The sequence below is a fragment of the Carassius gibelio genome, chromosome B14 (genome assembly GCF_023724105.1).
Source record: "Carassius gibelio isolate Cgi1373 ecotype wild population from Czech Republic chromosome B14, carGib1.2-hapl.c, whole genome shotgun sequence".
Lineage (NCBI taxonomy): Eukaryota > Metazoa > Chordata > Actinopteri > Cypriniformes > Cyprinidae > Carassius > Carassius gibelio.
Genome location: NC_068409.1, coordinates 10725928 through 10870106, shown reverse-complemented (window position 1 = coordinate 10870106; position 144179 = coordinate 10725928). Strand labels below are relative to the sequence as shown.

At 36.1% G+C, this 144179-nt stretch overlaps 4 protein-coding genes, 1 long non-coding RNA gene and 1 other non-coding gene across 7 annotated transcripts; 1 reads left to right on the top strand and 5 right to left on the bottom strand.

Moving 5' to 3' along the window:
• The first annotated feature begins 21035 nt into the window (after positions 1–21035).
• Positions 21036–45000, top strand: LOC127971311 (uncharacterized). Its single transcript, XR_008156782.1, has 6 exons — positions 21036–21213; positions 37467–37536; positions 38235–38489; positions 39123–39212; positions 39414–39651; positions 44783–45000. It is a non-coding gene; the product is annotated as an uncharacterized LOC127971311 (long non-coding RNA).
• A 9815-nt stretch (positions 45001–54815) lies between these two features.
• On the bottom strand, positions 54816–57847 carry LOC127971202 (transmembrane protein 271-like). The gene has a single exon (XM_052574042.1). The coding sequence runs from the start codon at positions 57484–57486 to the stop codon at positions 56698–56700; it is 789 nt and encodes a 262-aa protein (XP_052430002.1). The 5' UTR covers positions 57487–57847; the 3' UTR covers positions 54816–56697.
• An 11999-nt stretch (positions 57848–69846) lies between these two features.
• Positions 69847–78991, bottom strand: LOC127971943 (protein farnesyltransferase/geranylgeranyltransferase type-1 subunit alpha-like). Its single transcript, XM_052575280.1, has 9 exons — positions 78775–78991; positions 77697–77782; positions 77266–77380; positions 76747–76851; positions 76221–76347; positions 75988–76136; positions 74979–75041; positions 74417–74594; positions 69847–70442 (listed from the first exon to the last, which is right to left on the bottom strand). The coding sequence occupies exons 1-9, from the start codon at positions 78906–78908 to the stop codon at positions 70275–70277; spliced, it is 1125 nt and encodes a 374-aa protein (XP_052431240.1). The 5' UTR covers positions 78909–78991; the 3' UTR covers positions 69847–70274.
• Positions 78992–79665: 674 nt separating this feature from the next.
• LOC127971698 (glutathione S-transferase P-like) lies at positions 79666–83174 on the bottom strand. Its single transcript, XM_052574906.1, has 7 exons — positions 83047–83174; positions 82547–82582; positions 81050–81156; positions 80800–80887; positions 80384–80487; positions 80135–80236; positions 79666–80040 (listed from the first exon to the last, which is right to left on the bottom strand). Coding segments are annotated over exons 1-7 (627 nt in total). The 5' UTR covers positions 83048–83174; the 3' UTR covers positions 79666–79851.
• Positions 83175–91033: 7859 nt separating this feature from the next.
• On the bottom strand, positions 91034–91116 carry trnal-cag (transfer RNA leucine (anticodon CAG)). Its single transcript has one exon. It is a non-coding gene; the product is annotated as a tRNA-Leu (tRNA).
• A 1127-nt stretch (positions 91117–92243) lies between these two features.
• trpc3 (transient receptor potential cation channel, subfamily C, member 3) lies at positions 92244–124201 on the bottom strand. 2 transcript variants are annotated; one of them, XM_052575236.1, is made up of 13 exons: positions 123915–124201; positions 116762–117527; positions 115856–115906; positions 111401–111586; positions 107404–107568; positions 106042–106258; positions 101306–101539; positions 100808–101072; positions 99137–99332; positions 97495–97704; positions 94952–95035; positions 94755–94830; positions 92244–94420 (listed from the first exon to the last, which is right to left on the bottom strand). In XM_052575236.1, exons 1-13 carry the CDS (start codon positions 124079–124081, stop codon positions 94278–94280), a joined length of 2760 nt encoding a protein of 919 aa, XP_052431196.1. In that variant the 5' UTR covers positions 124082–124201; the 3' UTR covers positions 92244–94277. The 2 variants fall into 2 exon arrangements, with proteins under 2 accessions (XP_052431196.1, XP_052431197.1); XM_052575237.1 differs by lacking the exon at positions 115856–115906.
• Between the last annotated feature and the right edge of the window lie 19978 nt (positions 124202–144179).

The window sequence follows — 144179 nt, the reverse complement described above, 5'->3', positions numbered from 1 at the left end:
ATTTATAACACAAACTCAGAAATGCAAAAAAAAAATTATAAGATATAAACTCTTAAATATAAAAATATAAAATAATTTTGAGAGGAAAAAGATAATAAGATATAAATAATAACAAAGAAAAAAGTCAGAATTTGTAGGATATAAACAGAATTGTGAGGAATAAACTCATAATTGCAAGGAAAGGTGAGAATTGTGTGATAAAAAAAAAAAAAAATTTATTATTATGTGGCAGAAACAGTGTTTTAGCATTTTATTTTACATTGATCCTTTAGACATGCAGTTAGTAACCACATTGCAAAATTATTTTTTGGACTAATGAGAATGTTTTGTAAGATTTTGTAAGATTAAAAAAGAACAGCATTTATTTGAAACAATAAAATGTCTTTACCCTCACTTGTGGTTGATTTAATGCATTTTTGCTGAATAAAAGTAATAATTCCTTTAAAGATGAAAAAAACCTTTAGTACAGTATATTTTACATAGTCCTTCTTTTAGAAATGATCAAGAATTTTTAATTTTTTTTAATGACACTTTAGATCCTGAGTCAGCAAAATCCTTACAGTTGCAGGTTTTTCATTGGCACCAGTAGAGAGATTTATTGTAATGAATCTCTTGTATGAATCTGTTTAGTCCAGTGCGTGGGAGAGTCTGTCTTTGAAGCATATGAAATCCTCCGGAGGAGAACCTGTCTGCAGCTCTGAAGGTCCTCCACATGATAAACAGAATCAACCAAGGCAAAGAAATATGTGTGCATATACTGGAGAGATAACTGATAAATCTACAGACAACATCTGAAGGGCAGGACATGCAAATTAGTGATAATTTCAAGAAGACGGAAGGATGACTAATACATAATCTCAGCACAGGCGCTCTTTGTTTAGTTCAACAGCCACAGACATTAGCATCTCTGCTGGAGGAGGGCCTGGACATCAGCATTTTTGCCAAAATTCAACTACAATAATCACCTTTGGTACATCTTGGTAAGATCATTCCTCCTAAGCAAACTAAAGCCGCAGTGTGTGAGGATGAGTCTGTTGTCACGATGAGTGTAGTCTCCCAAATGCTGGAGCAGCAGAGAGAGTTTTAGAAAGACATGCTAACTCAGTAACAAGAAAACTTGAAGTGATTATGGAGGGAACAAACAAGAGACTGGATGGTGTTATACGGGATATACAGGAGTTGAAGACTGTAATTCACATAACATGTGATGGAGGAGATGAAATCAAGACATAAAGAAACTGAAGCCAAAATAAATTTTTTTGAAAATGATATAATGAATTCAAAACATGACATTGATGAAATGTTCACTAAGATTGACTACACTGAAAATCAACATAAAGGGAAAAATGTAGTCATTGACGGTATAATGGATGAGATGGAAGAAAGTTGGAGTGGTTTGGAGCAGAAGGTACAACATGTTCTCCACTAATCTTGGACTGGATGGGAAGATTGAAACAGAGCGTGTCCAGAGGATGGGTCTATTCTAAACTCTGAATTACCAGTTAAAGGTTTTAATGTTTTTAGAAAGGAGAGAAATAAATTTGGTGGTGGTGTGGCCATCTTTGAGCAAAGCAACATTCCTTGTAAGTTAAAACAAAATTTAATACGCAATCACATTGAAGCTATATGGGTAGAAGTCCGTGTGCCTTATATGAAACCAGTGCTTGTTGGATGCTGTTATAGACCTCCTGATGCACACGTGGACTATCTGACATGCTGAGGTGAAATGCTTGATAATGTCTCTGATGTTAATTGTGAACTTTATTTGTTTGGAGATATGAACATTGATTGGAATGGCTCCTAAACTCAAACCAAGCCTCTTAATGTTTCATGTCTCCACTTAATGTTCACTTATCCGTAAGATATCCATCATTCACTACCTCATACTGACAGTGTCTACCTGTTTGCACATTTGCCTCTTGTACATTCCTGTGTATCTTAATATTAAAGACTACAGTATAATGCACATGCACATTGCCTCTTGTACATCCCTGGGTATTTTAATATTTAAGACTACAGTGTACTTTCATGCACATTATTTTCCATTCTATATTTAAATACAGTATACATCTTTTTTACATTTTATTCTTATATTTGTTTTTTGTTTTTTTCATTCTTTCATAGCTATATTTATGTATATTTTCATCTGTGTTGTATTCTTTAATAATCACACTGTCCATGGAGCGGACCTGACTCTCACTGCTGGTTATATATGCTCTATATAATTGTGTATGTGACGAATAAAAGTCTTGAATCTTGAATAGTAATTGGCGGCCCACCTGCAATACCACGGCCATGTAATGTATATATGTGTATATTTATCAACTGTGATGATTGAAATGTTGTTGTTGTTGTTATAATGTAACAGTTTAGAATGGACCCCAGGAAGACTAGCTGATTGCACAGACTTTCAGCTAATTGGATCCATATAGAAAACAACAACAACAACAAAAATCTTCTCATTTAAAGGTGCCATGTTTTGCACTTTTGTAGCATTTGATTTCCCCCTCTAAATGCTAATCAATAGTGTTAGTTAATGCTGTTTATGTTGTTATCATAATTATCATTACAGTCTTAATGACCTTTTTATTGTCTGAATGTTTTGGTCTAATAAAGCAATATAGTTGTGAGATGGCTAAATATCTTGTTTCAGGGGTTTAGAGTTCAAATTGCAAGCATAATTAAGTGTTTAGAATCAGAATAGAGATATGGATTCAAAATCAGAATGAGAATGAAGTAATGGAATGGTAATTGTAATCAAAATGGCATTAGAGTAAGAAGGTGGTGTTATTTTTGAGCTATTTAATAATCGACTGCATTAATGGTTCAGTACATTTTTAATGACTGTTAAATGAATGAGTGTTTTTATTTTCTCTTCACCTGAGCATATGTTCATGTCTTTGATACTGTCACACACCTGTAGTGTTTTACATATGAAATGCTCGATACATCACAAGCATCTCTCTCTCTTTCTTTCTCTCTCTCTCAGAATAGAGTAATGTTTCTTGAGTCCAGAGAGAGTGACTGTCTAAATACTGCATACAGCAGACTGTGAGATGGAGTGTCTCCTGTATGTTTTCATGCTGTCTTCCATTGCTTTCCTCTCCCTTCACACAGTGTTCACTCTCCTGTGGCGCATTTAACACACACACGCACCTGCAGACGTCTTGTTCTCTTACTCTTACTCAAAAAAAAACAAAAAAAAAAAAAAACAGCAAAGAGCTGATTCCCACCACACCTGTGTCAAAACAACAGCACACTGAATCCAGTCAGCTGATCCGAGGGAGCAGGAGAAAATACAAAAATAACATCTAATTCAAAACAAAAAAACTACAATAGTATAAGTGAAATAACACTGTTTATTAGTGCTAAGCATCACTAATGCTCATATGTTATGTGTGATTTGAACACAGTACTGACAAAGAAAGAGTTTTTAGTGTTGTTGTTCTTGTTGTTTGTGTTCGCTTACATAATGATACCAGATGGTAATACCATGGTGTGACAGGAAGAAGAAATGATACTTCTGGAATACTGTTCTTCTTAAAGATTAGATGTTTAGAATGACTTTTAGAAAAAATACAGTGGCGGTGGCATACTTCAGTAACCATATGAGATGATAATACTATGGTACTTTAAAATACAGTATGCCATGGTACTAATTGGTACTTATTGTAGTATTTACATTTATAATTATACATTTGGCAGATGCTATTAACTGGAAAGACTGAAGAACAATGCATTTTTGATGTTCATGCCCTCGACATCAATCACATGCAAAACAATATGGGGGAAAAATGGCATTATCAAAATACATGTCCAAAAGTCTTTTAAACATTGTATATGCACTTGAAAAAAATTGTGTTTAATTATTTTACAAATAACTACACAGAAATTTCAAGTAATGCATTAAATTATATATATATATATATATATATATATATATATATATATATATATATATATATATAAATCATGTATAAGTTTATTAATCATCTTTATCTTTATAGAATTTTCAAATGTTGCACAATGTTCAAAAGAATACAATATTACCATTAGACCATATCCAAAACTGTAGGAAACCACATATATACATCCATGATAATACTGTGTAATACAATAACACATGGCAGATTTGTTTAGTATTACAACACACATTTGATACTCTTAAGACTGGTTTTGTTTAGTTTTGATAATTCCTCATAATGTTGCAGAAATTATGTTGTTTACATGTATTATTTGCTTCATTTTGGCCGTGTATGTTCAGAACTGTGATGTTCTCTTGTGTTGAGTGTGATGTTTGACTCTGTTAGAAAGGGCACAACAATCTCTGTCTGAAGCTCACACACACACACACACACACACACACACACACAGAGAGAGAGAGAGAGAGAGATGCCTCTGCACCCTGACATCCGAAACGCTCACTTGAAGTCGTGTTAATCTTCAAACGGAGGGAAACTCAATCAATAGGCAGGGGAAACAAAAACCTGCCTGTGAACTGATAAGCAGATGTGTGTGGCCTGCAGAAGATGAGAGCATCTGAACTGCTTCTTAGGTTATTGTAAAACAGTAAACGTGATTATGAACTTGCAGTTTGACATTACAAATATCTCCTGCTGTCACTTTTGCCTCAGCTGACACAGCATGGACCGTTCAGATGCATATTGCACAAAACATACCATACACTACCAGTTAAATGTTCGGGATTGGTCAGATTTTCATATTTTTGAAAGAAGTCTCTCATGCTCACCAAAAACTACAGCAGAAGTAGTCAAACTGTAAATTAAAATTGTAACAAACAGCATTTGTAAAGTCTTTTGTAACATTATAAAAAGGCTTTTGATCACTTTAATGCATTCTCAGAAGTGTTCATATCTGTCTAAAAAAATCTTACTGACCCAAACTTTTGAACAGTAGTGTATCAAGAGAGTGAGGGTGATGAGGTTTATATGAGAATACGAGTTATAGTTTATTTCCTTGCAATCAGAAAACTGACACTCTCTCTCCTCCAGACTCGGGTTGCATGCCGTTTTTTACATTCTAAGTGCAATTTTTCGCCATGGACAAGTGTCTATTGCTATAATTTGCATGAAATTACATATAGTGTAGGATATGCTACAAAATGATGGGTTTCCTGACTTTTTGATCCAGCATAATGTATTTACTCAGAAATCACCATCGCAGGATACAATGCAGTATTATAGTATTTTATACAATTTCTTTCTATAGAAATGATTTTCATTTTTCTTTCAAATTCTTTTTTTAAACTATATATGATCTAAAGAACCTGTTATTGATAAGAAAAATGTTCACTTATTCACTCTGTCTTTATACACATTATAAATGTCTTCACTGTCACTTTTGATTAATTGAATGCATCCTTGCTGAATAAATGTATAACCAACATATTATTAATACAAAAAGTATTAATTTCAGTTCGAACAACTGAAACTGCTTCTCCGCGGAACCAAAAATCCTTTACTTTTAAGGCTGAGAGAGACTATATTCACTCTTTAATTCACCCTTTGTTCCCCGACCTGAGATGAAATTCACTGTGTCGTGTTTCACCATCTTGGATTCTTCTCCTGTAATACAGACAGACATTCATTCAGGGGTTCATCCACGAGTCACCGCCTGCTTCTGTCTATTAAAGACCCTCCGTCCTCTCGCAGTGGCCATAGACTCACAAATAAGACATACCATGAATACCCGGAGAAAAAAAGAACTGCACACCACTATCTGAAATGAAAAGAGTGTAAGAGTGAAAGAGAGATGAGATGAGATGCTCTTAAAACCTGGCTCTTTATTGGCTACCACTTGTCTTGTTTTGCAGGCAATCCTTTCAGAAGTTCTGACAATAAACTCCATCTCTAAATGGCAAAGACACATTCGCTCTCCCTCCACACCAAATCCTGTTTATGTTCAATATTAGCACTTCTCAACTAGTGGGTCATAACCCATAAAACAGGTCACAGTTATGTTTTGATGAAAACAATGATAAATGCAGACATTATATGGCAAATTACTGTTCAAAAGATCTTTTAAGGATTTTTGGGGTTTTGAAAGAAGTCTCTTATGCCCATAAAGATTGCATTTAGTTGATATAAAATACAGTAAAAACAGTAATATTGTGAAACATTATTTCAGTTTATAAACTGCTGTTTTCTATTGCTGTATATTATAAAATGTAATTCATTTCTGTGATGTAAAGCGGAATTTTAAGCATCATGTCACATGATCAGAAATCATGCTGATCTGATGATCAAGAAACATGTCATGTCTAACCCTAACCCTGTATAAAAAAGTTTGCGGTGTAGCAAGAGAAAGGTTCTCTTAAAATCAGTGTGTTCTCTGATGTGTCTTGACTGTCTTGTGTGTGTGTGTGTGTGTGTCAGAGGTCAGCTCTAAATGAAGTCTGCCGTCTCTCTCGTCCAATCAGAACTCACCTGCTGGGGCTGACCTCAGAGCTCACAACCGGCTGGATTTTCCTTGAATCTTGAATTCTTGCTAGGATCTGCCCGTTCCCTGTGTTTGCTCTTTAGTCTTTGATAGTAGTCTTGCTTAACTATACTTTTGACTGAGTAAGCTGACTATAAGCAAGTTCAAACCTCTCAGAAAACGTGTTTTCTTTTGTAACTTCTTTTGTGTCTTGCAGAAGAAAGTCAGTAATGAGGACGGATATGAGGGTATGGAAGCCTATTTGTGCCACATTAAAAAAAAAAATCTAAATTATAATCTAAAACATTTAAATTTTGACTTTTACTGTAGGTCATAAAATTTACCAAACCATGATTTTTTTTCTTATGTTGTGGAAAACTCATAATTATGACATTAAATGTTAAAATGATGTGATAAAACGTCCTAATTATACTTATGATTTACCAAAGCATTTTTTTTTACTTTTTTTTTGTTTTTGTTTTTTTGCCAAACAAAACACACACACTCACATAGTGCAGATCGAATTTTTAGAGCAACCTACAATTTCCTAAATGTTGAGGTCACTGCTAAGTCCTATTTATAAGCGCAGTTCAGAAGTTAAATACATTCTTAAGCACAGTAAAAACTTAAATGAGATGAGATCATTGAACAAAATTTGAGAACATTTTCAGTTACCTTCCAGTAATTGGTGTTAATCTGGCACCTCATACTAATTTCCTTAATTAGTTGACAAACACTATTTAACTGGGAGCCTAGCTTTCCAGTTTTCACTGACTTTGCAAAACAGTGAGCCGTTCGAAAGTGACTGAAACCCTCCGACAGCAGGTTGTCCAGGTGAAGGCCAATAGCAGTCATAGCAAGAGAAGTAAATCTATTCAAGTCTGTGATTTCTTGAATATTGCATCTTTACAATGTCACTATTTTCAAGTCACTCCAAAAAGGTTGGTCATCTACGAAAGACAAACTCATGAGAGGACGGTATAATGTGAAGACTCTCAATGGGGAATCGGTTCAACACTGCAGCCGGAATTGCTCCCCAGTTCAGTGCTGAACAGGGTAAGGATCTGTCTCAGCATACAGTGTCTCGATGTTTAAGAGAATTAGGACTAAAAACCCACTCTGCACTGACCAAACCTCTCATCAGCAGATATAATCAGAAGGCTAGACAAACCTTTGCTGAGAAGTATGGTGTGTAGACAGAGGAGCACTTTTCCAAAGTTCATTTCAGTGATGATAGCAAGTTTCATTGATTTGGGTCTGATGGGAAACATTTTATTCAGCATCAAACTGGGAAAAGACTGAGCCCAAAGTGCATAAAGAAGTGTGGAGGAGGACGTGTCATGGATTTTGATGGATGTTTTCTTCTGCAGGAATATACAGCTTCATGGTAGGATGGATGCAAATGTTTATCAGAACCTCATTCAGCAACATGCAGTACTTTCTCTGGAATCATCTCCCAGTCAGCACGAAATTTTCATGCAGGTCAATACCCCCGTCACACTGCAAAACAGGTAAAGCAGTTCAACTAAGAACACTGAAATAATGAAATTTCCCCTGAATATTTATAATTTTCTTCTGTACACTACTATTTATTGTGGCATGCAAGTATCTGCTCGGTGCTATTTTTCTCGGCTAATGGCACAGCTCAGTAGGTTATATCATATTCAGAATGCAATTTCTGAATAGGCACAGGCTCGATATTCCTGCAAAACCCAGTATCTTGGATATTTCCGGCCTGATTGGAACAGGTCATTTTAGTCAGCTCTTGGCATTTTTGAGAGCAGCACATGTCAGGAGGTCTATGAATGGTCCATGGACATGCCATCTGAGGCTGAGATTAGTCTGACACCATCTCTAGTGCTGCTTCTCCTTCCATTTCACCTCATGTTTCCTTTTCCTAATTCACATGCCTTTGTTCGCCCTTCCACATCTCTCTCTCTCTCCATCGGCAGTGGGCTAATCCTCGGCTCGCCGCTCGCTCGCACTCAACAGGAAGTGGCCACAGTTGTTATATCCTGGCTGCAATAATGCAGTGCATGAAATTACAGTTGATTACCTGTCAAAGCACCTCGCCGCTGGAGCGAGATGTGAGGGAATCGCTCAGCTGCCGGGGCCGAGACCGCAGGGGTGAGAATGTGTCGACCTGGTTTAGATTCGTTGTCCAGACGGGTTAATAACAATGAAAGTTATTGGCGAGTGTGAACTGATACAATGAGATTTTCAGCAGATGCTGATGTAATTTTCAGCTTACCGTGGAAAACCGCTCTGGTAGTTAGAAGCAGTCACTTATGAGAGCAAGTCAATGGTGAAGTGTTGATTCGTTATGAGAATCCAGCTCTTCTGTTCGCTGTCGATAGGAGGCTGGACAGAGCTCCCGTTATAGGGATTAAAACCTTGATAACTTTCCAAATGGGACAAATGGAAATGTGAAAAAAATTACTCATTTCATTCAGAGCCCCAGAAATAAAGGGTTTGATTGAAAATCCTCCTCTAAAGGGACGTCCACACTGGCTTCATCATTGACTGTGATTGAATTGCTAGAAGCTGACAGGTATTGTTAGTTGCTAGCAGGTGTTTTGGTCCATTTTTTTTCCCACTGAAAGATGGAAAACATGGTTAATGTTGAGAAATTGTAGACATAACACTGTTTGAAGTACCCCTGAGTTGATGTTTTCAGTTTTTTTTAAACCTGGTAAGATCAGTTTCAGATCAATCTGATGGTACACTGATTTATAATGAGAAGAATGGGTTCTGTTTCTATATGTGAGCAGGTAAATTCCACGAAAAGGGCGAATCACTTTATGTCACACCAGCAAAGAACTACAGAACCTTATATAGACAGAGGAAACTATAAAGAAACCGTATCGGTGAAGTTTGAGCGATCACTCTTTGCTAAGAGTTACTTAAAATTAAATGCTGCAAGACAGAGGCTATAAGCTGCTGCTGTTGGACCATGTTTGATATTAGCTAAATAATTGTGCTTTTGAAGTTGACAGTTGGTTGTGTTGTAAAAGTTGTATACACTGGTTTTCAATCATAAATGAGTCCAAATCCAAGTTACATTTTTATTTAGTTTGTGGAAGTGATTGGCTCAGGTTACATTAGCTTAGCATGCTACTATCCTATGATGTGTATGGCTGTAGCTAAATATTGAAGAATGGTTCTCCTGCAGGTAAAATACATAAAATATAATAAAGGTAAATTTTTCCCCCTCACAATTCTGTGTTAGAGAAAAGTCAGGGTACAATGGGTATAAAGGCAAACCTTAAAAAAAGTTCAAAAAGTGTATGATTGCATAAAACATATATATGTTTGTACTGAACATTTATGGAGCAACAGACTTTGTGTGAAAATAAATCATACAAGTTGTTTAGTTTGTTTAAAAATCTTAGAAATGTATGAGGCGGTAAGTGGGCCCTGAGCACTGAAGGAGATCCATAATAGCTTAATATAGATTTACAGTATATTACATTATGTTTTGTTATATGATTTATATCATGTTTTTAAATATAACGGTTTTATTCTAAACATGGTGATTATCTATAAGATGGACACTGAATCTGACCATGTCATGTCAACAAATGGAAAAGTTATTAATTATCATGTTCATTTTTGTGCATTTAGCCCCAATTTATTTTTTTTACCCCAAAATACCATATTTTTATATGTTCTTTTATTTATTTTATTTAAAAACTGTTGTTTTAATTATCTTAAACAAAACTGAAAATCATTAAGATCTTTGTCTATATAAAAAATATATATTCAATATTGTTTTTGTGATTCTCATTTGTTACTTTAATCTACATAAAAATAAAAAATAATAATTAGATCAAGTAAGCAAAAGTAAGTGCTGCTTCACACAATACTAATACATTTGCATGATCACAGTTCTCTTATCTTGTGGTCACATGACATGGAGGTAAACAAATTATTAACTTCCAGAGTGTTTTATGGAGTACTTCCTCTAAAAATTTGCTGAAAATTTACATCCAAGATGTTTCCTCATTTGAACTGATTTATTTAGATAAATTTAGCATTTAATCATTTGCTCAACAATGCATCCTCTGCAGTGAATGGGTGCCGTCAGAATGAGAGCCAAACCGCTGATAAAAACATCACAATAACGGGTTGAACCCACACCACTCCACTCCATCAGTTAAGTCAAAAGCTGCATGTAAGAAACAAATCCATCATCAACATATTTTTTAAGCTCAAACTGCTGCTTCAGGCTAAATTATGAATCTTCTGTCCATAACATCACCTTCTGCAGTGATGATAAAGCAAAAATGTTTAAGCTTTACATTCACAATGCATGTTACAAACAAAAATCGCTCTGTACTGTATCACAAGATGGCTTATTTGATCCATAATAACTACTGAATCCGTGATAATAGCTCTGAGATCCCTCGAACAAACCTTCTAAGGGCCTCGTTCATGAAGCTCAAGCAGCAGTCCAATTGCACATAAATTACTTTATGCAAATCATTGCTTTACAAATGATTTACACACTAATTCTGTTGGTGTTTAATGAATGAGGTCCCGTGTGTGAAAACACCCTACAAGACTGAACTTTCTCTGCATTCATTTATTGTCTGTTTATTAAAAGTGCTGCATCTGCGCAAACGCTATCAATTCACCAGGACGCAGGAAGACATGCGGTTTGCCTTTTAAATTAATGCAACAAAGACACAGATGTCTCTCTCTCCCTTCTGTTCCTCCGTCTTCATCTCTCTCTCTCTGATTAGCAGGGGCTGAAGGCTACGTCTGACTTTTCCTTTCCACTGATGGTATTTGAGTTTGACGCTTTGCATGTTAAACGCTGTTTCTTTTAAAAGCAGTCTCTATTAAGACATTTGAAACTTCATATTCTAGCTGTGTCACCGGATATTCACTCTCAAAGCAAACTTTGGGATGGACACCATGCGAATGAACTTTCAGAATACATCCGCAGACCTTCAGTGCCAAACAAATTAGCTTCGCCACCACCACCATTGCGCACATCAAATGCATGGCGTGTCTCGAGCCTGACAACATTCAGATTTATGAGCATTAGAGCCTTCAGTTGGCATGCATAAGTCATGGGCGCAGGCATATTTAGAGGAGTTAGCGGTAATTCACTGATATATCAGAGGTTCTGAGAGACAATAGCTTTACAGAGAGCTACGGTGAATACCGGTAGATAGCAGTCTGTTGTACGACAAGAGTCATGTCGGGTCCGGGTGTGTGTTCGGATATTGGAACGGAAAAGTGCAGCGGTTCTCGGCTCATTCTGTCAGACGGCTGTCTCAGGATTTTTGACAAGCACGGGCAGTGCTAACCTTTTTGCCAATTGCAACCTGACAGTTGATCATTCACATGCAAAACCGAGGCATTCATAGTGCGAGTCCTTCATTACACGGAGGTGCGGACCGTTTCCCAGAAGCCCCGACGTCAAAGATGTCCCCTTCTTTTTGAGAGGGGCCACTTTTCACAGGACTGATAAACACTGCTGTCATCTTTGAGATTTTCTTGAGAACAAATGCTTTTTTGATCGTACTGAAGCTGGGAACTTGGTGACTGGGAGTTTTTCTATAGAAATCATTTTATTTTGACTGTGATTATTGCTCTTATTTTTTGAAAAGGAAGGTCATGTCAACATGTCATATCTTTCTGTAATATCTTAATTTTATCCTGCATAACTCACTGATTAAAGGCGTCAGTGAAGGACATCACATTTTGAAGTAATTTTAGGCTATTTCTGCTCTCTGTACCTGTAGGCTGCATTTAAAAGGATCACAGGAGTACTTGTAACAATTAAGCAGCCTTTTTAAGATGTCATCTTTTGGCTAAATTGTATGTGTGTGTGTGTGTGTGTACACACACACACACACACACACACACTTGTTGGTTTTATGGTTTATGGGGACTCTCCATAGGCGTAATTGTTTTTAACCCAAACAAACCATATTTATAAACCCATCACAGGAAACTTTTTAGAGTGCATTTTTAGATTTTCCAAATATATATATATATATATATATATATATATATATATATATATTTCTGATTTATTTATAGTAGGCATCTGCCTGTCTCGGGAGACAATGGTAGCACCCTGTCCGGTTTATTCAGTCTTGTCCGCGGTCAATGGCTACCAGTTCCCAGCTGTTGTTTGGGTCAATGTCAGTCAGCTTCATGTCACGTTTGCAGACATCCTTGAAGCGCAGCATTGGGTGTCCCGTTGGACGGTATCCCATGGTCAACTCACCGTACAGGAGGTCTTTAGAGATGCGTCCATCATCCATATGGTGCATGTGCCCAAGCCATCGCAGTCAACGCTGACAGTGTCACAGTGTCTGGGTTGTGTTCCCTGGGTTTCCACTAGGTGTCCTCCTTTCCCACGGTGTCTGTCACTTTATTAACTGTCTGTTCCCTTATTTGGTCACCTTCCTCCTTGTTTGAGTTAATTGATTATTCCCCACCTGTCTCCAGTTCCCTCATTACCTTCTGTGTATTTATACCCGGTCTGTCTGAGTATGTGTCACGGAGTCCTTGTCTTATGTTAATGCTAATGCTAATCTGTAGTCTTGCTCTTGTAATGTGTTCTTGTCTGTTTTCATGTTGTTTGGATACTCTGGTTTTGACCCTGCCTGGACTGTTTACCCCTTTGGATTTGCCCTTTAATAAATATCATACCTGCACTTGGATCTCTCTGTGCTTCCTTGTATCACCGGTCGTGACAGAAGGACTCCGTCATGCAAGGAACCAGCGGTATGTCTTTTTCCCGTTCCCCAGCCAGGATGGCGGAGCGGAGGGCGAAGTATCTGAAGTTGACCGCCCTCCGCCAAGAGGGCAATGAGGTGGGTGCCCAGGCACAGGTGTTCTGGTCCCTGGCCGAGGGCATGGGATACAATGACACAGCCCTTAAAGCTTTTTTCAATGGCGGGCTGGATGATCCAGTGTCTCAGGAGGAGATGGCACATTTAGAGACACTGGAATTCTGGGAGTTTGTATACTACTTGCAGCATCGGCTTCTGTGGGATACCCCAGCCACTCTTGTCTCTTCTGGCGGGGTGGTCGTCAGCCCAGCACCACTGCCCAGGATGGCTACCAGCCCAGCCCCATTGCATAAGATGGCCGCCAGCCCAGCGTCACGAGACAAGATGGCCGCCAGCCCAGTACTCCAGCACAAGATGGCCGCTAACCCAGCGCCAATGCCCAAGATGGCCACTGTTCCAGAGCCACGGTCCAAGATGAGCGACCGTCCAGAGTCATGGTCCAGAATGGCCGCCAGTCCAGTGCCACAGCACAAGATGGCCGCCAGTCCAGTGCCACAGCACAAGATGGCTGCTGACCCAGCGCCAATGCCCAAATTGGCCACAGGTCCAGCGCCACAGCCCAAGATGGCCGCCAGCCTAGTGCCACAGCACAAGATGGCATGGCGCCTGTCCAGAGTCATGGCACAAGATGGCTGCTTGCCCAGCGCCGCTGCAAGGGATGGCAGTCACAGCTGACCCTCCGGAGTCGAGTCAGGCTCCAGTGAAATCTCCAGAGTTGAGTCAGGTGCCAGTTGATCCTCCAGAGTCGAGTCAGGTTCCAGTGAACTCTCCAGAGTCGAGTCAGGTTCCAGTGGACTCTCCAGAGTCGAGTCAGGTGTTCGTGGACCCTCCAGAGTCAGGGCTAGTCACCGCTGACCTTTCAGAGTCAGGGCTAGTCACCGCTGACCTTTCAGAGTCAGGGCAGGTCACCGCTGACCTTTCAGAGTCACGGCTAGTCACCGCTGACCCTCCAGAGTCATGGCTAGTCACCGCTGACCCTTTCCCACGGTGTCTGTCACTTTATTAACTGTCTGTTCCCTTATTTGGTCACCTTCCTCCTTGTTTGAGTTAATTGATTATTCCCCACCTGTCTCCAGTTCCCTCATTACCTTCTGTGTATTTATACCTGGTCTGTCTGAGTATGTGTCATGGAGTCCTTATCTTATGTTAATGCTAATCCATAGTCTTGCTCTTGTAGTGTGTTCTTGTCCATTTTCATGTTGTTTGGATACTCTGGTTTTGACCCTCCCTGGACTGTTTACCCCTTTGGATTTGCCCTTTAATAAATATCATACCTGCACTTGGATCTTTCCATGCTTCCTTGTATCACCGGTCGTGACAGACAGAGCATAAGATGCATATTGAGGGAGCCTGCTCTTTCCAGCACTTCAGTGTTGGTGACCTTGTCCCGCCATGTGATGCTGAGGATCCGACGAAGACAGTGAAGGGGGAAGCTCTCCAGGTGGTTCTCCTGTCTGGTGTATGTGGACCAGGACTCACTGTCGTACAGTAAGGTACAGAGGACACATGCCTGGTACACCTTGAGCTAAGTGTTCACCATCAGCTGGTTGTTGCCCCACACTCTATTGTACAGTTTTGCCATGACAGTGGCGGCTTTAGCAATCCATTTGGAGATCTCAGCATTGAGTGAAAGGTCGATGGAAACTGTTGAGCCCAGGTAGGTGAACTGGTCAGTAATATCAAGCTTCTTGTTGTCTTTGCAGATGGTGGTGCGGGACATCCTGGCCCATGACGTTGGTCTTTTTGATGCTAATCGACTGAACTCCCTGCAGGCATGAGCGAACCGGTCCATCAACCTTTGAAGATCCTTTACGGTGTGCGAGGTCAGAGCGGCATCATCTGTGAACAGCATCTCCCTGATGAGCACTGTGCGGACCTTGGTTTTGGCCTTCAGGCGGGACAGGTTAAACAGCTTCCCATCGTTTCTGGTGAACACCTTCTTTTGAGTCCCTGAAGGCGAAGTTCAGCAGCAGCGAGAAGAAGATGCCGGGGCAGCCAACCTTCTTCAGCAGCTGGAACAGGCCTCCTCTACTTACAAGGTCAAATGAATGGGTAAGGTCTTGTGATCTCAAGCTCAAGTGCACTTGGGTTCTGCAGCAGGACAATGATCCCAAACACACCAGCAAGTCCACCTCTGAATGGTTTAAGAAAAATAAAATTAAGATTTTGAAGTGGCCAAGTCAAAGTCGGGACTTAAATCATCTTGAGATACTCTGGCATGACCATAAACAGTCCATTCATTCTCGAAAACCCTCCAGTGTGATTGAATTAAAACTTCTGCAAAGAAGAGCAGAAGAGGCCAAAATTCCTCCACAGTGACGTGAAAGACTCATTGATAGTTATCGCAAATGCTTGTTTGCTGTTGTTGCTGCAAAGTGTGGCACAAGCAATTATTAGATTTTGTGGACAATTACTTTTTTACATAGCCAGGCAGGTTTGGACAGCTTTTTTCCCTTAATAAATAAAATCATAATTTCAAAACTGCATATTGTATTTATTCGGGTTATCTTTGTGTAATATTAAAATTAGTTTGATCTGAATCTTTCAAGTGTGACAAAAAGCAAAAAAATAAATAAAATAATAATAATACAGAGTGTGTGTGTGTATGGTATATGTGTGTAAGCACATCAGATTCCTTGATTAAAACTAACAAAACATATTTACATTTTTGAATATTTTCTATATATATTTCTATAATATTTTATCCTATCTATATTTTAGATTTATACTCTTTTATATATGTTTAGAGTATCACATTATTATGTGCTAAGATCAGAAAAAACTAATGTGTGTTTAGTCACAGGCTTCCTAAATGTTTCTATGGTATCTGCCTTTATGTGTACAGCAAGGTAGCTATGTTTTGGATTAGACATTTGTACAAGCTTATTATAGATTTGACAGTATTTGGCCTTTGACTGTTCACGTACCCTTACTATAGTAAAGTCAAATTCACAATAAGCTATGAAATCTCAAACATAGTCACCAGATGAATAAAGATTCTGGAGTAACTGTACACTGTTTGTAGGCTTTTTGAATATATTGAGTAACCAAGATGCTCAAAGAAATAGGCTAACCAATACTGATGTGCCAATAAAAGTGACTGACAGCTATAGTATCTTAGACTACCAATCATTTAAATCAGGGGGCCGGAACAAAACACTGAGGTGAAGATGTATGAGATGCTTTAGTTACAGACAGATGATAAAATGCAGTTTAAATGACGGGTTACCCACAGCACATAAATCATCTGATATACTGAGCTGATCCGTTGAGAGAGATTCCACCAAAGAGCCTAGAGGTGTGAAAATATGGCATGCCACTCTTTAATTTAACCCTTTTTACTTTAATAAAAAAAATACAAATTCCTAGTCTTATTGTGCATGTTATTCCAAGCCAGACAGCAACTCTATTTGTTTGCTATTAGTAACTTTCATTACCTATTAGACATTATGAATCATGTGTTGTGTGTTCGTCTGTTGCCTGCAGATTGATCGCTCATGCTAAGTGTGTTCATCCTCTATTCAGGTGTGTTTGTTCTGGAGTGACAGAGTTCTATATCTGGAGAGAATATTCTATTTCGCCGTGGAGCCGCGGGTCAGTCTCCATGACTACAGCTGTGTGGGCTGATCCTGATTTATATCAGAGGTAAATTTAGGATTAGCTTTCAGCAAACGGCAACACAGTGATAGCAGCAGTCGCTTTCTTCTGCTGTTTGTGCCTTTCTGTCTATCAACCCGTTCTGCCTTCCTTTACAGCAAGGTGGAATAAATGAATTTGTTTATTCAGTAAAGATGCATTAAATTAATAAAAATAGGCAGTGAAATGTTAGCCCAAAAATTCTGTTATGAATAAAAGCTATTCTTTTGACCTTTCTTTTAATCAAAGAATCTTGAAAAAAATTGGATATTTCACATTTTCCAAAAAATCTGAAGCAGCACAACACTGATAATCATAAAACATATTTATTGAGCTGCAAATGAGCATATTAGTGTGATTTCTGAAAGATCATTTGACACTGAAGACTGGAGTAATGATGCTGAAAATTCTGCTTTGAATCACATGAATAATTTATATTTTAAAATATGTTACAATAGAAAACATGTAGTTTCAATGTAAGAACTATTTAGCATTTTTATTGTTTTACTGTATTTCAGATCAAATGAATGCTGCATTTGTGTGAGCATTACAAAACTAAAAAAAAAAAAAAAAACTTTTAATTATACCAATCCCAGACTTGTGAACAGTAGCGTATGAAATGTTTAAGATGAATAATTAATAATAAAATATTTTTTTAAATAATAATTATAATAATTGTAGTATTTTTGCATTTTTCTAATGTGTGGTTCTTGACTATGCAGAAGTTGCTGCCATAATGCTAAATTCATTTAGTTAATTTATTTTGGAATTTATTTTACACTGAAAAAAAATAAAAATAAATAAATAAATAAATGTAACCTAGAAATTATAACATCTAAATTAACTTGTTTGATTCAAATATAAATAATATTCAGCATCACTGAATCAACCTAAATATATTGATTATACAAATACTGAATACATTATTTATACAAACAAAAATCTTTTTTTTATGGATTAAATCAGGTAAAAATGGCTCACATGCACGTTACTGCTTTTTACATTGAGCCTCTCCACAACAGTCCATGCAATATCAGGTTAACACTAAAATTTAATACTTAGTGTTTGTTCAAATCCATTACCAAACTATGAGCAATAAAAATTGTGATAATTGACTTAGTGAGCATGTTTCACTTAGCTAGACGTGTTTCTCTTTTAGTGTAAAAACTGTGGATGGACATGGACATGATCAAATGAGCTTAGCTGTTAATGAAAGGCTCGCTGGTGGCTCTGTTCTGTAAAGGACGAGATATTGCAGTTACAGTGTGTGTGTGTGTGTGTGTGTGTGTGTGTGTGTGTGTGTGTGTGTGTGTGTGTGTGTGTGTGTGAATTGTGCAGCAGTAATTGAATGAGTCCTCTTTCTCACAGAGGATCATGATAACCTCTCTCTGTCCCTGCAGACCCTGATTTAGTTGAGTAGTCCTACTGAAGCGACGTCTCTATCATCACCCCTAAATTACATGCAACCAACAGAAAGAGCGTTCTGTCATTATGACTCCGGCTGACTTCATTGCCAAGGATTAAGGGTCACTCGTGTTGGCCAAAGATTGTCTGATAAGACAATAGTCCAGACTTTTGACTATCAGCATAAAGTCTTTCCAGCCTTGCAACCAATTTATCTAGAGAGAAACCTGAGCATCATGTAAAGTAACCAGTCAAAGTTGTTTTTTTTTTTATGTGCCATTTTGTTGTTGTTTTGGACCCCACTGGCTTTCATTCTTTTTTTAAAAAATGGTTTAACATTTAACATATCTTTTTTTTGTTTTATAAAACGATTAGATTTGGAATAAAAAGAGTTTAATTAATTGCTGTTGTGAACTATAACTGTTAAAAATAGTTTCTGTTTATTGAAATGCAAAAATATATAAAAAAAAAATATTAACTGAAATGCATAAAATATATTGAAAATAGTTTTTATTAATTGAAACGCAAATAAATATATTAATAAGAGTATTGTGGTGGTTAACTTAAATGATTAATAAAAAAAAATTTGCAACTGAAATGCAAAATGTAATGAAAATGCCAAAATAAATGGATTTAAAATGTGATTCAGCTGTGTTTCTGTAAACTAAAACTATTAAAAAAAATTTTGTTAATTAGAATGCAAAACATAATAAAAAATATTTTAATTAGAAATACACGCACACACACAAAAAAAAAATAAAAAAAAAATAAAAATAAAAACACTGAAAATGTTTTTGGAGTCACATTTTGTCCTGGGATTCACTGGTGTTGTCAACTAAAATATTTTCATTAAATTAAACCAACCCTGAAATAAAAAAAATAATAATTCTTTAAACAAATTTAGAAATTTTACTAACTGAAATAAGCTGAATAAGCTACTAAATTACTAGGACAAAAAAAATAATAATAAATGACAACTATACAGAAATACAACACCAAATAAATAAATAAATAATCATCAGCTAAACAGCTGAATGGCCATATGAGATAAAAGTTAAAGATAAAAAATATTAAAGGGACACTAAGTAGGAATTACTCCCATCTAGTGGTGAAATTGTATTTTGCATTCAAACTAATTTTGCTCTCCAGCGCCTCGCTTTTTCAAATGCGAGTTGCATCTACGGTAGGCGATATGTACCAAAAAGCTTTGACGGGATGTCTTCTAATAGCACTTCGTCGAGTTTTCCTTCAGGTGAACAGGTGTGTTATTTCAAACAAACTGCAACATGACCATAAACAAACGAATGTTACAGTATGAATTACTGACTGTGGAAAACATGAAATATTGTAATTAGTAGTTATGTCTAATTTATTCGTTATATTTTCTGAATTATGTGCATTGTTCGATATAAAAAAAATATTATAATATAGATTGTAACACTGACTTACCTGTCGAGAAGAAAACTGGCCACTTCAGCGTCTCTTTTGAAATCTTTATCCAGCATTAGCTCTTTCCACCTAGAAAAAGCTTCCCCGACATTAACTCTTGTTTTCTGTAATCTACGGTCACGTTTCCTTTTACGTTCTATTTTTGACTGTTTTGGCGACGATGTTTTCTTCTCCTGTGGCGCGGCATATGTATGGTCCATAATAAGAATGCAATCCAGACTTTTAAACTTGCCGGTGCAGTTTCAAGCGCCTCTCACTGCTCTGCACCTGCGTTTCTGGCTCTGACCGAAAACGCGCTGTGGAAACGCGTTGCCTTAGTACTTTTTGTCCCTCTCTGCTATTATAGTTTTGCAAGATGGCGGAACTACATGGAAGCCTCCGTCGACCTACCCGTCTCATGTATATAAAGATAATAAATTCTTCATTTACAAGGATTAGTTTAAACATTGGCATAGGTATTTGTACACCATTGAGGGCATATTTATGAATAAAAATATTGATTTTAGATAATAAAATACCTAAAAAGTTACTTATTGTCCCTTTAAAATAAAAAAATAAATAAATTGAAAACATACTATAATAACATGTAAATAATAGAAAATATAAAACTGCTGGATTCATTCAAACAGGTTGCATATGAAATGTATGTGTTTATTTCTGTAAGTCATGTATTTTCTGCTACAGGACTGCTGTGTGGCTGATGGTTTAACTCTAATGCGTCATTCTGACGACTGTGTGTTTGTTGTTCTGATCCTGGTCCTCTCTAGAAGGGTGAAGCCCCTCAAAGTAAGACCTTCAAACTGCCAGCGGGCCGCTCGAATGAACTCTCCTGCAGAGATACAGTACCTGGGAGCGCTTCACTCATGCTGTTTGTTCTCTCATGCACTTTCAGTTGGTTTTTCTGTGAGGTGAGAGGAAACAGAGACGTATACAGAGATCCATTTACATTTTTCTCATGGAGAGATTATTTTAAAGATAACTACTCTTTAAAGAAAGCATGAACTAAAATCAGACTCTTAGTTTGTCACACCGGTCTTTTTAGTAGCGAGGGATTTCACACAGAACTGACTTTAATAATCCACAGGAGGACACACATACAGTAGCACAACCACATTTAGAAACCACAAACACAGACTGCACAGACTAGGGCTAAATACACAGGATAATTGGGGAGACACAGGTGAATGGGATGACTAATTAAACTAAATGAGGACAGGAACAAGACCAAACAGAAAACAAGGAACAACAATAAAAACAGGTCCATGCTCCTGACAGTTTTTCAGTAAATGGACTTGCAGTGCAAGATTCTTGTTATTCTTTGCCTTTAAAATATTTTCAGCAAAATGTAGTAAGAAACCTTCTCCGTCTTTGAAACTTTTATTATTTTGTTTAAGTGTAGAATTATTTTAATAAATAAGGGTGAAAAAAATATTTCCCAGAGGTCTCACGGGTTTGGAACGACATGAGGGTGAGTCATTCATGACATAATTTTCATTTTTGTGTGAACGAGCCCTTTGAGAGTAATATCACGGTCTAAGATGATAACATTTTAAACATTTTTTTAAACCAAGTTTATTTATTATTTCATGTTATATTATTATATTTATTATTTCTTAAATCCACAATTATTTATCAATTAATGGTAAAATTAAATTAAATAATTAAGAGTGAAATGAATATGTCCCACTGTTTTACTTGGAAATACACAATTTCTTGTTTTATTTAAAGTATTTAAAATAATAAAAATTTTCATTTGTACATAACTGTGTTCATTTAATAAAGTAAACCATGCCATATTATCAATAACTCTCCGTATTTTCCTGCATATATATATATATATATATATATATATATGCATGTCCAGATTTTTCCCCTCACATGTTTTTTGATGGCAGTGGTTTTCCAGAGTGTTTCTTCAGCTCTCTGTTGTTCTCCTTGTCTGTCTAAGTGTGAAAACAACAAACTGAACGTGGCAGATGTGAATGATGGTGTTCTTCTAGCGTCTCTGAGTTTGCAAGTGTACAGAAGAGCTCTTTTTTCGCTCGTCATGTGTCTTTATACTGTAAGATAATCGGCTGTGTTGCAATCTCTCTGTCTATGATGACAGTGAGGCATTTGCTAAGGTTTTAAAGACTTAATGATCAAAGTGAATCATTTTGTGATTTATGATTCAGGGTTTTTAACATGTTAACATACCCTATGACTCCGGTATCTTGCCAATGTCCATCCATGAGTTAATTTTTGCCCATTTTATTGTCCAGCGGTTGAAAATCACAAGTCTAAATTGCTTAGAAATGTAATATCACACCTCTACAGTAGAAAGCACATGATTTGAGCAACCATTCCTGTGTGTACCACAAACCAGGACCAAGTTTTATGCCAAAGAAGTTTGGAACACCAAAACCACCCACTTCAGGTTCATGTCATCATGAGTCACAGTTTGTTTTATTATCTTTGTGTGTTTTCGAAGGCACTCTTCTGGTCAAGCTGGAACCTTTGTTGATATTTAGTATTCACCAGCTATCCAGCTACTCGAGGGCTGCTGAATGCACAATCAGGTGTGTGTGTGTGTGTGTGTGTGTGTGTGTGTGTGTGTGTGTGTGTGTGTGTGTGTGTGTGTGTGTGTGTGGTGTTTACCAGACTGTGTGAGCCGGCCTGTAAAGTTGTCAGCAGGAACAGCCATTTACCTCAAGCTTGTTTGTGATGATTCAGCCATCACAGATAGCAGCATAAATCGTCCTTCTACTCAATAAAACAGTGTTACACTCTCTTTTTAGCCACATACACACTATAAAGTTTCAGAATTGACTATGACATTTAAAGGTATTATATATATAGAGAGAGAGAGAGAGAGAGAGAGAGAGAGAGAGAGAGAGAGAGAGAGAGAGAGATATCTATATCTATATAGAGATAGATATATCTATATCGAGATAGATATATCTATATCGAGATAGATATATCTATATCGAGATAGATATATCTATATCGAGATAGATATATCTATATAGAGATAGATATATCTATATCTATATAGAGATAGATATATCTATATATATCTCTCTCTCTATATATATATCTCTCTATATCTCTCTCTCTCTATATATATATCTCTCTATATATCTCTCTCTCTCTATATATATATATCTCTCTCTCTCTCTATATATATATAGAGATATATATATATAGAGATATATAGAGATATATAGAGAGATATATATATATATAGAGATATATATATATATAGAGATATATATATAGAGATATATATATATATATAGAGATATATATATATATATAGAGATATAGATGGATATATATAGAGATATAGATGGATATATATATATAGAGAGAGAGAGAGAGAGAGATAGATATAGATATAGATATATAGATATAGATATATAGATATAGATATAGATATTTTTTGTATTAAAGCATAAAAATACCATAATATGTTTACAGATATTTAGGAAACATGCTAAGTTAACATACATATTTATCCGAAAACAGTGCTACACCAAGTTATATTGCTTTTCAATGTGTGTTACATGTCAGAATATCTGTTTTTGTTTTGGTTTGTGTGATTTCGCCCATTTACCCAATATGATTTACCCAATAGCACTATCTACTGCAGTCCTGGAAGCCTGGGTCAGTGATCGCAGGTTCTTCCTGACCTAAAAAGCCCCGGCATCCATTGGTTTTTAAAATGCTGATAAATTAACTCATCAATATACATGGATTGGCTTATTTTTTTCCATCGTCAATTCGCATGGAGCTTGACTGACAGGCTGACCAATCAAAAGTCTGAATCCGCCATTGTTCTGGCAAACAAACCAGACAAGAGAGTAGATTAACGCTGTGGGCTTGAACTTGGAAAACTGTGTCTTTCTGTGGTTAAAATAAAATACCTTCTGATGTTCATTCGTGTTTATTTCATGCTTTAATGAGGTAATATGAAAAGATGATTGGTTTATGTGCCTCTTGAACGGAGGCACTGCAGCAGTCTGTCACGACACTTTGGTATTTATTGTTTGAATTTCTTACAAAATGACAAAATTTGAAAGTGGAGACTTTTTTCTCGTTGAGCAAACAGGTTACTTCTGATATGAAAACAAAATCTGTAGCGCATCAGTTCAAGTGGCACGTGAACCAATCGTCTTTTCAAATTGAAAAACGTATTTTATTTAAACCATGTAAAGACATCAACACAAACAATGTTCAAGCCTATTGATGTTAATCTACTCCCCTGTCTGAATTTTTTATTATCATTATTTTAATTTTTTTTGGACAAAATGGCAGATTCAGCATTAAGACTGGTCAGATCACCTGCCAATCAAGGTGTTTGCGAAGGGTCAATTGCGTTCATTCCTGCTACTTGCCCTTAATCTGGCAACCTGTGTGAGTGCATAGAGGAGTGGTCAGGAGAAATTAGGATTGCAGTACTCCTTTAACTGCTAGCTGTCGATTTGACATACTCAACCTTTAAATACAGGAGTGAATTCCCTGAATTATCATTTTGTGTATGTTCATGACTGAACTCGATCTTGAATTTGCAATCATTGACACCATTGGAACCATAACAATGTTTTGAAGGGGTTGCCATGTCTACTTGCTGTAAGTGATACTTGTGCATCTTTGGGTGTTGATGACATATGAAGCGATCCATTCTACTTTGGTTTGTGGCTTACAGTATTTAAAAAAAAGTGTTTGGATTTAGGCAACACCAAGTCAAGATACTTCCGAGGTACTTCCTTCTCTGTGATTTCCTTCACCACAAAGCTGATATGCAATCCAATTACATCATTAACAACTAGTTGAACAGTTCAGTCTCTGTGAAGGATTTCCGTAAATGCGTTTCTCACCGCCTGAATTTTTCTGGAGTCAGTTCAGGTTGTAGAATGCTGTTGTCGTCATTCTTGTGAAATTACTGAACTGTGTGTGTACAAAAGAGATGGAGCACTAATGTTAACTGACAACCGAATTTTGCTGCTGTGTGTATGTGGCCTCTCTCTCTCCCTCTCTCTATCTATCTTCATATCCCAGAATTATTCCTCACTCGACTCTCCCATAACCTTGAGCGGAAATGATGGATTTTCCATATACAAAATGAACTTCGGTCGATGAGGAAACAAGACAACAAAGAGACTGTGTGTCTTTTCATAAATCAACAAAATACCCTCATCCATTTTATGTGCTCACGGGCGGCTCAGCTTATCAAAATCATGATGGTCTTCATACTGTTATAATAAAACCGACGTGGCTAATATATAACTCTGCCTCGTCCGGCGTCTCGCTTGATATGAATTTCCGAAACAACAGCAGGAAAAAAGCAATCAGTACTTGATGAAACGGAGCTACTTCAGCTGTGAGAGTGAAGCAAGCTTGTGTACGTCGATGAAACACTCAAGAGACAGACTGTGTAAAGAAGAAAACATGTTGATGTTGTTCCAAAGCATATGTTGGCCGATAGGTAATAGTCTCTCAGTTGCAGGTTTTATGGATCGCATGTTTAATGAAGTTGTTGTTTGCAGATGGTGTGGCTGGAAGGTTGTTTTCTTCAGTCCCCATAAGGAGCGAGGCTCTTATAGGGATAGTTCAACTAAAAATCATTTTATTTTATTATTATATATTTCCCCCTTAAGTTAAATTCCAATTCTGTACGAGTTTCTTTTCTTTTTTTGTGATGCTGAAGTTTAGACATTGTATAATTCGAAAAGAAAGAACAAAGACGGAAAAAAAAAACTTCACAGAAGTTTAAAAGTATAGTGAATATAAATTCTGCTGTATATTTCAAGTAATCCATCACTAGCCTCAGATGACTAACTAGTTAAAATTTACACTTTTAATATTTTCAAATATCTGTAAAAAACTAAATAAATAAATGTCTGAAATGTATAGATTTTATTGATGATTAATACATGTACATTTTTTTAATTGAAATAAGAGTTTCATCTGAGCCTGTTCTTATCAGTTATCTGCATGAAGGTTTTATGTAAGATCTTATTTTGTTTAATTATTACATGTCTGTGTATGTATATGTGTGTTTGTTTATATACATTTTACAAATAACAAAATTGAAATATTTAACAAAATTTTAAACTAAAGTTATTTCAATTAAAAATATGAGCTGTCATATATACATGTCAACTTTTTTTAGTGTAAAATATAAGATGACAGAAACTAGACATTTACCTGTATTTTACTGTAAAATGAAATTAAATATTTTGTTGCAATTTTTCACCATATATATAAAGGGGATTTACAGTTAACTAATTAACAGGTTTTTACCATTGTATTTTTACAGTCTTTTACTATTAAATTACAGCATTTTTATAGAGTGCAGTTTAGTGAATATTAACTTTAACTAATATCTAATCCAGTCTAATAGACTATTTATTTATACATTTTAAGTGTTGTTTTGATTGTTTAGTTTCCACCACATTCACCTTTTCATTTCATAAAAAAGCATTTGGGATGTTTTGCTGGACGTCTGTTTTTGAGAGTCATACAAGTTTGAAATGTCCTGAGGATGAGTGAGATGACAGACTTGAAATATTTGGGTGAATTAACCCTTTAACCCAAGGTTCCTTGGTGACTCACTTCAAATAAAAGCATCTAATAAATGAAGGTTTCACAGCGAATGAAATCATACATGCTCAAACTATTCAGGTTACCTGCACTTTTAGAAATACCTCAGATCTCCAGCCCTCTGTTAAACTCTTCCGTAACTCAAAACCTCTCATGAAAAGACAAATTACAAAAGGTGCACATTAGCATATACACTCCGACTGGCATTAACACCAGAAGACCGTGGAGGTTCCTCCTACGCACTGCCGGATCTTCTTGTGTCTCGCTGCCAGATCGCTGCGTGAATCCGGCTATTCCAGAAACATGTCCCTCTAGGCTACAAATTCAGCTTTAAATATCTCGGATTGTCTCATTTCCCGGCAGAAGCTTGAGTTTCTCTGTTGTGTTTGTTCTGATCCCAGCAGGCAGCGATTTTGCTTAAAAGAGTTTAGCTATATCACTCCCAGTCTCCCAGTAACAAAGCAGACATACACGGGTATCCCGCATTCCTGTATCCCAGTGATATTCGTTTGTTGGCCAGATTATTTGACCCCTTTGAACAACGGCATGCTCAGAGACCCTTTTTATAATGTTATGAACTATGATTTTACTTTAAATCCTACAGTTTTCAGAACTTGCCAGAGTGAATGAGGTGCATTTGTAGGTTATTTCGGTTGTCTTGTATGTCAGCCTGACATTTGAATAGAGAGATTTTGGCATAGTATGTATCAGGACCAGTTGGGATGTAATTGGCCACTTAAGTATGTCAGTCACTTTTTTGGCAGGGGGGTGGGGGGGGGCAGTCTTCTGCAGGTGTTCCCATTAACACATCTGTGTGTTTTTACATACAGGTAATGTTTAATTTGCTGAGCTTCTGTGATAATTAAATTACACCAAACCGTGGATATGACTTGATTTCCCTACACATCTCAGCTGGTTTTGATTTATAGATAAATTAGCTACAAAGATTTATTTACTGATGAACAGGTGCCCCGTTTGGTATTTTCGTGTTAGTGCTGCTGTTTGCATCAGTATTGATCAGCACAGAAGATTTCCTAAGGGTTTTTAATAACTGACACAGAATACAATTAATATAAATAAATGATCAAATAAATTGTATTATGATTGATCTATTCTTTATATATAATTGTTAATGATCATTATTTATAAATCATTTACACTATTTCAATTACTGTATATTTTAGAATTAGTTTAGAATCTATCTATCTATCTATCACATATGTGTCTGTGTGTGTGTATGTGTATATATATCAATATATATAAAAAAAATATATATATATATATTAAAAAGTCTTTGCTATAAAAATATTTCTTCAGTACTTCACATTTTATTTTATATATTTTATTTCAATATTTGTTTAATTTAAAATTGACTGTTTTATTCATTCTTTATGTATACATATATATGATGATTAGACATTCAGTCGTATCCAGCTCTTGGGGATCCAATGGGACAACTCTTGCCATGATTTTCAACCTTCTACTTTCTTTTTCAGCTGTTCAATGCCTAAGTCTGTGTCACTTCTAATGATATCAAGCCAATGTGTTTTTGGTGGCTTCTTTTCTATTTTTCGCTAGCTACAGTATGCCAAGTGTCATTGCATGTTCTAGTGAATCTGTTAACGTAACATGGCCGAAAAAGGTTAACTCGCAGTTTTGCAATTTTGCTTTCAAGTGACATCTTTGGTTTTATACACACACACATATATATATATATATATATATATATATAATGTATGTCAGAAAACAAACCAGAGAGACAGAGGTAAGTAATCAGACAGCAGGATTTATTCACAGGTTGGGCAGCACGAAGTAAGGCAAAAGTCCAATGGTGAGTTATATGGGGATAGAAAGGGTTCATTTGCCTCTTGCAGGTGATCTAGACGAGCGAATGATTGGAGGAGAGCAGGACCGGTGGAGCGCAGGAGCATGTAAGGTACAGTAAGTTAACACAGGTAGTCAAGTTTAGGTTTAGGAGCCAACTTGATGGCAAGCAGTTCTCTGTTTCATAGTGTTTCAGTAGTTTTGATCCGCTGGAGTAAGCTTCTGGGAGAAGAAAGCGCAAGGAATGAGGTGCGGAGACTCTCCACACTGTTGGGACAGCATGGCCCCTACTCCGGGGTATGGATGCATCCATTACCACAACAAACGGAAATTGAGGGTTTGGGTGATGGAGGACAGGGACTGTGCTGAAGGCTTCTTTGAGTTGTGTAAATGATGTGTGGGCTGCGGAGTTCCAGGACAGAGACTTGGGCTTGCCGCAGGGCAAAGAGATGTGGGCTGCTGTGAGGAGGCTGAAGTTATTAATGAAACGTCTTTAAAAATTGGAGAACCCAAGGAATCTTTGCAGCTCTTTCACAGACTGGGACTATGGTCACTCCCAGGTGGCGTGCACCTTTCCCTGTTCTATCTGGATACCTTTAGAGCTAATGATGAGTCGAGGAATTGAACAGTGGTCTGGTGGAACTCACATTTTTCGAGCTTCCGATACAGATGGAGGACCTGAGGACCTGTGTCACGTGGCAGCGATGTTTGGCCAAGTATGTTTGTGAACTTGTATGCGAGCTAGGTTGTATGTGCTCCGCAGGTCCAGCTTAGTAAAAATGCAAGCTCCACGGAGTTCCTCCAGAGCAGCCAAGACCAGGGGAAGTGGGTATGTCAATTTCACCGCCAGCGAGTTCAGGGTCCGGTAGTCGATGCAGGGACTCAAGCCTCTGTCCTTTTTACCAATGAAGAAGATTTTTTTGTGGATGACCGGCAGATCCACAATACAGGTAGAGTCGGGTCACGAGACGGTGGGCACGCTCTGTGCTTGAGAGGCGGGTTGAAACCACTTGCATGGGTTCTGGTAGTGGAGGACCAGCACAGTCAAAGTAAACACAGGAAAGTATGCAGGTATGTAGTCAGGTTAAGTTAGACAAAGCAAACTGTAGACCAGAAAATGAGGCAGCGTGGAGAGTGCAGTGATATAGTATGAGTATGCTTGATGAGCTGTGACAGGTGCTGGTAATCAGTAGTCTGGTGATTGGGATCTGCTGTGCGTTGGTACTGGTGATGGAGACTCTCTGACAATATATATATATTGTTTTTAGCATCTCCAGTCTTATATTTGAAGAGATCAGGCTCTTCTGTTCATGGTTTGATTGTAAATATGGTGTTTGTGATATACTGACATGTTTAAGTGAATGAAACCTTTCACATCGCCGGACCGTTACCTGTAAAACACACCTGTCAGCAGCTCCGGGGAAGCCGTCTGAGACACAAAGATGATGAATCGTCACACACTTCTGTCCCTCATCCACCACTAGCAACAACTGCAGTGTCTAAACGCTCAATCTTTCTGTTTCTCTTCTCCGTCTCCAGGGTAATGCCACTTTCTCTGTTCGTTCTGGCCACCATGACATACCTGTCTGTTCGACATGCTGTTGCCTAGCAACCCATTGTCTCCTCACAGCTGTCCATCATTACAGGAATTGCTTCTCATCTCAAAGGCCTGAATCCATCAACCTCATATACACAGGGGTCCTTCTGCTTTTTTGACTGAGGCCAACCTACATTTCAGCTTATTTGTGTTTCTAGAATTGGCAGATTTACACTATTTGATGCTGTGTTGGTATGCATGAGCTGCAGATAGATTTAAAATAGTGCGTAGAGACATGTCTGACATCTTGAATCGCAGAGGCCGTGGTTGATAAAGTGTGAAACTCCAGAAGATGAAGGAATCGATTGATTTTGGTTTGTTAGAGAACACAACCGATCGATACGATTCAGATGTTTCTCTCACAGATCATGAAGCTTGATGTTTCTGACTTCACACTGAAGATGCCTTACTTTCTTTTGCCATATAGGGCATGTACAAAAAATAAAATCATCTAAGTGTAACAATATATTTTTTTTTGACAGTTAAACACATTGCAGTAAATTTCCAATATCTTCATGCGATATGTCAAGTTTTTTTTTTTAAGCTTATTAATTAGAAAGACCATTCTGATCAATATATAACTATATTTCTTCTAAATTTATTAACAAAATGTAATATTTTTATTTTATTTTATCCTTTACACTAGCTCCATGTTAAAATGTAAATATGATATTAAGAAAATAATCATTCTGATGAAATTGTACAATCCTGGCTGTCCAGCCAAAACTTGCAGAATTTAATTATGTTTTTTTTTATGTATATATCAATTTTATTTAGTTTTCTTTTACACTGGCACAATGTCAAGATGTAAATATGATTAAGAAAATAAAGCAACCACCGCTGATGAAATTGTAAAAACAACTTCTATAAGTTAATTAGAAAAGTTTGAGTGAATCATTAGCTGAAAGAGGTATTTTATTTTATTATTTTTAGTTATTTATTTTATGATTTGTTTATTTATGAATTATTATTTTATTTTTTTTGTTATTTTATTTCTCTTTAACACTGGCACCATTTCAGGTTATGAATATGATTTTAAGAAAATGAAGCCGCCGCTGCTGATGAAATTGTAAAAACTTGGCTGAATATCCCTTTTGTCTAAAGCCTTTGGTGTTTGAATGGGTCTAAACTGGCTTCATCCCAAAGACTCCCTTCAGGATGCGGTAATGCCTCAAATGAGTTTTCTCTCTTTATTATCATTAAAGTTGCTCTCCTGTTTTTGGCAGTTATACATTTGTCTGCCATATACAGAATGATGAATGTCATTTGCCCAAATGTCCAATCAGTCAACCTCAAGATGTCTTTTTATATTTATATATGATTCTTCAAGTTGATTGATTTGAAAGAACAATATCCATCATTCTGGTTTTAAAGGATAGATTATAATAGCTTTACATTTTTATTGTGACTCTTTTTTTTTTTTTAAGAGTGTTATTTATTATTTGCTTATTGTTATTTATTTCAGGCTTTTCCCTTTTTAAAATACTCCTCCATATTTCATTATATATATATATATATATATATATATATATATATATATATATATATATATATATAGTAATTGTATATATAATACTATTACTGTTGGTGTCAAGAAATGAATCTCCATTAATATTTTTATCTTTTTTTTTTAATATTCTATTTAATTCAATGTTATAATATTATTTTAAAATATAGTCATATTTTGTGTAATTTAATGTTATAACCTGCTCTGCTGGTAGACCTTGATTTAAAAAAATACTAAGAGAATCAATTGCTGAAATTTTATTTTTATCTATACAATGAGTTTAAACATTGTATTGATTATGTAACATTAACCTTGGTCCAAAAATCTAGGATTTCTTTTTTTCTATTTAATTACTTTATTTTGTGTATACACTATCTTCAAATAAAGTACAATTACTTTACAGCCCCTGATTATGGTTATTTAAAATTTCTAATTAATCTATTGACCTTGTTATGCAAACTATGATACGGATGTAAACTACATAAAATAATGGTTATTGCAGCTCAATTTTAATGGCGTCATTGGAGTTAGTATATTAATTTTTTATTAACCTTAAAGTATTATTTATGTAATAAACTCCATTAAAACCATTAAATTGAGCTTTAATAAACTGCTCAATATGAAGAATTTATTTGCAAAAACAGATTTGTATTATGCTACCCAACTGCAGTTTAAGAATAATTGGAATAAACAATGAAAAAACAGGACTTTTGAAAATTGTTAAAAACAGTTATCTGTTTTTGCAAATTAACTATTCATATGTAGAATGAGAGAATGAATCACCTGCTTCATTTGAAAAGTAGCAAAAATCATGACTGCATTATAAAAAAAAAAGAAAGAAAAAAAAAAGTTTTTTTCCAGGAGTAGTTTTTAATACTAAAAAGTCCAAATCTGTTAGTGTTGATAAAAATCTGTCCCGGGACACAACCGTACCTGTAGCGGAGGAAAAGCCGCTGAGGTTGTTGCGGTGATGAACGGCAGCTTTGTGCTCGCCGCCAGCGATACGTCAGGCGTTGAGTGATGATTATGTCACAAGTCTGACGTCCATCAACAGCAAGAAGCCAAAGCCGACAGTGAGAAGACGGATCATATCGACCCATAACTGAGTTACCATGTTAATGAAACGCTTTGAGCGCTCTGACAAAATTAGACTCTTGACCTTGATGTGTATCTTTCAAAAAAGAACAAATCCATAAGTAACTAAATCAAAACCAACTTTGCTGTCAAATCACGTGGCTGGAATGATCAAATGGGCCTCTAATGGCCCACCCAAGTACACCGTCATACTTTAATGTCACGGTAAAATCAGTCGGTGAAGCAAAGTGTAGTTGATGTACATCGCCTGGATTCACTCCTATAAGCATTTTAAATGTTTCGCATTAGCCATGGCATAGATCCCTACTGCAGTAGAAGTGATGCATTATGGGAACTCGGCCATTCCCCTCACCTGCCCCCTCATTCTGCCTGCAAATTCAATTTCCTTTGGATCATTTCCAATTTATCCAGTGCTGAGATATACACCAATCTTGGCCTGCCAATGCATCTTTTCAAGGACACACACACACACACACATACGCCAACAAACAAACAAACCTTTAGCCTCCATAAATGTGGGGTTTGGCTTCCTAAATTTAATTTAGTCAACTTTTAGGAGAGCATTAACATATAGATGGCCTCAAAGCTAAAAGACGTGGACTAAAAGCAAAAAGAGAGTTAACTGGGGCCATCAACTGTAAGCACACACTCTCAGAAGGCTCTTGTGTTTTAGTTTGTTGTTCTGTGACTCTTATTTTAAGGCGTCTGAGAGCCCTTCAGTGTCTTTGACAACATTGGATGATGGTAATCCTCGGGGCAGGTGCCACGGCAGAGGCGAAATTGCCATCCACGCTGCCGTACAGCTCACACTCATCTCAAAGAATCAATCATGAGCAAATCCCCTGTAACAGTAAATGCTTCTCCGGCTGGTTTCACCGCTGAACGTCACGGCGTTTTTTTCTAGATGAGCATCTTTGTCAGAGTCGAACGTGCAGTATGTCTGACTGGCAGATCTTTGGCTAAACTTACAGTAAAACTGTTCCTCAGGTATTTGCGAACAGATGAAGGGCTTTGATGGCCACATAACATGAAAATTTCAAGCAGAGATGCTCAAATGGGGAGCCACGGGACAAAGATAAACAGGGTACTGATGATTAAAATCAAGCAAACTAAATTATGTTTTAAAAACGATTTGCCAACATTCCTATTAAGTTATACATTTTTTCAATGTGCAAACATTATGGGAATATTACTTTTGAATGTTCTCTGAACCATCTGAAGCCAGAAGAAACATGAATGAACAAATGAATGTTAGACAAACACCTAAAGCATAAAAAAAACAGGAATGATTCATAAATAGTTTTTGTACTTTGAACAAACTTTGGACAGACATTCTGGAACAGTGGAAACCTGGAATAATGCTTCATCATAACTCACATGAGGGAACCTTGCCAGGATGTAAGCCAAAGATCTGAGCAAAAATGTGTTACCTCTCCCTATAGGATATGAAAATGTTACTTCTGAATGTTCTTCTCTTCATTTTCTCTTGGTTATGTGAATGTAAAAGGAATATTCCGTTTCATCATTTTGCAAGCATTATGGGATCATTTCTTTCCTGGATGTTCTAAAACAAGAAGAACATTCAACTAACCATTTACAAAATGTTTAAATCGTTTTCCAACAGAACCTTGCCAGAATGTTCTGAGAGTGTTCTCTGTTAGCTGGAAAGCTCAGAATAAATGTAAAATCACCATAAAAGCATAAATAAAGTAGTACGTATGACAAATGCACTATATTTTGAGACTTTTGATGTCATACAGTAGTTTTGTTATAAGAAATAGACTAAAATTAAAGTCATTATTCACGGAAAATGGATTGTTCTTTTCTTTGCACTAGATTCACTCGCAAAACTAGTTTTATTTCAATCATATGAGCTAGGATACTTTTATGCATTATGCAGAGCGTTTCTGTCCCTGTAGGGGCTAGATGCATGAAAAATGCTTGCATGGAAATCTCTCATTCTCTGTTTTCCAAAGAAGAAAAAGAAAAATACAGTTTTGGAATGTCGTGAGGGTGAGGAGGTGACAGAATTTAAATTTTTTGGTGCAGAATTCCATTAGAGCCTAAATGTTTGCAATCATTTGTCAACATTATCCAGCAGCATTGTTTGTAATCTCCGACACCTATTTGAGTTCTGGCTGTGTTGGCGTTAATACGTGCCACGAGCTCGCACATATGCCACTCAAGCTGCCAAGTTCAGATTTGACATGGCTCCATCAAACAGTGTTACCAAACAATTTCCTGGAAAGTTGAGCACAGCGCGACTGTGTCGGCATCGGCGTGCTTTCGGCAGACACACACGGGGCTGTCTGACTGCGTTAGCTCACCCTGATCAATGCGATTGAGTCTGTGCTAAACATTTTCTAAAAATGACACAAACATGTCACAAATGATCAACACAAAGACTGACATGAGAGAGTGGAGGGTTATTATGGAAATAACGATTACGCATAAGTATCAGTTATTTTCTTATTTAAATCTTCAGGTTTATTTCTGTTCATCTGTTATCTGTTCACTGCAATAAAAAAGGAATACATCATTTAGTATTTCTGAGGAACTCAGTGAACTATACATACCAGTTACATATAAAATTTTGATATTTTGTTATTGCTACTATATTTTTTGTTTTAGATTTGTGCTTGTGGAAAGCACTTTCTCTATATCCTGTGAAGTGAATTTTACTTCTGTTGTTGCAGTTGCTGTGATTGTTTTTGTTCCCCTTTGATATGTTGTAAGAAGTCAGGAGGAAATGACATCACAGATGTGATTTTCTTTTGAGCTGACTGTGATCACACCTTCCTCACTGAGCTCACTAGAAACTGAAGAACCTCTGCCAAACCAATCAGCAGATTTGGTCCCCTGCCTAGCGGATTCGCCAAAAAGATCTAGACTGTTGATTAGTGATGGGAAAATTTACAGACATCGACCGAATTAATAAAAACTCATTAGGTATTACATCACCATGAGATATCAATTTTGTGGAGGTCACAAAAGCATGCCACGATTGGCTTGTGGAACGGGAATGCAATGTAAAAATCTTCTTCAAGAGTTACACATATATAGTTGCACGGCAGATGTTCTCCAAAAAGCATTTGTGAACACCCAAGCAACACGTTTTATCCCTTAGTATTGAATGCATTCTCCTTCTGGAGTCTGTTAAGTTACGTATTTTATTCATAATATGGTTTGACATAAATTTCATCATCCCTGCCTGTGTTTATGCCGCTCTGAGACCATCCAAACAAGGGCAAGAATTCGAGCCTTCTCCCATTTATCAGATTCTTCCAGAAGATCAGATCGATTGACATTCACAGCCAAAAGAACATTAGATCAATGCTGGAGAGCGCTTACCGGTTTCCTCCATTGTGGTTCCATGACGACAGCATTTTCTTCTGCTAGGGTTTGTTTTAAATGTTTCAAGTGAACTTTGGTTTCTTGAATAAAGCTTTGCTCTGATGCTGTGAAACAGGTTATAAATTAATAAAGCATCACAGAAAATGCCCAAGGTGTAGAGAATAATTCAGGCTGTTCAACTGAAGTGAGGACTCACTCAAGAAAAAAGACTCAACAGATCGAGGCAGATTGTTGTCCATCAAATCTTTGTTGCGTTTATATGTATTAAAAATTTTAAAGATTGAGGTTGTTGCTGGTAGTTGGCAGTACATTCCCATCTAACAGGGAACGTTCTCAGAACCTTGGCTAACGTTCCGGCAATGTTCTCTCAAAGTTAGAAACTAACGTTATTCAAAAGTAACATTCCCATAATGTTTGCAAAATGATCAAATGGAACGTACCCTTAACGTTTCATGACTAAGAAAAGCGTTTCTAAAACATTAGAGTCAAGAGAACATTCAGGAATAATGTTTAATAACTTTGATGAAAAAGTCAGTAAAACATTTTGCTATAAAGTTGCTAGGGTGTTCTGTGTGGTTGCTAGGTGATTGTTTGCTCTCAAAAGAGTCTGTGGGATATTTTCCTGTTTTACTGTCAGTCAGTCAAAAACGACATTAAATCTCTATTACTTTTTTTAGTTGACGAGTTAAGCAAACCCTTACTATATTCAATGAAAAACCGCAATAAAAGCAAAAACAAGATACAGTATTTTAAATGTGCAGTTTTTATACTGTATGTGATAAAGAACAGGTCATGCTATAAATTACAGTCAAATAATGTTAATTGACATTCCTAGAATCACCTGCATGACAGCTAACTTTTTATGTAACTTTATTCTTAATTTTTTATATTTTATTTTTCTCATCACCTGTACATTTGGGTTTTATGGTACAAATGATAATAAAAACTATTAAGAAATATTATCTTTTTTTTCCCAACAAAACTTGATGTGGAGTGTAACATCAGTTTACAGTTTTTGACTAAATTATTTGATTTGTTCTTTTTTTATTCTAAAACTGTATAATTAACACGATTTTACTGTAAAATTATGTGAAATTCCCTGTCGTGTTTTCATATATTTTCATTCAAAATTACACTTATTTTTAACAGTGCACAGTAAATGACAGTTCAAACCCACAAATCCCCAATTTTTCTTTTTTTCTTTTTTTTTTTTTACTGACAGCCACAGTGTTTTTTTATTTTTTTATTATGTTAGTTTTTTACTGTAAATTTCACATAGATAAATTTATCATTACATCTCTGTTATGCAAAAAAGGCAATATGGGGAAGGAAATTGGGAAAACGTTGTAGAAACAATCTGTAAAAATAAATAAATAAAAAGAACACATTCTAATGTACAGAAAAAAATAATTAAGCTGTAATAAAACTGTATTTTGTTGCTTAAAATCCACTTTTCGTCTTTGAAACTGTTATAAAAAGAAAAGTGCTGTTTAAATTTCCGAGTTTCTGCACAGCATTCTCAAAACTTTTAATGAAAATGTCTTTCTGTAAGCAACCAAAGTTGATATGTGAAACCAGGAAGTGCCCCAAAAACACTTTTATTTTGAGAACAAAATACGCTTAGATGTTCGCTTGCAAGACGTTCAATTAACAAGATCCCTCGATCCTCATAAAATATCCATCATTAAAGCCTGTATGGATTTACAGCAGCAGTTATCAGAGATTTAACGCTGAACACTTGGACTCTCTGTCTGAACAGATCCGAGCGAAGCACAGCAGGACGGCACTGCCGCAGTTTTCCGGGCATCTCGCCCAAGACATAAATGAAGGTAAAAAATCACCCTGCCAAAAAATGTGATGGTGATATATACAAGATATTGGGTTGTTATTTCCAAAACGTCTCTTTTATGATTAGATGTATCTCTAATCCACTTTACATTCATGATACAGAGTAATTACCTCAGTGTGTAATTTAGACTGATTGCCATATTGATTAAGTCATTTAAAATGATTACATGAGCAATACAAAATAATAACTTTTGTGGAGTTCCTTGTAGTTATATACACCTGATTATTGTTAATGTTGTTTTAAATAATTATGATAATTATGATATGTAACATGGTTATTGTAATCTAAAACATTCCCAAAAAATAACTATTAAAATATCCCAAGAGACTTCTTGTATAATGTTCATATGTTGCATATGAAACAGCAACTGCTATTTACTGTATGTAAATACTGGCCAAATATTAAATAATGGAGTTAATATAAATGCTACTAAGGATTTTTTAATTTCAAATGAATTGGAAAAACGAGGGAGGATTTTTCTTTTTCATATCACTTCTCCCTCTTTTGCATATATATGTGTATTTCTGTGAAAATGTGTATCTTTTTAAATGAAATGAAGTTTATGATGAAAAAGCAGTAGAAATATTTAACTCTTTTCCATATTAAAATGACAGAAAATATAAAATACAATTGCTGGACCTTTTTGGATTTTTCTAAGAACTTACAGTATTTCCCCAGCGTCGGCCGAGCTCTGTCCACCTCTTGCAGGATCCGGAGGTTCATTCCTCGGAGGTTTGTGTGAAATCTCTGGATTCGCTGGATTCAGCTCGTTGACTCCTGCAGTTTTCGCACTGTTAATGGCGGGTGGTCTAACAAGACCACAGGGAAAGCGTGAGGTCATAGTTCACTTGGTGTGCTTGACTGTGTGGAGCTGACCTGAGCAGCCAGAAACCTGCTCTAGTGGACCATTACAACAGGACGAGCATTTCACAGGTGTGTTCAGAGCAATCCTTTGCCAAAACAGACCTACTTTCTTGTAGGACATTAATGCTGCTCTTATTTCAAACATGGCACCTTAATCCTATTTATTCTATATGCACATTTCTAAATGATCAACATGATTAAACTTTGCTGTTGTACATAATCTACTCTATGTCTTCTGTCTGATTTTTAGACTTTTTTTTTTGCAAATAAAAAACCCTTTAGTATAACTGCACAACCATCCACCTTCAGCTTGTGCTTTACATGTCTATTTGCTTTGAAATCTTTATTGTTATGAAGATCTCATTGACTTACAGTACAAGCATCAGAATTTCGTCTTACTTTTCGGCCGTTAAAAATCAGCATCTGCACCAAACTGTGTATTTCTGTTCAGTTTGGGTATAAAATTTAAGTTTTTTTTTTTTTCTTTTTTTTCTGCTTGTCAAGCTTGATATTCTGACTATATGAACCATGGAAGCCTAATGTATCGAATATAATGCCAATAAATTTGCAAAACATATTCTATATATATATATATATATATATATATATATATATATATTTTATTCCCAGGCTTTAAAGGGTAAGAAGCATCTGTTGCTCACACAAGTAATGATTACTTTTCTTATGCTTTTTGTCCTCCAGACCCCCTTCATCGCCACTGTATAGCCAGGACATTCATCTAAACAGCCTTATTCATGTAGAAAATCATACAAATGTGTAAAAAACATGAGGGTGAGTAAATTACAGTTTTTATTTTGAGTGGCTTTTGTTCAGTGTTACAGCAGGAGCTGTACGCTGGACTGTTTCTAATGGCTCGGAGAAACACTACGAGCTAATGATGTATTTTCTGTCACGGTCAGACTTGCTGTCCACTGTTAATGTCCACTGGAGCTTTTCCAGAAGCGTTTTTACCTGCTACTCTGTTCTACACAGACAAATGGACCCTCGCCTCACGAGTGGCTTTTAACACAGATCAATTCTTGCTTTCCACTTCCATTATTGTTGCGTTTTAAGCCTTGAGAGGATGAATCTGTGCCCAGAGAAAGAGACAGACGGCTGAGGACATCTGCTCTGCATGTCCCACAATCATACCTGCCATTAGTCTCCAAAAACAGCCGCATTTGCACATTGAAGTACATCCGAGATGCTCACTAATGTCCTTCACACAAAGGTACCGTTTCATTTGATTTTCTCTTCAGCAAAACGATGTCTTCTTTATTCCTCCCTTCAGATTGAAAAATCAGATAATACCAGTATCAAAGGTCTTCTTTTCATTTTTCACCTGCTAAGAGTTCAATTTAGAGTCACACAGGATTTAGTGGGTTTTGTAGTTTTTTTTAAAGTCTTAGTCAATCATATACAATTTTAAAAAACTGCTTTTATGAGAATATATTTTATTTATATATATTTATTCCTGTTATGCAAAGCTTAATTTCCTGCATCATTACTCCAGTCATCGGTGTCACATGATCCTTCAGAAATCATTCTAATACGCTAATATGTGCATATATATATATATATATATATATATATATATATAAAAATTTGAAACCATGATACATGATTTTTGATGAATAGAAATTTCAAAAGCACAGCTTTTATTTGAAATATAAATGTTTTGAAGAATCATTAATGCCTTTGCTGTCACTTTTGATTAGTGCAACTTCAATGAACAAAAGGCACCACGACTTTAACAAATTAATCTAATTTATTTTTTTGTTTGTCCCATTTGTCTAGAATCAGTGACTTGTTATGAATAACATTAATCATGAACAGTAGCTTAGTCTGGTGGGTATCGCCTCGAATCTTGAAACCGTGACCTTGTCTGCAGTGCATCATTCATTGGGGAATCAGTGTTATGTGATATTGCTAGAATTGAGTAGCGCGGCATGTTTTATTCATACTGATTTCTCGCTGTTCTGCTCAATCAAAATCTCTGATCATTTGTGAAATGAAATGTGACATCAGCCGCGGCAGAAATAGATCCTCACCTGTCACAATCGCTAATTGTCTCCGTGGTGATTGTGAACTCTGGTAACCAAGAAATGGCTTGTTTTTTTTGTCCTGCAGCTCACATTCTAGCTGCCTGCTTTCATCTTGTCCTTCCCTGAGGTCTCTTGACCAAAGATTTCTGTTTCCCAATGCTGTTTTTTCTATTTAATTTTCACCTTGTTTATGTTGGCTGTTTATGTATAATTCATCAGCAACTCAATGTCAACTCACAACATATAAGAGAAATTAATTTATTTTGAAAAAAATATATATATATATTTCAGCATATGTTAAACTGATAACAAATAAGTACATTAATTTAGAAAACAAAATCATTAAGACATTTTTTTTACAACAGGCATGTAGACATTTCATATAGAAATATTTTTCTTTATTATACAACACAGAACTTATTTTCATTTGTTGTCATTTATTTTCATACATTTTAATATAATTGAATTCAACATTTTAATCAATGAATGAAATATCTGTTTTACAGTACATATAACAGATGAAATTATAAGCCTGTAAAGTATGCAAATATATCGCATCGCAATCATTGTCCAGCATGTGAACAGAGGTCAAAGGTCACACCAATCTAAAAAAGATTAACTTTCAGTTCAGTCATACTGTGAAAACATTATTGTGTACACATGAATACCTGCATACAGAATAATTTACAGGAGACCTTCAAGTCTTTACTAATCACATTTTGGACATTTTAGGTCTTTTTAAAATATGTTTATTCGGCAAGTCCACGTTAAGTTGAAAATGAAAGACTTTTATAATTTAAGGTTTTCTATTTCAAATAAATACTGTTCACCTGAATTGTCTATTCAGTAAAGAATTGTTTTAAAAGGTTTCCAGAAAAATATGAAGCGGCACAACTGCTTTCAAGACTGATAATGATCAGAAACGTTTCTTGAATTAGAATGATTTCTGAAGGATCACGTGACACTGAAGATTGGAGTAATGATGCTGAAAATGTATGTTTGATCACAGGAATAAATCATATTTAAATATATTTAAGTAGAAAAAAGTTATTTTATACTGTAATAATATTTCACATTATCACTGCCTTTCCTGTATTTTTTTTAATCAACTGAACATTTTTTTTTTTTGTAGTATTAGCTGATTAACCCAAATGTTTCCATGAAATATGACAATCTTTTTGTTTTGAAAGAATGATTGTGTAAAATTAAACACATAAAACCCTAATGAATGATTGACAGCAGGTTCGGACAAGTGAGATTGATCTGGTGTTCTTATGAAAATGCACTATCAGTCCTAAAATCACTGAATAACATAAAACATAGATTTCAGAGTAAAACAAAATGCTTTGGAATGATCAGAACTTTGATGCAGAGCGCAAAAACTCTCTCTCTCTCTCTCTCTCTCTCTCTCTCTCAAAAACCAAAATAAAATAAATCTCGCATTTTTCAAAGAAGCCACCCTCACCTGGTCATGAAGTAGCATCTCTCTATCTCTGACCTCAGACAGCCTTCAGTCCTCAGGAATTATTGAACAAGGCAAAATAGAGAGACGGCTATGAATTAAAAGGAGTTCATCCATTCAGCTTTGTGCTGGGATCAGCACACCGGACGTGGCAGTTTAAAGCGGCAGACGTTCGTGTTAGAGGTCCACCATTACCAAGAGACCAGACTCTGCCAAGACCACTTTCACATTCTCTTTCAACAAGAATCGCAGAGAGAGAAAGGCTGATAGAGAGCTCCATTCATTTCAGACGACTAAGACAAATAAAAGCCTTCCTGTCAACGCTAGTTAGTTAGTTAGTCGAGTGCAGATACAACAGACTTTTTAAACCGCAATCTAGATTTCACAAAGATTCAGAAGGACCAGGATTTTGATTTATTATTCCCCAGAAAGAATGGCATATGAAAGCCTGTGAGAGATGGATTCATAACTTGTTTTTATGAAGAAAAAGTTGCCTCAATTAGCATATTAGAATGATTTCTGAAGCATCACGTGACACCGAAGACTAGAGGAATGATGCTGGAAGTTCAGCTTTGCAACAGCAACAACAATACTATTATATAAATGAGAATAAAAGATACACCTTCTTTCTTCGCGTGAACATCTGGGCGGCGCTATGCAAATCTTCCCACATAGTGATGTAGAGATGTGGGGGTATGTTCGAACGAGTCGTTTTAATGGGGTGTGGACGAGTCTTAACTTTTATAAATAAAATCTCTTTGGATCGAAGACTTTAGTCTATGCAACTTTTCAGAGCTAGTTACACTCCAAAGAAAAAGGAAAAATTCGCATCATATGACCCCTTCAAATGTATTCCAATGGAAAAAAAAAACATTATTTTACAATATTACAGATTTTACTGTATTTTTAATCAAATAAATGCAGCCTTATTAAGCATTTCTTTCAAAGACATATTCTTACCAACCCCAGACTTTTAACTGATACTAAATATTTTACTACGCAGTTTCAATTCATTAATATGTGTGGGATATCTGCTTAGATAGCTTTATAAATCTTATTAGGATGTATGTGGCATTGAAGGACTTTATTTCAGCGTCATCATGCCTGCATTTTGAACAGCACTTTTTTGGCTTCTAAATGGCCTGTAGAATATAAATGAAAACCAGCAGGACTCATTCAGATGTATTTAAGAACATCGACGGGACCTTGAACGAGTCAAATGTTATGCATTTTCTACATTGGTTCTTGACTTGTCATTGATTTCTCTCTCATTAATGGTCATTTGTACAGACTCCCAGCACGGCTCTGGCTGTTTGCCATTGCAGCAATTTTCTCCTCCAGTCTCCAGTTCTTTGAATCCTTTGAAACTTTCAAACATTTATTTCCTTTAAACAGACTTAGTGCACGTCTTTCTTTCACTCAGCCTCGTCCTTATGCGCTCTCACTGTCTCTGTGTTTAGTTAAATCAGAAATGATATCATTCATATTCATATAGATGTGATTCTCAAACAGAGCCACTTTTCTTTTTTTTCAGAAAACTTTAACTGTTTAAAGGGAAATTGTTTCTTGATCAAAATGTTCAAATATGTATACATATATTATTGTATACCACATTATACTGCATAAGGTATAATATTAATACTACATTTTATTTTACAGAACTGTGAAAGTACAGTGACTTGAACTTTATGTTAAAGTTTGTTTATACAAATATTGATGTTATTAATTTTGCTGGAAATAAAATCATCTGAATCTGTAGATTTATATTTTTGCCTTGTCAAAATATATAATAATGTTGTAGTCATTTAAAATAAAGGTCCCACTTTATATTAAGTGGCCTTAACTATCATTTACTTACATCGTAATTAATAATTTGGTACAATGCATTTATTGTGTACATACATGCTTTTACATTGTACTTATATTTTTAAAATACTTGCATGTAACTACATCTATAATTAATTTCTGTAATTACATTTAGAATTACACAGTTATCCAATCCCTTACACCTTATTACCCACCTTTATTCCTACTCAAATCACCAAACCTGTCCCAAACCTTACTCGTATCCCACCTCAATAGCAGCAAAAGTGTTTTGCAAAGCAATATGAACATAATAAGTACATTGTGTTTATATTCAATGTAAGTACATAGTAGTTAAGACCACTTAATATAAAGTGGGACCAAAATAAAATAAAAAATTTAACGATAAAGATAATAAAAATTGAATTTGGCAAAACAACAGTAAAATTATAATACTAATATTTATGGCTTAATTTCTATTAGATTTTATGGATTTAATAAATCTATTTATGTGCTTTTGGGATATTGCATAAAAAAATGCTAGATTGAAATGCCAAGAAAAAAAAAAAGAAAAAATAAGTGCCTAAAAACATATGCACTAAGTAGGATCAATTTCTTATCCGGTAAGAAAAACATGTGCATAAACTGATAGAAACACTTTTACAGAATAAATTCCTTAATGTGCATAAAAAAAGACAGGATAAAATGGATCAACCAATGGATTGATCTCATTGCACAGCATCTGAAATGCTAGTTTTTTCTTTCTAAAATGCTTGAGCAAAGACACGTCAAAGTTTTTAATCGAAATTTGACTTTACAGTTATAAAACATTACAATTCTGTCTCTCTCCTAGACCCTGTAAAAAAAGTTTTTCAAATGTGTAAATAAAGATTACTGGAGTATACATTTTACAAGATAAATACTATTTCATTCTTTCTTTAAAATGTAATGTTTAATGTAATGTGCTAGTTGCTATTTCTTCATAATTAATGTGAAAATTCACTAGCAAATTCTGAGTGAAAATAATTTCTGCAACACTTTTTGTCTTTCAGTGTACAAGTGGTCTCACGCTGATGATGTAATTGTCATAATATCATTACTGCAGGGGGCAGCAAGAATGGCCTCTGGCTGAATGGCAGCTGTCCCCACATCCACTTATACGCCATAATGAAGAGCTGTCAGGAGTTTTACAGTCGTTAATTACTGCAACATTCAAAGTTCTTGAGAGGTTTTTAGTGGGCCAATAAAGTTAATTTATCAGCCTGTATTTGAGTGACATTTAGCATTGTGAGTGCCAAATATCCTTGAGCTGACACTGCCTCCCACATGCTTTAATGTGTGTGTGTGTGTGTGTGTCATGGTACACATCTCTCATGGTCTCACACACTACATACACTACTGAGTGCACACTCAAAAGTCTGCACACACTCAGAGACAAAGAATAACAAAGTCGGCTTCCCCCAGGGGCCTGTCATCTCAACATAAGGGACCCAGAGCAAGCGGATACATAGTGAAATATTTCAAACTGAATATCTCTCCCAAATAACAGAGAGATGAAACATAAACTGAATTTACAATCTGAGCATGAAATGCTCTGAGACCAAGTCATCTTACGGAAACATTAGACTTTTTACAAAAGAAAAGAATAAAATAGAATACGCACAGTATGAAATGTCACTTATTCACTAAAATGCAAAGGTTTAAATAAATGTTTATGTCTCTTATGCTCACCCAGGCTGCATTTATCAGGAATAAAAAAATTGTAACACTGTGACAGACGTATTATTACAGTTTAAAATAGATATTTTCTATTTTAACATTTATTTGTGATGCAAAGCATCATTACTTCAGTCGTCATCCTTGCTGAGAAAAAACAAAGATTGGTTTTGCATTTATAGGGTTGAATCAGCATAAATCAACTCAACTTTGTTGTGTAAAGACTCCTTGTGAAATTTTTTATCAGGCAGCGAGTACACACAAGCTGGAGCAGAGACGACTGATCTGAGGCCCTTGTTAAAGCTGACAGTGCCAGACATAATTAAAAACATTAAACACTTTATACATAAGACCTTATTTTTACAGCCACAGTTTTTACATGTATTTTTACTGTGCAATATACTTGCTGCCAAAACCCTAAAGATAAAGTGTGTCATTTCCTCAAAGAGAGCTGCTGTTTCCTGAACACTCCCCCTATCTGACATTGGGCAAGCAATAGAAAGTCCCATCTCAAACTCAGGCCATTGGTTGAGACAGTGCTGCTGTTTTGGGCTGGGCAAGGTTTTGGAAGCAAAGTTTGGGGAAACTGACAAAGCTGACATTAATCTTAAAAAAAGATGCACTTCAGTATAGGCTACTTACCAATTAGATTATTGTCCTTTAAGGAATAGTTCACCCAAAAATTTTAACTCACTGTAAATTTCCTCACCCTGAGGCCATCCAAGCTTTACTGTAGATGATTTTGTTTTTCATCAGAACAGATTTAGAGAAACATCAGTTGTTTAGCAATGGAACTTCTGCTGTGGATGGGTGCCGTCAGAATGAGAGACCAAGCATCTGATTAAAACATAATCCACAAGTAACCCACATGACTACAGTCTATCATTTAACATCTTGTGAAGTGAAGTGAAGTTGCATAAAATATTTGTCCATAATGCTGCTTTCTCCAAACTCATCTAGTCTGAATCAGGAGAGAAATATGCACAGATCAAGCACTGTTTTCAAGTAAAAATAGTCTAAAGCTGTATGTGGATTTTGATGTGAAAGGACAACAGGGGATGGACTTTATTTTGTTTATTTATTATTATTTTTTTTTTTTTTACTGGAGGAAGCATTATTATGGGTTATTGACTCATATTTTGGCCAGAAGTGACAGTTTGAATAAAAACAATTCTTGATGGATTTGTTTTCTCACAAATTTGTAGCTTTTCACTTCACAACACGTTAATTGATGGAGTCCAGTGAATAGTTTGTGGATTATTATGATGTTTTTATCAGCTGTTTGGACTCTAATTCTGACGGCACCCATTCACTGCACTGGATCCATTGGTGAGCAATTGATGTAATGCTAAATTTCTCCAAATCTAACAATTGAGGAAAACTATTTTTTTCTTCAAATTTTCTTTTTTTTTGTGTGTGTGCACTATTACTTTTTAAAAAGTCAGCAATCTCTTGGACCTCTCTTTCATTTCACAAAGCATTCTTCCTGCTTCGAGTTCTTCTCAGCTTATCACCATCTTCCACAGTGGTAAAAAGTGAAAGTCATTCTGTCTCAAAGCGATGATATTGAATTTTCTTCCAAGATGAATTGGAAACCACAAAAAATTGAGCCAGTTACTCTACCTGAGTCTATTAGCAGTTTCTAATGGAACTGCAGAGGGAAGAAGTTACTTGATTTCTATCTGATAAACATTAATCAGAAATGCACCTTTCACACCATTATACACAACATTACTCCCACAACATTAATATCCATCAGACCTTACAAGATTACAAAATATTAAGTTACCTCACCTAAAAGTGTATAGATGGGTCAATTTTCGGCAGAGATTTCCGTGGCAGAGTCACTAATAAAGTACCTCCTGTTGTTTAGATTTTTCTAGTATTTAACCTTCTGAAACGTCATGTATCAGTCAAAATTGCTATTAATCGTAGAACATATATATATAGGGTCCAAAACAAGTTCGTCAGCAACATTTATGAAATGCTGTCAGTTATCACATTCAATAGGATTTGTCACTCACATCATAAAAACAATAGAAGTCAAGACACATCACTGGGATATATACGAAAAACAACAGATTTTAAATGTAGATTATCATTCAATTTGGTCTGTTCTTTACATGCACAAGTCATACGGCCCACTTTTATATGTTTGTGTCCATTAAAAAAAGTCTAAAAGTTCTTCTTTTGTGTTCTAGTCAGCCATAAAGGTTTGGAAGTAAATGATTTTTGGGTGAACTACAGCTTTAACGTGTACCGAACCCAAAACATTCCTTTGCGACACCTGTATTTTCCAGCACAGCTGTTGTTTACTTTGAACCAGGACAGAGTTCATCCAATCTCACCCACATTTAAACAAGAGAGACAAACAGCGCATGACTGCTCGCCTCAGAGAGATTGTGTGCTCTTCTGCAGAGACTGGTGCTGCTGGCGGGAGCCCAAACAGTATTAGTGCCACACTAATGCGGCTAAATGAAGCGCGGGAAACCTTATTTATGCTTGCTTTGATGGAGGAGGCGTCTATTCTGTCTTCATAAGGAACTTTAAAGTGGCTGCCCAAAGGCAAACGGCTCCAAAAACCAACACCATAAAGCTAAACTGAAAAAACAGGTTTCATTAAACCTCTGATGGGAACTAACAGACGTTCCCTGGATGGAAACTACATGCCATATTCTCATTGGGAATCCGATCAAGCTTAAAGAAGGAGGAATAAATGTGAAGATTTGATCGCCACCACTAGCTTCACAAACGGCGGCAGTAATACACTGCTTGATGAGAGCTGAAATTCGCGCTTTTGCTTTCGTGTTGAAAATCTCCTGCCTTTCAGAGTTATTCTGTGAAGAGGGAAACTTTTCAATCATTTTTCAGAATAATATTGCTTCAAGTGATCATTAATTGAACTGTGTCAAATGAATAAAAATCTATATGTTCTGATATTCCAGGCATTTTTTATGTGTCACATTTATCTCAGTGGCAGTTTGTTTGAGCCAATCAGTAGAGAATAAAATATCATGTGAAAAAAAAAAAGGAAATTTTAAGGAAAATGATGATCCTTCAGAAATCATTCTAATATGCTGATTTGCTGCTCAGAAAACAAGCATTATTATTTATTATTGTTAAAAATGTTGCTGCTTCATATTTTTGTGGAAACAGTGACCTTTGATTTATAAATAGGCCTAAATAAATAGATGATAATTTGTAAACTAGTTATGCAGACATGAAATCATCCTTTTATACCTTGAAAATATTTCTAAAATTCAATATTCATTTGAATAAGTTAAGTTTGTAATTCATGTTGAATTAACATGTTGAAGCTTGCAAAAGACTTCACAGCAAGAGAGTGAGCAGGGTAACTTCTCTTCTCTTCTCTTCTCTTCTCTTCTCTTCTCTTCTCTTCTCTTCTCTTCGAGCGCACGAGGAGAGACGGGACCTTGGCCAGTGTCCAGCTTTATCAGTGTGACGCAGTCGTGGGAGCACAGATCTGCCGTACACACACACACACACACACACACACATTCACTCCAGGCTACAAGAACGCGCAGGTCAGTACCAACAACTATAAATCCATGTCCACGCAGAATGATCTCATTAAATGCATGATTAACAGCATGATTAATGAAAAATACTGCACTGTAAAGTTTCTATGCCAACTGCTGGCTAATCATTACACTCAATGACCTCAAAACACTGGAAGACAATTGGGTGAATCTCAAGGAACCTGCCAAAAACGTCTTGAGAAAGCCACATTTCACCTCCAAAAATAGGCAAAAGAAATAGGACATATTTTGTCCTATATATAAAGAAACATTATAGTACTGATTTTTTCTTTCCTATTTATTTATTGTACATTGAGACACTATTGTCATGACACACTCATGGGACATTTTCAGCAGTTCTCACTGAAAGATTAAAGTTAAAATAAAAGAAAAAAAAATGAATCATTTATTATAGTTATTTAAAATTGAAACTAAAACCATAAAATAAAAACATAAACAAAAACTTAATTTAGCTAGTTGCCAAGGCTACATTTATCATTTAGCTGATGACTAAAACATTATAACTGAAATGAAAATGAGAAATAAAAAAAGATTCTTTATTATAGTATTTCACTGTTACTCCAATAACACCACTCAAATGTGAACATAAGATCAGCTGTCTTGAAAATAATACTGAAACACAATAAAAACCCACAAACATGAAGAAAAGATCCTACACAAATTTATATAATATATATATACTACCATTATGCATAATGCTTGCATATATATAATATAAATATAATATATATTTAATGATTTCTTTAAAATAAAGATATCCAATCAATAGACATATCGATTTGTTTTTTTTTTTTGTTTTTACATTTTTAAATAGGCTTTATATTTAATGCAGAATATAATCATATTTCTTCCCACTGAAATCTGCTCTGAATGTACATGTTTTCATGAGATTCATCTAATAAGGCATAAGCCTAAATATTTAAGATACACACGAGATCTTAAACACGTTTTGTCACACTGATGGGAGGGTAGAGCTTTAACGTCTAAAACAAAAAGCTTAATTCAAGAGTGGATAAACTTCCACCACTCCAGCAGCGTTTTATTCCCACAGCCACATGTGAAACATAACAGGCAAATATATCGCTCCTAAAAATAGAAGCATCAAAGTCCATGAGGCAGATCGTGCATAACAAGCACTGTTTGCTCTGAAGCCCTGATGGCGCTTCTTTCATCATCTGCCTTGCTGGAAACGGTTCACCTGTGCGGAGACAGATTTCACTGCAGAGCTGGAGCTCAATCAGCAGCACACAACTATGAATCTCAACCATTCTCACACTTCTTCTGCCTTAAAGGAACGCCTTAGAGCCGGTGTGATGTACAGACCCTGTTTACTGCACCATTCATCAGCGTATGTTATTCCAGTGGCTAGTTTTGTTTCATCCAGATTAAAATCCATCAAATGCAACCCAACACAGTACCAGAATCGTTCAGCATACAAAAATAAAAATGCCCTTGAAGTCAAACACTGCGTTTTAAATCTATCATTCACAGGTCCAACATTATGCAAAATTATTATCAAAACACTAGCTGACTGAAAACTGGAATTTATAGCTCCAGTGTCTCTAATGTTTCTAAATGTCAATGGTTTCATGCTTTCAGTTGGTAATAACTCAATGCACAAACCACATTACAGTTTATCCTCACTACACACGTTTAATGCTGCCTGGGTTGTATTTTCTTTTCTTTTTCATATTTTTGTTCATGATTTGTCCATTTTGCATGCAGTTTGACTGATTTATCAACTGACCAGATTATTGTAGAATGTGACCAAAATGTGGTAGGTTTAAGTCATTAAAAAAAATAAGCAAAAATGTCCTAAAAAGTTTACTTTGAAATGGTTTGAAGATACCATATAGAAGCCTACAAATATGCAAAATGAACAAGACATAGACTAAACAGAAAAATTGGAAAATGTATGTCTTTATATAGTTCTATTAAAAGACCAAAATATGGTAGAATTAAGTCATTTAAAAGGCACACAAAAAACATGTTAAACCTTCCACCCAAATGCCCAAACAATATGCAAAATTATCATCAAGACACAGGCTGAACAGGAAAATTGGAAAATGAATGTCTTTTAGTTCTTTTGTTTATAATATCTTAATTTCAATGGTTTAATGCTTTCAGCAAGCAAGAATTTACCACATAAAACATTAAAGTTTGGCATAAAACGTTTATCGTCACTATACCCATATTTAATGTTGCTTGGATTGTGTTTTCTTTTATTTTGCCTATTTTTATTCATGGTTCGTTCAGGTTGACATGTAATTTTACTCACTTTTATCAAGTGAGCAAAATATGGAAGATTTAAGTAATTTAAAAGACAACACAACACACAGTACCAAAATTATAGCCTCAAAAAATGCCCTCAAAATTAAACACTGAAATGTTTTATCTGTCGTCCAGAGGCCAAACAATTTGCAAAAATTTGATCAAGACCTAGGCTCTTGTTTGTAATTACTCTACATTTCTATGGTTTAATGCTTTCAGCTTGCAAAAATTCACCTCAAAAAGACATTACAGTTCATCAGAAAATGTTTATCCTCACTAAATCCATATTTAATGTTGCCTGGGTTGTATTTTCTTTTTCTTTTTTTTCATAAATTTATTCATGGTTTGTTCATGTTGGCAGGTTATTTGATAAACTTCTATGAAGTGAAGAAAAATATGGTAGAGTACATAAAAAGTATGGAAGAGTATGATCACTGAAAAAGTGAACCAACATAGTACAATAATTATTTAGCTACAAAAATGCCAAATATTAAAATGTATTAAATTTACCATCCAGATGCCCCAAAATATCAAAATTATTAAGAACACATGGCCTGAATAGGAAAACTGGAAAATGTATGAGTTCCAGTGTATCTAATATCTAAATGTCCATGGTTTCATGCTTTCAGCAAGCAATAAATCAACACACAAAACACAGTATGGTATGGCACACAAAAGAAGTGTATCCTAACTAAACTCATATTTAATGTTGCTTGGGTTGTATTTTCTTTTATTTTGCATATTTTTATTTCTGGTTGGTCCATGTTGACATGGTACTTCAATAATGTGTCCAAAATATAATAGAGTTCGACTGAATGATGATTTTTGACATCAACAACCAAAGATATGGCGAGGGTTTTCCTTTCTTTTATATCTACATAGTGTTGTTCCAAAGAACAAAATACCTTAAGCTATATTTCATAAAATATGACCACTTCCTGTTTCCCGCTGACATCTCTGTGCCAGATAAATAACAGCCACTTTTCACAATTCAATAAATTCCCAAAAGGATAAAATCAAGTCCTGCCATGCACTTTTTTTTCTACTATAAGACTACTATAAGAGTGTTAAACACTTGTTTTTAACAAGTCATTTGTGCCATTGAAGTTTACAAATACAGTCCTGATTGAATGAGAATAGATGTAATTGTAATCCGTATGAACGTACAGTTGACAAATTTTACTTACATGAAAAGATCAGACTGAGAGAGAATGCTGTGTTTAGGCCCCGTCTCTTTGGTCTCTTTAAAGGAATGAATCTGAAGAATAACAACTACGATAATCTCGACATCTCAGACAATTGACTCATATACTCAAACACTCTAGGGGAAAGGCCAGAAACAGATTTTTTTTTCTTCGGACAAATAAGCGATACATTTTGCATTAACTACAAGACTGTATATGTCATTATCAAAATTAAAGGCCACAGGCAGATATGTGCAGAGAAGGCATAATAACAAATTAAAAAGGGCAGAACATTGTGATTTCTTGTCCTGGCCATTTGAATAATAGATAACAGAAAATGAGCTGAGAACGAGGCAACAAGTAAATTGCACTACACATCGCTCACCCCCATTAGCTAAATTAAACCATTTCTGAAGATCTGCCATCAAAGAATGGAAAGGCAACCGTACAACCAGTTTCAAAACTTTCTCTGACCTTCAACAACATTTCCAGTGGATGTAACCTAAATTTAGATGTACTTTCTACCATTCTTCCTAACCTTACATCACCCTTATGAAATTTTTATCAAAATATATCTTTAAAAGATTCGTTCAAAAGGCACTTTTCACAGCTGGAAGCTTCTTACACCTCAGAAACACAATGACGGTATTCGGTTTCCCATCATGCAGTTGTTATTCTGCACGACTGCCATTTTCAAAGGGGCATCATTTCCCTTCTAGGCTATTAATACATATTCAGAGCTCCTTTAGCTCTATTGATGAGCAAATTCTCTTGGGGAAATTGGGAAGTATATGCACTCTAAATGTGAACTGTTAGATCTCAATAGCATATCAAACTTGAGAAGGGTGACATTGTGAAGAAGAGCACAACATAAATAAGACTCAGAAAGATTTGCTTAAAATATTTACAACGTCTCCTGCAAAATGCAACAGTCGCTATTAGATAAAAGGGCAAGCATGCGTCAGACAGATTTCAGTGAATCACCTGAGTGTCACCGTTCATTCATATCTGATCCGTCACATTCAAGTTTGCTAGTTAAAAGAAACCGTTGACTTAAATATGAAAATTGGCTGGAAATGTACTCACCCTTAGGGCCATTCAAGATTTAGATGTAGTTTGTTAACTGTTAATTGGAACAGATTAGAGAAATTTAGCATTATGTCTCTTGCTCACGGATGATGGTTCCTCTACAGTGAATGGGTGCCATCAGAATGAGAGTCTAAATAGCTAATAAAAATATCACAATAATCCACACGACTCCAGTCAATCATTTATGCCAATCCATGTGGGTGGATTTTGAAGCTTTAAAGTTAAAATGCCTTAATAATGGATTTTTTTTTTATTTTTATGAAAATGCAGCTTTTGGCTTCACAAGATGTTAATTGATGGACTGGAGTAATGTGCATTACTTATGGATTATCCTGCTGTTTAGACTCTAATTCTGACGGCACCCATTCACTGCAGAGGATCCATTGCTGAGCAACTAATGTTACATTTCTTCAAATCTGTTCTGATGGAGAAACAATCTCATCAACCTGATGATTGGCCTGAGGATGAGTCTCATGAAATGTTCAATTTTTGGTGAACTATTAATTTAACATGGCTCCATTTGCCCCTGCTGGCAGAAGTGGTAACTGCATAATTAAGAATCTTAAACAACTTCAGCGACTGACAAGTTGGATATGCTGAGAGAGAAGCATTGCTTTTTGTGCGATTCAGCTAAACATTCAGGGGCATGTTCTCCTATTACTCTGGAACAACATGATGCAGAAATATTAATAATATCCTACAGTCACAACACTGCAAAGCAGAAATTGTCTGTCTGAATGGTAACGGCTGTTAGTTTAATGACGCCAACAGCAATGGCTTTCTTTCTGACTTTTCAGGAAAGAGGAAAACAAATCAGAAGGCTGAGAATATGATGTCTCATTTTAGTACTTTCATGAAAATACACACGTTCTGTACACTAGTACTGCACACCAGCGCTCACTACAAGCTTCAAACAGGCTGAAGTGCTTGTTAAAGAAAATAATCTTAAACACATTTTGATAAATGCAGATAATGTCCACAAGATAGGGTAGGGTTTAAAAATGAGATATCAAGTTAACAATCAAATATTTCAAAACTGGAAAACAGTTCCAACTTTTCAAATGAAAGAAAACAGAGAAAATGACATAAATTTGATTGTTAGGTGACTATTTTTCAAAAGTTTGGGGTCAGTATGATTTTTTTAAAATAAATTAATATGTTTATTCAGCAAGGATGCATTCAGTTGAGCAATAGTGGCAGTAAAGACATTCATGTTATGAAGTATTTCAAATAAATGCTGATCTTTCATTAAAAAAAAGCACAGGTTTTTTTTTTTTTTTTTGATAATGTTTAATGAGCAGCAAATCAGCATATTAGAATGATTTCTGAAGGATCGTCATGTGGCACTTCAGTAATGATGCTGAAAATTCATCTTTGCATCACAGGATAAACTCACATCTGAAAATATATTCAAGTAGAGAGGTGTTATTTTAAATTGTAAATATTTCACACGGGTTTGTATATTCTGACTACGATTATTTGCACATATCCTACAAATCTCAAAATGCTTTTTGGACCATCTCAAATCATTCTGGAGAACATGATCATCAGGTTTTCAGAGCTGCTCTCATTAAAGCAAACAACATTATGAAAATAGCAGCACTTTCACTCATGGTCTCAGACTTTTTGACCCCAATCTACGTCCAGCTCCAGTAACGTCTCAGACAAAAGCTGATCTCTTTAATCGAAAAAAGCCTCATCAGAGGTTTTGGTCTTGTGCCAAAGCATATAATATCCACTCAGAATAATTACCGGACTCAGGCAAATTCTCATTGTGTTTGTAATGCATATAATACCTCGGAGGAAAAGCGCAGCTCTTTGAAAATGCCCCGGAGGCATTCAGTGAAATCCATTCAGATAGACTCAAAGAGATCTTTCTAAAATGCTAAACTGAAACGTATGAATGTGTTTGTTACATTAAACAACCTGCTTTGCTTTGTACACCAGATCAAACTTGACAAACCAAGCAAATCTGCATTTCAAAGACTGGGTTGTTACATATCTAATTACACGCAGGTAGAAAAAGGGTCAAGGAACCATGGCAACACCTGCTGCAGGCAGACATGCAGTCACCCTCTGAGAAGCACTGCATGCACAAATGCATTAGTTAACCTGAACTCAACAGCAACATCAGGAGAGAGTACATACACCTTTTATTCAGAAGCTAAACATAAGCAATATGAGGGAAAACAAGAGAGCCACATCGAGAAAATACATGTGCATCCCTAGTCAAAAAAATACAGTGTACAGGATTCCCAATGAAACTTCAATCCTAAAGGAAAAATCCTACAGGAATTCTTATTTGATTCTTAGAGTGCTATTTTCAATTTCAGAATACTTTTGATGATCTAGAGGGACATTTCGTCCAGTTGCAAATCCCGATGGCTCTATTGGGAATTTTCTGGGGTTTATGATTACAGTTATGATTCTGGTTGTAAATGATTAGTTATAAAGTCAGAAAACAAATTTTCTTTCCGTTTTCCTTTTTATCATAGGCTCTTTTTTATCCTGAATTTCTTTTTGTTTTGCCTCCTGTTGAAATCCTATAAGACACATCCTTTATGGTTGAGTTGTCAAATTTAAGAAGAAAAAAAAAAAATCTTAAAAGTCCTGTACACACGCCTTTAGGATTTTGACTAAGGATTGTTTGGGAATACAATCAATCAAGAAGGTCAAAAATAAATAAATAAATAAATAAAGAAGAAAAGAAAAAAAAATGTCATGTACACTACGTTCACCGTTTCGTTTGTTCTTTTTGCCCAATTGGTAACTTCTTTATGTTTTGTGCCCTGCTGGAATACTGTACGAAAATCAGGATCCTTTTAAATTCCAAAAAGTCCAATGGGAATCCTGGACACAAACCTTTGGGGTTTAGACAAGGGATGAACAGAGAATACAATCGGTCAGTCAAAAGAAAAGAAATTGCATGTATATTCAATCCTTTCAGTACGTTTACCTTCTCATGGGCTCGTAGTTTATGAACAAGTGTAGGGTTTGTTCAGAGCGCTGGCTGTAACCTCCACTGAATTCAAAAGTACATTTAGGCAACAGCTGGTCACCGTGATATAGAAATAATGTCGATTCCAAGTTCAGCGTGCCGAATGCGTGATTGTCACTGCAAAACTGCAACTCGGTTCCTCTTCTTTGCTATTCGCTGCTCGCTTCTCCAGGGAATATGTCCTCGTAGGCAGGTGGCAACTCGTTGTGAAGCGGGTAAGAAAACGGGTACGTGTGATTAAGCTCCGGATTGGCGGGCGAATAGCCCGGCAGCTCCATTGACGGGTGGCCCCGGCTGTGCACCTCCCCGTCTGCACCCTCCAACGCGCTAAACACCGCTAAATTGATGTAGGACACCGGCTGGAACTCCGTGACCGCGAAGTCGCGCTCCTCGTTCAGCACGATCCGCGCGCTCTGCCTCTGCGTCCGGCGTCTCCGGTGAAACTGCGCCGTTTGGTAACGCTTGATGATAACAAGGTTCATCAGCCCCAGGAGGCACTCCAGAGTGTTAAGAATAGTGGAGACCACCAGACCCCGCTGGTACACTTTGAGCCGGTCGCACGCAGGGTTTACATCCACAGAGTTCTGGCAATAGTGCGCGTACTTCCTCTCCACCAGCGACACCGTGTCGCCATCCACCACCGCACCGGAGAACGCCGTCAGGACCCCCAAAAGAAACACTAAGATCCCAAAGAGAAAGAAATTCGCACACCTGGGATTGCCCCGGCAAAAGACCAGCGCCACCCCAATCAGGACCTGCCCGAGAGTCACCAGGATGCCCGAGTAAAACGCGCCGGCCGCGGTGGCCAGGTGGAAGTGCGCTTGCACACTGGAGCCCAACGCGATGCATTTGAATCCCACGACCACGGCGCTCACGGCGCACACGAAGAGCAGACTGCTGGAGACGATGGTGCACAGTCCTTTGCCACTCAGCTTCATTATAATCCTCCTCTGCCTCCTTCATCCTCCTTTGTCCTCCTCGTCAGCTCCTCTGGAAGCGCTGTCAGTTGGTGACATGACTCGCCGGTGGTTGCGCTTCGGTTCTAGGATCTCCGACTCGTTCTTATTAATTATGGATAGGCTCCTTCTGCGGAAACGGCCCCCTAAATCCAACCCAGAGGTTGCGGTCACCTTCATGACCCTGTCGCTCCATCCATCCAGTCCCCTAAGGCGATGAAGCGCATCCCTCGCGTTTGATGCTGGAGAGGGGAAGTGTCCTCCCCCTCTCGCCGTGCGTTCATGCAGCACTGAGACCGAACTTGGGCTGCTGGAGGCTGGAGATCAGGGGAAAACGATCCTACCCCCTACTGGTCTCACTTACCAACTACTGAACGTGTCATAGAGGCTCTCGGAGTGTTCTTCGTGATGTCACGCTTTTGAATGATCCTCTCAGATTAAATATAACAAGGATAACAGCGTGAAATCATCAGGCGCTACAGAAAAGTATATGATTGGAGCTCTATATACAACGGGGTCCAACACTCTGAGACATCACTGAAAATCAGATTTTTTTTTCTATTTCAATATCCATTTCAATTTCAATCTATATATATATATATATATATATATATATATATATATATATATATATATATCAACCTTAATTGCAATAAAAGTCGCTTTAGATAAATCTAAATGTAAATCATGAAGCAGCATTTTCATATCAGGCTGAATAATTATATATATCTTCCTGCTTGTCTGCGTCAGTAAGCCATGGTTTTGTCAGAAGTTTCCACCCTTTGGCTGCCAATTTGGTCAACAAAAAAAAAAAAAATATATATATATACCAAGCAAACCTGGTGGGAAAAGTTAGTTTATATACATTCCTAAAAGCCTGTTATTTATTTATTCATTAATTTATTTCAATTCAGTATTTGCCTCAAATTGAAAAATGTCAAATGAAAATTTTTGGTCCATGTTGTAGAAGTAAATGAGTAGTTAATGCACGAACCAACATCACAATTTTAAAATGCATGTGACAGGTCAAATTTTACAATGGAATTAGTTCACTAATCACTTCAGTCTTCTAAATAATGTAAGCTGTAAAGCTGCATGCACAAAGATGATAAAATAATAGTGGAAACAATTTGAGAAGCACATTACACTGCAGTATGCCTACATGCCAAATGGCTAAAAGCATGTTAACCATCCAGTTGCATACTTATGATTTAAATTTATATTTAAATGATATAAAAATGGTTTCAAGTCAGTTATTTTTTATTTATCTTTTGCCGTAGTGTGTTAGAAAATATCGGTTTGAATTTCCGAACACACATTTTGCCATTACTTACAATAATCCAATGAGATTTTTGTTTGCACAAGGAGTCTGACAGCTGCCAGTGCTCCATACAGGAAGTATGAAACACTGGCCTTGCAGGAAGGTCTCTTGAAGCATCTTGGAGACGTTGTCACAGATCTTCTGGATTTAGTCGGTCTCAGTTTCTTCATGTCTTTCCAGACAGACTGGAAAATGATCAGATCAGATCTCTGTGTGCAGCACTGGCTGTTGTCAGGCTCCTCGTGCAAACAAAAATCTTACTGAATTATTACAATTAATGGCAAAATGAATGCTGATAAAACTGATATTTCCTACTGACACACTACAGCTTAAGATATAACTACCCGTCTCAATTTTTTTAGCTGGTGAAAATAGTGTTCTAATAATTTAGGCCACCATGGTGTGTGGGTGTATATATGTAATATAAACTTTGTATTCCTTATCAAACTAATTCAAATGCAGTGAGACCCAGACTCCTGCTGCAGACAGTGTGTTCAAGTGGTTCAGCTGTATCTATAATGCACCTGACAAAAGTCACAAAGGCTGTATTTTTCAGAGCAAGACCTTTTTGAATGGTTGGGTGGATCTTCAGCGAGTCTCTGCGTCACCTTTAAAAAGTGTCTGATGTGCAGATGATTCATCTTTTACGGGCTCTTTAGAGTAGACGTGTCCCGCATGCGCAACTAAATGCATCCTATTTTTGGGAGTGCCTTGTGTGTCGCAGCAAGTGATGCTGAAAGGTGTTTGATGGTAGCGGATTTTCATCTGCACACACCCCAGAGACAGAGGCACAGACGGAAAATTGACTCTTTGTCTCACAAATGAGCATGTTGCACCAAATCCACATGAACACATTCTGCTCTGCTGGCTGATGAAGTCATGTTATGCTTTTATATCATATGGAGCAGACAACTACTATCAGCCAATGTTTTGTCTCCTCAGAGCTTTCCAAATAAAAAGAACACATACAGTATAAAAAAAGTTTGGATTTTACAGATAATTGGTTTGCGGAAGCTGCTAAAATTGCAAAGCTGGCACTGGTAAAAGACTGCAGTCAACCAGAAAAGACAATGCTGTAGCAAAAGCTAGTTTTTCTTAGTCACAGAAATCTTTTCGAATATGTAAAGAGAAATAGTCTGAGCTAAAAGTTCAAAAGGAGTGACGTGAAGTCGAGAAGTGAAATTAGGACGGGCAATTTCAGGACTGGCTGATTCCCTCAAGCCCCCTGCAGAGAGAAGGGCTGTTTCTCGATTCCCTGGAGAAACCAGTTTATCAAGCCAATACATACACATTAAAACAGCGCAAATTATCCCCAAAAGCTCCAATCTGAACCATAGAATCTAACAATTATCTCCGTAATGCTGGTAATCACTGCAATTAAATGCTGTTCTGGTTGAGAGGTGGTCTCGCTTGCGTCTCGTGTCTGCACCTCATGCCGAGACAAAACGCGACACTCAAGACTAAGATGCATCTTGAAAATGCTCCCGGTGCAATTCCCTAGACGCTGCATGTTGATGTATTTTATGCTAAAAAAAAACACTGCTCTTATAGCAGCTGCTTTGGAAACATAGACTTTGGGTATTTTTGTATGTTTCTTACACTTCACTACTGTAGAATGATGTATTTCTGAGAATATCCATGAGGAATTGACTGGCTTGTGAAAAGGTGCTGTTCCAGACCAGAATGATGCCAGATTGACTGTGAATTTGCAGTATGTTGTTGAAATTGCATTAGTAGTTTTTGCCAATATTTTAGAAAGGCTTTCAGATGTTTTTCAAAACATCTTCTTTTGTGTCCCACAGAAGAACAGAAGTCATACAGGTTTGGAAGAGCATGAAGGGGAATGAATGATGATAGAATTTGCCTTTTTGGGTGAATGAAAATTGAAAATGTATTCACCCTCAAGCCATCGAAGATGTAGATTAGTTTATTTCTTCATTGAAACAGAAATTGAGCATTACATCACTTGCTCACCAGTGGATCATCTGCAGTGTATGGGTGCCGTCAGAATGAGAGTCCAAAGAGCTGACCAGAATAATAAAAAAAAACATATTGTGAAGTGAAAAGCTGCATGTTTTTCAGAAGCAAATCCATAAAGGCATTTTAACTTCAAACCATCAGTTCTTGTCATAAAATCATAGTAATGCTTCATCCAGTGAAAAAGTCCATTCCCGTTTGTCCTCTCGTGTCAAAACCCACCAACATATTTGTTTAGTGCCGTTTTGAGATTTTTTCTCTTGTAAACGGTTTGATCGGTGCATATTTCTCTTCTGGTTTAGACGAGACAACTTTTTCACCGGAAAAGCAATATTATAGATTTAGCCAGAAGCAAGGTAGTTTGAAGTTAAAAAAACATCTTAATGATGAATTCATTTATTTATTCTTTTCAGACACAGCATTTCACTTCACAAGATGTTAAGTGATGTACTGGAGTCGTGTGGATTACTTGTGGATTATTGTGATGCTTTTGGATACTGATTCTGACGGCACCCATTCACTGCATTGGATCCATTGATAAGCAAGATATTTAATACTACATTTCTCCAAATCTGTTCTGATTAAGAAAAACTAATCTGCATTTATCCTATAAGTCATATCAGCCAAAGTACTTTGAAAAAGTTATTTTGATGAAAGATTATGAATTCAATTTCATGTTGATATACAGCCTTTTGCACAAGACCACTGAGATGCTGGACATAAATCACCCTTACCTGAACCTGTCCTGACTCGCTTCTGTACCAACACCATCCCATATGAGTAAAGCTTCAAGAGGCTGAAAGTTAAGAACAGGGTTGAATAGAGTACTCTTCGAGGTTTTGGACATGTTGTCAGCAATATCAAAAAATATCTTTCTGCTTCTTAGTAGTAAGCAAGCCTTGGCTTCGAAAAGAGTTTCTTTTTCCACCTTTGTCTGTCAGCTGGTCTAAAAAAATAAATGAAAAAACAAGTTAACCTGCCTCATACTGGTAGTTTCAGAAATTCTAACTTTTGTGTTCATGTTAAACATCATCAACTCTTGAAGACTGTCAGACTGACAAATACAACCCAAGGCCAAACAAATCAGCAAAAGACATTTAAATATGATACATCTTCAGAAGATGCCAAAACCCAAGTTGCTATATTATTTGACAACCTCAAACAGTCTACAGCTAATGAACTACATTACTTTGCAGAAAAACTGGTTATTCAGATTAATAATAATAAAAGCTCCTATCAATTCTCAAAACAGAGCTTAGAGAACTAGTTCACCCAAGCTCAACCTCATTTAGTTCCAGATGCAATTACAATGAAATGTAACAGGGACTTTTCAAGCTTTAAAATGGACACAACAACATCACAAAGCACCATAAAACATATGGTCTACAACAAGCCATTTGGGCTATTTTTATCTGAATACCGCTTATGTCTTCTTTATGCTAAAACACTTCAGTCCCCATTCATTATAATTGCATGGGAAAGACTGAACAGAACGATTCTGCGTAAAGTGTATACTTCTCCTCTGTCAAGAGCAGATCTGGGTGTTGTCTGTTCTCCAGCGCAGACACTCACTGGCACATGGCAGCACCGGCAGATCTAAGAAATCCCAGGAGAAACAAACAGGAAGCCTGAGACACAGAAGTGCCAAAGAACTTAACAACAGTGCTCTCACCCTTCAAAATCAGGACGAGCAGCACGCACTCATCTGGAACAGGACACAAACTGGAAGCATGCATTAAAAGCAGAATTAAATGAACAGGCTTCAGTGTCTGGTGGCAAGAACACATCAGATGTTTTAGACATTTTTAGGGTGTGAAATGCAGTGCAAGATCAAGCTGATATGTGGATGCAGTTGGCTAAAACAAAACTCTGCCATAATGCTAAGGTTTTGTAAGGACACTGCAAGACTGTAAAGAAAGATTATTGGAGTATGTTTTACAACAACATAATACTTAAAGGGTTGAAATGAAAATTCGTCCATCTTCTACTCACCCTCGAAGCATCCTAGATGTATGTGACTTTCTTCTTTCAGAATAATCCAATTTTACTTCAAGATTTTTGTTAATTCAGTGTGTTTTTGTAATTATTTGTTATGTTTCCTAGCAATAGTGAAAATTGTTTTGAGGTTAATCTCCCAAAATATTCCATGTTTCCAAGAATTCCTGTAAAGTTTCCAAAATTTCTTTGGAAATGTTCCACCCTTTTGCAAACCTAGTCAGGGGTTTGTTCAAATCACTTTCCCAAAGCAATAATAATACAGTAGTAATGCTTGACATAGCAAACACTACTAATTAAAGACCTAATCTAGTTTCCCTTGTTTTTCAACATGTCTCATCTCGAGCAATGATGTGCAGTTTATCTTTGTTATTAACAAATTCACACTTTCAATAGCAGCAGCAATACTCTGTCCTTCCATGACACACACTCATTGGATTTGACAGCGCCAAGTCAACCAGAAGGTCAAGCCACAATGAAAGCAGAATGTATTTTATATTGATTAACTGCTTGGACTAATTATATTACAGCGACATGTGACAGAGCTCACACAGGAGGAAGAGAGGAGATGACTTGACTTCCATAATAAACATGAATCAGAGATATTTTATTCTGAATGCAAGACTACAGCTTTCCCCCAGTCCAGCAGCACCAAACAGAAATGAAGACTGTTTTCAAATACTCAGATGTTTAAGTCTCTGGTGTAAATAAAAATGTACAGGTAGTTTAGCTTCTCAGTAAGATCTTGAATTTTGCATGACATGCCCAAAATGGTGTTTTATATGCATTTTAAAGAAAATTAACTAAAAATGGAAAACAACCCCAAAATGAAAACAACCCTAGAAACCCTATATATATATATATATATATATATATATATATATATATATATATACTCACCTTAAGGATTATTAGGAACACCTGTTAATATTCTCACTAATGCAATTATCTTATCAACCAATCACATGGCAGTTGCTTCAATGCATTTAGGGGTGAATGTGAAAGAAAGCTTCCCATTCACCCCTAAGCAAGATCTAAGCAATTTTGATCATGGCATGGTTGTTGGTGCCAGACGGGCCGGTCTGAGTATTTCACAATCTGCTCAGTTACTGGGATTTTCATGCACAACCATTTCTAGGGTTTACAAAGAATGGTGTGAAAAGGGAAAAACATCCAGTATGCGGCAATCCTGTGAGCGAAAATGCCTTGTTGATGCTAGAGGTCCGAGGAGAATGGGCCAATTGATTCAAGCTGATATAAGAGCAACTTTGACTGAAATAACCACTCGTTACAACCGAGGTATGCAGCAAAGCATTTGTGAAGCCACAACACACACAACCTTTAGGCAGATTGGCTAAAACAGAAGAAGACCCCACCGGGTCCCACTCATCTCCACTACAAATAGGAAAAAGAGGCTACAATTTGCACAAGCTCACCAAAATTGTATAGTTGAAGACTGGAAAAATGTTGCCTGGTCTGATGAGTCTTGATTTCTGTTGAGACATTCAGATGGTAGAGTCAGAATTTGGCGTGAACAGAATGAGAACATGGATCCATCATGCCTTGGGCTGGTGGTGGTGGTGTAATGGTGTGGGGGATGTCTTCTTAGCACACTTTAGGCCCCTTAGTGCCAATTGGGCATCGTTTAAATGCCACGGCCTACCTGAGCATTGTTTCTGACCATGTCCATCCCTTTGTGACCACCATGTACCCATCCTCTGATGGCTACTTCCAGCAGGATAATGCACCATGTAACAAAGTTTGAATCATTTCAAATTGGTTTCTTGAACATGATAATGATTTCACTGTACTAAAATGGCCCCAAAGTCACCAGATCTCAACCCAATAGAGCATCTTTGGTATGTGATGGAACGGGAGCTTTGTGCCCTGGATGTGCATCCCACAAATCTCCATCAACTGCAAGATGCTATTCTATCAATACGGGCCAATATTTCTAAAGAATTCTTTCAGCACCTTGTTGTATCAGTGCCACGTAGAATTCAGGCAGTTCTGAAGGCGAAAGGGGGTAAAACACAGTATTAGTATGGTGTTCCTAATAATCCTTTAGGTTAGTGTGTGTATATATATATATATATATATATATATATATATATATATATATATATATATATATATATATATAGATAGATAGATAGATAGATAGATAGATAGATAGATAGATAGATAGAAAGATACACACAAACACACAAAATGGTTATCTTAAGGCATAGACATGTTTCTTCTGCAGAACACAGAAGATATTTTGATAAATTTTGGGAATCGAACAACACTGGAGTCAATTTAACTTCCAACTGTATGGACAAAAACTAGTTCCATTGAAATGAGTTCCATTGCATTGTCAAAAACATTTCTTACTTTTTTACTGTTTCACAGAAGAAAGTCAGTCATACAGATTGTGAAGGTTTAGGAGTTAACAAAGACACATTTCAAATTGTTGGCTTAGCTATCTCTTTAAGATGCAAGTGTATCATAATAGCCCTGAATTACATCCAAATGTACTCCACAAATGTTCACAGCTCCATCATAAAACTCATTCACGACAGACCAACAACAATTTGGCCTCCCATCCTCCCATTTCACTCTGTTGTTCATCTCCGTCTCGGATGAGCGGGGCTTTATGTTTTATTAGTATTCTCTCCCAGAGCTCGACAACAGATAAAGGTTTACCTGCCCACCAACAGCTGCATTTGATGCTTGAGATCTCATTCATGCACACACAGACATGGCTTTATGACGAACACCTTGTGAAGCAACTTTTACCCCAGTGTCGCCTAGCAACCATCATCTCCATTAAGTATCAAAGTTTAGTGTTAGGAGGACAAATAAAAATCATGTAGTTGCTTAGCTTACTAAGCACAAAGATTTTGAAAAATGGGGTGAAAAGGTATTTATGAATCCTTGGCGCACAGGGCAGGTGATGAGCCGTCCGACCTCTGGCGTCGCTGTATGTGTCGAGTTGCAGGTCTTGGCACAGGCTGCAATTAATAATGGATGGATGTTATTTACACGCGAAACAGCACAAGGCATTTCCTCCAGACCTCCTCTGATGAGTTTCTGCCTCATTAAGGATCACATTCCTGGCGTTTCTCGCAGGAACTCTTTAAAGCTGGCTGAGATGTGTCTCGCTTTCTGTCGTTCTCCATTCAGATGGCGTCTGTTCTGCTGCAGTCTATTGCCGGATGGAAAGGTTATGAAACAGAGCATGAAATTCAGCTGCACGTGTTGTCACCTCACACAAATGACTGAAAAATCCTGTCATGGCATACATGCAAATTGAGGATTTACAGTATGGAATTGGTATTTGAACCACTGGGGTCTGAAGAGACACGATTAATGTGGATTTGTACTTCATTAAAGCTCTGTGCCCCTGCGGTCCCGTGTCAGGTTCTGATAAAGGCTGTGTGGGACTCACGAGGGTGATGTATTTTATCTCGTTCCATCCAGCCCTGTTCAACCAAGGTTTTCATCTGCTGTAATGGATGCCTGTTTATCTGAATCTCACAAATGACACTATTTCTGCTGGAGTGGTTGGGAAGCTACAGTCGGTTCATTTTTATGCTTAACTATACAAAAGCCATGATGGGGCCTTTAAATGACATACTGCATACTATTCTTTTGAAAGAACGTATGGATGGAATATTAAATGTCTAGACCTATAACCTACAATCCTAGTGGACTGTGTTGAACACAGAAGATGATATTTTGAAGAATATTTGATCAATTTAAGTGTATTGGTTTGGTTTGACTTAAGCTACAATATATAGCTAACTACCTGTTCAAAGCTTGGATGTTAAATATTAACAGATGAGCTTGTAGCTTAGCAAACAATTTCAGAATAGCTTCCACAATGCAATGCTACTGACCTGACTTGCCATTTCTAGCATGCCGAATGAACTGAAAGTGATATGTTGCATTTTCAGTCCATTTCACCAGATTTCTCTTTCAGGTCAATTGAGTATCAATCAGTTTTCAAAAATAAAGGCTTGTTGAAGTTAGCTTTATAGGTACTTTATTGCTGTCCTAAACATGCAAAGTAATAAGATCAAATGACAACAAAGCAACATACAAATATGTAAAACGTTTGTTGTTGCATACAGTTTCACATACATGTATACATACATACATACATACACAGGTGCTGGTCATAAAATTAGAATATCATCAAAAAGTTGATTTCACTAATTCCATTCAAAAAGTAAAACTTGTATATTATATTCATTCATTACACACAGACTGATATTTTTCAAATGTTTATTTCTTTTAATTTTGATGATTATAACTGACAACTAAGGAAAATCCCAAATTCAGTATCTCAGAAAATTAGAATATTACTTAAGGCCAATACAAAGAAAGGATTTTTAGAAATGTCACCCAACTGAAAAGTATGAACATGAAAAGTATGAGCATGTACAGCACTCAATACTTAGTTGGGGCTCCTTTTGCCTGAATTACTGCAGCAATGCGGCGTGGCATGGAGTAGATCGACAGATTTTCAATTGGGTTAAGGTCAGGCGAGTTTGCTGGCCAATTAAGAACAGGGATACCATGGTCCTTAAATCAGATACTGAAAGCTTTGGCACTGTGTGCAGGTGACAAGTCCTGTTGGAAAATGAAATCTGCATCTCCATAAAGTTGGTCAGCAGGAAGCATGAAGTGCTCTAAAACTTCCCGGTATATGACTGCATTGACCTTTGACCTCAGGAAACATAGTGGACCAACACCAGCAGATGACATGACACCGCAAACCATCACTGACTGTGGAAACTCTACACTGGACCTCAAGCAACGTGGATTGTGTGCCTCTCCTCTCTTCCTCCAGACTCTGGGACCCTGATATCCAAAGGAAATGCAAAATTTACTTTCCTCAGAGAACATAACTTTGGACCACTCAGCAGCAGTCCAGTACTTTTTGAAGCGAGACACTTTTGATGCTGTCTGTTGTTCAAGAGTGGCTTGACACAAGGAATGCGACAGCTGAAACCCATGTCTTGCATACGTCTGTGCGTACTGGTTCTTGAAGCACTGACTCCAGCTGCAGTCCACTCTTTGTAAATCTCCCCCACATTTTTGAATGGGTTTTGTTTCACAGTCCCCTCCAGGCTGCTGTTATCCCTATTGCTTGTACACTTTTTTTTCTACCACACCTTCTCCTTCCCTTCGCCTCTCTATTAATGTGCTTGGACAGAGCTCTGTGAACAGCCAGCCTCTTTTGCAATAAACTTTTGTGTCTTGCCCTCCTTGTGCAAGGTGTCAGTGGTCCTATTTGGACAACTGTCAAGGCAGCAGTCTTCCCCATGATTGTGTAGCCTACAGAACTAGACTGAGAGAACATTTAAAGGCTTTGCAGGTGTTTTGAGTTAATTAGCTGATTAGAGTGTGGCACCAGGTTTCTTCAATATTGAACTTTTTCACAATATTCTAATTTTCTGAGATACTGAATTTGGGATTTTCTTTAGTTGTCAGTTATAATCAAAATTTAAATAAATAAACATTTGAAATATATCAGTATGTGTGTAATGAATGAATATAATATACAAGTTTCACTTTTTGAATGGAATTAGTGAAATATACTTTTTGATGATAATCTAATTATATGAGCAGCACCTGTGTGTGTCTCTCTGTGTGTGTGTGTGTGTATATATATATATATATATATATATATATATATATATATATATATATATATATATATATATATATATATATATATATATATATCCTCATTCTGAACACAGCCATAAAAGTAACCAAGAAAAGGACATACTTATAGTTTATTTAAAAAGACGGTTCTGATGTGATCAAAGCCCCGAAAAAGGAAATAAAACAGAATAGAAAAGGACAGAACAACATCTACACTTTTTAAAGACCAGACAGCAGGGGCCAAATCTAGCAGTAACCCACAAGTCAGTCACTGTCACGAGGGTAATAGCCATCACCGTCACTTGTTTCTGACATCTTGTCGAACACCAAAAATCATCCAGCTGCATCTAAACCTCATTCCTTTCAAGTTTGCCTGAGTGGAGATGCAGCAAAGTTCAAAGGAAAGTTACCTTTCGGTGAGCTCCCGTCCTGGGCTCTCTCTGCGTGATTTGGAAGGCATTGTTTTCTTCTTGTGGACGGTCAATGTCTAGAGCCTGTCTGCATCTGGAAATGAGATACAATCCTCTTTTCCCAATTATTTAATCTCAATTAAGCTCTAAAGCCTATAGTCGAAGCACATTCACTTACATGAACCGACTTTACTGCCCTTTTCTTTTCTGAATTTGCAGTGAAAATATTTTGGCAGAATTATTTCCTGTTTGTGTGGCCCTGATTCAATGCAGCATTGTGAAACAAATTCATCACTGAGGCATTTTAACTTTAAACTGAGTCCATTATCAATAATAATGCTTCCTTTTTTTAATCAGCTATTTGGACTTTAATACTGACGCATTTCGCAATTATGACTTTGTTCTCTTTCTCTGATGTGCTCAATACTGTAATGTTCTAATGCTACAGCAGGAAGCTCTCATTGCCAGGGCTCTGCACCATAAACACTTCAGATCCTGCCACGGGGCTCTTCATCAGATGAGTGCCCTTGAACGAGGATCATTACCCCCTTGTACTTTAGGGAAGCTGTCCTGCTTTGACCCCAGTCTCTGCTAGCAGATGTCTGCTGAAGTCAGAGTAAATACAGCCTGTGCTTAGTAACAAAAAGGTGACTCATAATAGCAAACAGTAGCTTAAGTTAATGAAGTAGAAATATCCTTCACCGGAAGCTATAAAGGACAGACTTTCTCATACCTGTACTGTCCTGACAGCAAAGCAATGAGCTGGAGGCCTGTTTCTGTCACTGAATAAAACAATGTGAAAAAAAACATCATTTTCCAAAAGATTAAGTATAATATTGGTTAAGTATCTGCTAAAAATGGCATTGAAATCTGAAACCTGCCTCGAAATCAAACACTTTAGACAACACTTTTCTAGTAACAAGTCACTTTCAGATCCTATTTCAACCAGGAAATGTAAGACAAAGAAAAAAAACTCAATCAGATTAAGCATTATCTATTATTATTTCTGAACATACAAAAAAAAAGCGTGTACAGTCACAGTCTGAGCAGGGTTTGGTAACACAGACCAGAAGATGCTTTGGCAAGTAAAGTTTGACTACACCTAAAACACGTCGGCAATGTATTCGCTTTGATAAATGACACTTTTAACCTCTGAAAACTTAGATGGTAGTCTAAAACATAAGTATGAGTGGTATGATTAACTGCCAGACTCCCGCAGTCCATTTAATTCACTGTACAGTTCCTTCTGAGCATGTTTAAGCATATGGCTACTTGAGTTTGACACCGTTCGGACTTACAAGCGCTGCTGTTAAAGCCTGCACACACAAGCACTCATACAAAGATAAAGAGTCTTTCATGTCTCAGAATCTCTCTGTCTAAGCATGTGTCCAGGCCTGCGTTTCTCCTCAAGGGTCACTGGCCTCCATGTCGGGCTGCTGGGATGAGGGAGGAGGTGGTGGGTCAGAGGAGGAAACAGGGTCACCTGAGCCATACGTGTTCTGCAGAGAGCGGGACACGTAATTCCAGTATTCCCTTCTAATGGTGTCCTTTTCCTCGGCCAAGAGCTTACAAAGCTAGAAAAAAAAAACAAAGAGGTGTGAAAGAGTGAGAAAAATCAAGGCTCTTTTAATTGATGGAGATAGCAGAGATGATTCAGAGGGGAGAAATGGAAATGCATTCGGACAAGATAGAAAAAAAAACCTGTGTATGGTAAACTCCAAGACATTGACTGAACACTGTACATATTTCAGACAGTGTAAAACAACGGGAGTGGAAGTCTAAATGCAGCTCTGACATTTTCCCATGTAAAGAGCGCCTGCGTACAGCAGTGAGACGGTCAGCTCCCTCTGAGCAGCAGTAAAAGCCAGTTCAGACCTTATGAAAGGAAATCTGCTGGTTACGCTCATCAATATTCTGCACTTCACAGTCTTACTAAAAGGTCAGCGGTCTGAGATCTCCAGCTCGACCTGCTGAGGAATTCTCTAGAAGCATGGGAGAAACAGGAGCAGGATCCTTTCTAGAACTGACCTATCGGTAACTGCCAAACGCAGTTGAGTATCAGTTGCACAGGGAGCGAAACTCGGACATCTTTAGGTTTCAGCGCTATAGAGAATCACTGGAAGATCCAAAGCTTCCATGGGTTTGATGGGGTTTATGCTACAAAAATGGAAAAACGATGTGCCTGGGGTACTTGTAACATTGATTCAAGGTATCCTGAGAGGATGGGATTTATTTTATTGTAATCTTGTGCTTCAACAAGGTGGCTAAAACTACTAACGTTAAAGTTAGTCCATGCTACCGTACAAACATGAATAGCAAACTGTTCTCACGTCTTGTATAGTATAGGTCAAAAACACTAACATTTCAGTGCCTCTCCATATTGAAATGGTTAAATGTAAATCACGGTATTGACCCGAATATAAGACCATGTTATTTCTTGGAAATACATTTGAAAAAACGCAGTCGTCTTATATTCAGGGTTTAGACTTTGACATGAAAATAATACACCCACAACAATAGGATGCAGCAAATACGCGTAAAACGAGTGTGCCAAGAAATACGTTATGTACTGTGTGTCGTAATGTTGTATGCGGATGAAAAAAGGACAAAGCTCGAGTTGTGACCGTCATGTTAGCCCGATGGGACCAAACTTCCTCTGTAATTGATTTCAAATCGTAAGATAGTACCCACATTTGAAGACAACTATAAGATTTCTACTGTTAATGAAATTTTGCTACTCTACTATGAGATGAATAGCCAAATTGTTCTATGATTCAGATGGGCTACCTGTTATTTTTATGGTATTATCAAAAAGTTTTTTATTTTATTTTAATGTATTTTTTACAGTGCAAATGTCTTAAGATTTTAAAATCTAGATACAGTTACTTGAGAAGCAAAATAACAAAAGTAGAAACTAATCAAAATGAAGTGAGTTTATAATTTAAAAAAGAACAAATATCTTCCAATGTGCACAGAAAAATCTATTTTATTCATAGGTAAATACATTTCTGACCTCACTGGCAGATATGTGTTATTTTTGTAACAAATAAACTCATAACGCATACAACACACAAACTCACTTCATGTTGTTCAATTTTCCAAGACATTTTACATCTGTATCTGAAGAAATTGTATCTTGATTTATAGATGCAAAAACTAATACTAAGAAAAAAAAAAAATTCTAAAGCCATGTGAGGGTTCCATATAACAAGCCCCCAGAAACATTCTAGAACCATAAGGCATCCATCAATTATCCTCATTATATTATCAAATATCTTTTAGAATTATTCTAGTCAGCATTCAATTGTAGAAGCCATCCTAATATTATCATTATTTTATGTTATAACATTATTATTTTGTGGGAGGTTCACTGTAGGAGCCCTCAGAAACATTCAAGAACCATTTGAGGGTTACAATAAATGATTTTCACCATGTGAGAGCTTCAATGCCCAATTCTACAGAAACACTCTAGAATTATGTAAATTCCATTCCTCTACAACTGTGAGAACATTACTATAGATTCTGTGCTGAATCTGTGGCTTAGGACTTACAATAAGGCATTTCCCATTATGAATTATGATAGAGTTTGGTACATCAATCTCAGATTGTTTTGGTGAGACTGTCACATTTATATATGCCTAAATAAACCAAACTAGGATGGGAATCTGCACCAGGTTATGAAACAAACACTCCAAATGAGCCAGGTGTAGAGATCACAATCAGGTCTAGAACGGTGCACCTCGCTGAATACCGTCCGTCCACCCTACTTTACTACAAGGATTTTTTTTTTTGTCTTGGCACAAAATTATTGTTTTCATAACTATGGCCACTTTTCCTCTGAAAGCTTTCATATTCCTCATCTCATATGCGTGCGAGTCTGACTACAGCTGAAAGGTTGAAGTGGTTTTTTTAACACATAGACGTGGCCTCAATTTCAAAACAGAAAATCATTTTCAACTCCATCGTCATCATCACAGGATGAGAAACCCACAGCAAAGAAACCTCATTAACCTCAACAGACACAACATCCAAACGTTTGCGTTGGAAAACACAAGGCCTGTCACGGGGAAATACTCAGGAGGCGAATAATACTTTCTCGTTCCCGATTTCCCTTCCTTTATGGTAAGCTCTTTGACGTGCAGAGGCAGCCATGTTACGTTTTATATTCATTTTGTTTATTGGTATGGAACCACAGATCAATTATTAATTAACATCTATTAAAGTTGTGTTGAGATAATATTTAAAGGCAAGCGCTTTCAGCTAAAGACAGAACTCCGAAATCTCTAATTACCTTCAAAACTGGATGTGGATGATGATGTCTATTTTTGTACAAACCACCCAACTTTGAAATATTCAACAGATTCTATAAAATATAGATATCTGTGAGTGAACCTACATGCTAAAAGAGATGAAACTTAATCACTACACCAAAGAATTAAACCACATATTCTTTATGAGAACATGTGATACGGGCTAATGAAATATTTATGATAAAATAAAAAAACTCCCAGCGTTTGATAATGCTATCCATAATAAAATGCTCATAACGGAGTTCACTTCTTACAGTAATGTTGCACATGGGCACATTATGTAAGTTTTGAGAAGTTTTACAACAGCAGTTCTTCTTCATTAATATGGTGATTAAATGATGATTTCAATCACAATAAATAGTGTTATTTACCTTAAAAAGCAGCTATTTATAGAAACTTCACAGTGACTATGTTTACATGCAGATTAATATCAGTGTTTGGTCGTACTATGATGCATGCATGATGTAAATGCATTATCATAACTGTGATATGACTGTATACAAGTGAGTAGCAGAGGAAAAAGTGTGCAGTTAATAATAAAAAAAAAAAAAAAGCCATACAGGATTAGTTCATCCAAAAATGATAGTTTGCTGAACATTTACTCATCCTCAGGACAGATGTAGATGAGTTTGTTTCTTCAACAGAACAGACTTGGAGAAATATAGCATTACTTGCTCAGCAATGGATCCTCTGCAGTGAATGGGTGCCGTCAGAATTAGAGTCCAAACAGCTGAATAAACCACATTTAATCCACTCCAGTCCAGTCCATCAATTAATGTCTTGTGAAGTGAAAAGCAGCATGTTTCACTGGAGGAAGCAATATTTTGGATAGAGCACTTGTATTTTAGCCCAATGCAAAGGTTTATGTTAAAAATGTCCTAATGATGGATTTGTTTCTTACAAACACTCAGCTTTTTACTTCACAAGACATTAATTGATGAACTGGAGTCCTTTTGGATTATTAAGATGTTTTTATCCGCTGTTTGGACTCTCATTCTGACGGCACCCATCCACTACAGAGGATCCATTGGGGAGCAAGTGATGTAATGCTAAATTTCTCCAAATCTGTTCTGATGAAGAAACAAACGCATCTACATCTTGGATGGTCTGAGAGTGAGTAAACTTTCAGCAAACTTTCCTTTGTAGCTAAACTATTTATTTAACATTAATGTTAATCTGAAAACAATCTTCATGTAAACATGGCTGCTGTTTTCTCTTTATGCAACCTCACAGCTCACCTCCAAAGCCTTGCTGAGTGTTTCTTGCTGGTCGTAGCTGGAGTTATTGGTCTCCAGAGCGTCTTCGTAGAGGTCGACCAGGAAGGCGGTGAGATATGGAGAGCTACATGTGTCCTGGAGCTCTGTCAACTGCTCCAGCAGTCCAGGATACGAGCAGAGCCCACCATCCTGTAGGATCCTGAGCCACAGAACAGATGCTTTGAGACAAACCACAATACATGTGCAATGTTTCAATTCATGAATCGATTTTCCCAGTATTTTGATGTTCTTGCACCCTCAGATTCCAGATTTTCAAATAGTTGTATCTCGGCCAAATATTGTCAGATCCTAATAAACCATACATCAATGGAAAGCTTTCAGGTGATGTATAAATCTTGATTTCGAAGAATTGACACTTAAGACTGGTTTTGTGGTCCAGGGTCATATATAGTCGATAAAACATTCATTCTGGTTCTTCAGTAAAAACTATGTTTTTATGCAATACATCAAGGTCTGTTAATGGAGAGAATCTGCCATCTGCTGGTTGACTTGGATGACTTCACACACTGTTTGCAACACTCACCCTTTTAAATAGTTCCAAGCGCTCTCGTTGTGAGGAGCTTTCTTTATTTGTTTCAGGGTGTACCTGAAGAGAGAAAGACAGAGAAAAAGGGAAAGAGTGGAGCTGAATGGTTTTATTTGGCTATATTTGCTTATCAAGTAACAAATAATAGTATTAATGTGTAAATTCTACTGAAACTGCTTCTTTAAAAGCAGGTGGAACCAGATAAACATTCACATGTTGCATGTAATGTCACATAACAAGCAACCACTCTAGTGTGCTCTTCAGATAAGCAGCTTTAGGGGATACATTTGCACAGCGCTTTGACTCTAATATCCTTATCATTTTAAAGGTAATACATTTGTTAATTTTATAGAACTAGGCACTTCACTAGAACTAGACATTTCCATAAATTAGTTGTTACTTGTCATCTCAAAATTATTTTCTCTGGCAATTCTGAGATTATATCTCACAATTCGGACTCTTTTTCTTTCAATTAATAAGTATAAATTCAGTGCAATATAAACTTGCAATTCTGAGACAAAAAAGTCAGAATTGTGAAATAATAACTTTGCAAGAGGATAAAGTCTGAATTGTGATATAATTGTGATGTTATTTCTATTCCATGGCAAAAAAAAAAAAATGTTTATGTTAATTTGGAGAAAAAAGATAAACTTGGAATTGTGAATAAAAATCTGAATATTACATTTTTTATTAAGTGTATATATTGCAATTATGGCATTTTCCCCTTTTAATTATGAGAAAAAAAATCTAAACTGTGTGATTGAAAAGTTGTAAAAGAAAGTTTTATTATTGGACTTTTTTTGGATACAGTTATTGAATAATCACCCCCAAATGCATAAAGCATAACTTCAAAATCCTGAGTAATATGACACACAAGTAAAAACAAAGAATTCATTCAATACCATTTTTATAACTTTATGTGATCATTTCTATTTTTGCTAAGTATTTGGGTTCTGCAGTTTATCTTTGAGCAAAGAAAGCTGTTTTGGTAAGGAATGAGACTCACTGCACTTCTCTGTCGAGGATGGCAGGGTCAGAGTATCCGCTGGTGTGACTAATGACAAAGTGTCTCTGATTCCAAGCAGAGTTATTCCTCACATCCTCCTCTAACAGTTCCTCCACATACTCCAGCTCTCCATCCCACAGCTTATACTCCTGGGACACACAGAGACAGACCATGAACACACTTGCAGATCAGCAAACCGTCACACACACACCACACCGGACCTGGATCTGTACCTGGATGACCCACTGTCTGTGCTGCCATGCGTGGTAGTTCTTGGCATCTTGACTAAGAATTTCTGCCACGAACTGCAGCTCTTCAGACGGGTCCTTCAGCCACTCCACCACCATCCGCCTGTGATGCCTGTATATTTGAAAAAAAATTGTTTCATAATAATAATAATAATAATAATAATAATAATAATAATAATAACCAAGAATGCTTGGTTTACTATGTACTTTAAAAATGGCTGTTTTAGTATCAATGTGATAAAAATGTGTCTATATAGCTTTTAATGTTCATTTTTATTCCTTGTGTGTTCGGCAAATAAAGCTCTTTCTGATTCTGATTTAATTTTAGTTAACAATAACAAACCTGCTTTGAAACACTTTCACTCAGAAATTGCCAGTACATTTCCCAAATAATTACAAAGAAACTACAAGTAACACACTGAATTAAATGTGACATTTTAAAGCAGAAAGACACAAATGTTGACTTTTACTCCAACTCCAAATTTGCACCAATAGTTTGCGATGGACTTACCAGACTTGGTAGTTCTTCGGCTGATCCTCTATGATGGCTGTGATATACCTCATCTCTTCTCTCAGGTCTTTATCTAGAGCCTGCAGTAAAACTCTCCTGTAGTGCCTGTAGACATTAAACACCACACTTTAATGTAGGATCCAAGTGACTTGCACTGACTTTGTAGCTTTTTGCAGACCAAAGCAACCAGAAGGCTTGCTGATGATTAAATCTGTAGCCACTGCAGACTTAATGTAAGTAAAGACATTTACAATGTTAAAAAGTTCCATTTTTCAAAGAATTCTAGAAAAAGGAATCACATTGATAAAAATAATAAGCAGAAAATCTGTATATTAGAATGATTTCTGAAGAATCATGGGACACTGAAGACTGGAGTAATGATGCTGAATATTAAGCTTTGCGTCACAGGAAAAAATTACTGTATTAAAATAGATTGGATAGTTTGAATAGTAGTGTTGCATATGGTACCTAAGATATTCCCATTTAGATGTTCATTTAAATATCTGCTATCTATCTCACCATACTGTGTAATTTGCAGCATTGAGGTCGATGGCTTCAGCGGTCAAAGCAAACGCTCTCTCACTCTTTTCATCGTTCTTCAGGAGTGCTCTGAACATGTCAAACACATCTGTAACTGCAGATGAAAAGACAAACATGTTCAGCAACTGATTATATACAGCAAGTAAACAAACCCTGACAGCATGATTGGGTCTGGTATTGCACTGAAATGGTTTATTTTGTGATAATTGCAGCAGACTGAACATTATCCTATTAATTGCCTGATTTTATATCAAATGAATGAGCATAAAACAGAGCAATGAGATACAGACAAACAGATAGGATTTGAGATTGTTCTACCATGTCATGTGAGGAGAAAAGTGATATTAGAGACATGAAAGAAATTAGAAATGAATGGCCTGATTAATTGATTGGTTGAACAAGACACTTGCATTTTTCTGAATAAGCTATTTTAACGACAGGGTTGGGTCCATCATCCTGAGGAACGGGTTCTAGATCGGCCCACTCTTTTCTGTCCCTAAAAAACAGAAAAACAAGCACATTAAGTGACAATGACAGTTTAGTTAAATGGCTCAGTCATTTCACCAAGACTTCAAATGAAAATGAACCTGTTTTAAGCCAATAAAACCAAGTTTCTAGTGCTCAAACAAGTGATTTAGTTCATATGCATCTCTTGAATGTGATATCACTCAAGATGACAACATTAAACCAAACAGTCAACAAAATAAATCAATGAATCAAAGTAAAAGGTTCATATGAATCTCTTAATTCTCAGTTCATTTCAATATAACAGAAAATGGTAGCTAGCATCTAGAACAGCACTGATGGCATAATGTTCAAGAATCATTTTATGTGACTCAACCACTTTAAATGAATGAGTCAATGAATCAATGAAGAAAAATGACCTTCAGAAAACACCTACCTGGTTGTACCTGGTAATTTAGGATTAAACAGACTTTCACAGTCCTGATCAGGATTTAAAAGACACATTTAGCCCAAAAATACTGCCATAAGAAAACATCTAGTCTAGTGTTGACTTTGAGATGAAAAAGACTCCTTTAGTTCTGCTCTGGATTGCACAGATTGTTTACATCCCGATCAATTCTCTTGATCCAGTTCAAATGAATCATTCTGACCTATTGATTCAGCTCACGTGATTCACTCTGAGAGCTAACATCAAAAACACATCTGTAGCGATTATAGACTAGTCACTAGAATATTAACAAAGGATTACACTACTAACTAAAGCGTATTCACGATTTAAAGCACTTTAAATTCGGATCGCTGCTGATTCAGTTCACGTGAATCACTCATAACGAAACTAATACAGCTGATTGCAAACTAATGCGAACTGCTACTTCTACGTGCGAGCCAGATGACATCTAAAACGTTATTAAAAGCCGATGTACCACATAACGATAAGGAGAATAACTAAACATCTCTTAATAATGAAGGGATTAACCGCACACATTCATTCAGTCATCATGCTAAGCTAGCTGCTAAACTCACTTGTAGAAGATATAACCTCCTTTCACAGGCTCCTCATATTCCATCTCCACCTCCTCTGCAGTGTTCTCCTCTTCTACTCCGTCCTCCACCAAATTCTCCGCCACGGAGTAGGAAATTTCTTCAACAGAAGACATTGTTTAAACTGCACCTGGCTAACTGTGCATACGGCTGTGGGAGATGACAGATGTGTGCGTGAAGGCAGAGACGCGACTGATCGAGAACGCTTTCAAAATAAAAGCCTGTCAAAGTCTAGCAGTACAGAAACAGTACAGGACCAGGCAGAAATAATGCTGGAAACAGGTGTATGTGTATGTATGCACGTACGGATATTTGCGATTATTAATTTTTTATATTAAATATAATTCCTGTTGTTTTTCCCTTTATTTGTATTATTTACTTTATATTTATTTAAATTTTTTATTCATTTCCCTACACACACACACGCACACACACACACACACACACACACACACATGTACACATATAAATTAGACTAAATACATAAGTATACAGATCAAAATTTATTATAAAGTATACATAAATATGTATCATGTATATATATATATATATATATATACAGAAAATATTTTAATTAAAATAATAGGGAAAATGAATAAAATAAAAAAAGAAGAAATAATGGTAAAGAATTTATATATAAAACATGATTTAAACTTGGCAATTATTCACCAGACTCAGATCAACAAACGCTCAGCGTTTTTTCAATATTCATAAATATAGTATATTCTAAAGATTCTAATTTAAATAAAGAAACTATAGAAATTTTATACTTCAAAATGATTAAATACTGAAATTGTTCTTTTATTAATGCAATGTAAACATGTTTCAAATATAGGCAGCATAAAGATGTTCTTTAAAGCAGCACTGAAGCCATTCTGGAAGTTTACTTTTCTTTATTCATAATAATTGATACATGGATTCAAAAACAGTTAAACATACAAAATAGACATTCATACAAAGACTTGAGAACTTTTGCTAATCACAGATCACCAGTTAAGGCCTTTTAACAGCAAGTGCCATTGTTTGTAAGTGACTGCAGCAAGTGAATGTTCTGCTGAATTACTGCTTCCCATTGCCATTGATGGGAAGCTTCTTGAAGTTTTCACACTCCAGGAGGGCTTTGATTTTGGGCCGGGCAGCAATCTTATCTACATAGCTCTTGAGAGTTGGGAAGGAGTCCAGAAGGGTAGAGCAAAGGACTTTATTGTTCAGCATAAGGTCAAACAGGTTGTAGTCCGCAAATGAGATCTGTGAGGAGATTTGAAAAATGGGTGACAGTCAGAATTAAGCATGTACTAGATTACATCTGTTGCTTTTCTGGTGTTTGTGCTGGATTTCTCACCTGATCACCAACTAGGAATCCAGATTTGCTTTTGGACAGAATACATTCAAATGGTTTGAGGTGGTTGGGCAGATCTTTGCAGTAAGCTTCCTTACCAGTCTCCTAAAGATAGGGACACAATAAAAATAGAAAAGAATGAACTAATGTCTTGAGTAATATTACAAAAAAAACAGAAACCAGGATGTATGAAATATGACAAAAATTAATAACTTGTACTCAGACTAGATTTACAGTCACATCGGTACTTACATATTCCTGGTAGATCAGTTTGATGTATTTTTGGCGAAGATCTTCAACTGCATCGTTCATCATGTCAATAAGAGAAGCCTCACAGTCGTTTTTTCCATATGCACCTGAATGTGTGAAAGAATAGTGTAAAAGGCAGTTCTGTGTATACTGTACTTTGCACACTATTTAAAAAAAAGAGTCCATTGGGGAAGGATTTTGACAAAAAGAATATGTTGGTGGATCTTCTTATATTTAAAATTTGTTGGTCATCCTGGAAAGGGGATTTACAGTCTGGTCCCATCGACTTGAAACATGATAAAAACTTCTTCTCCCAACATTGGGCCTTTATTAGGATTTCATGGAGCAGGTGGTCATTACAAAACAAACTAAGAATGCTTGATTTGATTTTAAGTATGCATTAAAATGGTGATTGTTACCGTGTTTGCGACCCACATGCCTTAAAATGGCATTGGACTGATACAGGACCAGGTCACCATCTTCAAATTTAGGCAACTGTCCAAAGAGCTAAAACAAAATAAATAAATAAAAAGATGTAAGGGAAGGAATGCAGCTTAAACTTAATTAAACCATGCATAGATTCAGTTTAAAAACTAGAAAAAAGTATAGTAATAAAAACTGTGTGGGCGTGTGTGTGTGTGTGTGTGGGGGGGGGGGGGGGTTTCTCACATAGCTGGCTTTCTTATCACCCTTCATCCACTCCTCTCTGGTCACCAGGTTCTCCTTCAACTGCTGCTCCTTGTCTGCCAGAAGCATCTTCAAGGCACCACATCTGCCTGTGAGATGCACATGTCAACAGCTTTCTACAATCCTCTTAAGTGTGTTTTCACATGCATTTACACAAACACTCAGGTTATGGCCAACAAAGGATTTTTTTTTTCAGTTTGTTCACTGCCATTCCTCTCAATCTAGGACAAATGTCTTCAGACAATTGTCTCATTTTGATTGGACAACCAAGAGCTGGCTGACTTGAGAGAACATGCAGGCTGCCAAAGATTAGCAGTGGAGCGAAGAATATTTAGCTTTTTATCCTCTGAACAGAGAGGTTATTGTGCATGGCTTTACTAAAATAACAGAGAGAACCGAAGATAACAACTGTAGGAATGTTCTCAGAACTTCGGATAACGTTCAGAAAATATCTCTCAAAGTTACGAGCAAACATTCTTCCAGTAACATTACTGGAACATTTGTTCAAAGTTATCTGCTCTTTAATAACACACTCAAAACATTAGCACAAAAACATATTTATACATGGTTCATGGAACTAAACATTTTAGTTAGACTTTCATCTAAAGTTTTCATTAATAACTAATCTTAAGACTTGTTTCTGAATGTTCAAAAAAACGATAAAAATTGACATAAAATAATTAGTAAATTATAAAATGGCAACTTTTGTTAGTTGTTAGTAAATTTAGCTATATTATAATTAAAACAAATCGTAATAAATTATAATGTTCTCTTAACATTTGTATAACCACAAAATAAAAATTAAATATATATATATATATATATATATATATATATATATATATATATATATATATATATATATATATATATATATATATATATATAAAAAATGTTTTTTAACATTCCCTATGGAGCCTCTAAATAGACATTGAGGTGAAAAAAGAAATAATAAAAAGAGAGAGAGAGAAAAAAAAAAAAAGAAATCGGGGGTCATTGGACAAATTTGGGGTGGGAATTTTAAAATAAAGTTTTTGCGTTCCCTTGCTTAACTTTTTTGGTCCCTTGAGAGACTTTGCAATTCCTCTCAAAAGATATTTGGTTGCAAATAATATTTGTGTCCTCTGCAAAACTAGTTGAGATCAGATAACACTTCGTGTTTACTTTGCAGCTTGTATGTTAGTGGTTCATAAAGCTTGTACGTTCACAATGGAGTGGATCGTAGATATTTATTTTAAACTAGGACTCAAGTTCAAATACTCATCTTTGCTTAAAGTTTAAGGCACGGTTTGGGAACATTCTAAAATACTTAATGTGGCTTAACTATAACCGAGGCCAAATTCAGTATTAATAAATACTATTCATACTAATAAGAATTGTATTATTAATAACCTTATTAATAGCATTACTATCAGTAAAGCAGATAGCCATGAAAGACAATATAAAGACAATATTACAGAATCAGCCTTTCATACAAACCTTTGATCGGAAAATAAGTCAGTGTGTAGGGAGCCACTGTAAAAAAGTAAAACAGGAAAACAATTAAGAGAGGAACTGGAGAACACTTAAAAGAGCAAGTAATCAGCGATTGTAACATCCACAGCATCTAGACCGCCCATGTCTTCTAATGAATGCACGAGCATTTGCAGTAAGTTACATGACATATGCTTTAATTCATGCATATACAGTGATGTACTCCAAACTAGTCATGGAATGTCATGCAAAACATTAGACATAAGAATAACGCATATTGCAGTGTTAAAACATATGTCGTTCGGTTTGGATATGCATGCATTTGGACTCTAGCTGCACATTATTTAATACAAGCTGAAGCTCTAGGTATATCTTCAGACACATAACTGTTGAGTGCAACGACGCCGTGAATCAATTGTTACAGAAGCACAATACAATTGCTTGCAAGCAATACATCCAACATAACTTACATCTAATGAACCATCACACATACTTAAGGTACTTACTCTCGTAGAATAGAGTGGGTAGTGAAGGCTGAGTGTTTCAGACAATGTGTGAGCAGCTCCTGAAGTGAAGTGCAGAAGATCTCTCGACGCTCCCTTTATAAACCTTGAAGTTTTTTGATGAGTCATCATGCACTCGCCCTCACAGAAGGCAAAGCTCCAACTATTACTGCATTCATGATGACAACACTCATAAACATACATTATTGATTGCCAGTGGGTCCTTTGTGATGTTACTGTACACGCAACTTTAAAAAGGATATTGATGATGTTTAAATGATAGCAGACATTTAGAATTATGTTTTGGTTAATTAAGCGTCTGAACTTTTTATAAATAAAAAGCCTAATAGTAAAGTTGGAAATGATGCGAAATGTTAGTCATTGAGGGACTAACAGTTAGCTTACATGATATGCTTGTTTTTTATGTCATATACTAACCTAGTTTGACAAGTATTTATGATTGCATTGGTCTTTTACAGAGTCACTTCCATTTTACACAGATGGCCAAACAGCTGTTTAACCTTTACTGTCACTCACATTTTTGAAGATAGACTTGAATATGCATGATACAAACCTACATTTTTATAATTCATGACTGAAAACATTTTGTTACATGATTTTGATGTACCATTTACATGGTAATGCAATGTCTTTTTTTAAAGTTTTTTTTTAAGTTTTCGGTTGATATATAATTTCTGATGATTTCTACAATGTGATAGAGAAAATGGCGAAGGTCAAAACTCCTGTATAATGTAGATTTTTGAGGGTACACTCTTATCTTTTACTTTTCCTACATTTTTTACAAAAAACATTGGTACAATTAATATTTGGGAGTCTTAGACCTTTCCAACGATATATAGTTTGTCAAGATTAGATTAGATTTAATTGCAATATAGTGAAGTAAATGTAGGCGTCCCGTTAACAGGACAGGGTGACAGTTAAAGGGTTAACACACACATACACAGATGCAGGAAAAGAATAATGAGAGAGAGATGCTTTATGTTATTTCTTGCATTGCAGTGACAATCAGTGCATATTTTTGTTTATCTCAGAGGAACTTACTTAGATTAGAGATTACTTAGTGTAACCATCCAGATGTAAACAAACTACACTGCATCATAAGAGCTGTATACGGACCAGTAAACTTCTACAGATTGCAGATTTTCGGTCAAATCCGGGAGTATACTGCCAAATATGTACCAATTGAGTACTGTGTTTGGCTCTGCAGTCTACAGAGTTCATTCTGAGTCTGGTAGAACAAGACTGCTGGAGTCTTGCAAACTAAGCTGTTAAACTCACTTGTAGAAGATGGAGTGAAGTCATTAAAACTACTCTTAGCTGCCATTTTAACATATTTGATTAACTACAGTCTGACAACACATCTGGCCTCATGCACAAATGTCTGCACCTTCTTTTGTCAGTCGGTTGATGTGCATTTGCAGTTGTTTAGGAACTGGTTCACCCTGTTCAGATCTCATTGAGGAGGTGAATACAGTCAACTGTGTAAAAGTGCAAAATCACCATATGTGTTTTACAGCCTATAATGTAAGACACACAATCTAAACGTGTATGGAATTGAAATATTGTCAGGTCGAATTAAAATGTCTGCATAAAGGCTTTCAATATAAAAAAAATTATAATAGTACAGACACTTGAATGAGAATAGACATCAGTGGTAACATTAAATTTACCTTTTTCAAAATGCATTAGTGAAAGTGTGTCCATAAGTTTTGGTTTTGGTTGCATGCAATTTTAAATTGAACCTTGAACCTTTTAAAATCACTCGTGAGCTGACCAGAACTCATTCACTGGGGCATGCATCTTTTCCTGGCTTTGAAGCAAGGTAAAGTATAATGTTATGTCACTGGCCAGTGAAAGCAGTGGTTATGCAACAGCATTTCACTGCTGATAATTAACTCATTTAGTATTTGGACAGAGAAGTGCAATAAAAACATTGTGTGTGATATTTTTAGTTAGTGTCCTGTGGAATTTTCTTTTTTGGAACAGATAAAAAAAAAAAAGGCAATTCAACATTTTATGTCACAATGACTTTTTCCTTTCAATTTTGAATTTATACCTTGCAACTCTTACAAAATTGTTCTGTAAATTCTAAGAAAAATTTAGAATTGTAAGATAAGACCTCGCAAATCTGAAAAGTCAGAATTGTGATATAAAAAGTTGCAATTTGTGAGATGTAATCTCAGAATTCAGAAAAAAATAAAGGCAATTCTAAAAATGGTCGCAAATGGTGGAAAAAAAGTTGCAATTACCTTTTTTTATTTTGTTTTATTTTATTTTGTAGAACTACACTTCCATAGGGTATAATACAATTCTAGTAAATATTTTTTGGCAGTCTGAAAAACAGAGACAAAAATGTTCTGGTCAAGTGAGGTGTGGTTTATTGTCATACTCACCTACTTTGCGGGCCAAGTTGAATTGCATTTTTCTTCTCTCTCTTCCAGTTCAGCTGGCCAAAACGCTATTTAATGATATACACAGACACAGAAGCAGGAAGGAACAGCAAGAGAAAAAGGACAACGGGTGACGAATGAACACATATTTAGTATTAGTTTACAATTTTAGGGATTAAGAATCCATTAAAAATATGTATCTGACCACTAATGATATAATTCTGGCTGATGATGATCAGTTCTGGGGCTGAGATGCATGGGGTCGGAAATGCTAAACATTTGCTAGGGCTTTCAAGCACAAATTGCACCATTTCCTGAAAATGTACCTCATGTGCATTCCAGATAAACTAATTAGGTCTGTTTGTCAGTTAAAGCAATAACTCTCTGAGGAGTGTGTTTCTCCTCTAACCTGAGTAACAGCTCAAGAAACTGCTAGCTAACACAGCACAAACAAACAAGGAGCACTGTTACTGTAATGGTAAACTGAAGGAACCACATCAATTTTAGAAGCAAGCCTGGCATGTCAAATGTGCTTTTTGTTTGCATTTTATGGCCTGAATTGTATGGTCTTTAAATGAATAATCAGCTAAGAGGTTTATTATCTAGGTTTTTATTTTTTTATCCATGCAGGTTATCATGCAATCACATACTTTTCGTTTGTAAACTACTGTCATTTCTTATAGTAAGAAAGCAAGACAAATGTTCATATTTCATTTTACACTATTCATTATGAAATAAATTGCTGAAAATGTGAATTACAAGGACAACCACTTCAGTATCATCACGTGTTGCACTTACATTTTTATTGAAAGAAGCTTTATTATGGATTATGTTTGTATTTTGGCAACAAAAAAAAAAAGCAACAGTTTGGTTAAAACGTCTTGATGGATTTGTTTCTTAAAAGCATGCATCTTTTCACTTCACAAGATTTAACTGATGGACGGGAGTCGTGTGGATTATTGTGATGTGTTTATCAGCTGTTTGGACTCTCATTCTGACGGCACCCATTCACTGCAGGGGATCCATTGTTGATGTAATGCTACAGTTCTCCAAATCTGTTCATGAAGAAACAAACTCATCTACTCATCTACATCTTGGATGGCCTGAGCTTTTCCTTTAACAACAAAATACTTGAGAAGGAGTGTAAAAAGTGTATTTATGGTAAAATTCTGATTTGTTTTCCTCAGCTAGGGTGAACTTCGCGAGTGCTATGCAAATACTGCCCTATTTGCTGCTCTAAATCATTTTCGAACATATTGCTCTGTTCACTGTGACTTGCATGTTTCGACAGTGAAAGGACAGACCAATGCAAACAATTCTATCTTTATGTAAATCTTTTGTCCTATTTGGCATACTGGCCTCTCCTGCCCTCCGTCAGTCTTTGTGACTGTATTTCTAGTGATTCATCAAGAACTGGTTCTTCCTACCAACTGAAGTGCTGTGTCACCTTAACAAACATATTGAATTCTATAGCAAACATATTGCTGTAAGTGTACTTGAACTCAGCAGCTGAGTTGTCCTGGAATGACTGTCATTTATGGCCTGCAGATAACTTACCTTTATTTCCAGGTTTGGATTGAACACATTGTATAGAGTATAGAGTTAGTAAGATTCAACAACATGACAAGTCATGACATGAACATAGACAACAGGAAGGACTTTTAGCCTTTACAAAAATATGCATAAGCTGCATAAGTTTCCCCTTTTTAGGGCACAACTAGACGACGATATTTTCTTTAAACATTGTTGTCTATGAAAATGGTTATATTAACCTTATACCCGTATTTTTCGGACTATAAGTCGCACCTAAGTATAAGTCGCACCAGTCCAAAAATATGTCATGATGAGGAAAAAAACATATAAGTCGCATGTATTTAGAAACAAGAGAAAACATTACCGTCTACAGCCGCGAGAGGGCGCTTCAGGGCGCTTCACTTGTCTTCAGTGTAGACTACAGGAGCACTGAGCCGCATAGAGCGCCCTCTCGCGGCTGGAGACGGTGATGTTTTCTATTGGTTCATTTCTCTTGGTTCATGTCAAATTAATTTGGATAAATAAGTCACACCTGACTATAAGTCGCAGGATCAGCCAAACTATGAAAAAAAGTGTGACTTATAGTCCGGAAAATACGGTATTTACTTTATACATTATATTATATTTTTTATACACTTGATCTTCTAACATTGGTACTCTCTGTTCTATTTCTATGCTATCTTGTTTTCTTTTATTTATCTATCATATATATATATATATATATATATATATATATATATATATATATATATATATATATATATATATATATATATATATGTCAAGGTTTTATTAAAAAATTACAATAAATTGACCCTCTAACACCAGATGTGGGTAGTAACGAGTTACATATACTTCGTTGCATTTACTTGAGTAATTTTTTCGGGGTAACTAATACTTTTCGGAGTACATTTAAAGATGGGTACTTTATACTCTTACTTGAGTAAATTTTGGGGGAAAATAAGTACTTTTACTTCGTTACTGTGGGCGACGCTCCTCTCGTTACTTTATCTTTATGCAATAAATGTTATAAATGCTTCAGTTTATTCCAAACGCGCCGTCTACTTTTCTCTGGGCAACGAGCGATGCCCGTTCGCGAATGATTCATTCTTTTGAGTCAATTCTGTTCAAATGCTTGGTCAAACCAGTTGGCAAACGAGTCAATTGGTTCATGAATCAGTTTGAATGAGTCGTTCAGTTCCCTGCCGCTCGCGCTGAGTCATCTGAAGCGGTTCACTCAAGAGTTGTAACGTTTAATAAGATCAGCAGCGTTGAAAACGTGGATATGGAACTGCACTGAATTGAAAGCAATTCTGCAAAGGCTATTATTTGCTTGCGATGGAGATCCTTATTAGATGAACACCGCGTGTGCTGTCTACTGTTTATCAGGTAATAACTTGGGCTACATTCGATCACAGTACACGATACCACTGTGACATTAGTTTGTTGTACGTATGTGGCTTATAACAGAGGGGAGTCAAGTTGAATGCAGCTTCCAAAAGACAAAAAATAGCCGATTAAGATTTTATTAATTTTAATACAATCACACCGGTGCGAGTATGTTCAGCAAGTCATATCATCAGCTGCTAAATTCAGATCTGTGATCGCTTGCTGGCGCTGAGCCAGAGACAGACGCGTTTTTACAGCGCTGCGCATTAACCAATCACACACGGTTCTGTTGAGCTTTTGAATGCAATGGCCAATCAGAGGTGTTCCGATGAGTCATCGAAATCTAGACTGTCAGTGAAAATGATCTTTAATAATGTAAATGTTATTTGCTCTCTTTCTGATCAATGAAAGATTAGTAGCAATATTTATATCACATTAACTTTCAATGTTAAATTCACATTTAATATAAAGTCGTATTAAAAATATGTTATGGCATGACACCTATATCTGTTACTTAAGTAAACAGACAGGGTTTTATAATAAATTACATAAATTGGAGTAAAGGCTGATGAAATATATACATTTATACACACACATATACATTACATACATTTTATCTATATATCTTAATAAAAATAGGCTCCGTATATATAACCCAAAGTAACTAGTAACTAACTACTTGAGTAGATTTTTTTATCCGATACTCTTTTACTCTTACTCAAGTAACTATTCAAGACTAGTACTTTTACTTTTACTTGAGTAAATATTTCTAGAATTACTTTTACTTTTACTTGAGTAAAGTTTTTGGTTACTCTACCCACCTCTGTCTAACACTAGCATCCTCTATTCTATTTATGTTGTATCAACTTTTTTTTATACTGATTTGTTACAGCACTTATATTATTTCCAAATCTGTTGTTTAAGTGTAAAAAATATTGTAAGTCGCCATAAAAGCATCTGCTAATTGATTAAATGTAAATAAATAAATAAAATGATATTATATTATATTATATTATCCTCATAAATGATTAAATGTACATTTAAAAATGGATGATGAAAGTGGTCTACCATAACTATCTTCTCACTCTTCCAAAATAAATCATCAGGAAAAATGACAAATGAAAACCGAACCAAACATGTATAATATGGTTCAATCTGCAGTTCTAAAACCCAGATTTAGTGAATTAGGCTTCTGGTTGGGCTTGGTTCCTAGATTGACATCCAGAAACTTACAAACATGAACCATGATATGCTTATCTTAACACTAAATTCTATCTATATCTCTATAGATATATATAGTCAGGCTCGGTAGTTAGAAAATAAGCTGTGTAGTTCTAACTATATACAATGTATCTATATTCAAAAGATGCACAGGGTGCAATGAATACCTTAACATTTCTATATTGTTCAGCAAAGACTGTCATGTCATGATGATAATACAGACATACAGTATAGAAGCACACGCCCATGCATTCAGGCCAAGAAAAATTTATGTTCATACATGCAAGGTCCCTCCTTTTCTTTCTTGCCTGTTGTCACTGCTAATCACACCACCTGCAGACAGCATGCCAAAACACCATTCAATTCCAAGACTATCATGTTACAGCTCCCAGTTAACACTCTGCTTTCTGGATCCTCATGAAATGTTTAGGTGCAAATTGTTTGGACAGGTTTAGATGAACTGGACTTAATATTTAAAAGTGATGCTCAGTCCTATACAGTATGTTAGTGTTTAATGTATTAAGTGGTTAATGTGATATTTGCCTGAATGAATGTACATCATTAAAACCATTAAATGATACCAACTTGTAATGATAAGAGAAGATAGCTATATTTCATGTTAATAATTTAACAAGGGATTATAAAGTAGTGCTGAACTCTGTAAAGAATCAGCGCCAGGATGTGAGTAATTCCTATACACCCACACAAATCAAACAAACAAGGTGCAATGTTACAAGTTCGCTAATCACATACTTAATAAAACGCCAATGAAAAGCAAGCATGCTGTGCATTACTGAACTAAACAAGATAAAGACAATAGTCACACAAAAGTATGTAAAACACAGAATTTTTAGACACTATGCTTTACATGAGAAATACTGGGGCTAGTTGTCACAATGTTACTCCGTTACCGTTTCTACGGAAGCCTGTATCTGTCACAGTCCTTTTATCTCACAATTCTGAAAAAAAATCTGAATTGTTAGATAAAGAGTCAACAATTACCTTTTCTTTTCTTTTTTTATCTGACGACAAAACAAGCTTTCAATCCAGGATTTGCAATCCAGCTAAAAAAAAATTACTAAAATGGTCCAACAAATTTGTTCCTAAATATTTAATGAGCATCACAGAAAGGTAAACCATGTTAAACAAGGTCTGGGTAATTAATGGTTTGTAATCTGAACTCATTGTTTGAGGCATGCTTCTTTGTGATATGACAAAAGAAAAAATATGGGTAAGGTTGAACTTGTTTATATTTGAATGATTGGGTGTGTCCTGAAAGATACACATGCTTTTCACTGAGACAAAAAAGAAAAACGGCTTACAAATATAAATGTGTAGATTTCCTGTAGAGCACTTCTGTCGGCCACTCATTTGTTGGTGTTTTGTGATAACAGCAGCATTGTGTTTTAGGATTCTTTTCAAAGAAAAAGTGTGTTTGTCAGAAGTGGGATCCGAACCCACGCCTCCAGAGGAGACTACGACCTGAACGTAGCGCCTTAGACCGCTCGGCCATCCTGACTCATGAGCACACTTGTGCACAGAATGCGACTAGAGCTAGGCTTATTATGTAGATCTGTCACAGAATGTAAACATTTATACAGTCATCAGTCTTTATGAAAGTTGCAACAGAAGTGAATAATAACACTTGCCAGAAAGGAAAAACGCCCCTGTAAACGCAATGCATAATAAAAGTCCCCAGGGTTTATTTGAACATGCTTGAAAAAAAGAGGGTGGCTGCTTGGTTTAGAGGACGATTTTCAGCAAAAATGACATGTAATGTGAAAAGAGCTATTCAAATAAAATGAACTAGACTTGACATAAATACGGTATATCATGATTTTGACATTTATATAAATGCATTATGGATGTTGATCTTTTTGCCATATTAAATTTAACCAGTAAAATAAAAAATAACAACTTTTCCACTCGAGATGTATTTTAATAGGCCTATTACATTTGACTATTTTTACTATTTTGTAGTTTCAGCTAGGCCTATTTTTCTTTAGACAAACTGTGAGTAAACCGTATAGAGTAAAATATTTTTTTTTTACTATTTATCTGTTCATTTACAAATGGTATTTTATATGTGTTGTTGTGTTGAAATTAATACCATTTCTTCTAAATAGCACAGCTTTCGTCACTGCGTATAGACATTTATTGTTAGCAGGCCCTTTAAATAATATTTAATATATTTTCATATATTCATAAATAACTTCTCCAGAATGTTCTGCTGTGACCATGTGAGGTGATTAAAGAAACACACTTTCATATAAACCTGACTCTGTATGTTGGCATAAAGGGGAAAACATTGAATATCAAAAGCAGTATCCTCAAGGTGGATTTTAGTTGTGTATGTAGACATCAAAGCATTCTTAAGAACACTGATTAATCTGTATTTCAGTTATTTAAAGGATTGTGTAAAGCTTTAGTAACGGTCTTGTCTAATTTGTATCAGCACTGATGAAGGACCAGAAGAACCTCTCTGTGAAAAGATCTCATCGAAAGCGTGTTTGTTTCAATAGATCTGATTCTGATATTAAAACACTTGCAGAATGGTTTGCGATGGCACTGTATGTTAAAGACATTTACTTTAGGTTTCACTTGTAGACCTGTGTGATGTGCTCACAATAAATGAATTACAACACATTTGTTTTCATGAATAGATTTTATATAGAAAACATTACAAATTTCAAATTTAGAGTCTCAATGCTATTGTATTACAGTAATATTTATAGGTAAATTTCTCAGATTTCCCACTAAAATCATGTAATGTTTATATGAAAATAATGCATAGCTTATACATTTAAGGAAATGAAACGAAAATGCAAGCAAAAGCAAATCTGAATTGACATTCTCACGCATATTTGTGTTGTTGTTGAGTAGCCCTGCTCTGATCTGATGAAATATATACTGCCTGCTGCTGCAGATATACTGTGTCTATCATGAAATATAACATCTACTGATTTGGATTTAGCCTACATAAATAATTCATCAAGAGAGCCTTGAATTTTCTTTTAAGAACAGTTACACTTTGTGAAATGAGACGGCGCCCTCTATGGATCGATCATTCATAATGACACTGAAAAACCCTCATCGGAACGACATCGGTTCTCAAAGTCCAGGTTTTTACACAAAACATTTTAAATATGATATCATAATCTCCACAAGCCTAGTTCTGCTCTGACGTCACAAAACCAACAAAAAAAAAACACATCTCAAATGTCTTCCCTTTGTATTTCACACGAATAAATATTATGGGTTTGATAAATGATGATGATAGAATTTGCATTTTTGGACAAACTATTGCTTAAAATAAGATTCAGGCAACAATTCCTGAATATGAGTTAAACAGAAAGTAAACAGCTAATTAACTTCTGTGCACACAGTGGAAGTGACTGTAACAAAACAACAACTAAAGTGACTGTAACAATAAATAATATTATTAAAAATAATCTGTAAGATGTTGCCAACTGTGATGTACAGACAAACATTGACCCTGCATAGATTTGTGCTCGAGGGTTTATGGACACGTGACCACTAATATTTAATCTATTAAATTTGAAGTTTTACAATTACTCTAATACAGGTTCTCAAGGAATTCTGGGAATGGATAAAGACAGATGCAACTAACATCCCTGCCTAAAGCTTAAAGAGAAATACTGTACATTTAGCTAATTAAAATATTCAGAATTACCACTATTTTACATAAATGCATGATCACAGATGTGGAACAAACAACCACTAAATATAAATAAAAAATAATAAAAAAATAACATGAACCAAACATACTGTGATGTATATGTGTCAGTCATCCATAAATAAAACAGGTTACCAAGTTTTTTAATAGTCATAAAATGAATGCATTTTAAATACAGTACACAATTATATATATTTAACACCAATAATAATTTGTTTCAATCTATATTTTAACTATTTGGATATTGCTTGTTAATTTTTTTTTTTTTTTTTACTGAATAAATGTAATTGTTTTTACAATGAACAGATTTATGCTGAGCAATCTGAATACATTTTACTTAAATGCCACTTATAAAATAAACAATAACTAAAAAAAAAAAAAAAAACTTTCTTCAGCTAATTGCCCAGGTGATTTTTCTTATTTTAATTTGGATTAATCAAATGTACTAATTAATTAACTAAAATAATGAAAACTTAAATCAATTAATAAACTATATTCAGAAATATAATGAAAAATTTGAACTTTAAAAACGTTAACTAAAATGAAAATAAAATTTAAAATAAATAAAACTAGATTCAAAATATTAATAGAGCTACAACAGCATCTCAAAGACATTAACATTTTTGAAAAACAGAATCTTTCTGAAAGCCATTTATGTATGACTGACAAATATGCATTAAATGTATTATTATTATTATTATTTTATTTATAATTTTTTTTTTTTTTTTTACCTGTGTAACCTTAATGGCTGGAAATTGTATGTGAAATTCAAATACAGAAATCTTTGAGTGGAGCTGTCAATCAACCAAACAAAAGAAAACAAAACACTGTCCAGTAGAGTGACCCACATTTTACCTTAGTTAACAGTAACTTAAAGAAGAAGTGTATATTTTATGCCCTCATCTGCTATTGTTTAGACAGAGCTCGGGATCCCTGCATATTAAATTATTTCAGATAAAGAATGACTTCACCGTTGCTTTGTGTCAGTGTGGATGGACAGATCGTGGGTTGAGTTTGTCACTGAGTGTCTGTATGAGGAGTGAGAGTTCTTCTGTGGCCTGAGATTTCTCCTCCAGCAGCTCATATCTCAGACTGGAAATATCCTGCTTGATCTCCTTCAGCTCGCCTACAGATCAAACACAAATATATATGAAAATAGGAACATTGTCAAGAACATTTGAGGGTAAAAATATGCATAATTGTCCTGCAATAATAATAATAATAATAATAATAATAATAATAATAATAAAAACTCCTAATGATCCTTAAATAGGCTTAATATTCTATAATCGAAATATGATTTTTCTTTCTTTCAGTTATGAGATGCAACATGTTTTTGTCAGACTTACTCCTACATAAACTTTGAGAATTATTACATCCTAATCATATTAGATTTATCATAGAGTCATCCTTTTTTAATATCCGACTAGTTCTCATTGTAAGTGTAAGTCACACTTCACCTTCGTTCACTTCATCATTTTCTTTGTCCACTTGTGCTTTCAGTACATAGCGTTTGATGAGACGCTTCATAATTTGCTGTGTGAGGGAATCAGACAAAATGATGATCAGAGAAATGGATAAGGGTGAATTCTGCAGTGATAATTCATCATAGGAGTGAGAGAGAGAGAGAGAGAGAGAGAGATGACGGAGGTCTTGCCTGATAGCGTGTGGGTTGATTTAGGATGCTGTTGAAGCTGTGAGAGTCTGGCATCCTCATGTTAGACTGGGTAAAGAGGTTCAGCTGTAAGCATTGAGAAATATTGATTATTGAAGATGATCTCGCAGGGGTTTTCAATAACTGATTACCAGATTTCAGTAGTTGAGATCAAAACCACTGAAATTTCACAATTGACAATTCCAATTTCAACACAACAAAACCTATGTATAATACGATATTAATATTAGATATATCTCTATCCATCCATTCTATAATAATATAATATATATAAATGTAAATGTAAATGTTAACAGATGAAGAAATTACATGTAGCCATTTTTACAGTTAATAATTCAAATAATTAAGTTAACAGTTAATAAAAATAAATTAATCAAAAATAACAATAAAATTGAGACAATAATGTTTAATGGATCAAACGGATCAAATTTCAGAAGCAAATTTATGTAAAATAAAATTATCTATAATTTTTGGCCTCCAGGGGGCGTAACAAACCACTGAAATGACTGAAGACTTTCTCGGCATTGTTGTTAGCGTTAACTGAAACCATAAAAAAATGTTTTTTAGAAATTGAAATAAAACTGAAATAAAATAAAATACATTAAAATATTTATAATAATAATAATAATAATAATAATTAGAAAACTTGCAGTTATTTCAGTTGTTTTCCAAGGCTAAATATCTAATTTTACTTTAAGCTTAAGTTCTAAAACTAAAACTAAAAAAGGAAATTTTAAGAAATATTAAAAGGCTATACGGAATATTATATATTTGTAGTATATTTTACTACATTAAAGCTAGAATTATTGGAAAATACTGAAAAAACAACAATAATGAATAAAAATGCCAAAAGCATATAATAAAAGAACTTAAACTAAATTAAAATATAAACTGAAAATACAAGATATTTAAAACATCACTAAAATACTATAGCAATTAACACTAAAATAACAGCAATTCTCAAACAGAAGACAGAAAATGCAATGGCAATTTTCTGCCAGGACAGTATCCAGTAATCCATCAATGGACATTTCCATCAACCCTAAAATATAATGCAATGATTTGCAAAATACAAGAAAACACCTGTAAAACACCCCTAACAGGACATTGCGCCCCTATTTTACAGATTTCTTACAGTGTAGTTCAACAGTTCCCACTGTAAAGACAGACTCAACCATCTGTGGTTGAAACAAATTACAATCTAATGTGATTATATACTTGAGCTCATAACAGCTTGACTGTCCCTGTGCATGAGTGAATGTTCCCTGATGCCCTCGCGACTGATTCAACATCAACAACAGCAGTCATGCAAGCATCCAGCAGATGAGCCCCTCTCTTCCGTGTCTTTTGTAGACGCTGCTCTGCACATGTTCTCCTCAGTTTTTCAATTACGCAGCCCACGGGAGACGCTGAACTGATCAGAGTGAATTAGATGGAGGCCTCTGCCACAGATGAATCTCAATAATGCAGTTACTCTCATGGTTTTGTGGTCATGTGCTCACGCTCGCACAGGAGATGAAGTGACATTTGCCCCGAGGAAGCAATGATTTCACCTCTTCATCAGAGTTTGCTCCACTCAGTTCTGCATTGAAACGCCATCGATTCTCTCCGTAGGCTAAATAAAGACAGAACTATCTGTCTTTTTTCATGGAAACACTAAAAAACGGTTTGGATTGGGAAATGTCGATAAGTTAATTACATAGGGAGGTATTATCTGGGCTTTATTGGACAGATAGATCATTGTGGCTCTCACTGGACAAAAAGGACAGACTTATTAAGAATGGAGACAGAAAATGAATGGTGTTGAGTGAATTATCACACTGAGAGCAGGGCGGATGGTGGAGAGGTACTTCATCCTTTAAAAAAAAGAAGGTGGAGAACTGTGTCAGGCTACAGATTTAAGAAAGAGGGAACTGGAGGAGGAAAGATATCATGCATCATTCAAGAGCTCCTTCACACACAGAGATACAATGATTTTAAATTCAGGAATCTGAGGGTGCAAAAAAAAAAAATACTGAATGAGGCCCTTAGCAATGCTATTTTTGGCAAAAGAGAAAAATTGATAAATTTGACCCATAAAATGTTTTTTTGGCTATTGATATAAATAACCCCAGCCACCTAAGACTGGTTTTGTGGTACAGGGGGTTTCACTTTACATATGTATAATATATAAAATTAGATGAATGATAAAATGTTATACATCTACTTTTTGAAGATTCAAACGTAAACACTATAAGACATTGTATACTGTATTTTTAAATTCAGGTAAACTAATTTCAGAAATTCATTTTTCCAATATTTACTGACTAAATATATTAAATATAAATATTATATTTGTGTGTATGTATATAATGTAAACATTTGCATTGTACATGTAGATTTAATGTATTGATTCAACTTTCTGTGTATTTTGGCCAATTCAATTTAAATTCACGCTCATGAACTGAAAAAGACATTTCTTAAAATCAGTATTTTGTGCAACCCTGACACACAAATAAAAACAATCCTCATCAGCAAGCACATACTCTGGACTTGGAGTTGTCCGTGCCCAGCTCCACGTCTTTCTTCAGGCGGCGCGGGCGACACCGCAGCAGGTTGACCAGTCTCTTGACACACAGATAGAAGGACTTCGGGCTGGGGACGATGCTGAACGGAGGCGGGAGAGTCTTGCCGTTGTCAAAATATGAGAGCCAGAGTTTAGACCGAGCGAACTTCCACTCCACATCTGCGTCATCCTGCAAAAAACAAAATGTTAGATACGGTATAAAACTATTAGAATTGTTTACATTTTTTTGATAAATGAAAATGTTTGATAATATAGAATAATGAGAGATTTTAAAAAAAAAGTCCAGTCATTTTTGACCAGGAAAACTTAATTAGGTCTAGAATTTTCAGCATGGCAAGGGTTAAGCTGAGGTTCAGTGTTACATTTTCGGACAGCAATAGGCACTAAATGCCTCTTCTCCAGAAATCTGAAGTATGAGCCATTTGCTCAAGTACAATTGCTCAGTGAGAGTCAAAGCCCCATCTAAGAGTCCTTCTGCAAGATTACAGTCATTTTAACAGCAGCGTTATCAAAAGCCTCAGACATTATTTTTCTCCCAGGGGACAATTGGAAACACAGAGGACAAGTTTGATCTGATTCCAGACATATTTTTGGCAAAGAAGACTTTAATTAAAGGCATATATGACAATTAGCTGAAAATGTACTCATCTTTAGGCCTTCAAAGATGTAGATGAGTGAGTTTCTTCAAGGGAACAGATCTGAAATAATTTAGCATTACATCACTTGCTCACCAGTGGATCCTCTGCAGTGAATGGGTGCCGTCAGAATGAGAGTCAAAATAGTGGATAAAAACATCACTATAATCCACACAATTCCAGTACATCAATTCAGTCTTGTGAAGTGAAAATATGATTTCTATGATTTCCTTCACATCAAAGCCCACTGAAACATCTGTATAGAACTGTTTTGGACTGTTTTTGATTGTAAACTGTGCTTGATCTGCATATTTCTCTCCTGATTCAGACGTGGTGACTTTTTTACTGGATTAAACAATATTATGGATAGAAAGATGTTCAGTTTCTTGAACTGATCAGTCGTTTAGCTTCAAAAGACATCAATATTTAATCAGAATCCACAGGTATATTTATTTTGTGTTCCTTATTATGCTTTATTGAGACTTTGACATTTTATCAATCACAAAACGGTTTCAGCTAAATACCTTCTTAACTGTTCTATTCAGGAAAAAAGTCATTTTGGGTTAACTATTCCTTTAAAAATGTCTTGATGGATTTGTTTATAACAAACCCACTTTTCACTTCACAAGATGTTAATTGATGGAGATTGTGGATTATTGTGATCTTTTTATCAGCTGTTTAACAGCACCCATTCACTGCAGAAGATCCACTGGTGAACAAGTAATGTAATACTACATTTCACCAAAGTTCTTCCAATGAAGAAACAAAAAAGGGTTCAAAAGTGTGTGGTAGTTTCTTCTTTCTATTCACCTCTCAATCACAGCTTTGTAAATCTTGATTATGATTAGCTTGCTCTTAGGTTTCATTTTGGCACAAGTATCGGTGTTGGCGATCTCACACTCAATCTGAATGCAAACTCTAAACTCGTGTGGGATTCTCTAAAGAGAGCACTGAAAGACAGCTCACCTCTATTTCCTGGTACGAGCTGTTGATCATGGCAATGAGCATGTTGAGCAGAACCACCACCATGGTAACATTGTAGATCCCGTACAGCACATAGCCAATGTTCTCAATAAATTTATGATCGTATTTTAGCACCACAGAAGAGACTTCAGACAGCCCGAATATGGACCAAAAGAGAGTTTTAAAACTCTCCTCAACCCTGTGAACACACACAAGAGCGAAGAGAATGTTTAAAGTCAACATGAAGTGTCCACAATCCATTTTGAAAAAAAAATTCAGTAACTGTTTGTCCTTCAAACTTGATTGTAATTGCATTGATCATGTTTTTCTTATACTGTAATGTTACATAAACAGCTATGATTATGATTATGCTTAGAGGTAGGAGTCGTATTAGCGACTATAAAAATATTTTGAATGCTAAATTGTTACTAAAATCTTTATTTAGATCAATTGCATTTTATAACCTTTTAATATTCGCTATAAAATGGGTAGGTTTAGGTTTGGGGTAGGTCAAAATGTCTAAAAATCTAAATCGCTTACTGATAAAATGAAAAAAAAAATGCATTAATATGAACATCTTAATTATATAAAAGATACGGAAATATATTTAGTTTTTTTTTTAGATAAAAATACGTAGCGATTTGCTTTAGCATCAATAAAAACGTACAAAATGTATTTTTTGTGCTTGTAAATGTTACGTATTAATACCTATGTAAACAATAAGACCAGGCTGCACACACACACACACACACACACACAAGCTGACTTGTAGGTCTTGTTTGATCACCTCTGACCTGCAGAGAAACAAACCTCATCCCGCTGGAGGCACTCTAGTGTGAAATGACCTCCAGTATACTTGACAACCTCACATTTGATGCTGGGAAACCAAGAGTTCATTTCACAGGACTGACACATTCACTACAGATGCTCCGCCTGACAGAACACAGAGCCTTACTTTGAGTTGAGCAGCCGCATGTGGTATATTTATGACCATCTTGCACAAAAGTCGCATTTATCGTGGTAAAATGAGAAACAAAAAAAGTCCACCTAAAACAAGGCAAATAAAAAAAAATCTAATAATAAATTGTCTATAATCTTGTTATTTTGAGTTTAAAACAATTTCAGAATCATTTTGGTAGAATTAATTGCTAATTAAACTAAATAATGTAACTAAACTGATGCAAAAAAAAAAAAATCTTTTAAAAAAGAAAAATCATTTTAAGATATCCAAATAATTTTTGTAAAACGAATTGCTTTGAAGTATTTAAAAATATGTGTTAAGTTGGTCATAATGGTCATTGCAACACTGACTAGTCAGTTTTATAAAAAATAATTTTAAGATGTTAAAATTAATTTCTATAATTAATTGTAAAGTTAACTGTAAAACTGTCATCTAGTCATTGCAACAGCTGACTAATCAGTTTCTGAGGTTCACTAGTTAATTTAACTGGCCTGTTTTTTTGCATTTTTGTTTTATCTGTAATTACTTTGGACTAATGGACTACTATTTACTAATGGACTTTAGCACAAGAATGTGTAAACATTAACTAATCCATATATACCTGGTTAACTCAACTAGTGCATTTGAAAATATGTATACTTATACACATCCATAATTATACATATGTTTTATATTTTCCTCAATATGCATTGCAGAACATGCATGTCACTCACGTGGTGAAGGCGGGGTTAACCTTTGCCCCCAGGTAGTAAGAGTAAAGGATGAACATGCCAATCATGAATGCGAGGAAGACCATGATGAAGAGGACCATGAACTTGAAGATGTCCTTCACGGTTCGTCCCAGAGAGATCTGCAGCGGCCCGAAGCTCTCGTTGGCCGGGAGGATGTAGGCGATCCGAGAGAAGCTCAGGACCACAGCGATGGCGTACAGACCCTCAGAGATCAGCTGAGGATCCGACGGAACCCACTTGTCTCTCGCTGAAAAAACAGGAAATTTAAGTTTAGTCCATTTACATTTATTTTGTTTCAAGTAACAAAAATGGTACAAATTACTATAGTGTGCACACCCATCAGCAAATCCTTGCATGTAAAAAAATCATTACATTTAATCATGTTTTTATTTATAATATAAAACTACCAATATTCATATAGAACATAATGTTAATTGCTTGTGTGTACAGATACAGATACAGATACACATACTCTCTCACCGTATGTGAAATATTTGATGTCTGGTGGCAGCGTGACCATTGAGAGGTCTGGAGCGTGGATCTTCTCATCCACATACTCCTGGGCTTTCATTGCTTGTAGGAAGGCGAAAAAGCGGGCTGTGAATGAAGCGATGAAGATGGAGAGCATGCCGAAATCCAGAAGGTTCCACAGCTGCATGATATATTCCCTCGGCCCCTCTGTCCAGAGCTCCTTACACTCCGACCACATCATTCCTGCAGAAAACAGAGGCGTACTGAGGGTCAACACAGCAGTAGCTTATAAGCATTCTATGCAGTGTAGCTGAAAATAGAAATAAGCTTTTTTGTGCTAGTTGAATGAACTTAACAAGACCTGTTTTGCAGTGTAGTTATCATTTCTTGTGGTAACTTCAAACTCAAGCAATTCAAGCATCTACACTGTGCCAGAAAATACCTAAACATTCATCCTTCATTCTCTCTTTCTGACGGAAAACAGATTGATGGAAATGTGCTATAATGAACATGTAAAAACAATGGAAGGCAATTCTGATTTGTGTAGATATATGAAAAATAGATGAGAATAGTGAGGCAAATTTCACAAAATCATATCCAGGTCACAAATTCAGATAAATACATTTTTGCATAAGAATTTTTTTTTGAAAATTGATGGACAATTCAGCATATTTCGACCCCAAAACTCATATAACCATTATACATTTGGACATTTTATTATAGAGGTTTTTTTTCTTGTATTACGGTAAATGTTTTGTTTTGTAATCAAATGAAACCCATTTGTAATAAATTATTATTGAATATTGATAAAATGAACTTTGCAGTTTATTTATTTACTAAAAACTGTTATTTAAAAAATAAACAAATAAAAAATAAATGTATTTATTAAATAATTTTTTTATCACAAAAATGTCAAATTTAAAAATTGACACATTGAACAACATATATTTTGTATATATTATATATAAATTCCTTATTTATTACATATTATTTTAAAAGGTAAAAGTTGGGCATGGATTTGTAACATTTACTCAGTCGATCAGATAAGAAAATCATGGAGCTGACAAAACAGATTGTGGACTGAGGTCATATTGAGATACTGAGACATCAGAACATAAGAGGTGAGGAAGAGATCAAAAGAGAGAGAGAGAACTAATCAGACAAATCAAAGAGCCTGAGGAGAACACAGCATGATAGGAGAATTATGATGGAGCCTCAGCGAATTACATTGCATTATATCTTTAATTTTAAATCGAAGCCAGAAGAATGCCAAAAGAAATCCATTTAATGAAAAACTTCACACAATTCACTCTCACACTAAAAGCAAGCTAGATGGAAAGGTTTTTTTTTTTATCTCCAAAACTAAATGCCTTATTTCAGCAGAAGCCATTCGATTGAGCGAGAACAGTGACAGGAGGTTGTGTTGAAGGGGGAGCAGTCAGAGGTTTGGGTTCAGAGGAGGCATGTTGAGCCCTCAGCCATCACCACAATATAATGGACCTTCCCACACACACTTCCACAATGTTACACTTGTATGAGCACTATAATCACATTCTGAAAGAAAAAAAAATACTGTTTGAATGAACATTCTGAACACACTATGAACAAATATTCTAAAAACACACTTTGAATGAACATTCCGAACACACTGTCAGTAAATGTTTTAAAGACTCACTATAAACAATCTGAACATCCAAGCTGAACGCACACTTGAAATGAACATTCTGAACACACCATGAATGAACATTCTAAACACACTATGGGAAAACATTCTAAAATCACACTTTAAATGAACATCTGAACACACACTTTGAACAAACATTCCAAACACATTCTAAACACACTATATCTTACATTTAAAATCCAATTATCCATAAGCTTAGTGCACACTCAAGGCTTGTAGTGTGTGCTTGGTTTAAAAAAAGGTCAACCTATTAATGGCCTTCGCGCATGGTCACTTCTAAGCACAACAAGGATGGCTTTTACACTTATAACATGTCAAAGGTGTCATCACCGACTGAAAGACCATCACTCTGTCACTATTCCGATGGAAGCCAAGCAACGCTTTTAGATTTTTGCACCATGCAAGCAAACAAGCAAAAGTCACATGGTGTCATGAATTATAAAGAACACTGCAGCAACAGCACATTATATTTGGTGACACTGACTTAATGATAAACTAAATTTCTAAATTAAAAGATGAAAACAATCCAAAAAAAACTCGCCCTTAATCACCCTTAAAATGAAAAATAACAGATGCAAACATCACATGGCATGCAACACATATTAGTTTCCCTTATTTAATGCGTTACCCCAGAATTTTGTCCTGGATGAAATGGCGAAACATTTTCTTACATCAAATGTAATGAGGTGCACTCAGCGTGGGTGAACTCTCCGAACCACAAACGGAATAGGAAAATGTTCTAAACCCAATCCGATCTGCAGTTTGCCCTCTCAATGATGCATTGCCCGTGAAAAGCCTTGCATTACTAGATCCTTTCACAATGTGACAGTGATAAATGAACATTCCTAGTTTTAAATGACTCTAAAATAATATGCTGAACAGTGTTTGTTTGCTTGTTTTGAGTTTCTTAAAGTGAGCATTGAACCTTGAAACGTACTCAAAAATAAGCTCAGGTATCAGGTACCTAGTTCAGGTAACGCTGTTTCAAAGAAAGAACTAACTAACTAACTAATAATAAGATAATTTCTTGAGGATCAAATCAGCATATTAGAATGATTTCTGAAGGATTGGACTAATGATGCTGAAAATTCAGCTTTGCATCAAAGGAATAAATTACATTTTAAAATGTATTTAAATAGAAAACAGTTACTTTACATTTTTTACTCTATTTTTGATCAAATAAATGAAGCCTTGTTGAGCATAAGAGAAAAATTCTGACCAACACCAAACGTGTAACAACCCCATAAGTCAGTTGTGTCAGGTACAAAAATGACTCTGAAAACTGTGGAAATGTTACGAACATCACTACTTTCAGACAGTTGTCCTTGTTAAAGTGTGATAATACATTTAAGTACTGAGTAATCTGAATTAATTACATGCACTTACTATATGGTTGGGGTTAGGATTAGGGTTACTTCCATGTAATTATGCATAATAATTAGTGCTGTCAAACGATTAATAGCAATTAATGTAATTAATTACAAATTCCAGTTTTTGTTTACTAATATATGTGTTTGTGCTGTGTATACACACATACATATATTTTTAAAAAAATATATTATGTTTATATAATAAATATATGTTTATATTAGTGCTGGGCAATGATAATGTAAAAAAAAATCATGATTAATCGCATGATTGTCTAAGATTAATCACAATTAATCACATTGTTGTACACGAAACTAATAATGCATTCCATTGGAAGAGGTGGGCAAGAGCGCGGTTCAGTTATCTGTAGATCAGTGAGTGTGAGCGCTAACTGTGCCGGAGTGCAGATCTTCTGATATATGCTGCATGATTGCGTGAATATTTCTGAACGGCAAAAGGAATAGACGTGTAAAGCAATATATTGTGAGAGGGACATGTGTTACCGCGTCCCATACGACTCAAAACAATAAACCACAAAGTTAACAAAACAATGCACTCCACTGTGCTGAGCAAGAGCTTCTCTGCTGTCTTCACGTGCTATCAGATACTTCCTATTTCCCATTTATGAAGCCGTGATTACGAGCTCGATGCATTCTTTTCTTTTAAAAATGACAGTAGACAGTGGTTTGTGTATGCTGACCATCGCGAAAAAGAAGTTTATTCAAGTGTGCTATTAGTATACTTCTTTTAAACTCAAATTAGGAAAGTATGCTTTTAGTTTACTTTTTATGTACTCATTTAAGTATACTTGACTTATACAAAAAGTCTAAATATATTTTAGCTATACTTGTGCTCCTAGAATATGTGTTTTCATTGCTATACAGTAGAGGGCGCTAGTACACATTCTGTACAGAATTTAAAAAAAAAACCCAAGTGAAGAAGATATTTCAATGTTCTAGTATACTACGAGAACACTGATATTTGTATACTTGCTACATAAAGTATACTTAAAAATATACTTGAAATTTTCTTAAGTATACTTAATAAAATAAACTTTGGTAAGGGGATGCTTAGCCTAAATAATTTGATCGGGAGCATTCCCTCCTGTGCCCCATGATTTGTCTGTATGTATATTCAGAGCCAGTGAGCAATGGACTTTCATAATTAATTTTTTTTTTTGTTAATGTGCGATAAAATAATTATCGGCATTAATCAATTAATGTGTTAACTTGACCAGCCCTAGTTTATATATTAAAACATTTATAATTATATACATGTTAATACATCGAAATATATGCTGTATGTGTGTGTCTTTATATATACATAATAAATATACACAGTACACACACATTTATTATGTAAACAATAACTTTTATTTTGGATGCGATTAATCACGATTAATCATCCTGCTTTGGTCCTGAAGTGAGGAACTCTACTTCTGACACTGTAGGAAATAAACATTGCAGTCTTTTGAATAAATGGCCCGTAATACTAAAATTTTATATACGAAAGAACAAGCACTAATGAGATCTCTACAACCTCTCAGTTGCTTCTCCTAGAGAGTAATAAGATTAACTTCTCATTGAATCCCTTGCAAATCTCTTTTGGTCTTAATGTTGGTTGTACAAAGGGATCATGTAGAGCTGAAATCATATAAATGAATGAATATTGATTACCAATGTTGGTGCATTACCTGCTACCCAGACCATGATCAGTATTTCTGTCCAGGAGAATTGTGTGGTCTTGACTCTGAAGATCTGGAGAGGGTAGTCAGTGACGGTGACGTTGGGAAGGGTGGTGATGCCTTCGAAGCGATCGGATGCATTGAACACCAGCAGACAGAGGAAGATGATGAAGGAGGCCGCATGAGCAACAAACTTCATAAAAGGACTGCGTAGTACTTTACCAAGCTGAGAAAACATGGGAACACAAACTCATTATACTGAAAAAAAAAAAAAAAAATTATTTGTGTAAAATTGACGTTGAACGCATATTTACTCAATTACTGGTAAATTTCACAAATAATTACAAAGAAATGGCATGTAAAACACTGAATTAAATATGAAATTTGAAATACTGTAGAAAGACTGAAATAGCATTTTGGTAAAACTCCAATGATCTTTGTTTTATCTACATCTTTAAAAAATATTTTTTTATAGTTTAGCACTGAAGGCATCTTATAAATGGCAGACACTGTAGACAGCAGCATTCTACTACTATAGTTTGTATTAATATTAATACAATACAATATATAATATTAATATTTTAGATCAGTTTTTATTTTTTTATTTTGTTTTCATTTTGTTGCGCACTTTTGTCATTTTTAGTAGTTATATATACTGCACGTCTCTATAATTTGTATTCATTCTTATTTCATTTTTATTTAGTACATCAAGTTAAACTAAATAAATAAGAAAATGTTTCCTTGGCATCTGTTGCTGAAATATATTTATATATAAAATATTTTATTTCCTATTTTATTTCAATTTATAGAAATGTTTTTAATGGCTTTGTGAGAAATTAACTGGACAGGAGCTGAGAAAAATAAAGAGAGACTATGATAGCAACATTCAAAAGTAGTTGTCTATTCTGACACAATAAGACTTTCTGTCATTTTGGCATTGCAAATGTGTGCCAAGGAAATATTTCTCTTTTTCATAGAGTTTAACCTGATGAATTAAAATAACTTTTTTATGTTTAAGTAACATTTTATGTTACTATTTTGTTTTACATTTTATGTTTTTATTTATCATTTTAGTTTTGGTTAACTATAATAGCATCATACAAAATATCGCCGTTATGAATGAGTATGTGAATGGGTAAATGTGAGGCAACTTGTAAAGCGCTTTGGATGGCCATGGGTCTGTTGAAAGCGCTATATAAATGCAGTCCATTTACCATTTACCATCATAGAAACAAAAGTGACTACATAAAGTTGACATCAGCAGATAAAATACTAACACTAAATTCTAAGTAAATGCTAAATAACGAGTGTGTCTAAAATGGTTACTGCAGGACCCAGGCATGTTTTTGACAGGTTTTTAATGTGGCTTACTTTACTGCATGGGGCAAACCAGTACCACAAAGCTAGCAGAGGGAGTCCCAGCGCCACCACCAAAACCACCAGACACTTCACTGCAGTGGTTTGCTCCCGAAGACCAGACAGATTCTCATACCAGATCGTCAGCAACTGCTGCTGACAGTTCGGATGAGCCACAAACTGCAGAAACAGAGACAGATTCATGAATTAACTCTAGGTTTTTGGAAGCACCTTTCTTGAAGCCTTTATGTATCTTGCATATTCATTTATAATGTACATTGTAAAGCATTGTATCTTTATGTATAATTATATCTAAAGCTAAAATTCTTAATGCTAATGCAAAAATTATGATATTTGTAGATTCCTTTTTAAAGTAGATTTCCTTTTAAAGCATTATACTTTCTAAAGGTGTAGCAACTAATGGAAAAGTATTATAATGTACTGTGTATCTGTGTTTACAATTATTCATGAGCTCATGCATTGTAAGGTGCATTACAGGGCCTAAGTAATACATTAAAAATACATTTATAATTCATTATGTATAAAGGCTTCAAATAAAGCTTTACTGTATTCATACTATTCATTACTGTATTTACTGTAAAAAATGTGTTTCTATTCGTAAAAGCATAAACACACACACACACACAGACAAGACTGGAGTAATGATTATGCAAATTCAGTTATTATATTATATAAAAAAATTATATTTTAACATATATTAAATTGCACTCTTTAAGTACAAATGTGTACCTTTTTAATTGATGCAAACTCGTAAAAAAAATTTACAGTTTAACACTACAAATAATGGAATATGGCTTTGTTTAAAGAACTTTGCAACTTTGTTTTTTTGCAATAATAATCATAATAAACGTATTGTTTTATTTCAACTAGCTAATTACCAAAACATTTCTTATTAGTCTTTCTAATTACTTTACCTTGATGTGCTAAACCCTAAGCAAAAACATAATACAAATATGGACATTAAAAAAAACCTAGAAAATATTAAAATAAAAAAATATTCAGAATATTCATAAAAACTACACTAGTGATATAACACTGCTTATTATTACTGTAAATGTTTTCAAGACTCTTAGAATAATTATCAACTTTCACATAAGTAATATTATATCAGTAAATGACATCTTGCTGAAGTAATTATTATTTTTATTTTTTTTTAACACTTGATAATTTTCCATGTCTAGGTTTGCTGACATTGCAATATGTCTGAAGAGAGAATGTGTGGTTGAAGGCAGTAACATGGCTATGGTATTCTAAAGAAACAGTTTTACCTGTAAGAGTGTTAGTGAGAAGTTTTGCTATCAAAGTTCATGAAAACCCTCTACATTTCAAACCAGTGTCAGAGAATCCAACATGAGTTTTGTGGGCCATGTACACACTCACATACACACACACACACACACACACACACACACACACACACACACACACACACACACACACACACACACAAACACACACCACCTCCCGTGTGCCTGTCGTTCTCTATTAAGGTAGTAGGTTAATTAATTTGAGTCCTGAGAGACAAACAGGTGTTAATTTCACGCCTGTCCTATAAACCTCTTCCTGCCATAAATTACGAGGCTCAGAATAAATGATATGAAAATACATCCACATAATTATATGAAAGAATGTGAACTCAGGGCAAGAGAACAGCTAGGAATAACAGACCACAATTAGACTACTGAGAAAAGAGAATGAAATATCTTAGAACAGGGACATCCAGTTTTAGTGCTTTTGCTTATATATTATATATGCTACAATATTCAAATATAGCTATATTAGAAGACTATAGATCATATACAAAGTTTAATATCAATACATTAAATATTATAGATAATATCTCACCTTATCTCATATTTAAACAATGTTCAAATAACTTTTTTCTTCAGATTGTTTTTGTAACCTTTAATGTTCTAATCATGACAAGAAAACTGGACATGTCAATGTTTTAGAACATTTTTGAAGACGATATTAAAAAATAATGTAATTTACTGTATGCACATTAATAATCTTAGACAGTAGTTGGTTTCTGAGATTGTGCAGTGGAAAAAAAGGTTTCTGTCTAGATAAAGACAAAAATGAAGTGATGTACTGGACAAAAGTGATGTGTACCACACTCAAGGATGTAATGGGCCTCTCGGTGCAATGAGTCTTGATTGCATTGTGAGTTAGCTGGCGTTACCAGCAGACAGATATAAACCTGTGGACCCTGATCAGATTGGAGCTTCGCCAGGCTGTTGAGAAAGGTACCATTGTTGTGTTAGTGTAACCTGAGATGAAGACAATACCTCAGGAAACTTTTCAAGGGTCTATCACTGCCATTTGGATTCCCTCCAAGCATCATTTACTTCAGCAGAAACACCAAGCAATGGCTGCTCTCCACAAAACCAATGGATCTCACGCACACAGGGAGACAGTGAATAATCTCAGACTATCTACCAAAATCAAAACCATGCAACATGACCTTGCAATTATGAAGTTATTATCTATATATAGTTATTATTAGTGGCACCTACACCCCTCTGTCTGGTACATATGAGACCGCTCCAGCACTGGCTTTATGGTCGAGTGGGCCATGTGGACGTGGAAGAGCAGCACTCACCGGCACTCGGCTGTCACCAAACCCTCACCCCATGGTCAGATCTTACGTTCCTCCAGGCAGGAGTGTGCCTAGAACAGATCTCCATGCATGCTGTGGTTTACACGGCTGGGGGGCCACTTATAACTGGCATGCAGTCTCAGGTTTGGACAGTTGCATTTAAAAATCAATTGCATTTATGAATTTAGATTTCATATTTGATTCATATAGTACGGTTACTAGTTTTGGATGGTGGCAGTCTAGTTATGAGGCATCCCTCCTTTAAGCTCTGCTGTGGGTTTAATATCATCTATATATTATATATCATCTATCAGATTTATTATTCCTTCGTGCTTTCATTAATCTTCTTGAATGTGTCGTGGTAGCTGTGGTTGGGCAGAGGGAGTCCAATCTCAGACATTCAGACTTTAGCGAGCATCAGCTTTCTCTGAAGGAGAGTGACAGAGATGTGTTTGACACTGATGTTGTAATGAGCCGGTTTGTCCCTGCTGGCCACTCGCAGAGGATCAGATGCTGCTCGCTGTGGCTCTAGGGCAGCTCTTTGTGCTAATGACAGGAGTGAAAGGGCTGCTGCGGGCTGCAGATCCTACACTCATGATGATCATGGGGACAGCAGGCACAGTTTTGTGAATTACAATATTGTCTGTGATGCTTCTCCGGGGATTTAAACTATTTAATGTGCCAGCGTTTAGTGTAATGCTGTCTGACTGGATGGGCCACAATAAAAGTGAAAAAGTGAAGTGACATTCAGCCAAGTATGGTGACCCATACTCAGAATTTGTGCTCTGCATTTAACCCATCCGAAATGCACACACACAGAGCAGTGAACACACACACACACACTGTGAGCACACACCCGGAGCAGTGGGCAGCCATTTATGCTGCGGCGCCCGGGGAGCAGTTGGGGGGTTCGATGCCTTGCTCAAGGGCACCTAAGTGTTGGTATTGAAGGTGGAGAGAGAACTGTTCATGCACTCCCCCCACCCACAATTCCGTCCGGCCCGAGACTAGAACCCACAACCCTTCGATTGGGAGTCCAACCCTCTAACCAGTAGGCCACGACTTCCCCCATAATATAATATAATATAATATAATATAATATAATATAATATAATATAATATAATATAATATAATATAATATAATATAATATAATATAATATAATATAATATAATATAATATAATATAATATAATATAATATAATATAATATAATATAATAATATATTATATAATATACCTGCTAGAACAAATTTATTTATTGTTCATTAAAAAGCTGATGTGTTTATGGATTCTTCAACTTATTTATATCCTTTTCCTTTAAAAAAAACATCTAAACATCCTTGAAAGTGCAGTGTAATCTGTGAATTGGCATCATTAGATGGACACTTGCCTTCTTGACCTCATATTTAATGGCCAGTTTGACTCGACTGAGCAGGGAGCGATGATGCTGGCCTTCCTCGAGCTCAGCGGATATATCTCCATTCAAGATGGCCTCTACCTCCTCCGTGTCCCTGCACAGATCCAAAACGCCAACCACAAAGTCTTTACACTGCATAGACAGCTTCCTGTAGTCATTCTGTAGAGAAGGAGAGAAAGAGCAGAGAAGGTTGGTTTAAACACTGTAAAACAAGAGCTCACAGTCCAAAGGGTCTTTCAGGTGAAAAGGATGTCAGTCTTGAACAACCACTGCAACATCTGACTCATTAGACTCCAAACACAACACCACTCAGACCTAATAGTTCTCATGGAAGAAGAATGAATACAATTTTCTGAAGTAGTTTGTCTTGAAGATTCTGTCAAGATTTTCATGATTTACTATTTAGGGGGGGGGGGGGGGTGAAATGCTATTTCATGCATACTGAGTTTTTTACACTGTTAAAGAGTTGGATTCCCATGCTAAACATGGACAAAGTTTCAAAAATTAAGTTGTACGTTTGAAGGAGTATTTCTGTTCCAAAAATACTCCTTCCGGTTTGTCACAAGTTTCGGAAAGTTTTTTTCGAGTATGGCTCTGTGTGACGTTAGATGGAGCGGAATTTCCTTATATGGGTCCTGAGGGCACGTCTGCCGGAAGAGCGCGCGCTCCCGTATAGCAGAGCATTGAGAGCACAGACATTCACTGATCAGAGCGAGAGTTGTCACAAAAGAAGTGTGTTTTTGGTTGCCAGGGCAAGACAACCCTGCACAGATTACCAAAAGAGAAACAGCATTAAGGGACCAGTGGATGGAGTTTATTTTTACAGAGCATCAACGGAGTTGTGCAAGTGTTTGTGTTTGTTCCCTGCATTTCGAAGATGCTTGTTTTACAAACAAGGCCCAGTTTGACGCCGGATTTGAACATTGTTTATTTCTTAAGGATAATGAAAAAGGGTCACGATCGTGTGTTGGAACCGCATGAGGTGAGTAAAACTGCTTCAAATATCTCTGTGTTGTTAACTTAGCTATCGGCGAGTGAGCACATCAAGTAAACAACATGCGATGTTGTCATCAAACTGCACTTTCCACATGTACAGCTTAAAAAAAAAAAAAAAGACGACAAAGTGGAACTTAGTCATTTTCCAAAACCGCTAAGCAAATATATACAGTTTCAGTACATACCACATAGAGACGTCGTTGCTGATGCTGCTCTTGTTCAATTTCAGCCTCTGGATCTGATTCTGGATCATAAATATAAGCTGAATCTGACTGTTAGCCATGGTTTGTTTTGGTTGGTTTTGTCCTCACGGTATTGTCACAGCTTCGCTCTCAACGCAAAAGCTTACTGGCGCTCGTGATTCTTTAGCTCCGCCCACACGTCACGCCTCCAGTCAGTCATGTTTTTCCGGGAAAAAACAGTACAGACTATCTTTCTCTTATGAATATAATAAAACTAAAGACTTTTTGGAGTTATGAAGGATGCAGTACTACTCTATAGGTACTCAAGATTAACAGGATATTGAGTGAAAACAAGCATTTCACCCCCCCTTCAATTTCCTCCATTTATAAATTGTGCGCATGTTTTAGTAAATTGAGGGAATTAATTCGTAAATTGTGCACGTCACAATGAGAGTCCAAACAGCTGATTAAAACATCACAATAATCCACAAGTAAGCCACATGACTCCAGTTGTCTTAAGTGAAAAGTTATGTGTTTGTAAATGACCCTGAATTTAACGGTAAAAACCATTACATGTAAGTGAAAAAGACTGTATCATTTACAGTAATTAACCATAAACTGACATTCTCAGAATTACCTGCATTACATTTTTTTTTATAACTATGTTTATGTATATATATAGTATTTTTCTTATCAGTTTTTTCTATTAGGGTTGTGTGTTACACCAAATACAAATACACCATAGCTGCCATTTTTACCGTAACATTGTAACAAATACATAATTAAGATGTTTTCAACTACAACTAAGTCCTCTATCCATAATATTACTTTCTCCAGTGGAAAAAGTCCTCTCGTCTGAATCAGGAGAGAAATATGCAGAGAAAAACATCAAAAAAGGCACAGTATACAAGCCAAAACCAAAACATTAAAAAAATATATATATTTTGGTCGATTGGTTTTTAGAGGTTACTTGGACTGACACAACAACAAACATTAGGGTCATATGACGGTGGAGGAGAGAAAACAAGCAATAGTAGGGAATATGAGGAATATTACTGGAAATTCTTCTCCATACGTGAGTAATATTGGTTTTAAGTGTAATTGATTGTCTGAAGCTGTGCTATTGGCGAATAACAACAAACTCTTGTTTGTATTTACTAATGTGTACAGTAAATTCATTTTTTGTGCTTGTTATTTGTTCCTTCTATGCGCTTTGTTTATTGTGAAGCATTATTTTGTTGAGTGTCTGCTATGATAAAGGTATCCACTTTTTAGACATCCATTCTTGCATTCTGTGTGTAATGGAGGCCAGCTAGTGAGTTTTTTGAAGGTAAACACCTGAACTCAAGAGGTGCGCTGACGACTGCTAGAGAATATGGTGTTTAGCTTCATTGTTAGTACATTCATCTCGCATATGGGCGCCCGGGGTTCAAAACTGACTCAGAGAAGGGCAATTAGGATTGTAAGGTGTTTCGGAGGAAGAGCAAACAAGAGAGGGGTGTGTTTGTTTAGGTGGATTTCAAATTTCAGATGGCACACCTATTCAAGAAACCACTGGTGAGCAATGGCAAATCTCTTTGATTAAGAAACAAACTCCACATATTGGTTGACCTGAGGGTGAGTACATTTTTCTGCAAAAAAAAAAAAAGAAAAAAAAAAAAAACATTTTGGGGGGAACATAATCATAAAGTGCATCACAGCATAAAACAACAGAAAATGGTAAGCAAAAGTCAACATAAAATCAAAACTCATCCTATTAATTCCATAACACTGGGCTCGACGTAAAAGACTTGGTCTTGGTGCCTGTTATTTCACACACAAATTTTTATTTATTTATTTAATTAAAATTATTGAATTACATAATCTCATAAATTCATTTCCTTTTTAGCTAAAATAATAGAATCATCAAGACTGTTCAATCAATGGTCACAATTAGTGTTTCAAGAGGGGAAACTCTGACATGCAACAACCAAATTTCAGAATATAAATCGTTTTAAGTCCCTCCCTATATTTTTCTCTTTAAATAACCAGTGTTAAGTAAAATGGGTTATGACTATAATTTCATGTTGAATTTATTGCAGCTTTGAAGAAAAGTTCAAAGGTTATTACACAATCAAAGCTCATTTAGTTAAAAAATATTCAAAAGCAGCATGCCAACAGTTTTGACAAGTGTTAATGTAAACAAAGAAGTGATGGAGTCTTGACTCTTAACTATTTCCAATAGCAATGAACTGTGTTTTCTAGAACTCTAGAAGATAATCCTGGTTATTGGTTCACTTGACATGACTAGTTGTTTCATGAAAGTTTCTTTGACTTTGAAAAGTCATTACTTCACTTGTTAACCTCAGATACATTCAACTTAGGATGCCAAATGGTCCTTTGCTTCATTTAAAAACATTATTGACAGTACTGAATAAGCATAATCAAACAGTGTGCAGTCTTCCACAGGGTTCACTTGATAGATAATCAGGTAGACGCCATATCAGTGTGATCTCCCAGCATGCACTGCTGCTGAGGTTCTGTTTAAAACATTACACGCTGCGTGCTTTATTATTCTCTGTGGGAAAATATTATACATTCTCACAACACCATGATGACAACAAACTTCTTATTACCATGAAAAAATGTAATGGTATTGACAATATGTTACATAAGGAGCAGAAACCGTGTTATGAAGGCTTTTATTACATGCATGACGGGTGTACAATAGTTGCGTGTGACAGTGTGACATTAATTTGCACAATAAGGGAGAATGCAAAAGTATAGGCTACAACAAGAACAGAAGCCATATAGGTATATATATATATATATATATATATATATATATATATATATATATATATATATATATATATATATATATATATATATATATATGCAAATGCAAAAAGGTTATGGTTATACAAAATGTCTTAATTTTCTTTATGCAATTTATATTCTTTTAAATTTAGATTGAAATATGAGAGGTTTTGTGAGATTCACAAATTTATGCATCATTATATATCTTATCTTTGGTTATTTGAGCACCAGTAAACTTTGAATACATGAGTTCTGGAGCTTAATAAAATAAACAAATGATACATTCACATCTCACAGTTCTGCTGCAAGAACTGATAGCTTTTCAGTGATTCGATTTTCCAGACAAGACAAGCAGACAGGCCAGCCTTGACATAAGAGATGAATCAGCAAGCATGACAATTAGTTACTGTTAGTCTGGGTTAGTGAAAATTATGTAGTCAAACATATTTACCAGAGAGAAGCCATTGTGCTGCGATGTCTCTTTATTACGGTTCTTTTTATCCTGTTGACGGCGGCAGCACACACAAACACACACGCAACAGAAGTTAAAAATGTTGTTACAATGGAGATAAATGTTAAGATAAGTGATGCAAACATAAGATGAACTCTGATTCTGTGAAAGTCTGGGATGGAGAAGGAAATGTAAAGTTTGACACTTCAAAATGTAGATTGCAACTGGCTGTGTTTACACTGCAGGTTCATTTGCAATAAGACAAAATAAAATGACTCAGTTCAGTAAAGAAGTCAGCTGTGTTCTCAGTAACAGCTTTGAATGATTCACTTATTGGATCAGATTTAAATCACAAACGTTTTGAAAATATTATTACTGATTGGTTTTGATCCAAATCATAAGAGCCATTTGTTCACAAATCAGACACCACGGTTCATGCTTTGTTTGGTGCTGTGTCACTTAAAGATGTGATCAACTAACGCAACCTGATAAAATTATAAATTACACAAAATAATTATTTATAGCAGTCGGAGCCCTGAAGTGACACCTATTTTTAAATGCAATACACTAATAAAGATGAATTACAATTTTTTTTAATTTATTTAAAAGTAGTTGTGACTCCCAAAACATTGCAGTGTGTATGTGACCAATAAAAACTATTATGCAAAATATTTAAGAAAAATATGTCTGCTGTAGTATCAAAACATTCAGAAACACTTAAAAAAAACAGTGCAACTAATTCACTCATATTTAAAAGTGGTTGTGACTTCCAAAACTCTGCAGTGTACACAGCCAATAAAGAAAAACGATTATGCAAAACAAACTAAAACATTCAAAACAAATAAAAAGCCATTAAAGCAAAAACAAAAGCATATTAATCCAGTCCCTCAGTGGCGCCCATCCTACCTTAAACTCTTTCTCGATGTTGGCGAGTTTGGCGAGTTCATTGCTCAGCTCCAGCGCGGTCAGTACCGGGTCTTCGCTGGACAGAGAGAGATACGCCGGACTGGCCAGTCCACGGTACGCATTTATCCTGGAGCGCGAGTGACTGAATGAATCCTTCCTCTGCTTCTCCGTGCAGTCGGCGCATTTGCAGAAGTAGTCATGTGGCCGCTCTATCCTGGCTCCCTTCAACAGCAGCATGTGCACAACCTCGTATTTCTGGCAGTGGGCAGCCAGGATGATAGGTGTGATATCGGGCGAGAACCGTGTGCCGTCCTCGTCGTAGGAGTAGAAGTCGTCGTCTTGTAGCTCACAGGGGCTGCGGGTGAGTCGTTCGCCTCCCGCAAAGGATGGATGTCCCAGCAGTGCCTCCACAATACGCACATAACCTTTTGAAATCGCCAGCAGGAGCGCATCCCCGACACGGGCCAGGTTGTCTCGCCGCAGGAGCAGCTCGGTGACCTCCAGGTGTTCGTTACCGACGGCCAGCTGTAGCCCATTCTGTCCCATGTAGTCGACACAGTTCACGTTGAGTGTGGATGATTCTTCCAGCATCTTCCGGACCACTGGGATGTTCCCATACTCGGCTGCGTCCAGAAAGCGCTCTTCCTCTGCCGTAAGGCTGCTGCCACGGGCATTGAACATGAACGCCGGTCCACGAACAGCCTGTCTGCGGCCCTTTTCTCGTGGTAGGGTCATCCTGCGATGGGGGAAGCTATCCGAAGATTTCCTGCAATTGAAAAAGAGATGGAGTTTTTACCATACATTATTCAAGCTCAAGTGGAAGTTACTTTTTTCTGCACTTGGTTGCTTGATTATATCTCATGCCTTTGACAAATAGCCAACAATCTGACTTTCTCACTGAGAGCTGGGAAGTGGTGTAGCTATCATCAGGTTCGTGATCCCACTGGTACAGATAGCAGAAGGTGATTCGGGACAGACGGTCCTGCTAAAGGCGAGATCACCCTCTGGCTTTTAATAGCCTTTTAATGAAACTCAACAGATGCCACAATCACATGACAGGTGAGTGTCTTATTGAAGTGACACCTGTGAATAGAGTTAATTTCCCTCATTTGGATGGGTAATACATTTAATAATTGTAATAATATTGGGCCTTGTAGCTATAGTTTACAAACTCCTGGCATCTTCAGGCATCATGGCATTGGCACTCATTCAAAAGATGCTTATATTCAAGTTTCCTCTATATTCCTATCTACATGCTCTACAATTTAATTAGTATAAAAAAAAACATCAAAACATTTTGGGCAATTGACCGTTTGTAAAGAGCTTGATTGACAGGCGATCTGACCAATCAGAACGTGGATATTATGTGCCGCCGCTGCTTTACGCCATCTTGCCCATCTATGGCCGTTCTCCATAGAGATCCATGTTTAAACAGGGTAAAACAGATCGACCAAAAAACTTTCTTAAAGTCCCATGAACTTCACCCCTATCAGGAGCAGTATATGTACAAGTGAGGTGCTCTCATCTGTTTTCAATGCAGCTAACCTTGGGTCGCTTTATGCCAACTTCCCACTCATTAAAGGGATAGTTCACCCAAAAATGAACATTTTATGTTTATCTGCTTACCCCCAGGGCATCCAAGATGTAGGTGACTTTGTTTTTTCAGTAGAACACAGACAGAGATTTTTAACACAAACCATTGCAGTCTGTCAGTCTTATAATCAATGTGAATGGGAATCACAGCTTAAACCTACAATAATAATAATTTTTTTTTTTAAACATACACAAACAAAACCAAATTAAACCCTGTGGCTCATGACAACACATTGATGTGTCAAGACACAAAACGATCGGTCTGTTTAAGAAACGGAGCAGTTTTCATATCGTTTTTTTACCTCTGATTCATGCAATGTGCAAACAGTTCGAACTCTCCTGAACCTGTCCTCCTAAGCCTGTTCTCAATCAGGTGCGTCTTGCAAACGAATGCCCCTTTATGATTTTGATACTTGCTACATGCTCTAATGCATTATTAGGCTACTGTAAGGTGGTTGTTTCTGTGGCCACAAAAATATCCTTTCTTAGAGTTTATATGAAATTACACTAAATGTTAGCTGGCCGAACAGATTAGTCGATGGCAATTTAATACTGCTACAGTTACTACTGGCACTCATATAAATAATTGTAATTAATCATAATCAATTATAATTATTTATATATATTTCCCTTTTGAGCTAATTTGCTACAGTCTCTTTTAAAACGAAAGAAATACAACGAATGGCTCGTTTGGACTACGACATTGTTTTCCAGGTTTTGAGATGTCACAAAGTGGCACATTTGTATATCCTTAAAACAATTCCTATCTAAGGAAATTCGAATGATTTGGGGGTGAGGAGGGACGAGGTCGTGTTTAGAATGCTTGGATGAGTGCATCAGACAAGATGACGACGTAGAAGGAGAAGTGCTTCAGTTTTCACAAGTTATTACACATGCACATTTATAATTATGTATGTTACAATTATGAAAATGTTTTTATAAATTGCTGACAGTACAATACTGGACAATGATGAAATCTGCAGAATTTAAACTTCAATTATAAGACTACAGTGTTTTTCATACATTGATTTCATACATATGGCGCCTGCCATAATATCAAAACTGACCACCACAAATAGATTTTCCAAAAGGCTTTGACTTCGTTAAATAATTTTCCATGTTTTTTCTGACAAAGCAGAGTTTGTGAGTAGAGCACTGCATTGTGTACAGCCGTTACCGGGACACCTCTATCTCTATCGCTGCAAATAGAGTGTAAGTCTGTGGGAAACACTGGAGGTGTGGGAGGGAACTCCAGAATGGAGTGGGAGACCCAGAATGGGGCATGGCTTCTTCCCATTGACAAAAAGGCACGTGACACACATACACAATTGTTTTCTCCCAATCCACAGCTGATTTGAAAGATTTTATTAATTGTGTCAATCACAGTGTTGAGTTCCACCTTTCGAGCCTCAGGACACCACCGTTGGCTAAAACAAAGTGACAGAGTAAAATATTTCCCCCTGCGCTGCACAGAGACGGCTTGTGGAAGGGCTCTGCTCTTACAGAGTATATTTATTCATATAGCATATTGTATTTTATATCAATTAGAAACAATGTTTCATTTATAAAGTTTTATTTTGAAATGTAAATTGGCTGAAGCCAGAGTTGGAGTTCACGCCCCATTTTGGAGATCTGTAGTTATACCTACTTGGAAACATTAGACTATGGTATAAATCAATTCAAATGTATTATAGTTTCACTGCAATTCATGTTATAATGTTAGAATTTAAGAACAATAAATCCCTGTTTTGCTTCAACCCTAATCAAAAGCACCTGAACAAGCTAATCAAGGTCGGAATGGTTAGCAGGAAGCTACAAACAGGTAAGTTTTAATTAGGCCACCTCTGTTCTAGTACAACCCCTAAACAAAATCGCATGATAGGTCCCCTTTAAACTTGAAAAATGGTGGGTTCCATGGTTGAAATAAAAAAACTTTCTGATGTTTATTCATATTCATTTCGTGCTTGGTAAATATGAAAAGATGATCGGTTCACGTGTTTGAACTGAGGCAATAGTGAACTGTCATGACACATTAAAGAGTCACAAAATGGTATTTATTGTTTGAATTTCTTAAAAAAGGACAATTAAAAGCTGAGAGTCCTGAGACCTTGTTTCACACCAGAAGTAACCTGTTCTGTCTTCTCTGTTGGTGTTTTGTCAGTTTCCTCTTTGCTCTGCTATGTATTTTTCACTGCGTGAGAACATGAAGTGTGGTGTTAGCGAAGCCACTAGAAGGCAAGCCTGCAACCATTAGCCGAAAAGCTTAACGGCTAAAGCTAACACTTCCGGTCTGGTAGTACATGGGAAAGGAGACCAGAGGCCATTTTTTTTTAATGGATGTCAATGGAGGAGAGACTTCACTACACAAAATAAATAGCTTTTTAGAGGAAATGGCTTATCATTTAATGAATCGACAAGCTATCTGCTAATCTTTACACTTAACAATACTCCTATGGTATCCATAAACGACAACTAAGTGTCGCACAACTCTGTGATTGATTATTAAGGGACACGTTATACAAGTTAGCCATTGCGCTTTCTCCAGTAGTAAGAAATATATACCCTCTCATCTCCTTATAGTAAGACAGTCTCGGGTGTAAGAGCGGCATTGTTTGTCGGGAATGGCAACAGTACCTAAGGAGGACGGATCTTTGCGATTGGTTGAGAATGAGGCACTGGAATTTTGTCCTAATTGCAAAACTTATTCTAAGAGGAGTTTCTCACATTTTGAACAATGATTTTCCTTGACTTTTTTAGTCATTCATGATTAGTGATGTATTTTTTTTCTTTTCTTTATAATAATTATAGAGACTGCACTCACAGAGAGCAATTACTTCGGAGCAAAGCATGGCTGGAAAATGTTAACATGTTTACTAAGCCATATTCATGCTGTATTATATTAAATAAATATTTTGCAGTCAGCAAAAGTCATAAACACATGAAAATAAAATCAGAAATTAAAACCCATAGGCAAATCAAATTGTATTATTCTTTACTCTTATAAAAACAAACTCATTCAAGACATCAAAGGACTTCAGCACAAATTTACTACATGCATTACCTGGTGATACATTAGGGAGTAAATGAACACAGAATGAGTTTGTTTAATTTAAAGGCTGAATTTATAGTCTGAAGCAAGATGGACCCGGTCTATACTGCAGGATTTACTTGAGCAGGGAAATTAATTTCACACAGCCCAGGTCCCTGGAGCTTCAGATGCCCACGTCACCAGAGGCCAGAAGCATTCAACTCGAAACTCTCCATGCAGACACTTCCATGCCAGTTCAATAAGCGCAAAGAGCTTGGCCTCCGCTAAAACCCCTCAACTAGCAAAACACAGGACATGACTTGAATCTTGAAGGTATTAATAAGTTTAAATTTCCTACTGCATATGTAGTAACCAAAAATATCAAACTCCCTTATATTGAGCTTTTATGAGATTTTACAGGATTTGTAAGATTTACATTACATTTTATTGTTTTGTCAGATGCTTTTATCCTGAATTGAACTTATATATTTCACCTGTATTCCATGAATATTATGATAAAATAAATATCATTTATTTTGTTATTTTAATGTTAAAAGTGGACATATCATGTGGAACACCTTTTAAAGAATAATGGCAAGATTTAATAACAGCTTGCGCCAGCACAAACCATCTTTTGGCATTAAAAGACTGCTGTCTAAAGACATGCAGTGAAGAATTAGCAGTGAAAAGGCATTGCAACTCACCTTATTGAATATACATATGTAGGACTTTCCCTTTCAGATGCAAAATTTATGGGAGGAGAGTACTAATACAATGTGATTTACTAATATTTACGCTAGTCAAATTAATGGTATAAATTGCACCATTATTTAATGCCCCAAAAAAGCACGTCTTAAAGTCTTAGTTCACCCAAACGAACATTAGACCATGTTTTACTCACCCTCAAGGCATCTTATGTGTATATGACTTTCATCTTTCAGATGAATCCAATCAGAGTTGTATTCTTAAATTATTTCAAGCTTTATAATGGAATGGGCAGGTGTTAGTCAAATAAAGCGCATCTATCTATAATAAAATGTGCCTCACATGGCTCCAGTGGGTGAATAAAGTCCTTCTGTAGCGAATCAGTGTGGTTTCTATATATATATTTAAAATGATGTTTTCAGTAATTTCCACTAACTTCCACTAAAAGGTTAGCCGTGGTGAAAAATAAATTTAACCAAAGGGATCAGAAAATCCTTATTAGGTCAAAACACATTCAGAGAAAATACACTGAAGCAGAAAATGTGGACTGAAGCTATTTCTATTCCTCTCATTAAAACACCCTCTCCATTATTGTGAAAAATGGATCGATTGGCATAAATTATGCAGCTCCTTGTTAATCAGGGACAAAAGTGAGAGTATAAAATGCTTGAAATGTTAAAATGTGCCTGTGACGTGCACATGTTCATCAATGCACAGCAATGCTTCATATAGACGTGCATAATCAAGATAGAGGAAGACTATCTGTCATTATGCAGGACACAGCTCTATTTATTCAGAAAGAACATGCTGTCTTTGGATATTTCAGAGTCTGGACACTACTAGAGTCTATCCACCACTAATGACATGCATCACTCACACAAATGAACATTTTGACGAAGTGATGTGTTGAAAGAGCATTTCCAGTTCTGAATTAATTATGTAGATCCTGAAAAGTACATATCTATATATACATATCAAGTATTTATTTATTAATTTTTTTTTTCTTTTTTTTTTTTTTTACAAAATAATTGTAATTCATGCTGTTATTTTAATTATCAACAGTGGACACATCATGTGGACAATTCATTTTACAAACATGAGATGGTAAAATAAATTCATTCCTGGTCATGTAAGTTCAAAATCAGTATGTGTATAGTGTTTGCTACTAATCAGCTATACGTCATGCTTGTCATACTTCTTCATTTCAGGCAGGAATTACATATTTTAAAATAAATAAATAAATAAACTGCTAATAGTTTGTACACAATAAAGACGGGGGCGGTTGATGCTTATATTACTTTTTGTTTACATTATGTTTAAAAATATATCTTGTGAGAAAGACATTTTCTGACAATCATTAGCTCACGTATGGAGACAAATACAGTAAACCCACACTCATACATTAATCTTCAGTGGAGAAATGATCTTCCACTAGGTGTCGCTTCAGGCTTCATTTATCACAGCTTTTATTAGAAAATAAAAATAAACTGTATTTTACGTTGCTTAGCATTTCAGTCCCAAGTTATTAATGACAGATGTTTGCAGAAGAGGTTCAACAGGACTATTTCAACTGGAACAACATATTTGATGTAGGCTATTTTAACAATAATAATAATAATAATAATAATAAAAAACACATTTAAGAGATGACTATTAAAACGTATAGCCTATTTTAAGCTCAGAGAAATATACATAAATATTCTTTATTACACTTTTCATATAATTGCAATGATGTATTCTGTCCTTGCGTGTTATGTTTCATTTCACTACTTTATCACTGAAATCCAAGACAGTGGTGTGAGTTTGTAGAGTTGTATGAACACTCACATGTTGTACCGGTTATATCCCGATGAATCCCTGCCCGTCTTTCCCTGACCGGATTTCAGGTAATGTGCGTCCACACCGCCGTTCTCCTCTTTCCAGCACTGCTCATCTTCATCCTCAGAAAAAGACACTCTTTTCTGGTATTTGGATCCTCTGCCTTTCATGGACATCCAGACAGCGGCAGTGAGAGCTGCTCCGGGACTCACTGCAGGTGATGCTCTGACTCCAGCATCAGGATCGGCGTGTGTGTGTGTGTGTGTGTGTGTGTGTGTGGCGTGAGAGATGAGAACAGCAGGAGACTGAGAGGAGAGCCCAGCAGCCCTGCCCACATCCAGAAGCCCTCATTATTAACAAGACAAGCAGAGGCCACAGGGTTTGTCTGATAAATTTATTATTTTGCACGGGTTCACTTTTAGAGAATGAACATTTTCAAATAGTTTAGAAAAATTGTACAAAAATTTAAAGTGTTATGAGAAAATACCACAATGCTAAACTATACTATACTATATAAAATAATACTAAATTATTTCAGTAAAGATATATACATATATTTAGCATACAATTTAAATATTTTACATACACACGCACGCACACACACATACACACACATAATATGGTTTCATGAAACTCTAGACATACTGACATCATTTTTCACATGGTGCAGCTGATTGGTTTCTTTTGCATTAGCAGCTAATGAGCTTGCTGCCAAACATTGAAATACTTGGTTAGTGTCTGCAGTGCACTTCATAAACCCTCCACCTTCCCCAGCTCCACCTGTATAGATCTGCTACTGCAGCGGTTCCCAATCCCAGTCCCCTGCTCTGCATATTTTGCCTATCTCTTTTAGTTAACACATCTGATTCTGATAACCAGCTCGTTAGAAGAAAGCTACGTGCATAAACTGTGTTTTGACTGATATGATTCCTATTCAGTGTTCATTGCTCCCTATTCCCTGAGCAGGGGAAATCCGTTTAAGTTTTCTTCTCTTCAGAACCATCAATGAATTTGCACGGCGCCGTTGCCTGCAGTGTTTTTAGACAAGTGTGACATCATATACCTCTGTAAATAAATACAATTTAAATTCACATCTTGCATACTTAAATGCCTTCTCAATGGAACATATACACTTGTTTCGAACTGTAATCATGGCGCAAAATCTCAGCGATAAAAATATAGAGAAAACACATATAAGTGATAGAATAACTGTTTTATTGCAAATATTTTAGTAAAATGAATACTTTGATAATCCAGTCTGATTTTTAGGTATCAGTTATCAAGAAGATTCTATATGTCCTCAGACATTTTTTGAGTTAATGGATCAACACACAAGGAAACTGATTACACAAGAGAAAGCCTGTGGACATCTTGATCGATAGCAGCGTTGACAGACAATTACAGGTGAAAAGGTTGTTTGGCTGTGTACTTTGACAAGCCTCTTCATATGAATTTGATTATCAAAAGGGCAAAGATCAAGCCAATCAATAATTGTTTTAGTGATTTCACAATTAAATGAGGTGGTTTGCCTTCTCACTTTGAAAAGAATACCACATGGGAAACCGTTAGGTGCTTTTCTGTGTGTACAGTCATCAGAAGTGCTCTCCAAACTAAATTACTGTAGGTTTGGGAATTACAGATAATCATAATTATGCTGAACAGTTGACTAAATTTGGATAAAGCTCAGCATCTGTCACTGGCATACAACAATCCTTTGGGAAAAGACTGAGCTAATTTAGTCACTAACCAAAGATACGTTCAAAATAAAAAAAGATATTAGAATCGGACTGAAAATTTCACTAAGCATATCCTCTGCAGACTTACATGAGTACAATGTTTATCACAAGATGATCTGCTTTCAAATGTCATGTCACATTACCTGGCCTTTTCACATTTATCTCAATGATACCAGAGCAGAACCTACAGAAGGTCACTTGCGAACACAGGAAATGTCATTTGTTGCTTGTGACTCAGAGGTGGAGTGTGAATTTACAGTAATGAAGAGCTCTTGGTTCTCCATCATGACAACCAGAGAACGGGGCCTGATTCTCATGATCAAAGAATACTCCATATGTTTTCTTCTAAGAACAGAAGAACATTTAATGTCCCGCTGTATTACCAGCCTCTTGTACTGAGTAGAAGACACAGATGCACTTAAGCAGAATTGAATAGATGTTCAGTCAATATGAAGCGCAGTGTGTGGCCTCGTTGACAAACCTTCAGGTGTCAATGTTGAGTGAAAAACAAAAGGACCCCAAGTGACATGGAGATTTAACAAGACCAGAACATATTATTATTTTGAGAGATTTTAATGTTTCAAAAGCCTCAAAGGAAGGTTCAAGTGGAAACAAGTAAAATACCAATTTTTTTTGTCATAAGGAATATCTCATACAATAAATTCACACTATTTTCCTTAGAGATTAAATGGAAGCTCACTCGGCGGCCATATTTCCAATGTCTCCAGGATCTTTTTCCAACCCGATCTCACAGCAATTCATACGTATTTTACAAGGTGGCTTATTCGTACGAGTGAGGTCGTACAAATTCGTACGAATAAGCCACCTCGTAAAATACGTACGAATTGGTCGTGAGATAGCATTGTCTTTTTCACATTTTTAGGGTTCTCAGAAGTGGAAAATTGTCATAGCTGAGTAAAGGTGGTGAATGGAAATGACTACAAACAGTCTATATATAAACTTTCTCCAAATAGCAAAAGAAAAATCCACAATAAAATGTTTGTGACTTTCCAAGAGACAAAAATAAATCAAGAGATTTATCAAACTGTGATGGTGAGTGACAATTAACCTTATTCATTGGTATTTGTATGCATGTGTGTGTTTGTGAACAGTAGCGCTGTTTTCTGTTTTCTCTCTGTCAGGAACTCAATCTACCTGAGGTGTTTCTGAAATCTCTGCATGTGGTCATTGCCATTTCCAGCCCATAGAGAAGGTGTTTAATTATTTCACCTGAACAGCACAGGGTTATCCAGATCAGAGGCTCCCGGGGCAGACGAAGCGGGTGAATGAGGGGCATCTGTTGAGATGGACTAACCTGCCCTGTCACTCTTTGGTTAAGTGATTTGAGGAAATAATCAATGCGCTTCATGGGCCAATGCAGAGCTCAGCTTCTCTAGAAGTAAACTAAATTGTAGCGTGTAGTCTGTAATGCTATATAACAATAAATGGCAGCTGTCACATATATTTTCTGTTCATCAATATTTCATGTTGTCACAGAGTCTATTCACCTTCCTGTTCTGTGGAACCAGGATGATTTACATATCACAGATCATTTACACACGCTTCTGCAAATTTACAGTCATGTGTTTTTTTTTTTTTTTTTGGGGCCAATGATGTATTTCATTTGTTTAAAAGTGAGTGTTTGTCACTAATTGCATATATCTTTGGCAACATCTACCTTAATGGCAACATGTTCACATGACAACACACAATAAAAAATCTATAGTTTTCCAATTTGGAAATCAGAATTATTAGGAAAAAGTATACATAACATTTACAAATACTGAGGATTATAAAAGGCATATACAATTTATGGAATTTACAAACACATAAACTACTTTGAAAAATTCGAAATTGTGTTTTCAACATTGATAAAAACAGGAAATGTTTCTTGAGCAGCATATTAGAATGATTTCTGAAGGATCATGTGACACTGTAGAAAATAAAGTTTATTTATAAGTCTGGCACTATACATTTATAATATATATTTATTACATTTGTCATTTCTTTTGACTGCAGTGCATTCATAGACTGTCCATAGTAAAGTTATGTTAAGGATACATGGACAATCTCTTGGAAGAATGCTTATCTAAACCCACAAATATGGGTTTAAGCACCATCTCACTATAATGTATCTAAAAATATTTTAATGAATTTCAGATTTTCATTATTAACCATCAGTGATGAATTGTGATAATGTCTCTTTCTCATGCAGTTGAATTCACTTCTAATTATAGGTTGGTTCCATTCAAAAACCTTGTCAAATTGGGTCCGCAATCAGTAATTCAGCTGAGCATTTGACATCAAACAGACAGTGATTGGTTCAGGCACCTGATTTTAACGCTCATATTTCCTTTTTTTAAGCTTATGCTGTTCCTAATCAGGAGAATATAAGGATATCCTGGCCAGTGTTTTCTATATAATGAATGTGAATGGCTCCAAAATGACAAAATAAATATCACTAAAGTCCCATAAAATTGAGTTTTATTAAGTCATGCAGTAAGCTTTTTTGAGGTATGAATCGATCAAAAGCAGTTATTCACCGATAATCTTCCCCTGCTCCTTTTACTGCAGTCAACAAATCAATAAAAGCAGATCTAACCTTCAGCAAAGGCAGTGCAAGACAAATGTTAGGCCATGTATCCAGTGGGACAGATTGATGCTTTTAGTTGTGTATATAGTCCTCCTGCCAGGGTCAGATGTGTGGGATTCCTGCCCCATGGCACTGGTCCAGGGAAATATTCTTGTGCAAACCTGAAGAATCAGAGAGATGTCCCTGTAGTTAAATTATGGTTCCTTCAGGAAAAAAGTACATAGTCTGGGACTCAACCTTGGCAGTGAAGTTAATAATTATCTGCCAATATAGATCTAATATCCACATTTAGTCAACAATAATAATAATAAAAAATAATAATAATTAAATGCTGTTTCATTTGAAGAAAAACTTTCAGTAAAAACAACTGAAATCACACTAATTATTTCATCAAAAATATCAGTGTTTTCAATTTCCCATCACCCACTTACTCTGAAGTACTGAACTTGTACTTCTGTCAGTTGAACAGGTTCTTCAGATGAAGAGGAGCAGCGCCGTGTCAAATGCTCAAGTGCTTCAACTCCTGAGAGTTAAAATTACCTGCTAATAATAAAACCCTTCAAATGTTCACAAAGCAAATGATTTGCAAATCCACAGAGTGACTAGCAAGTATCATAAACAGCCATACTGATTAATATTAGTTGGTGTTAGCCATTGACATCCATAGTATTGGTTTCTATATGGAAACCAGTGGCTACTGCATTGCAACTGTTTGGTTACCAACATTCTTCAAAATATCTTCTTTTGTCTTCAACAGAGGAGAGAAATTCATTCCGATTTGGAACAACATGAGGATGAGCAAATGATCAACGTTTAAGCAGAAATGCATTAAAAAAAATCGTTTGGTACAAGTGAAATAAATGGGTGAGTAGGTGCCTTATCATGTAAAGTTGTAAAAGTAATCACATGTATTGATTCCTGGTGTAGAATGGAGACAGAGCACATTAAACGCTATTGAATAATGATTCTAACATTGATTCTGAGTTCATATAATTGACATGCAGTGCTGCATCTGCAGACTGACTTTGTTTTATATCTGTTATCTAGCATCTGATATATCTAGGTTTAATGTTATAGATTTAAAGTGTGTTTAATGCCTCTGCAGACAGCATAGAACAACTGTAATGTAAGTGTGAATATAATTTTAGTATTGTGGAAGACATTGTATTGCAAGAGCAAGAGACAGTGCGTCATCACATCACAACGCTATTAGATCATATCTGCCTGAGGAAACACAATAGGAATTGCTTTCATTTTGGAAGTCACATTAAATTTGATTAAATGGTTCCTAGACTTTTGTTGTACAGTAGCAGTATACATAGGTAAACTAAAGCACATGCTTTGCTGTTTGCCAAAAGGATACGGTTATATTACGTCACAATTAAGTATTGAGCAATCACAATCATTCTTATGTAAGCTATCATTTACATTTAATTGTCACATTTAATTCAGTGCAATTTACAGATTTATGAATGATTTATGAGCAGAAGTACAAATTCCTTTTTTTCTTTAAGAATGAGGCGTAATAGATTTTCACCAGATTTTTTTCAAACAACCTGAATAAAGGCTGTAACAGAATTTGTAGTAAGGAATGAAGAGTTACTTTTAAAAGTAAAGCATTAGAATATTGCATTACTCACTAAAAAAGTAACTAATTACGTTACTAAGTTACTTTTTATAGAAAGTTATGCATTACATTACTTTTGCATTACTTTTTAATTATTTGAGCAGTGCTTGATTGTCTTTAATATAAAAAGTTATATTTATAGAAAATGTAAAAGCCCTTTCTCACCAAAAAGTTTAATGAATAAACTTCAGGCTGAAAGAAAAGTAAATCCACGTCTGTACAGCAGAACACAGGAGAAGAAGGTTCAACAGTCTTCAGCAATAAAAAAAAAACATTGAAGCACAACTGTTAGTTTATCAAAAGTAATTTTTGCTTATTAGTATAGTTGAACTGGATCATCAAAGGTCAGCAGCAAAGACATTGGTTAATAAAATGGGATTAGATACATTTGAGTTATTTAACATATTTAATTATTGTAGGTTTGCGTGATATTTTTGCATATAGAGTTTGCATATCACTTAATGTTTTAATTAATTTTGATGAATACTAAATCTGTTTTTTGGTTTTTTAAATGAATGCACATTCACATTTAATCTAGAACTACATCATGTTCACACAGAACACACAGTGCCTCTGTACTTCCGATTTCTCCCATAATGAGAAAATGAGTCGGTCAATAAATGGGGAAACAAAGTAACTAGCATGACTTTTTTGAAAAAGCAACTCAGATATTTTCTTGTAAATTAAAAAGTAATTTGTTACTTTACTAGTTACTTGAAAAAAGTAATCTAATTACGTAACTTGCATTACTTGTAATGCGTTACCCCCAACACTGATAGCGGCTCACCACACAGAGCAGCCTTTATCTGGATGAAAGCCTGTTGGCACTGCTCCGTCCACTGGACCGGATCTGGGGCTTTCTTATTAGTGAGGTCAGGCAGCTGGCTGGGGAGGTCTGAATAATTAGGTACAAACCTTTTATAATATCCCACCAGCCCCAGGAACTGCCTCACCTCCTTTTTGGTATTGGGTCTCCGACAGGTCGCATCTACTGCGGTCTTACTAATTTGGGGATGCTGTCCATGACCCAATTGGAAGCCCAGATACCTGACCTCCATGTGCCCAATTGCACACTTCTTCGGGTTAGCTGTTAGCTGGACACTCTCAGTGCTCACAGCCGGGATGCATCATATGATGCTGCCAATCCTGACTGTAAATGATGTTGTCATCCAAACAAGCAGCAGCACAGGCAGTATGCGGTCGGAGGATTCTGAGATGCTGAAAGGTGGCCGGTGCCCTGAACAACCCAAAAAGCAGCATAACAAATTATTTTCTTTGGATAAGGGCGATAAGGGGATCTGCCAGGGAAGTCTAGTGTCAAGTAAGGGTGTACTCACACTAGGCACGGTTGCCATGAACCGGGCCCGAGTACGATTGTCCCGCCTCCCCACTCCCCCTCTGGCCTGCACTCACATAAATAGGGTTTCAGCATTCGTCATTATGGTGCGACGGTTTCGGGATAAACCGGAAGAGCGGCGCTCTCTGAACACAATGGAGTCCATCGCTCTGTTTTCTTTGTGGATCATTTTGTGCGTTTGGTCAGCCCTCTCACAGCCTGTTGTTAAACAGATGTGTCACCTTAGTGGCGCGAAAATTTTCACGTAATCGTGCTGCTCATATGAGGATGTTTGCAAGGTACCAGCTGAAGTGCAGCAAGGACTTTGCAGTTTTTAGTTTTTATGCGTTTTGCACCTCTGCCGTAGACCAAAGCGACCCTTTCCCTGCCATGTTGGTTTTGGAGCGTCGCAAAACCGTGACGCAACGCGTCCTTTTCAGTGCTCCGGCATGGTTAGCGCTCACACTGCATGCGAACCGTGCCCGAGTCCAGCTGAACGGTGCCCTGGCCCACCTCTTCCAAGCGAGCCCGTCCCTATGGCCAATCGAGCCGCGCCCAGGCACGGTTCGAAGCACTCACACTAGTCAAACAAACCGCGCTTTGGTGGTCAAACGCACTCGGGCACGGTTCAAACTGGCTAGTGTGAGTACACCCTAAAAATGAGCTGTACCCAGCCACTCAAGTCATTCATCAACCTGCAGAAATGGATAGGTGTCGAATTTCGAAACTACATTCACCTTACGGTAATCCACACAGAATCGTCCGTTTTAGGTACCAAGACTATCGGGCTCGGCCAATCAATGTGGGATTCTTTCACTACTACCATCTCTAACATCACTTCTAAATCAGACTGAACCACTTTCTTTTTTTGTTCTGGCAAATGATACAGCCGGCTGCACACTACCATGCCTGGCTTTTTTAGGAGGTTGAAATGGTAGATTTGATGTGACCCGCTCCTGTCCGTCTGATTTACTTTATAATTGAGATCTCCCACTCACAGTGTGACCTCGAAGGGTCCTTGCCACTCGGCAAGTTATTTAGAGTTATATGTTTGGAGCAATACAAGCACTTTATCTCCCGGTGCAAAATCACATAATCTGGTTCCCCAATTGTACAGCCAATTTTGTTTTCACTATCCGAAGGCCCCTCCTACCAAGCCTGACAATTTGTAAAGCTCATGTAATGTACATGACATACATGGCTGAAGGAGCTAGGGGTGCTGAGGGTGCTGCAGCCCGGTCCAAGATTTTCCATCGCCAAGATACTTAATTTTTGTGATAGTTTTGTGATTAATTATTTATTAAACTGACCATAAATATAGCCTAAAGCAGTTGTATTTTTCTTGGGTGCCTCACGCCGCACATCCCTATTTCTCCCCTTCACAATGACAGAATATCATGTAAAATGCTTTTACATTATCAAAGATTATCACTGAATTCAGTCTAGCATGACTGTAAGCAAACTATAAATTACTGTAACTCACAAATTGTAAGTTATAATCAGTGATGTTGCCTGCAGTATATGATGAATTAATCTCTTAATTACGTTGCATGTACATTTGCATTTTGTTGTTTCTGATGAGAGAATTCGCCAAAGTGGACTGACCGATTATTTTGCTTATCATCGATGTTAATATTTAGTAAAATATCCTTAAATAGAAATAGAAAAAAAATATTGAACTAAATAAAAAACTGCCTCCGGGTTATCGTGTTGCATAATCCACTTGATCTAATGCAATGCGATGCCCCTGTACATACCAGTTTTCTAGGAGGGAACCTGCATGAGACGAAGAGGGCACAACAGCGCTTTTGGGGAGACCGGGGGATTCACTAATTGACATTCATGACATGCCGCACACCACCTGTGCACATTCTTGTGAATGCCTGGCCAAAAGAATTGTGTCATTACACGGTTTACATTGCTGCCTGTCCCAAATGGCCTGCCATTGGATTACAATGAGCTGCCTGGAAAAGCATTTCCCAACGGCTTTTAGGTACAAACAACTGAGTTGTATCTTGTCTTGCCTTGGATCACTCGATACAACCTATCTTTTAAAATAGCAAAATAGGGATAAGAAGGATGCTGTGTTGATTGGAGAGGCTGCCTGTCAATGGAGACCCGTTCAATTGCATTTTTCAGCATTACATCCCGAGACTGCTCCAGGGGAAGACAACCTGCTAATAAGGAAACTGCTTTGCTCCTGCAAACAAAGGCCTTTATTCACCTCCAGGCCAGGAGCCATGTGAAGCATGTTTTATTATGGATGTGTGCACTTTATTTGACGTCTTTTGGACTATTAAAAAAAAAAAAGAAAACACCTGCCTACTCCCATTATAAAGATTGGAAGAGAAAGGATCATTTTGAATATAAATCGAATTGGATTCGTATGAAAGAAGAAAGTTATATACACATAGGGTGCCTTGAGGGTGAGTAAAACAATGGCTAATTTTAATTTTTGGTTGAACTAACCCTTTAATTTAACATTTGCCTCAGCAAACACTGTTGTCAGCAGTAGGAGTCTCTCGCATGAATGTGGCATTTTCCTTGTAAGAATTTATGGCAATTACACAATCTTTGCAACCAGAGTAATTGGCTGTCTGCAGTTTTCAAAAGGCTGCAGAACTGGGTTTTTCTATTTGACACAGAGTAAAAGCCTCATTTCAGTTTCAAGACAGGAAAAGTATTTTCAGCACCGTTATTAACTCAATTATGCATTGATGCTTCTGTAAACAAAACAACTGTAAACTTCCAGGCCACAAATGTCATTTTTTCTAAATGTTTCAGGGAACATAAAAAAAGGATGAATTGCGTATTAAATTACATTATTGGCATTACAAAGTAATATTTATTAACAATAATTTAATATTTAAATAAAATATTAAACAAAAAACATTTAACATTAATTTTATTCGACTACTACTATTACTAACAATTACATATTACATCTACCTATTGCATTTAATTGTACATGTGAATTCAAAAAAGTTGGATGTAAAAGGGTTAGTTCACCCAATAATCAAAATTATGTCATTAAAGCTGCGGTAGGTAACTTTTGACGCTCTATCGGGTAATAAACAGAATTGCTTGCGTCTTGTGGAAGAGCATCTTCTCTCTGTTTATGTCTATGAAGAATCATAAAGGTACTGGGTTACTCCGCCGCGGTACCCCCGAAGCAATCTAAAATAGTCCGAATATAAACACTTATTATAGGTGCACCCTAGTGATTCAGGACAAGCTAAAAATACGGTTTGGAAAATGGATTCATGGTTTACTCGCTTATTATATACATTTTTCTACATTTTGAACACAAACAAAGTTACGGACCGCAGCTCTGATTGGTTATTTTTTACCGGGAGCGATGGATTTCTGCAAATGGCAATAGGACACTGGGAGGAGCCAGAGGAGCTTGATTTTTTCACAGATTAGCTGTCTCATATTCTGCTGTCAGGACATAATGACAGGTTTAACAAATATGTAAATAATATATTTTTACAAAAGTTACCTACTGCAGCTTTAATAACTCACCCTCATGTTGTTCCAAACCCGTAAAACCTCCGTTCATCTTCGGAACACAGTTTGAGATATTTTAGATTTAGTCCGAGAGCTGTCAGTCCCTCCATTGAAGCTGTGTGTAAGGTATACTGTACATGTCCAGAAAGGTAAGAAAAACATCATCAAAGTAGTCCATGTGACATCAGAGGGTCAGTTAGAATTTTTTGAAGCACCGAAAAATACATTTTGGTCCAAAAATAGCAAAAACTACGACTTTATTCAGCATTGTCTTCTCTTCCGTGTCTGTTGTGAGAGAGTTCAAAACACAACAGTTCAATGATATCCGGTTCGCGAACGAATCATTCGACGTAACCGAATCTTCTTGAACCAGTTCACCAAATCGAACTGAATCATTTAAAACGGTGTCTCCAATAAATTACTCCACAAATTACTTAAACAGTTAACTTTTTCAATGTGACTGACACTCCCTCTGAGTTAAAACAAACCAATATCCCGGAGTAATTCATTTAGTCAAACAGTACACTGACTGAACTGATGTGAAGAGAGAAATGAAGATGAACACCGAGCCGAGCCAGATAATGAACAAAAGATGGACTCGTTCTTGAGTCAAGTCCGTGTGACATCACACTGTCGGAGCCCCCTCACATGATTGTTTGATTGACAGCAACATTTCAGCACAGACTGGACTTGTGTCTTACCTCAGACCGCCCTACGTGAGCCGTCATCAGTCCGAGATGCAGACAAGCTTTACTCCTAAGTGATTGAGGTGTTTCGTTGTTGGATGTAATAATGAACATAGCAGTAGTCATTTACTCCCGAGATCTGAGGTTCTGAAGGGAATGCGCCCTTGATCTACTTAAATGCGTTTATGTTCACGTGAATCATTCATGATCAAGCATCACCTACAGAAGCATTGAGTATAATTTATTTAAATGAATCATTGCAAATCTCCTAATAATGTGCTAACTAGCAAGTTTCACTATGGATGTGGCTAAAGTAAAGAGTCTCAGAAAGCAGATCTTAAGAAAGGGGCGGGGTCAGCAGAGCTCATTAGCATTAAAGGAGAATTTCACAAACCAGCGTGTTTTGAAAAGAGCTGTTTTTTTACAGTGTAAAAAATTTTGTTTTTTACACTACCATTGAGAAATTTTAAACAAACTATGTTACAGACTTTTCATTAAGACCCTAAAGAATCATATTAACCTGTGGAAAATGGGCATTATATGACCCCTTTAAAACTGATGCACTGGCCTACCCTTAGAAAACCTCAAGATTGAAGCCTTTATTGGTTGATTGGTCATCTCTATGGGGTGATAAACTTGATCCCCTTGCAAGAATTAATTTTTAATAAGCTTAGCTGGTATGACGCAGAAAACTAACAAAATAAAAGTGACACTGAGCAAGGGAGTATTTCGTAGAGAAAGAGAGAGAGTAAATATATCCTAAGAAACACTTGCTCATTAAGGACACGTCCCTATGGCAGGCACAGTCATTAAGAGCTTTCACACGGAGAGCAGGACAAACTCATGTCACAGCGCTATAATCCGCTCAGTAGCCTCTGATGAATGAACTTACAGATGAACTGGAAACTATGTTCAATGGAACTGTGAATGTGTGAAGATGTAAACTGCACATTTAACATAAATTTTATTGAACTTTCTGAGAAGGAAAAAACTGAAAGATTCCCTCTTTAGTGTTTTTGTGCTGTATGTTTTAAGCAAACACTGATTAAGCAAACACAGGCAATTACTCTAAAAGCGGCACATTTACCAGAAAGATGCATCACCTCATTTAGTTAAAAGATAAATGAATCTAAAAATGAACATTCTGTCATAATTTACTCATGTCCTTCAAAACATGTGTCTTTGTTTCTTCAATGAAAAGTGGTTTTCTGTTTCTGATGAGATACACCCTATATTGGCAGCTGGCTGGTAATTTATTCTGCAAATAAAAGTGTCTGATCATTAGAAGAGTTAACGAGAAAAAATAATATCGAGCTGGTGTGCGTTTTCCAAAACCATAACTTAGTTAGCAACTTTGTTGGTTGCAATGCAATTTCCCATTGCCAACCAAGTTGCTAACAGGTTAGCAACTATGGTTTTGGGAAACACATCAATGGTCAGTATACTCTTGACCATGTCACATGAACAACATGAAACTTTCACAAAATGATTCATTTTTTAGTGTAAACCTTTTTAATGAAGACAAAAATACTTCTTCTTTAAAACCATTTGATGAAAACATCTTCATATTAGCTAATCATAAATCTCTTACCAATTAAAAGACATTTTCTTAGCAGTACAATATAAACTGATGTATGAATATATGAATAAGCATTTGCAATATGCAAAGTAGTCTATCAGTATTTATAAATTAAGTACATCATGTACAGTGTTACAGCATGTGTAGTGCTATCAATTAATATAGTATAGTATACTGATTTTGTGCTATCAATTAGTTATTATTGGTATGAACGTGCCTTTAACTTAAAACTTTTAAATGAGTAAAAAATTAGATAACAAAATCTACCTGAAATGTTCATACTAATAAGACTTTATATGATGTAATTATGACATCAGAAGTCAAAATTATGATATACTAAGTCATGATCATGAGATAAAAAACAAAATTATGAAACAAGTCTATTATGAGATAAAAAGGCTAAATTATGGCAAAAAGTCAATTATGAGAGGAAGTCAAAATTATATTTCATGTTTTAAATGTAACTATGGTATACAGAATTTTGAGGTAGAGAGGCAAATACTATCTATAGAATCATGTTTACTTAGTGTCTCATACTTAAAAATCATGTATGTCATCTCATAATTATGTCATAATGTATCCCATAACTTATCATAATTTGAAACAAGATAAAAAATAGACAACTCCTGGAGATTTGGAGAGTGAAAAGTGGGCAATTTTCTCAGCCCAGACACATAAAAGAATATCAGAAACAGGTCAAGGGCAGTCGTCTTTTAAATAGACGCTATGTTCAGTGCTTCTCACTCATTCTCTTTCCCTCCCTTTCTGCCACTCTAAGAGAAAGAAAAGCCCTCACTTGCTCTTGTAAATGCTTTACATGAATCTCTTCAATAGGCAATCAACTCTTCCAGCCCTGTGGTGCATCCTTTCAATGAGTGGGGCGGAGTCTCTCTCTCGCATACTGGAGTGTGACAATGTTCAAATATATTAAGCTACGTTCAAACTATATTCCTATTGTGGCTTCTGAATACTCGTCAGGATCATCAGCTTATTTTAAATCACCTAATTAAGAGTTTTTTGTTTTTGTTATTTTTTTTAGTAGGTCCTGACATGAAGTAGTAGTGCAACATAAGCTTACGTATGGATATGTGTATTCATTCAGTGTGTCATGTATGGGTCTTATTAAACTATCAATTAGTTGATTTTATGCCATGAAATTTATATTGTGTTGAATATGGACTGCATGCAGAATTATATGAATAGTGATTTAGTCTTGTATTCATTTGTATCTCTCTGCTATGCCAGTGCAAACATGTGCTCTTTTTCCTGCCTTCAGCTTTGAAGTGGACATGTGCATGCTTGTGAAGATCAGACAGGTCTCAGAGTGCTTCTCTTCTACCAGACAGCTTTGATTTTCAGACTAAACAGCAGCCGCGTTCAAAAACCACCCCGGTTGAAAGTCTCAGAGCGAGTCAAGCTGCAGCGCTAGTGCTCTCGCTTTCCGACACATGCTATATGAGCAGTGTTTGTTTGAGGGGAACAAATGAGTCCCATAAGCATCAGATAGAGGCAGTTACAGATGGTCAGGAGCTGTTACACAAAATATACCAAGTCTTGACAGTTTTCAAAAGTGGAAAAGCTATAAAAAATTTTGACTTGGCTTTTAGTATATCATAATTACAAAATTTAAAGTCATAATTTTGACTTTTCATCTCATAATTATGACTTACCTAAGCCTTGCCCTTTCATGGCAGAAATCGGCTTCATAGAAATATGGAATTTCTTACATAGAAATTCCATATAGAAATTTAGATTGAAGTTGAAAAATTTCACAATTCAGGTTTCACAATGGGTTCAACTTTTTTATGGATCCACTACGTTGACCAACAGAAAGTTGCTGTCTCACCCTCACACAACATTCCTGATAGCATTGATACTTAAAAGTAACTACAACAGATTACACCAACAACGATTTACTAAGTCTACTTTTTTTTTTACGAACTTGCAGTGTACAAAATTAACTTTTTGAATGAAGATGCATTTTTTTGTCTTTGTTATAGTGTTACATTTTCAGCAGACTAGGGAAGTGTTGTAAATAAAAGAGGAGAAGATTTCTAAAAGGCTTGTTTTATATAACTGATATTTAGGGGTTGGCCTTTCCACCTCCATAATATGAACACAAATTTTTTATTACATAACCTGGCCAGTCTTTTATAAATGAGGCACTTTGGTGCTGATATAAACAGTAAAACAAGACTAAGATATATATAAGGAGAAGAGTTATTTTTCTGGCTGCAGAAGACAGGCAGTTGACAAAGCATTGACTGCAAGCATATATTATTTAGAAAACTAAATTAGACTAGAAAAAAATGCCTAGAAATCATGCTTGTCTTCCTACTCACCCATCTGGCAGACTGACTGATTGACTGAGAACAACATATTGTCTCTTGTCAAATGCAAACAGGTGCCTAATGAAAATTAATGCTCATTAAAGTACAAAATTATTGCACGGAGGGAAATTAAAGTTGGCACTGCAGACAAGTAAGATGCAAACCAAGGGTCAGAGGAACATGTGGTGTACAGTAAGGCTGGGAGATGTTCAGCCCTAAACACACTGCATGACTTTCGGCTCTCCCAGACAAAAGATTGGCATCGTGAAACAATCATGGTGATTTCTGTGATTGTGGCTATCTAATGACTATCAGCCTATGATACAGCATGATCATAGCATAGTGTGTTTACTGATACGATTAACATTTACTGACGAACCAATAAAAATGCAAAATAAAATACAATGTGACATGGCGCTAAAAACTAAAAATGCTTACCTCAAGCTATTATCCCTTCCTCTTTCGCTGCTTCCACTTTTTTCACATAAAACATATATAAAAAATACAACCGTTAAAGTGTGATTTATCAGGCACTTTTTGTTTACCACTAGCGCATGCTAATGACATTTTATTCATTTATAGTAACGTGCGTTTTAGCGTACGAGTCAACTGGTGTCCTCATCGTACAGTCTACACACGTTGCTTTAAACAAAACTGGACCTCCTTCATGAAAAAAAAGAGAGAAACATTAAACATGAGTAGAACGGATTTCTATCTAAATCATTCATTAAACTTAAGTAAACAGTAGCACTGGATTGAAAGTGAAAACAGGTGCAAGATTATAAAACTCATTAACACAATGGCATCCACTTTTGCCTGCACTGGATTCTGGTCAGGAGCTGGAACTTGCACTGGTCTTCTCTGTGCCAAACTTGGGATCAGAAGCTCTCTCTGGGGTGAATTCAGGAACAGAAGCACTCTCTTGGCTAAACTCGGGAACAGGAGCCCTCTCTGGGGTGAATTCAGGAACAAGAGCCCTCTCTGGGGTGAATTCAGGATAAGGAGCCCGCTCTGGGCTAAACTCGGGAACAGGAGCCCTCTCTGGGGTGAATTCAGGAACAGGAGCCCTCTCTGGGCTAAACTCGGGAACAGGAGCCCTCTCTGGGCTGAACACTGGAACAGGAGCCCTCTCTGGGGTGAATTTAGGAACAGAAGCACTCTCTGGGCTAAACTCGGGAACAGGGGCACTCTCTGGGCTAAACTCGGGAACAGGAGCCCTCTCTGGGCTAAACTCAGGAACAAGAGCCCTCTCTGGGGTGAATTCAGGAACAGAAGCACTCTCTGGGCTAAACTCGGGAACAAAAGCCCTCTCTGGGGTGAATTCAGGAACAGAAGCACTCTCTGGACTAAACTCAGGAACAGGAGCCCTCTCTGGGCTGAACACTGGATCAGGAGCCCTCTCTGGGCTAAACTTGGGAAAAGGAGCCCTCTCTAGGCTAGACTTGGGTACTAGAGCCATATTTGGGCTAGACTCTGGAACAGAAGCTCTCTTTTGGCCTAACTCGGGACTGGAGCCCTCTCTGAGCTAAACTCAGGAACATAAGCCTTCTCTTGCCACTGGTTGGGGGCTACAGCCTTCTCTTGACTCTGGTCAGGAAGTAGAGCCATCTCTCCACTCTGGTCAGATGCTTGAACTGATCTTGAGCTGTGTTCTGAGATGGGTGCATGGTCTGGATGAAATTCTTGTACTGAAGATAAACTTAGGAATCTCACTAGGAATTTATTAGTGAGAGTAGGCTCTCAGGAAGATTCGGGGATTAGAGTGAGTTCCTATTCAAACTCCGGGACTAGAACAGACTCGATTCAGAACTCTGAAACTGGATCGGACTCTGAACTCTGGGACTGGAGCAGACTCATAAAGGACTCTGAAATAGATTCTGGAACTGAAGTCAATCCTAGGACAAGCTTGGGAACTTGAGTAATTGCTGAATGCTTAGACTTTCTCTGTTTTTCTCTGGCCCGTTTTTTAGGAATGGGTTCTGGGTTAACAACTGGTTTGGAGTCTGAGACAGAAAAGCAGAAAGGCAGAAAAGATGATTCCGATGTCCAGGGAAGTGGAGGGTTTGATGGCAGGCTTAGGGCGAGCTGGAGTGTCCATATATCTTTGCAATGGACCGTATGAGTGCATTTTTGAACTTCAACAACGAAATCAGAACCATTAAGCCAAAGAATTAGATTTACAGACTCTGCTAAGGGTAAACACCCTCTACACCCCAACCCGCCTCCACATTGGGTACCAATGGTATGAATATTATATACAAAATAATAATGATTAGCAGCAGTTCAGAGTCAAGTGTCATGTTTGCAGTACAAAAGAACCATTTTCCATAATCGGTCCTTTAAGTTTGAATGACTCATAGTCTGAAAATTTAGAATGATGTGGCAAAAATATCTGAGTCATCTCAATAACACAAACCTACTTGTTACTTTATTTTATTATTGTTCATTTATTTTATTAAACTGGATAAATTATTAAACCTTTTTTGCTGTATGTGGTGTCATGATTTAAAAAAAACTAAGGTTTATTATTATATGTTCTTTTGGCATCTAATTTATTGTATACCTTTTAAATTGGCTTATTAAGACAACAGCAGCAGCAGCAGTACATTTATTTGAAATATATGTTTTCTTTTTGCATAACTCTGGGTCGTCTACACCAAGCTTCATTTCAATTTCTTTCTTGGAATTAAATGCTTCCTCTGAAACTTTAAAGTCTCTCCGCGAGCAATTGTATAGGTGCAGATATATTTGTAGCAGTTCAATTATTCGACACAGTGTATTTATTTTGCTAGTCACTTTAAGATGTTGTTCTCCTGCCTGGGGCATTGACTGAGTAGAAGTCAGATGTTAATTTAATTTACTCTAATTAAGAAAAGCAACAGTTTGGATTAGAGAACATTTAATTATGTGAAAAGAGCTCTAAACTATGTGGAAAAAGCTGCTGCACACTGAAATAGACCCTGAATGATATTTATTTAATACGTCAAATGCTTGTAAAGTCATGAAGCCTACACTCATGAACATTTTATGCTTAAAGCTTAGCCTTGAATAAATTATGTTTCTTATACTTCATTTAGCTGCTTTTTTCATTTTCTTTGCCTGTAGGATATGACAGAAATTAATATAACTCAAATAATTTACCTTTTCTGCCACTTTTTACCTTTTATATTATAACAGGGATTAAGAATAAAAGTTATGCATTGACTCGAAAGTATGCTGAAGACTTTTTATTAGTTTCTGTTGCCATGGTGAATCACAATTTTGGAGCTCTACTGATCATGGCTTTTTCGTGGTGCATGCGCTAAAGCCAAACTACTCAAGAGTCTATTGAACTAAATAGATTCAGCTGTTCTGAATCCGAGAACTCAGAGTTTACCATCTCAGAGTAAGACAACTCAGAGTTGGTTAAACTTCCTTATTGAAACAGGCCTTTGCCCTTGAGTGTGAAATTAACAGAACAAAAATTGCATGTCAAGAAGCTGGAGTTCAAGAACACAACCGCTTATTGCATAATTGCCACAGACTAATGGTACAATAGCTCAAAGATGTTTGGGAGCCAAAACGAACTCCCCAAAAAGTTTGCTTTGGTGAGCGGTTTCAAACTGTCATTTCAAACAAAATCAGGCTCAAATGCTTAAAAGTTCGAATGAGAATAAAGTGAAACGTACTTGTTACTAATGTAACATTGGTTCCCTGATATATGGGAATGAGTACTGTGTCTTGCTGAAAGACGCTATGGGAAAAAAAAAATATAATTTTCTCCTGAACTGAACTTTTTTCAATCATGCATTGAAATTGCATAGCCATTGGTTCATGCAGGGCATTAAAAACTAACCAATGGGTCAGAAGCGGTGCTGCACAAGCCTATGGCGACAAAGCCTGCCAGAATGGGCGGAGCCATCTGGCTATATAAGTGGACATTTGCCAAAGGATTCACAGTTTATTTAGACTGAAGCAATGACTGATTCGTGCAGCTGCATAGCACGGCTAGCAATGCAGTACTCGTTCCCGTATCTGAGGGAACCAAGGTTACATTAGTAACTGAGTACATTCCCAGATGATACTTTATTTGTACTCCTACTTGTTAATAGATGCTATGGGAGCACAGTACAATCACGCAATGCTATAGTAGAGGAACGACTGCAAGCAGCGATGCGATGGAAGAGACACTGAAGAATGGGAATTTAAATAGGCCGCAGGTGATAGGTGTCAAGACTGGATTGGTTCACGTCAGGAACAGCTGACTGTCAGCTGATGCAAGCATTACTAACGTGGCCTGACTGAACTAACGCGATGCTCGATATCTGTCGTCGATGCATGAGGCTTAGATCTTTATAATGATATATAGTTTGACAAGATAAAATTTGTCCTGTTTCATTTAATCTATTCGTAAACACTGACACGTGCGAGTTGAGAGGCGTTGAGGACGTCCGCGTCGGGGTGCAGGCTAGCAGGTTTTAACATTACTCATGGACTATAACAAAAGCTTAGATATTTCTATTTCAGATGAATGCTATTATTCTAAACTTTTTATTAATCAAAGAAACCTGAAAAAAAAAATCTAATGATAATAATAAATGGTTTTGTTGTTGTTGTTTGTTTAAAGCAGCAAATTAGCATATTAGAATTATATTTGAATAATCATGTGGCACTGAAGATTGGAGTAATGATGCTGACAATTCAGCTTTGAAATCACAGGAATAAATAACATTTTAATTAAAAATATTTAACAATATTACTGTTTTTGCTGTGTTTTGGAACAAATTAACGAAGGTTTGGTGAGCAGAAGAGTCATTAAAATCTTACTGATCAAAATCCTTTTGACTGGTAGTATATTAAAACACAATTTCTAAAGTGCCTGTGTCAAAATTAGTACA

Excerpts from the sequence above, each read along its gene's own strand:
- LOC127971202 (XM_052574042.1), bottom strand. The coding sequence starts at position 57,486 with ATGAAGCTGAGTGGCAAAGGACTGTGCACCATCGTCTCCAGCAGTCTG.
- trpc3 (XM_052575236.1), bottom strand. The coding sequence starts at position 124,081 with ATGTCCATGAAAGGCAGAGGATCCAAATACCAGAAAAGAGTGTCTTTT. Across the intron at positions 115,907-116,761 it reads ACATCGAGAAAGAGTTTAAG|GATAAAAAGAACCGTAATAA; the intron begins GTAGGATGGGCG and ends CGCCGTCAACAG. Across the intron at positions 101,073-101,305 it reads CATCAAATATTTCACATACG|CGAGAGACAAGTGGGTTCCG; the intron begins GTGAGAGAGTAT and ends CTGTTTTTTCAG.
- LOC127971943 (XM_052575280.1), bottom strand. The coding sequence starts at position 78,908 with ATGTCTTCTGTTGAAGAAATTTCCTACTCCGTGGCGGAGAATTTGGTG. Across the intron at positions 76,852-77,265 it reads GCTGCAAATTACACAGTATG|GCACTACAGGAGAGTTTTAC; the intron begins GTGAGATAGATA and ends TAATGTCTACAG. Across the intron at positions 76,137-76,220 it reads ACAGACAGTGGGTCATCCAG|GAGTATAAGCTGTGGGATGG; the intron begins GTACAGATCCAG and ends TGTGTGTCCCAG.
- LOC127971698 (XM_052574906.1), bottom strand. Across the intron at positions 80,888-81,049 it reads GTGATAAGAAAGCCAGCTAT|CTCTTTGGACAGTTGCCTAA; the intron begins GTGAGAAACCCC and ends ATTTTGTTTTAG. Across the intron at positions 80,237-80,383 it reads AACTGATCTACCAGGAATAT|GAGACTGGTAAGGAAGCTTA; the intron begins GTAAGTACCGAT and ends CCCTATCTTTAG.